The sequence below is a fragment of the Leptopilina heterotoma genome, unplaced genomic scaffold (genome assembly GCF_015476425.1).
Source record: "Leptopilina heterotoma isolate Lh14 unplaced genomic scaffold, ASM1547642v1 Lhet_396, whole genome shotgun sequence".
NCBI lineage: Eukaryota > Metazoa > Arthropoda > Insecta > Hymenoptera > Figitidae > Leptopilina > Leptopilina heterotoma.
In genome coordinates, this window is record NW_025111061.1 from 85,685 (window position 1) to 227,293 (window position 141,609).

The following is a 141,609-nucleotide window of genomic DNA, read 5'->3' on the forward strand; positions in this document are numbered from 1 at the left end:
GCTTTCAAACTGTAGATCGTCTTTTGTTTAATATTATCGTTGTTAATTCTGCTGTTCTGTGTTTTTGATATTCAATCTGGAATTTATGCTTTCAAGACAGTAGATCGTCTTTTGTTTAATACTATCGTTGCTAATTCTGCTGTTCTGTGTGTGAAATTCAATTTGGCACTTATGCTTTCAATCCATTAGATCGTCTTTTGTTTTGTACTTTTGTTTAATAGTATCATTGCTGATTCGACTGATCTGTTTGACGTTCTTGTACTGCCTTATTGTCATTCTTGTACATTTTTTTCCTATATATGTTTTTTTTTCTTCTTAGTGTGCGAATAAAAAGTACTGACGCAATTTGTTTTCATTACAATTTTTTTTTATTTTAAATGTGTTGAAATTAGTTTTTTATATAGATATAGTAAGTATAATTGTTAATCATGGAGAATCTTAAAATCACGAATAGAGAGTTGTGTAGAATTATATTACTATCGCATTTGAAAACCACAGATGTACTATTAACTTATTTAGAGGAGAAGTACAGTCCTTCCAAAGAATTAAAAAAAGCGATTGATGCTAAACTTACTAGGTAATTTATGCCTTATTTTAACAGAAAATGGAAACAAGTATTGCCTGTGAAGGAAAACCGCGAAGAAAAGTTTTTGGAACAAAATAAAGAATGGTTAGATACTGAGTTTTCTGTATGATTGGATAGTTCCTCCTCCATTATTCGGAAAACAAAGTCTTTTGAAGATTGCTCTGCTAAAACTAAGAAGAGAAGAGTCGATGCTTTTAAGGAGTCTATATTAATGGATGATGTAGAATTACTTGATTCGTTGCAAATTTTAGATGAAAAGACTGCTAAAAATATTGTAAAACAAGCGCTGGAATCGGATAATTCTGCACAGCAGTTAAATTCAACACAAACTGACAATACCGCTATTTCATTTACTAATAATGAAGCTTTGGCAATGTTTGTGGACCTTAATTTAACAAAAAGAAAGTACGAACTTCTAAGAAAACTCCTGAAAGAAAAAAAATGCAAATATACTACCACCTTATAAAGATATTACGAAAGCAAAAACTGAATGCTATCCACCAGCTTCTGAAATAAAAATTGATGAAATTGAAGCATTAATCAATTTGCAGGGTTTGCTTAATCATACAGTTCATAGGTTATTAATGGTAGAAAACGTTAATATACCTGTGAGTGTAAAAAAGTAAAAATGACCTCAAAATATGGTGGTGATGGCACTTCGGGATTCAATCCTTACAAGCAAAAATTCGAAAATTCAGAAAATTCTGACGCAAATCTCTTCCTAATGTCATTGGTTCCTTTACGGTTAGAATGTTCAAGTGGTTCTAATCAAATTATTTGGGAAAACAAACGACCTTGCTCGTCAAAAAACTGTTTGCCAATAATGTTTCAATTTGCGAAAGAAACGAAGTCAAAGATTTTAAATGAATTCGGCAATATTGAACAACAAATTAAGAAACTTAAACCTACTAAAATTGAAATAAATGGAATCATTTATTACGTTGAGCATGAACTATTAGGAACAATGATAGACGGTAAAGTTTGTCAGCATTTAAATGAAACACTTTCTGCAGCAAATTGTACTATTTGCGAAGCGAAACCGACTCAGATGAATAAACTGACAGAAATATTAGAACGAACGGAAGACCAGAGAATGTACAAATTTGGTGTACAAGTACTCCATTCTTGGATCCGAATTATGGAGAACGTGCTCAATGTAAGCTATCGGTTAACACTTAAGATTTAGGCATGTAGAAAGGAAGAGGAAAAATTAATTTCTGCTGAAAGAAAAGCATTTATTAAAAAAGAAATTCGCGAAAAGCTCGGTTTAACAGTAGATACCCCTAAACAAGGATCTGGTACTACAAATGATGGCAATACAGCCAGAAAATTTTTTGAAAATTACGAAATGATCTTAAATATTACAGGTTTTGACAAAGAGTTATTAAAAAATTTATACGTAGTTTTGCAAGTTTTAGCATCTGGTCAAGCTGTTTGTAGCAAGAAATTTCAAGAGTATACCTTGAGAACAGCAGAGTTATATGTTGATAAATATCCTTGGTATTATATGCCTGCATCGATGCACAAATTGCTTATACATGGTGCTAAAATTATGGATTCATTTGTGATTCCTATTGGACAATTATCAGAAGAATCACAGGAAGCTAAAAATAAAGATTTTAAAAATTGCAGAGAAAATAACACACGAAAAACAAGTCGAATCGACACTAACACAGACTTACTACACTACTTATTATTTTCAGCTGATTTATTTATATCCAGTTTAAGAACTGAATATACCAAACCCCAAAAGGAATTGCTTCCAGAAGCAAAAAAACTGCTTCTTGAATTTTGCGGATGTGATGTACATTTGCGAATTTAGAAAAGTAAAAAAAGCTGAAAAGTTAAAACTGCTCCAATTACGAACACTTTGCTTCTTCATAAAAATTTAAATTTTATGAATTATATAAATTGCATGTATTATTGCAATTCAATATACAAAAAGTCGCTTCTTCAAAATTAACAAAATTTTAAAATAATAATAAAAATGCTTTTCGTAAAACATGGAATGAATCCACCTTATTGGACACTATTTTTTTATAATAGTTTTATGAACGAAATATAACTTCTAGAAAAGCATGAGGAACAACAAATCGCCTATTTTTTCTTTTAGAATCGATTAATAGTGTCAGTTTTTAAAAATATTAATATAGTTATTTAATCCAATAGTTATTTTTTCAGATGTATGGTTGGTCACTGATTAGGTCCCAAACTATGTTTCAAAAGAGTTTCCTCCTTGATATTTTTTAACAATTGTTAATAACAATTCCAATTATTAACAAATGTGAAATTTGACAACAAGTTAAGAAATTACTTTATATAAAAGGAAATATACAAAAAAATGAGGCTTCAACAACTAAAAATAAAGAAACTGCAATTGTTAATTAAGCTTTGTTTAAACAATGTTAAATTAATAAATGAGAGTAAAAAATACTTACTGTTAATCGTAACTAGTACTAATAATTGTTGATAAAATATAATTAATTTTGTGTTAAAAAAATAAAAATTGATAATAAATAAATTGTTTATAACAAAAAAAGTAATTGTTTATAACAATAAATTTCACTGATATTTACTTGCATATCATAAGTATAGTAAATTATGCAAAATTTAGTCGCTAAATTTACATAATATTAAAAAAATGCTATTGTTAATTTATTTGTTTATAACAAAGGCAAAATGTTTAAACAAAGTAGTTAATGCCTTAAAACAATTTTAGAACATAACTATAATGTTTTTGGTAATTATTAATAATATAATAGGCTTTCGTAAGCAACAATATTGGTTTAAAGTAAAAAAATTTTTCATTTTTTTTATTTAACATTTAATAAACAATGAACGGAAATTTTCTTTTAAAAATAAAAAACGTACGTTTTGTGCAAAATTTTATTAGCTTTAATTTAAAAAAAAAATTTTGTCAATCGGTTAAAAATTGTGGTCTAAAAATCAATTTGTCCAAAGGCGTGTTTTTTGCCCCACTGTGCGTTGGTCAGCGTGACTTGTGTCATCGCTGCACGAAAATTGTTTTGGGCTTGATGGTACGGACTGTAGGTCTGCATCTTGCCAGCTTCTGGTGAGCATTTGGTTGTAACAGGACTTCAGCATGGCTGAAGCTAGGCAACTTGCTCAAGACGAGTTAGCTAGGTACTCATGGGAGCCGAGGTCTGCTAGGCAGATATGCTTAGTGGGGTAAAGCCCTATGCTATCTCGGGTAGGTCTGCGCAGGTTCCCTTGATGAGTGACGCTCGAAAGAGGTGCTCAAAAGGAATAAAGTCCTGACAGATCCAGATAGGACTGACTAGGCATCTGTAGGAGTGATCTTGTAGGGATGCTCTACAGAGTAAAGCCCTAGGAAGTTCTATGGTCGAATTTTTCACTTTCGGAATTCTGAGTGCAAGTTCAATGGTTTCTCAATACAATAAGGCGCTGTCAGTGAGTGGCCACTCTGTTCAGTGGGCCAAAATTGGAATGAAAATTCTATTGGTACCGTTTATCTCTGTAAAAGATTAATTCGCATGAATTATTTGTTTCAGAAATTGTAGGTTCCAACTTAAAAGGGAATAAAGTTGAGGACATCTTTATGTGGTCAGGAAAGGCCGTGTCGGAGTGGAAATTTTTGTGAAATATCTTAAACTCGCTTGACAACAACTTTGGGTCTTACTTCACGGAAACAATGAGAGACTCAGAGATTTAGGCGGTTCGACGACCATATGATAACCATATGGTCTATGCTAGACAAGGACAGCGAGGGAGAGGAATTTGGCGACTCCCAAGGAAAGCGCTGTTTTCCAAGGGATGACTTGGGCAGTTGCCGTTTTGGGTCCAAAGTGTAAAGATGCACTTTATCTGTTTGAGAATTCGGCATCTCAAAATATAATTGAATTATTGGCGATTCGTGTATCCTGAGACCAGCTTCGAGAAATAAATTAATTGTTTGTTTAAAAGCTGTGTTTGATTTATTTATATTAAATCGGTGTTATTATTATTATTTATTTATTGTGGTAAAAACATGTTACCACATATACCACATGGTGAAATTTTTCACGACTTCTGAGATATGCTATTTCACTGAAAACTGATACTTACATAACATTCTGTTTTGTGAGAAACACAAAATAAAAAATATTTTTTTGAAAGTCAATTCTTGAAGACAAATATATATTAACACTATTTGTTTTTCATAAAATAATAGTATATTCACATCTGAAATTAACACAAATGGAAACAGACGATCAGCTGGCATTTACCTTGGGTAGAAACGCGCAACGCACACTGCGCATGCTCTACAGAATTTTCAAGCGCAGTCAACTAATCTTTCACGTACTTTATAAAACTGAACAAATGACTTTTCGTTAAAATTTAAAAAACACTGTTGCCCATACTAGTACTAGAATAACTCTAGGACTTTTCTATATTTTCTAATAAAAAGTATATGATACAGCCTTGTATTTTGTGTCCTATCCAAAAGTCAAGCACTTTCAAGGAAGGATTCACGTACTTTTTTTCCCGTGTGTATAGAATTCACAGTGTCGTGCCTTAAAAGTGTTAGTGTCTCGATGTTGAATACATATCCAACAAAATGACGCGAAAGATACAGAGGTAAACACTGTTAAAACGGAAGCAGACGCATGCGCATTATGGAAATTGGCAAAATTACTAAATATCCTATAGTCAATTTGACTAGGATTTGCAGGGTTGTTTTTGCCAGGCTTGGATTTGTTAAACCAACCTAGCGAAATAATCCTTATAAAAGTAATAATCCTTATTACTTTTACTAGGTTAAGATTAACTATAGGGTCATAGTTAATAATACCATCGAGATTTTTTTCGGTGTGATAATTTAAAATTTTAAACGTTTTATAGTTTGTTGATAATTATTAAGGGTACAAATCAGTTTAATTATAATATAAAATATAAATCATAAATATAAAGCAGTGGTTATATGGTGCTGGAAAAGCAAAAAAAAGTGGAAAAACTATGTTAAGTCACTATTTTAAATATATGTCACGTAGTAAATGCGCCCTGAAATTTAAAATGCGATTTTCTTAAAACTGCATTTTTCAAAACTGCGTACAATGTAACTCGCTCAATTTTTGTAGGATTCATTTGGAATTTTAACTGTAACTTCTCAGATAAATTATCTAGGGAAGTACACACGCTTTTTAAGATTCATATAATTATAATTAAGATTGTTATAAACAATTTAAAGTCGATTTTTAGTTAAAAAATCTGTCCGCGCAAGCGCGGACACATTCTCATCCGCGCTTCGCGCGGGGGCTCGCTTCGCTCGCAAGTTTCAGCGCGCCTCGGGGCGCGCGAATATTGATCGTCGCGCTTCGCGCTCCGAAGACTATTTCGTACGTCGCGCTTCGCGCTCCGTGTGTTGTTGCGCGCTTCGCGCGCAAATGGCTCGCTTCGTTCGCGGTGGTCTGCAATTATTGTGCATTATTTGTGTTCTTGTTTCCTATTATATGTTTCATAAAACATTTTTTTTTCTTAAAGTTACTACGACTTTAAGGATTACATTCTCATCACATGTTTTTGTTTGCTGATGATTGAGAGATTAAGTGGATTTAAATGTATATTTTTGGTTTTGATGATTAAAATTGTGAAGTAATTTTTAATTATACTAACTCTCTTAGCAGAAACATGATTTATTTATTTATTTATTTGGTAGATAAACGGGTGAAAAATACCCTTTACATAATATAATATACATATAAGTAAAATCTAGAAACTAAAAATTAAACATCGGCCATAACAGAAAATTGTAATTAAAAATTTTCATTTAAAACAATTGCTCGTAAAGCGGCGACAAATCTCTCCATTTTAATATCAAAAAAGTCAAGGCTACTAGGACAAAGATTCGCTTGCCTACAGAGTCTAGTAATAATAGAATTCTTCCCATAATTAGTTCTATGTTTTTTAATATAAAACAAATTATAGCCTCTTAAGACTCTAACCGGAGTATAAAAATTAACCTGAGAGAGAATTCTAGGACAGTACACGATACCGTTTATAATTTTAAACAAAAAAAGCAAGTCATTATATCGAAACCTTGTGTGTATCTTAGGAATTTTTAATTGCGAACGTAAAGCATCATAGTTATGGGAAAAAAAATCGTAACCAATACCAAGTTGCCTAGCAACAAAGCGCAAAAAACGATTTTGAACTCTTTCAAATCTAACAATGTGAATGAGGTAAAAAGGAGACCATATCACAGAAGCAAATTCAAGGATTGATAAAACAAAGGAATAATATAGAACTTTAAGGGAAACCAAACTTCTAAAATCCGATGCATTTCGTATAATGAAACCCAATAATAATAATGATATGCAGAAGCAGCTAAAATATTCTTAAAGTATTACTATCAAGTTTTTTGTGTAGTGTAGACCGGAGCGTAATGGCTAAATTTTCACTCTTTGTTGATTTACTCGGACATTTTTGTTTTAATTAAGTGTTTATCTCCTAAAAAAGTTACTGTGGTATCTCAGCTTTCTTTTAAAAAACGAACGTCCCTATATTACTTCCCAGTAAATAAAACTAATTCAAACGGATTGAAATAAATTAAGATTTTTGGGAGAAAGCGGGATTCATTCAAGCTCTTTGTATATTCGAATCAATTTGCCTGAATTTATGCAAACGAATTCGCATTCGAAAGAAATGACCAAGGTATGCATTGAATTCGTGCTGGCGAATTAAAAAAAATTAAAGGCCCCAAATTTTGTCCATTGAATTAGTAAGAATAGAAGATTTTGGATTTCAATACAGTTTGACGAATTTCAGGTTTCAATTTCTTTTTTAAAGTTATTTTAAAAAAATTAGAACGAAAAATAAAAATTTTGAAAAGTTACTTTTATATATGAAATACAGTTTTTCTACTATATTTTTTACAATAGTGCACGGAGAGAAATCTGCTGCTAATACACGGAAAAAAAGTACGTGAATCCTTCCTTGAAAGTGCTTGACTTTTGGATAGGACACAAAATACAAGGCTGTATCATATACTTTTTATTAGAAAATATAGAAAAGTCCTAGAGTTATTCTAGTACTAGTATGGGCAACAGTGTTTTTTAAATTTTAACGAAAAGTCATTTGTTCAGTTTTATAAAGTACGTGAAAGATTAGTTGACTGCGCTTGAAAATTCTGTAGAGCATGCGCAGTGTGCGTTGCGCGTTTCTACCCAAGGTAAATGCCAGCTGATCGTCTGTTTCCGTTTGTGTTAATTTCAGATGTGAATATACTATTATTTTATGAAAAACAAATAGTGTTAATATATATTTATCTTCAAGAATTGACTTTCAAAAATATATTTTTTGTTTTGTGTTTCTCACAAAACAGAATGTTATGTAAGTCTCAGTTTTCAGTGAAATAGCATGTCTCAGAAGTCGTGAAAAATTTCACCATGTGGTATATAAGAACAATTCGATACTTACTTTTAAGTGTTAAGTGTGTGTTTATATTTAAGTTATACGCGAATATATGTGTGTGTTATAGGTTAGTTCATAAGTGTTGACGAACGTCGAAAAGTGATACAATAATTGTTCTTTGTTTGTGTGATTAATTATCCAAATATGTGAATGAATGAGTGAATTTCAGAAAAACGGTGTGAACAAGTGTTAATTATTTTTTTTTATTTAACAGTTTTTTTGAAAGTCAATGAAATTCTCAAGCAAGGTACTAGAAATTTTCATTGACTGCTTTTGAAACTCTCATGCAAAAGTACTAGACTGTTTTTAGTATTTTGTGTCGTATCCAAAAGTCAAGTACCGAGTCAATGAAAAATTCACGTACTTTTTTTTCCGTGTATTACTCAAAAGAGCACATTACTTAAATTGCTTAACGTTTCTCTTATATTTTTAGCATGGATTCATATACTTATTGTAAAAATACTTTCAATGCAATAAGCATAAGAGACAGTAGCTAATTTTGCACGAAATCTTTATTATAAATACAAAGAGAACGTGCTATAAAAGTATTAGATTCTTCTTATAAGAATCGCTCGAACTCCGACTGATTTTCAGGCGGACTTTATACAACACAATCTTACCTGCGTATACGAACATATAACTCACACACATATATATTTCTCTGGACAGTTTTGTCGTCTGGTAAATTATTATAACCTCAAGCTAAAATTCTATTCAGCAGTGACTAATAAAATTTGTAAAGATTCTGCAAGCAATAATAGCAACAGATTTCTCTCCGTGTGCGATTGAATAATAAATAATCAAACTTTGTAGAAACTTGCAGTACATCAAGTTGTCTTTGGAGCGCAATCATTTCAATTTACAATTTTTAAATAAATTACAATTATTCATTACGCCCCTTAGCCATTATGTCCCATTCCTCCTATATACGTGATTTGTAAATGTAATATCAAATGTATAATTAAAAACATGTAAATCCGGATACAGTGGATGTGATAGTTTAATTTTTATAAGAAAAACTTTAAATTTACTGAAGATTTAAAAATGAACAATTAGATAAATTTCCTGCATGATTTTTTTAAAAGAACGTCCAAGTACCTAAACTTTCGGAAGGGCCTTCGGCAGGACGCGCCTCTGCACATTACGGCGTCTTGTCAGCAGTACGGAAACCGTGCTTCAGAAAGGACGAAATTTATTTTTGTAAAAAAATATTTAAATTTTATAGAATATTATAATATATTATTTTATACATAATTAATTAAATATATAAAAAATATTGTTAAATATTGTTATTATATGTTATTTTGAGCATAAACAAGAAATTCACTTAGAGATTTTGAAAAAATCGTTATTTTTCATGCTATACATATATTTGAATAACTTATAAAATAATAAACGTTTTCTAATGGTTCTCTTCTTATTCTAAAGGTCATTTTCAACAGTATGAAAATTACTTAAGGTATTCACGTGTATTCTTTGCTTAGAAATTGTAAGCAAAGCAAAGGTAGGATACCCAAATTAGAACAAAATAAAAAAAATTAGCAGAGCATTTCAAAAAAATTTTTGAACTAAGAAAACAAAAACAATCCTCCAAAATTTACCCGTCGTTTCAACAAGCAAAAATAAATCACCTCCAATGAAATGAGACAAAAAGTCAAAAATTTAAAAAACTTTAAAAAAAATTAAGTTTTTCAAAAATTATGGTCGGAATAAAGTTTTTGTCTAACGACAGACAGACAGACAGACGTAATCGCCGGACCAAGTTTTTTGGATTCAGGGCACCTCAAAACGAAAAGATTTCATAAAATTAGAAAAAGTCAATTTTCCACCAAATCTAATACCTTCTCATGTGATGAGAATGTAAAAAACCATTTCCAACAAAATAGGACCAAAAATTGAAATGTAAAAAGGGGTCACACCAGCCCAACTGTATTAAAAAAATTTCATTGACTTTCTAAAATGTTAAAACTTTTATGAATATATTTTAGTTATAACATTTTAGACACCAGTATTGTGCAGTGATGGGAAGTGACGCGTCACTTTAGATTTTCTACGTAAAATACCTCAAACGAGGTATTTTACGTAATAAACTGTAAAATACTGTAAATTACACGTTCAATATGGCGGACTTATTATTATTTTTAATTTGACCGTTTGACGTCCTATTTTTTTTATGTTTTTAATAAATAACACTGTAATTATTTAAGATTTAAAAACCTTTTATTACAAAAAAGTGTTTTATTACACATTGTCTAAGGCAAGAAAAAACGATATTTTTGAGAAAAACCGGCTTTCTTCAACTCCATTGAAATTACCTGGTTCAAATGAAATCGTTTATAACCTCACATTTTGTTGTCAACAATGTTGCAGAAACATAAAATTAAACAAAATCACGAATCACCTTACATTTAGGAAGAATCTGATGTACAAATTTAAGAAAAAAATTTTAAAAAAATATTTTTTTTAAAATTGTCAAAAATACAAAATTTTGAAAATTTCAAAATTTTGTATTTTTGTTATTTTTTGACCAAATGAGCTGTCCAACGAACTCAGGCTTCATTTTTATGGACTAAAAAAGTTCCCCAAATTGCAAATCGATTCATAAAAATTTATTCGAGTTATCGTGGAGACAAATTTTTCTACAGACAGACGACAGACAGACAGACAGACGGACAGACACTTTTCTAAAAACCATTTTTTTTGGAATCAGGGGGTCATGAAACGTAAAGATTTACCAAAATTAGACAATGCTCAAAATCGCACAAATCCAAGACTTTCTCATTTTTGATGAGAATGTAAAAAGCAAATTTTACGAAAAAATTTAAAAAAAGCAAAATGTTGGCATATTTTGAGTTCTTTTTCGTTCCTAATTTTGTATATTTACCTAAATTTGTCATCTAAAAAAAAATTAAAGTTTTGACATGTTTTTAATGTTTTTTTAATGTTTTGGCTAATGCTTCACTCACTATAAACCTCAATTTTTTGCACTTTTTTGGAAAAAAAATTCATAACTTTTTTGTTTTTTGTTGTACTGAAAAGTGTCTTAAAGAAAAGTTGTTTGTTTTTGTACCAAATTTAAGGAAAAAATTTTTAAAAAATATTTTTTTGAAAATTGTTAAAAATACAAAATTTTGAAAATTTCAAAATTTTGTATTTTTGTTATTTTTTGACGAAATAAGCTGTCCAACGAACTCAGGCTTCATTTTTATGGACTAAAAAAGTTCCCCAAATTGCAAATCGATTCATAAAAATTTATTCGAGTTATCGTGGAGACAAATTTTTCTACAGACAGACGACAGACAGACAGACAGACGGACAGACACTTTTCTAAAAACAATTTTTTTGGAATCAGGGGGTCATGAAACGTAAAGATTTACCAAAATTAGACAATGCTCAAAATCGCACAAATCCAAGACTTTCTCATTTTTGATGAGAATGTAAAAAGCAAATTTTACGAAAAAATCAAAAAAAAGCAAAATGTTGGCATATTTTGAGTTCTTTTTCGTTCCTAATTTTGTATATTTACCTAAATTTGTCATCTAAAAAAAAAATTAAAGTTTTGACATGTTTTTAATGTTTTTTTAATGTTTTGGCTAATGCTTCACTCACTATAAACCTCAATTTTTTGCACTTTTTTGGAAAAAAAATTTATAACTTTTTTGTTTTTTGTTGTACAAAAAGTAACTTAAGGAAAAGTTGCTTGATTTTGTTCAAAATTCAACGAAAAAAATAGAAAAATATATTTTTTTGAAAATTGTCAAGAATACAAAATTTTGAAAATTTTGAAAATATCAAAAAAATTCATAACTATTTTGTTTTTTGTTGTACTGAAAAGTGTCTAAAGGAAAAGTTGTTTGTTTTTGTACCAAATTTAAGGAAAAAATTTTTAAAAAATATTTTTTTGAAAATTGTTAAAAATACAAAATTTTGAAAATTTCAAAATTTTGTATTTTTGTTATTTTTTGACGAAATGAGCTGTCCAACAAACTCAGGCTTCATTTTTATAGACTAAAAAAGTTCCCCAAATTGCAAATCGATTCATAAAAATTTATTCGAGTTATCGTGGAGACAAATTTTTCTACAGACAGACGACAGACAGACAGACAGACGGACAGACACTTTTCTAAAAACCATTTTTTTGGAATCAGGGGGTCATGAAACGTAAAGATTTACCAAAATTAGACAATGCTCAAAATCGCACAAATCCAAGACTTTCTCATTTTTGATGAGAATGTAAAAAGCAAATTTTACGAAAAAATTAAAAAAAAGTAAAATGTTGGCATATTTTGAGTTCTTTTTCGTTCCTAATTTTGTATATTTACCTAAATTTGTCATTTAAAAAAAAATTAAAGTTTTGACATGATTTTAATGTTTTTTTTAATGTTTTGGCTAATGCTTCACTCACTATAAACCTCAATTTTTTGCACTTTTTTGGAAAAAAATTCATAACTTTTTTGTTTTTTGTTGTACAAAAAGTAACTTAAGGAAAAGTTGCTTGATTTTGTTCAAAATTTAACGAAAAAAATAGAAAAATATATTTTTTTGAAAATTGTCAAAAATACAAAATTTTGAAAATTTTGAAAATATCAAAAAAATTCATAACTATTTTGTTTTTTGTTGTACTGAAAAGTGTCTAAAGGAAAAGTTGTTTGTTTTTGTACCAAATTTAAGGAAAAAATTTTTAAAAAATATTTTTTTGAAAATTGTCAAAAATACAAAATTTTGAAAATTTCAAAATTTTGTATTTTTGTTATTTTTTGACGAAATAAGCTGTCCAACGAACTCAGGCTTCATTTTTATGGACTAAAAAAGTTCCCCAAATTGCAAATCGATTCATAAAAATTTATTCGAGTTATCGTGGAGACAAATTTTTCTACAGACATACGACAGACAGACGGACAGACACTTTTCTAAAAACCATTTTTTTGGAATCAGGGGGTCATGAAACGTAAAGATTTACCAAAATTAGACAATGCTCAAAATCGCACAAATCCAAGACTTCCTCATTTTTGATGAGAATGTAAAAAGCAAATTTTACGAAAAAATTAAAAAAAAGCAAAATGTTGGCATATTTTGAGTTCTTGTTCGTTCCTAATTTTGTATATTTACCTAAATTTGTCATCTAAAAAAAAATTTAAGTTTTGACATGTTTTTAATGTTTTGCTTCCTCGTGAGGAAGCTTTGTAGTCGTTTAATTTACAAAATTTTTAAAAATACTTTTAACAAATTTTCTTCTATATGGGACTATGTTATATACGACCCTGAACAATTGTCCGGATGTATGTATGTGTGTGTGTGTGTGTGGATCCCGATTTTTGTGAACACGATAACTCGAAGAGGTTTTAACGAATTTGGCTAAAATTTACCAGGTATATTTATCATAAAAATATCTCGAAATGGATTGATAGACTTTAAAAAATTCTCAAAAAAAAATTTTTTTTTGACTTTTTTCTAAAAAATTTTTTTTTTCAAAAAATTTTTTTTAAGTTGTTTATTGAAGTTAATAGGGTAAACGTACCAATTGTCGAGGATGGTTCCTGTTGTCGAGTAAACAAACTTTGAATTTTATTTATACAGTATAGCACATTGTAAATGAAAAAAAGTAATAAATATTAATTTTTTTATGCGTTACAAATGTGAAAAAAATATATTAATATTATATAAACAAACAAATGAGACATTTTAGACAATATTTTTTGGTTATTACCATGGTAACATCGACAAATGGAACACCCTCGGCAATTGGTACACTTACCCTATATAATAAAATCTTATTCATTGCATCAAGACGAATCGATTGGTATATAAAAAGTATAAATTGTATGAGAATTTACAGAGTTAATTACAATTAAAGCTGAAAAATTCGCGTTTTTATCAAAAAATGAGTTCTTTCCGCAAAATTATGTTGCTGTGTAAGAAAATCTTACTCATTTATTTCTAAAATCTTATTCATTACACCAAGACGGATCGATTGGTATATATAAAGTATATGTTTTACTTAAATTTATAGAATTAAAACCAATTATAGACAAAAAATTTGCACTTTTAATAAAAATTAATTTTTTCTTAAAAATCATGTTGCTGTACAATAGAATGTTATTATTTATTAAAAAATAAATCAAAAATCTTATTCTTTGCATCAAGACGAATCGATTGATGTATATATACATCAATCGATTCGTCTTAAATTTTCAATAGAATATATACTGTATATATACAGTATATATTCTATTGAAAATTATAGAATTAATTACAATTAAAGTTGAAAAATTCACTTTTTAACTAAAAATTTTTTTGTTTATTTAGATTCATATTACTGTATAAGAAAATTTTATTCTTTCTATTAAGACGAATGAACTTTATTTTATAAATGTTAAATTGTATTAAAAATGATTTAAAAATGAAATATATTTATCGTTAATGCTTCCTTCACGAGGAAGCAAATTTTTTTTGCTGATCGTAAAGAGGAAGCAAAATGTTCATGTAATGAACATCTGGATTTACAACTTGTTTTTAATGTTTTGGCTAATGCTTCACTCACTATAAACCTCAATTTTTTGCACTTTTTTAGAAAAAAAATTCATAACTTTTTTGTTTTTTGTTGTACAAAAAGTAACTTAAGGAAAAGTTGCTTGATTTTGTTCAAAATTCAACGAAAAAAATAGAAAAATATATTTTTTTGAAAATTGTCAAAAATACAAAATTTTGAAAATTTTGAAAATATCAAAAAAATTCATAACTATTTTGTTTTTTGTTGTACTGAAAAGTGTCTAAAGGAAAAGTTGTTTGTTTTTGTACCAAATTTAAGGAAAAAATTTTTAAAAAATATTTTTTTGAAAATTGTCAAAAATACAAAATTTTGTATTTTTGTTATTTTTTGACGAAATGAGCTGTCCAACGAACTCAGGCTTCATTTTTATGGACTAAAAAAGTTCCCCAAATTGCAAATCGATTCATAAAAATTTATTCGAGTTATCGTGGAGACAAATTTTTCTACAGACAGACGACAGACAGACAGACAGACAGACAGACAGACAGACGGACAGACACTTTTCTAAAAACCATTTTTTTGGAATCAGGGGGTCATGAAACGTAAAGATTTACCAAAATTAGACAATGCTCAAAATCGAACAAATCCAAGACTTTCTCATTTTTGATGAGAATGTAAAAAGCAAATTTTACGAAAAAATTAAAAAAAAGCAAAATGTTGGCATATTTTGAGTTCTTTTTCGTTCCTAATTTTGTATATTTACCTAAATTTGTCATCTAAAAAAAAATTAAAGTTTTGACATGTTTTTAATGTTTTTTTAATATTTTGGCTAATGCTTCACTCACTATAAACCTCAATTTTTTGCACTTTCTTGGAAAAAAAATTCATAACTTTTTTGTTTTTTGTTGTACAAAAAGTAACTTAAGGAAAAGTTGCTTGATTTTGTTCAAAATTTAACGAAAAAAATAGAAAAATATATTTTTTTGAAAATTGTCAAAAATACAAAATTTTGAAAATTTTGAAAATATCAAAAAAATTCATAACTAGGGTAAAAGTGGGTATTATCGCGGGTGTGGGTATTATCGCGGTATTTTATATTTTAATGAATATTTCAAATAATATAACAAATTTTTGACACTAAACAATCACTCCTTGAACCTGACAACTAAGACATTATAATATGCATCATATTTTTGATTATTTTTCTATTAATCAATTTATTAAAAATGTTTTAAAATTTGTTGTCTAAAAAAAGTTCAAAATGGCTCACCTTGGTTTGAGATTCAACTCTACAGTGGTGACAAAAATTATTGTTTTTATGTTCTATAAAACTCTAAGAGATGATTCTTTTTTTATATTTTGGTAAATTTATTGTTATTCTTCATAAAAAAAATTTGTTTAGTTAAAAAAAATTGATTTTTATCAAATATTTACAGTCACGATAATATAGACATCTTTTTAGGGTTCCGTACACCTACGGTGTAACGGCGGAACCCTATTGGTGAGACTCTGTTGTCCGTAGCCAAATCGTGTCCCCCCCCCTAGCGGCTAAACTATTTGACCTAAAGAGCTCAAATTTGGTCCAGATATGTATTTTCACTCGTAGATTACAGGAAAAATATAGCGAATGTGATTGGACGTGATGGTCATAGCGTTGTCAAGGAAATAACAAGATTTTTGGCCAAAAATGCATAAAAAGTGACCATTCCCCCCCCCTTAACTTCTAAACTATTCGACATGGAGAGCTGAAATTTTGCATGCTGGTGTATTTTTACTCGAATATTACAGGAAAAATATAGAGAACTTGATATGTAATGATGGCCATAGCGTTGTCAAGGAAAAACTAAAAAAATTTTAAAAAAATATTTTTTTTCTTTAACTTTTACATTATTTGACCTAATGAGCTGAAAATTGGTATCCTAGTGTATTATTACAGTCTGACGACAAAAAAATTATTTAAGAAACTTTTTGAAAAAAAAATCAAAAAAATTTTTTAAAATTTTTTTTTCAAAAAAAAAAAATTTTTTTTAATTTTTTTTAGTTTAAACACGTGGCATTAAATATTTTAAGGAAGAGAGTGAAATTTTAAGAGAATAAATGAGAGATTGTTTTCTGACTTTAATTTCTTAACTAAAAAAAAAAAAAATTGGACAAGTGCGAGTTGTACTCGCACTGCAGCGAGTTGTACTCGCACTGCAATGGCGGGTTCCGTACACAAATATTAAAACAATACTTGCAACATTTATCGGTAATTGATAGAATTAAAATAAACAATTAAAAAAATATATTAAAATCATTTGATAAAAAAAATAACTAAAAAAAATTAAAGTATTGTATATCTAATATTGTAAACAATAATAAGCAGAGGAACAAAATTTTCAAAATTATAGTTCCTCTGCTTATTATTGTTTACAATATTAGATAAATACAATACTTTAATTTTTTTTAGTTATTTCTTCTTATCAAATGATTTTAATATATTTTTCTAATTGTTTATTTTAATTCTACTAATTACCGATAAATGTTGCAAGTATTGTTTTAATATTTGTGTACGGAACCCGCCATTGCAGTGCGAGTACAACTCGCACTTGTCCAATTTTTTTTGAACATGTGGGTATTTTCGCGGCTCCTATCATAACCCTTGAAAGTAAGGTTAGCAGTGTGTCTCTATAAAGTTTAAAACGTTGAAATTATAGCCGATATTATTTTTGCTTGTTTTAATTTATATTTTAATAAAAGTACTTTGTATATAATATAAAAAACTTTAATTTTCAACTAAATAAATGTTGAATTAACATTGTTTTTCCACTTTGCACAGTAACTGTTAAACACATTTAGACACAATAAAAATTTCGTTTATTTGAACGTTCAGAATTTTAGTAAATCTTATAACAGTTACAAAATACAAGCAAGAAAATAAAGAGTAATGGAAAAGATAAAAAAATTAAAGTAAGTGAGATCTGTATATTTAAGGAAAAAATTTTTAATAGCTATAAAAAAGGAGCAAAAGTGTCAAATGAGAATTGACTATACGTTAGAAATATTTGATAATAATTGCTTTAGAATATTTTATCAGAGTATTATTTTATATTATGAGACTAATTAAATTATTATAATAAAACCAAGTATCTTTCTTCTTGTGATACTAGTTTACTATTGAATTCGTCCATTTATCATAATGCTTAACATTTTTTTTAATTCAAGTTCTTGCGATATTTATATTTTTAAAAACTATATTATTATTCCTTTTAATTTTTTACATTTACTACATTATAATTAAGTAACTATTACAAAAATCCAAAAAGCAATAAATAAATTATCCGCGATATTTACCAAGCGATAATACACTCATCCACGATATTTGACACGCGAAAATACCCTCAAGCCATTACAAGTCCCGCGAAATTACAAGCAAAGGAGTCTTCTATTTAATCATTTATTTAACGATTAAAACTATTTTCTATAACATTGGCTATTTTTTTTTAAAGAAAAGAAAGCTTAAATATTCATTTTAAAAAAAAAACAAAGTTACATATATTTAGGTTCGGTTTTGACCGTTCCCAAGTACAGTTCTCAAGCACTAATTTAAGTGAGGATTCACCTCACAATGTCTATAGTTCTCTAATTTTGACTTATTTGTAATTTTAAAGTGTCTAACTTCAAGTATTCGGAGGAAATGATTCTAAACAGACTTTTTTTTAACTTAAACTCATATTTGCAATAGTATAAACATTTAATTCACATTTTTACCTCCCAACACGTGTTCATCAACCGCCATAGATTTATATAGTTTACCGAATCGCGTTTGACGCCATTTTTTTTCACATTAACCAATTTCATGGAAACTTTTAATTCTTAACTCTTATTCTTCTAAGTGTTTGTTCTGACAGTTGGCAAAGCCTAAAGTCATTTAAGAAGAAGAAGAAGAAGAAGACATATATTTATTTATAATTTTTAAACCACTTGGATGTATGACGTATACAAAATTCCTCGATAATACCCACATTTACCCTATTTTGTTTTTTGTTGTACTGAAAAGTGTCTAAAAGAAAAGTTGTTTGTTTTTGTACCAAATTTAAGGAAAAAATTTTTAAAAAATATTTTTTTGAAAATTGTTAAAAATACAAAATTTTGAAAATTTCAAAATTTTGTATTTTTGTTATTTTTTGACGAAATGAGCTGTCCAACGAACTCAGGCTTCATTTTTATGGACTAAAAAAGTTCTCCAAATTGCAAATCGATTCATAAAAATTTATTCGAGTTATCGTGGAGACAAATTTTTCTACAGACAGACGACAGACAGACAGACACTTTTCTAAAAACCATTTTTTTGGAATCAGGGGGTCATGAAACGTAAAGATTTACCAAAATTAGACAATGCTCAAAATCGCACAAATCCAAGACTTTCTCATTTTTGATGAGAATGTAAAAATTAAAAAAAATGTTAAAACTGATGCCAATTTGTGAATTTTTCATAAAAATAAATAATCGTGGGTACTTCCCTAGCAATAGTAATGTAGATTAACGACAAATTTTGTTTTTTTCTCTTGCGGTGCTGTTCAGAGAATGTTATGTTGTACGCAGATTCGCTTCTCGAAAAAAAACTCATTTTCTGTTTATCATCAGTTAAAGCCCTATTTTGTATCAAAAGTTAATAAAAAAAAATTTCTGTACCTCAAAACTTGTATAATAAAGCCTCAAAATTTTATTTTGATCCATAGAATAGTTTCCAAGAAAAAAATTCCCAAGAAAACGTTCATTTCTTAGTGCGCCTGGGTAGTATAACCCCTTAACCCTTAACATTCGATTTTACGTTGACTTTCATTTTCACACTGTCTTTGATTTTGATTTTGAAAGACAAAGTGAAAATGGAATTCAAAGTCAGAGGGAAAATGAAAGTCATTGTCGGAGTGAAAATGGAAGTGAAAGTTAAACTCAAATTACAAAATCCCACCCCTGATTCTACAAAATCTATAAAGTTAAAAGAAAAATTAAAAATGTGTTGATTTAATTTAAAAATTTAAGTCCAATTTGTTTCAGTTTTGGGTGTCTTTAATTGTGTTTTATAATAATCAGTGGGAGTGAAAAATATTAGAAAGTTAAAATTGTAAGTTTATTTATCTGTTTTAGTTTGTATGTGTGACATGATTGTGATTTAGAGCAGCATTGCGAATAATGTGTGAATTAAATGAATCCCCCACTTGCTTTATAATTCTCTTTCTCTCTCTCTCTCTCTCTCTCTCTCTCTCTCTCTCTCTCTCTCTCTCTCTCTCTCTCTCTCTCTATCGTGACTCTTTGGTTTTTATCCGTTTAGTCGAACAGCTACTGCAATTACGTGCTCATCTCGTAGGTTTCTGGACCACTTGGGAAGTATGTACTTGTGATAGACGGATGCTGACTCCTGGATTTATTTGTCGTAAAATCCTATCTGAATCTCGTGTTTTCTTCCTTCTCATCTCTTGTATCGCTCTTCTTGTGTCACCCTTTTTTCTTCGACATAGCGAAAAACGTGTCACTTCAAAGCTTTATCGACTTATAGTTAAGAAAAAACCCCATAAATGATATTGAAATAATGCAATAGTGATTTGAAAATAATGTTTCCTTTTGTTTCGTAAATATTTCGAAATAAGTGAAGAAGAAGAAAAAAGGGGAAGAAAAGAAAAAAATTGTATTTCTTTTTATTTTTATAAAAAAAGTGGTGTAATTTATATGGTGACGGTGATGATAAATGTGTTTCGTTTGTTTTGTCCACTTCTTCCTTACAAGGTGATTTTCCGACTTAATTCTGACCTCGATTACAAGTCTGAGAGTTCTGTAATTGACGACGAGAGATGAACTTCGGAATGAGGAAGACAATCAGTAGAAAAATTGTCAAGTTCCTGCTGCTATTTCTTCTTTATTCGGCTGGTAAATTGTCTTGATATTATAATTATTCGAAAATTTAAATAAATTTCTAAATTTTAATTCTATTCTAAATTAAATATATACAGGTAATATTAAATATTTTAAAGGGAAGGGATTTTTGTCTTTAACGAAAGTTATTATCCCAAATTAAAAAATAAAAGATTTATTTTTAAAAATTATTCGCACTGATAGAAAACTTTAAAAACACTCGAACTATATTTTTTGAAATTATGGTATTTCTGATTATTTTAAAATGGATCAATAAAATTTAAAAACAAAATTTGTCAGCATTGGGACAAGGTCTTTTACTGGAGGAAGAAAAGGAGCCAACATATCTTACCGCAGGTGTCGGAGAATATGTCGTCTTTAACTGCGATCTCGACTTTCCACACGAGATACCGATTCCATATATTCTACACTGGAAACGAGATGTAAGTTTAAAAAAATTTTTTAATTAACTGAAAAAACAAAATTCTACAAGGAGAGAAAATATATTATATTGAATTTTGTAAAAGTATTTTATAATTTAAGGAAAACTTAGACAAAGCGAAATTTTATTGATATAAGAAATACTGAATAAAACTTATGTGTAATTTGTTGATTAATGTATTTTTCGAACACTTTCGAGCAAATAGAAAGAAAAATTAGTAACAAATCGCCCACGCGCATTTCGAGCCTGCGTGGGACATTTAACAATTGGCGTTCTATAAATCACACTAAATTAAAAGCGTTATAATAGTGATTGGGAATTAAAGTCAATCACTATTATAACGTATTTATTGATTAAATACCTCACTTGTTCCTTCAATCTGAATAATATCTTTTTTCTCAATTTATTAAAATTTACATTATACTAACTCCATTTCAATATTATTATTATTTATTCAAAAAAGGCAGAAAATTCCCTTCAATATATTATTATTTATATTCAAATGCGTAATATACAGAAAACGCTAGATGGATTACTTTACCCTATAGTGTTACATTTATAATAAAAAAATGAGAATGTAAAAATTTTCTTTTACATTATATGAGAAATAAATCAATAACTAATTTCAAGTTCCAGTTTCTCATATTTCTCATATTCTCCTTATGTGGTTTTCTAGATGTTGATACTCTTGATTAAAATGTAGGCAAAAGAAATTTTTTTTACTGCCTGTTTCAAATTACGTGAAATTAGTAAACAACCGTTTTCGAACGAGTTTTCCTCTGCATACAGGTACTTTTTACAAAATCTGACAACGTATAATCGACACAAATGTTTTTAATTGTCTGAATTCAAAAGATTTTGTTAATCTATGCAGAAACGCGGTTGCAGGATTGGAAATACAAAAGTAGTAGAGGGCAGAAGCATGCAGCGAGCGTAAAGGCTCAGCTGTCAAAATGATTCGCATTACATTGCTATGGTAATTCCAATTCTGCAAAAGTGTTTCGGTATGGATTAACAAAATCTTTGGAATTCAGGTAATTAAAAACATTTGTGACTATTGTACGTTGTCATATTTTGTAAATAGTGCCTGTGAACAGAGAAAAATTTATTAAAATATGAATTTTTACCAATTTCACGTCATTTAAACAGTCAGTGCCGTATTTGTTGGGTGATAACTGTAAAACGCACATTATCGAGTTTAAGAACCCCCACAGCACCGAAACTTTCCTAAAAATTTATTAAATATTTACTTGCAATATTCAGAATATTTAACTGAAAAGTTTAGTGAAAATTGTGTAAAGATTTTAAATGTCCCGATTAAATAAATGTTTAGCGCCAAGCTTTCTTTAACATTTCCTGAACATGAAATTAAGTCTTCGCATAATTATAATTATTATTATAATTATGCGAAGATAATTCGCATAATTATAATTATTATTATAATTATGCGAAGATTTTATTGAAATGTTCAGGAAAGCTTCGCGCTAAATATTTATTAAAATCTGGACATTTAAATCTTTACACAATTTCCACTAAACTTTTCAGTTAAATATGAAGAATATTGCAAGTAAATATTTAATAAATTTTTAGGAAAGTTTCGAGGCTGTGGAGAAACCATCGAACATCGTTAAACTTACAAATTATATTAGTAAAGTTATATGTAATATAACTAAGGTTACACTACTTGCGTTATTTGCGTTACATCCCGTGTAGAAATTTCGCTATGGCCCGGATCAGGGACTGATCGGGCCTTCCCTATTAGGGAATGAAACACACGGCCCGATATGGCCCTGATCAGGAAATCCATATTTGATCGTCGCCCCGATCTGGCCCAGGTCGGGCCGTGTGTTTCATTCCCTAATATGGCCATAGTAGGGATATTTCTACACGGGATGCAATATTAGTAAAGTTACACAAAATATTAGTGCAATTACATGTAATATTAGAAATCTCAAATAATATTAGTAATTTTACATGCAATATAAATAAATTTACAAGTAATATTAGTAAAGTATCATATATGAAATCTTGCAAAATTACCTCATATGACATCCTATCGGAAATCCAATTTCCTACGTGGGATCTTACGTGGTTTCTTATACAAATACCCATTATAAATCCCATAACCCACGTAAAAATCCACATGGGATCCTATGTGAAAGCACATATGAATTTAAGACACGATTTGAAGTGGGAATTCATGTAGGAATTTATTTTTGTGTATATATAGGCAGAAATTTACGTAAATTTATATGTAATGTAATCCCATGTAATTTCTTATATAGGAATCCGTATAAAATCTTACGTAACATCCCACTCTCTAAATTTGAATTAGTAGAATTCTACTAAGAAATAGTAAAATTTGACTAATTTTTAGTAGTTTTCATGGACGACTTTTCCCCTTTTCAATTAATAGAATATTACTAATTCTTAGTAAAATTTTACTAATGTTTTAGTAGAAATTCACTAATTAAAAGTCACTCATTTCACTAAATGAATTAGTAAAACTGTTTTATCGACTATTAATAAAACAGTTCTACTAATTGTTAGTAGTAATCTACTAATCAATTAGTAAAATTCACTATTTGTTAGTAATCTCCTATCTCCTATAATATTAACATATTCGTCGTCGTTTTGTCGTTCGTGTACTTCCGTATTTCATCGTTCGGTCGTTCGACTTTTATCATTTATTCATTATTCATAATATCGTATATACATATACTCATTGTACATACATAGACGCATGCGCTACTGCATGTTCTATGAATATCAGGCATGCGCAGCAGTGTTCTATCAGTATCAAGCATGCGCAGTAGTGTTCTATCACTATAACGCATGTGTAGTAGTGTTATATCAGTATCAAGCATGCGCAGTAGTGTTCTGTCAATGTCAGACATGCGCAGTAGTGTTCTGTCAATGTCAGACATGTGCAGTAGTGTTCTATCACTATAACGCATGTGTAGTAGTGTTATATCAGTATCAAGCATGCGCAGTAGTGTTCTGTCAATATCAGACATGCGCAGTAGTGTTCTGTCAATGTCAGACATGTGCAGTAGTGTTCTACCTATGTCAGGCATGCGCAGTAGTGTTCTATCACTATAACGCATGCGCAGTAGTGTTCTATCACTATAACGCATACGCAGTAGTGTTCTACTACTATAACGCATGCGCAGTAGTGTTCTATCACTATAAAGCATGCGATGTCAATGTTTTACAAAAATTTAAATAACTTCTAAAAACATGAATACTTTTAATGATCTTAAGTTTACTTTAAAGGTTATTTTCTACAGAATGGAAAGTACTTGTAGACATTACCGTGTAATTTTTTCTTAGAAATCGCAGGTCGGCAAAGTTATACACAAAAATTTCAATTTCAAATAATTTTTTTGTACAAAAAACTATCCTTCAAAAAATATGAAACATGATATGATGTAAATTTTTCAAGAAAATTTAGTAAAAAAATATGTTTGAATTTTAAAAATTATTTTTCTGTTAACCCGTTGCCTGTTAACGACCGTTGGGTAGTAAACTTCTTAGCGCAAAATAAATGAAATTTCTTATGTAAATTATAAAATAAATTGTTATATATCATTATTAACACACTATTGATTGCAATGATCCTAAATTAAGAGCGTTCGATGGTCTCTGAAATTTGTAGGTTATGTGCGACATACACTTTTCGCCCTACAAAAACGGTACTGCCTGGTTTAAATGACGTGAAATTGGAACCAATGACACAAATCTTCTTAATTACCTAAATCCAAAATATTTTCTTAATCCATGCAGAAACGCGGTTGCAAAATGGTAAATGCAAAAGCAACAAAAGTAATGTAATGACAGGCGGCAAGACGTTTGTTACAACCATTTGCCATTAGAGGGCAGAATCATGCAGGGAGCGTAAAGGCTCAGCTGTCAAAATGATTCGCATTACATTACTCCGGCCTTTCCCATTTTGTAATCGCGTTTCTTCAAGGATTAAAAAAATATCAAGGATTTAGGTAATTAAGAAGATTTGTGTCAATGGTTCGGATTCAGATTTTGCAAAAAGAGCTTGTGTGCAGAGAAAAACTCGTTCGAAAATGATTGTTTACCAATTTTACGTCATTTAAACCAAACAGTGCCGTATTTGTTAGGTGATAACTATTTGTCCAACATAATCTAGAAATTTCAGAGACCATCGAACACCCTTAAGTAATAAATAAATGATTATTTATTATTTTTAAATAATATAACAATTTAAAAACAAGTAAAATTCATGAAAATTTATTTTTAATTTAAGTCACATTTAGTGTATAAGGGTTTTTGGAGTCGGTGAATTTAATTAATTTTAAAAAATTCAAAATAGCGGACATCATTTTTAAAATTCATTTGGATTTTTATCAATTTTAGTATGACACCAGAATGTGCTGCGTGGAGGCTGCAAAGGTTTTACATTACACTTTCTGTTCTTTGTTTTTTTTGTTTATAATATCTGTTTAAAATTTAAAAATTTTGTCCGACATATTGGATCCACCATTTTGAATTTTTTTGACGTCATATTTATACTCAGCGACCCCAAAAACCCTTGTATACTAAGTTTCATAAAAATTCATCCACCAGATTTTGCTGAACATTTTGGGCCAATCATATGATTATTTTTCCAAACAGCGAAGGGGTTTATAAGATTGTTTCAAATTTTTTAAATTCTTTTGGTCTAAGTTTGCCAACCTGCATTTTCTAAGAAAAAAGTTTCGTATATTCGCATAATTCAAGTTATTTGAATCAAATAAATATATAGATAAAAAAATTATTTGAATGAGATAATTTTTTTAGTGTGCTAATACTTTTACGTATGCAAATGGAAGAACATTAATTTATTTATTATAAATTTGGTATAAGGACTACATAAATAATTATTTGACGCAATTAAAGAGATATTGGTCTAAATTAAAATAATTAATTACAAAAAATTATTGCATATTTGATATAAATAAGGGAAATTCCACGTCAACACGGACAGAGCTCTAAACAACACTTGCTTTGATAGATTTAAACGTTCTAGGGCTTAAAAGATTTCTACATTTGTGTACTTTAACATACCGATGGGCTTTTTTGCAAATTTTCATTTCCAATGCCAATAGAGCTGTCAAAAGTCAAAAGGTCCAAAAATCTCAACATACTTTTATGAATTAAAAGCAAAAAACGGGGTAAATTATTTTGTAACTCATTCTTTAACAGTTTTTAGGGTCCCCGAATATAAGTCTAAAGTTTTTTTTAAGATTCAAAATGGCGGATCCAATGTGGCGGACAAAATTCAAATTTAAACAGATTCGATTAAAACTTGTTACTCGGGGGTTTTTAGGGTCGCTGATTACGAATCTGAAGTCACTTTTTAAAAATTCAAAATTCAAAATGGCGGAAAAAATTTTCAAATTTGATCCGATTCCCTTAAAACGTGTTCCTCGGAAGCTTATGGGGCCACAGATTACAAATATGAAATCACTTTTTAGAAATAAAAATGGCGGATCCAATAAGTTGGAAAAATTTTTTAATTTGATCAAATATAATTAAAACGTGTTACTCGGGGGTTTTTTAAGGTATCTGATTACGAATCTGACATCACAATTTAAAAATTAAAAATAGTGGATCCCATATGACTGAAAAAAATGTCCAATTTTGATACATTTCGCTTAAAGTTTGTAATAATAACAAATTGTTTACATTATAGAACAGTATGAAGCTAGAATTTCTTAAAAGTGACTTCAAATTCGTAATCAGATACGCTAAAAACCCCCGAGTAACACTTTTTAATTAAATATGATCAAATTTTAAAATTTGTCCACCATATTGGATTCATCATTTTTAATTTCTACAAAGTAACTTTATATTTATAATCTGCGACCCCAAAAGCCCCCGAGTAACACGTTTGAAGGGAATAGGATCAAATTTGAAAAAAATTTTCGCCATATTGGATCCGCCATTTTGAATTTTTAAAAAAAACTTTAGATTTATATTCGGGGACCTTAAAAAACTGTTAAAGAATGAGTTACAGAATAATTTACCTCGTTTTTTGCTTTTAATTCATAAAAGTATTTTGAAATTTTTGGACCATTTGACTTTTGACAGCTCTATTGGTATCGGAAATGAAAATTTGCAAAAAACGCCCATCGCCATCTTAATAAGTACATGAATGTAGAAATCTTTTAAGCCCTAGAACGTTTAAATCTATCAAAGCAATTTTTGTTTAGGGTCTGTCCGTGTTGACGTGCGGAATGTCCCGCATAAATATTTAGTTATTAAAAAAAAAATTATTTTATTGATGCAAATAAATATTTATTTGAATTAAAATCCATGCATTACTGAATCAAGTAATTTTCCTAATTGATTTAAAGCAATATTTATTAGATCCAATTATTCCATTCATTTGACTTAAATAATTCGAATTTGCTACAAATAACTATTTATTTGATACTAGGTACAAATTAAAATTTTTATATCAAGGGCAGTTCCATACGAAAAGTAAATGGTGGATCACCGATTTTTCTTAAAGTTTGTAATTTTGTAGTATTTGGGGTACTTAATAACTGTGCCAAACAGTTTTGCAAAAAAAAATTTTTTTGCAAGATATTTAGATTTGAAAAATCGAAAACTGAAAATAAATAAATAAATGTCAATTTTTTATAATATTAAAAAAAAGTTAAGAAAAATTAAATTTTCAATAATTTGTTTAAACAATAATTTTTTATTGTTAAAAAATATGCTAAGGACATCATGGAGTTTCCTAAAAAAATTATTTTTTCAAAATTTAAACCTTTCTTAATAAGGTTAAATTTTTAAAGAAGTGCTTTTTGAAGTTTTTGGGAAAAAAATTTTTGAAGTTTGCGCTACGAGTTTTTGTGCGTTGCGCTAACTAAGTAGCGCCTATATCAGTGTATTTTAAAAGATGATATGACCTTAACTGCTCGCCCCTAATACATTTATTAATTATATACGTATATATTATTATTATAAACAGTTTAACTATATATTTTTAACTTCTTTATAAAAATTATTTTCCTTTTTTATTGTAAAAAATCTTTTCCTTCACACTTTATCCAGGCTTATATTTCTAATTTTTTATTTTTATGGTCTTCAGTGGAACAAAAGTTAAACATTATTGTGTCAAATTTATTTTCTACTAACTGAAAAAATGGTTTAAGGAAAGGATTTTTTACATTAATCCATTGATGCCTATAGGCAAAGGAATGCAGATATCATAAAAGTAACTATTGGAATCCTGGCATGGGATCTAATGATAATTTTTGTCGTTGAATGTTAAAAAAATATTTTTTTAACAATTTTTTTTTATAAACAAATGAAGAAAAGTTGATTTTCATAAGAAACTTATAGCGCTATTTTATTCTACGCTAAAAACCACTACGAAAACATATATTACATAATTTTTTAAAAAAGACCTATTGGTGTAAAAATGTTATAAACAATTAGCCTGCATTTATACTGTATGAGGTATAAGGATCGTTTTTGAAGTTAAAGATTTTTTTAAACAAAATTAGCTTAATCAGGAGAGTTTTTGACGTTAAAAATTTTTTAAACAAAATTTTTACCTCAAACTATTTATGTAAGTGGAAATAAATAAGTCAAATGTCTTCCGAGCGAGCGTTAGCGAGCGAGGAATATGACGCTAGTATATTACTAAATCATTTGGTGGACGACTTTTCACCATTTCATTAGTAACTTTCTACTAATTTAGATTTAGAGAGCATATGTTTTCTTTCAAAATGAAATGCAATACCTTAGCTTATATACTATCACCGCCAGGTGGTGAAAGTGACTTTTCTCGCTGTTGATAAGATTTTTGAACTGTATATAAATAAGAGCTCACAGTCTGCACTTCCGAAGATGTGTTGAAAATTATTAAATTCCTTTTTATGATAAATTTCAATACTAATACAATTTATTATTTAATTTTTAATTAAATAATTTTTAATTAAATAATTTTTAATCATTTGAATATTCTTACATTGGAACTTTAATGTGAATTCCCATATCAAATCCTGTATTAGGTAAGTTATAGAGTCATAAAATCATATGTGAATTCTCATATAGAATCATATATAGAATCTCATATCGAATCTTCTGTGAAATCTTATATTGAATCATATATATGAAATCTCATATAAAATCTTATGTGAAATCCTATATGAATTCCTAAACGGTTTCCCACATAGAAATTTACATAAATTTCTGCCTATATATATATATACACAAAAATAAATTCCTACATGAATTCCCACTTCAAATCGTGTCTTAAATTCATATGTGCTTTTACATAGGATCCCATGTGGATTTTTAAGTGGGTTATGGGATTTTTAGTGGGTATTTCTATAAGAACCCACGTAAGATACCACGTAGAAATTTGGGTTTCAGACAGGATTTCATATGATGTAAGTTTTCAAGATTTCATATAAAAAAAATTTCATTATATATACATAGGATTTGATTTGGGTGAATTTGAATTTAGAATTTTGCAAGAGATTTTTTAGGAATTTATGTCAAAAATTATAAGAGTTTGAGATGGGAAATAACTTAGAAATTGGCACAGGCAATTAATAAAAATAAAATGCCAGAAAAATTGTAAGAGATGATATAGGAATCCACTATATGTTTTTATATAGGGGGCATTCCAGGCCAAATCGGAAATCATATGCTTTTTCATCTCAAATTTAAAAAAAAAATTTTTTTTTCTTTTAGTACTCTTTGAAATAAGCTATCTTGATTTTTTCAAATTTTTTCATAAAGCGGTTCAGGAGATACAGATTTTTGAAAAATGACGATTTTTACGTATATTTTTGTTTTAAATGCTTATAACTCGGTCAAAAATTGACCAAATTGGACGTTTTAATAATGAAAAGTTTTGCTTTCACGCTTAGTTTTTAATACAAATATTTCTAAAAAATTTAAAAATAATTTACGATAAGATTTAAAAATTTTTTAAATAAAATTTCATTTTTAACAATGTATGTATCGATGAATTTTTTTCCAAATTTTTCGTAAGAAACTAGCACTAAATTAACAATTTTTATGTTTTGTCCAATCGTGGGAAAACGATGGGATCTATTTATTTTGAAATTTTTAATTTTTATATACGCAGTGGTGTCTAAATGACTAACTTGTTATTTTACCAAATCACAATTTTACACAGAAATAAGGTTAAGTTTAGAGAAACTCAGTCTGAAAACACATTTGCTGTAAAAAAATTTGTTTGAATTTGTCAAATGGCAAGTTAGTCATTTGGCCACCACTACGTATATACAAATTAAAAATTTCAAAATAAATAGATCCCATCGTTTGCCCACGATCGGACATGGCTTAAAAATGGTTAATTTAGTGCTAGTTTCTTACAAAAAATTTTGAAAAAAGTTCATCAATACATACATTGTTAAAAATGAAATTTTATTTTAAATATTTTTAAATTTTTTTGTAAATTATTTTAAAATTTTTTAAAAATATTTTCATTAAAAACTACGCGTGAAAACAAAACATTTCATTATAAAACGTCCAATTTGATCAATTTTTGACCGAGTTATAAGCATTTAAAACAAAAATTTACGTAAAAATCGTCATTTTTCAAGAATCTGTATTTCCTGAACCGCTTTAAGAAAAAATTTGAAATAAATCAAGGTAGCTCATTTCAAAGAGTACTAAAAGAAAAAAAATGTTTAAAAAAAACTTGAGATACAAAAGCAAAATAATTTCCGATTTGGCCTGGAATGCCCCATAGATACAAAATTGTATATTCCCACGTGAAATCATATTTCAAATCGTGTCTTAAATTCACATGTGCTTTCACATGGGATCCCATGTGGATTCCCACGTGGAACGTAGGATTTCATATGGGTTTTCATTAAGGAACCTACGTAAGATCCCATGTGGGATCCTACGTGGGTTTTTTCAATAGAGAAAATTCTATTTAACCCTAAATTCTATAACTAAATAAAATTTGATAAGTGGCAGTCAAATTGAAATTATAAATTTTATTGTTAAGAATGTTACCGACAGATTAGCTCAGTCGGATAGATGCCTCGCTTGGCGGTCGTTTAAGGACCAAGGGTAAGTACCCTTGGTTCGCGCCCATTTGGATTGGTATTTTTCTGGCACGTGAGACAATCTGAGCGGGAGGTTTGACGTCGAGGTATAATGATGTGCACCGTCGATTATTGTCCGGTACACACCATTAGAACTCGACTGTCGATAAACCGGTTGTACTCAGGAGAGGTTTTCTACATTTCCCCTCTCCACTGGCGAGAAAACCCATTAGACGGGTGGTCCAGGCAAATGCGAGTACTCCTAATTTTCAAGTCGCTCTGATGTAGGCGCAAATCTTAGTATTAGGAAATGTATAATAAGAAATATTTGTAAAGAGAAATTGTAAGAGAAACACTTGTATAGCCAAGTACACGGAAAAAAAAAGTTCCCAGATATTTCAGGAATTATTTACTAACTCTTGGATACGTGGTAACAGCTCTGAACTAGCGTCGAACATTCAATGGTAATCAATGAATGTTTGAAAGAAATTCGGGAACTGTATTAGAAAACGCTGTAAATAGTCCAATAGTCTTTTTTTCATTTCTTTCTCATGTAAAGTCCATGGCACTGGCCGCAACTGTTTCTGAAATTTTCGGGAACTCGTCAAGGAATCTTGGTGCGCAGAAACTGTGCGCACCAGTCTCAACGTCAGTAAGACTTGCGTGCCTTATATATTTATTTTATGCTGAGGTATTTAACGCTCCTGTTTAGCTCACGTGGATAAGACGCCGGACTTCTATTCCTCGGGTACGCGAGTTCTGTTCCAGCCGCCGTCGATTTTTCTCTCATGTGGTTTTTTCTATTTCAGAAACTTAATAAAAAATAAAAATTGTTATGTGACCTTCAAGGATAAATGTGTGTGTGTGTGTGTGCGGACGTGTCAAGGAGGGGAAGTGGGAGGGGGGAAGCAGAATCCATTTTTTCTTGCATTCGCCTAACTTTTCGATTTTCTTGAACAGTTCCCGACTTTTTCAAGAACAGTTTGCCGAGAAGTGGTGAAATAGTTATAATTTGTAGAGAAATAGTAAATGACATATTTAAACGAGGCAACCTTTAGTTCTCTGTGAACTACCCGCCGTATCCAAGAGTTAAGAACGAAGTTCCCGAATAATCTTCGAACTTTTTTTTTCCGTGTATGTAAGGCTGAAGACAGGTGTATAAACCAATAAATTGTTAAGAATGTTTTAACATATAGTAGTACTAGCTGTCGTACCCGTCTTCGACAGGTTTTAGTTTCTAATAATGCATTTAACAGTGTATCCCGTGTGGAAATTGCCTTGTTTAGCCTTGTTGTAAACAAGGGATTAGAAAGGCCCTGGCCAGTTTTTCTCGATTGAACAAAATTTAAGAATATTTAACTTTTTATAAACTTTTATTTATGTAATAGTTATTACAAATATATTTATATTACAATAAAAGTATTATTTAAAAATTTTTTTACAAGGCATTTGCCAATAATACTGACGAAACCCTTATTTAGGGCAATTTAGAGCATAACTTGCAAACGCCTGTTTAAAATGTAAGGCTTTCCCCAGAATATCTAGTTTTAGCCCTAAATAAGGTTTTAACCAGCATTACTCGTGAATGCCTTACAGAAATTCTGTCCTTAGCCTTAAATAGGGCTTTTCCCAGAATCCCTCGTGTATGCCTTACAGAAATTCTGGCCTTAACCTTAAGTAAGGCTTTTTCAAGAATCCCTCGTGAATGCCATATAGAATTTCTGGCCTTAACCTTAAGTAAGGCTTTCGTCAGAATCACTCGTGAATGCCAAATAGAATTTCTGACAAAAGCCTTTAAAAGGGCTATCACCAGAATCACTTGTATATGCCATATAAAAATAATGGCGAAAGCCTTAAAGAAGGCTTTCACCAGAGTCACTCCTGAATGCCATTTAGAATTTTTGGCGAAAGCCTTAAAAAGGACTTTTGCTAATATAGAATTCCTGGAGAATGACTTAAAAAGGGTTTTCGACAGTATTACTCGTAAATTTCGTACAGAACTTTTTATCCAAGGCTTATTTAGAGCTTTGGACAATATTACTGGTGAATGACATTTAAATTTTCTCGTTATAGTCGCAGTTAAGGCACTCACGAGAAATTCTTTTAAACGCCTTGTACCCGTAGGTTAGGTTAGGTATGTGTCAGTGCAAATTTTTACACGGTTCTTTTCTGTTCATTTATCCCTGTATTTGTTGTAAGTTTTATAATTATTACTGTGTACAAATAATTATGCTTTCAAAATAAATGGATAAAAGTGAAAACATCCTGTAAAAACAACTTATGGGAATTCCCCAAACATATAATGAGCGAGTAAAAGCAAACCTGAACAGCAGGGGTTCTAGGTATCTTTCGATTTTTTCTAACGTACCTATTTCGATTGCAATAAGTGAGAGAGATAGAGAGTATTTCCTCTGCTTTTGGAATGTAATATTTCTCTAAAGTCCAACGCACAATAGGTTCGTGAAAGTCGTTCGCGAAAGAGACGCATGAGATAGACAAGGGCACAAATATATCTCTGTCCTTTTCTAACTCATGCTTTGCGTTTACGAATGACTTTCGCGAACCTATTGTGCTTAGGCCTTAAGCGATGACTCTCCGACCTCCGAAATGGTCGAGCGGTTTAAAGCGTTTCCCTTGCGTCCCCTACGTCATCAAAACCAGCGTTTGCGATATATAGTTAAGGTACCGTCCCATGATGGCGTGAAAGCGTCGGCGTAAAGCGTAAACTATGTGAGAGAGTGAGAACGTGATATCTGTTCATCTCTTTCTATCGCACGATTTCTGCTTTACGCTGACGCTTTTACGCCGTCATGGGACGGTACCTTTAGGTGTTCGAATCCTTGCGTTAGAAACTTTCTCGATATAGGCATAGATTTAAGAAAGTTAGGTTACGATTTAAATAAAAAATAAAATGTAATACTGTGTGTGAGTGTGTAGTTCTTCCAGCTTCAAAACAATAAATTAAAAAAATAAATAATTCCAATGATCTAGATTTAATTTAAATTTTTTTTGTAATTTATTTATTACATTCTTATTTATATTGAAATAATTTTGTTTGCATAAAAAATTTTAGTCTTATTAATTGCAAAAAATAAATAGGGTATTAATAGTCCATTTTAATTGAATCTTTTAAACTGAAATAATTTTTTTAATATAAAGGCATTCACGATAAACAATAAAGGCAATTACAAGAAAAAAGGTATTGGACAGAAAAATACAAGGTACTAGCTAGGAAAAGACGAGGTATTGGCCAGAAAAATACAAGGCACTGGGCAGTTGACCCTATTAAAGGCAATCTCCAGAAACAGCATTACAGCCTTGCTAGATACTCGCCAGTATACGGTCTCCTAACTCGCCAGTGCCTTTTGATTCTTAAGGGAGATTGGCTAGGGCCTCCCCAATGCCTCGTCGTATTTTCCACACGGGATCTACCAACCTAGAAAACCGAAAAATAGCCGGGAATTTGATTTGACAGGGAAAAAATAATAATTAGTTACCATTGACTATTTCATTAGGAAAATAATACTATTTGAAACAGTGACCGACTTTTTATTATCTAATTAGTTATTTTTAACTAATTCAAATGCAGAAAACAATATTTCTCAATTTGTAGTACTTTAATTAATATAATGTATTAAAATCAATCCAAATTTTTTTTGAAAAATTATGCTAAAATGTGACTAAATAACATGTAATATTCAATTATATAAAGTTTAAAAGTTATCCATTAAAAAATGTGAAATTTAGAAATTTTCGATTTTTTGAAAATATTTTTATATTTCCATCTTAGTTATACAGTAGTATTTTTTGCAAAATTATGCTAAAATGTTAATAAATAACATGTAATACTCAACTATAGAAAGTTTAGAAGCAATCCATAAAAAAATGTAAAATTTAGAAATTTTCAATTTTTTTAATTTTTCGAAAAAATGAATATCTCCCGTTCTAATTAATTTTTTTTTTACTCTCGAGTAACTGGACTAATTATAGTCAAATTTAAGAAAATAATTATTTAGCCTAAATACTTCTTAGGACTCATATGCTTGGAAATATTATTATTAAATTCTTACAATTAAATTAAGATTTGAAACCTACGGGGATCCAAACCCAGTCACACTTATCTACCCTAAGACCTATAACCGAAGACCCCTAACTCTGCCGTACTAACGAAATAGGAAAAACAAATTACATCATCAACGAAACTGACTTATTTTATCTAAATGTTTTTTTTTATTTGTTTTTATTAACTACTTTATTTGCTTTAAATAAATTATTATACTTGAAGCCATAAAATGAATTGTGTCAAATAATTTTTATTCATACCAAATATTCAATTATTTGGTTGAAATAAATAAATTCCTCTTTTTAAATAAGTTATTTATTTAAAATAATTTTTATTTAAGTCAAATATCTAATTAACTGAGTAAAAACAATAATTTGTTTTAAAATAACTCATTATTTGTGTTAAATATAAATTCATTTATTAGAGTCAAGTAATTATTTAATTAATCCAATTAAGATTTATTTGATTCAACTAAATAAAATTATTTAAAGGAAATAATTTCTTATTAGATCGAAATAAATACTTTTTAAATAAGATATTATTTTTCAAATAATTATAATTACTTGAATCATATATCACTTTTTTTCAGTGTAGCTATAGTAAAGTAAAAGTTATTAATGTGAACGAACATTATGCTATATATTTTCAAAATTCAAAATTAATGTTTTGAAATGTTTTCATTTTTTGATCATTAATTAATATAATATAATAGCAATTTTGAATTCAGTGCAATATACTGACAAAAGTCTCATTAATTATATGGATATTGTTAATATTCTGACCTAATAGAATTTTTTTAAGAAAGTAAACTTATGATTTTAACAACAAATTTTTATTGTTGACCTAAGAAATACAACCGTATAAAAATTAATTACAAAAAAATTTCAATTTTTAAACTTTTAATTTTTTAATTTTTCAATATTTAAATCCAACATTTTTTATTTGTTATTTAAAATTTTATTATTCTGTCTATTAAATCTTAATAAGAAACACTAAAATTAACCCTGTACCAAGTTTAAGTACAATTCACTAAAGTATATTAAAAAACTAAAAATTTCGAATTTTCGAGTTTTTGAAAAAATGGTATAACTTTCGTCCAATGTATAGACAAAAGTCTGATTTTATTAATAAGGATATATTAAAAATTTGATTGAGTATTTATTGGCAAAATCACTTATTCATAAGTTATAAATTTTTATTGTTAATATATTCAGATATATTAATGTTGTAAAATTCTAAATTTATAACATCATTTTTTAAAAATATTTATTGTTAAAGTTCATTTTATAGTTCATTATGATTTTTCCTATTCGTCAAATGTCTTTAATTTCTTTTACTTCAGTTGTTGAAATAATTTTTTTTAAGTAATACAAAAACTAATTTTTTTCCTAAAAGTGTATATATATATATTGATCTTTTAAAACACAAAAGATTTTTTAAATTAGTCAAATTTTTAGAAAGTAGAACTTCTTAATGAAACATTGTAGCATTAACAGTAATTTTACAATAAAATTATATTTTATTATAATTCATTATATTCTCAATTTTATTCATTATACTGTAATACTGCCTATAATAATATTACCTTAAGGCTGACAGTTTAAAATGACTAATATTGCTGAAATATTACATTGTAATACAAGCAATATTAATGAAAAATTACTTTATAATAGTAATATTATTTATAACAATTTTGTACTAACAGTTACAGAAAAGTAACTTTTCTAGTTATAAAACACTTCAATTGATGTTTTGTAACAAAAAGATGAAAAAGTCTTTATAACAATTTTGTAACAACATTTAAAGAACAAATTTATTTTTCTGTTTGACCAAAAACTTTGTTATATAACCAATTGCAACTAATAATATGACTAATTTTAACTTTGTTATATAATTTTTACATTGATGAAACGTAATAGTCGCAGGTATAAAGAAGAATCATCACAAACTTATTTCAATTACTTTTTTTTAAATTAGAAAATCTGATGACCTAGATATTTAAAAATGAAATCAGCATCTATGACAGTTCATAAAACGAACTAGTCAATCTGGATTGGTTTCCTGGTATATATAATGAAAAATGGGTTTACTCGTAATTGGAGTACTGGACGCAAGGCTGCATTATATTTAGTCGGCGTGGCGACTCGAGGGGTCCAACCAGTAGGTCACTGTTAACTCTTTGTCTGACCAATAAAGCTCGTTTCTCCAGTCCACAATACCACTAAATGTCAAAAATTTGTCAAATTTTTCTAAAAAAACAATTTTCAAAGAATATTAAATAATAGTTCTCCCTCTTTTAAAACAAGTTATTTTGTTTTCTGTTTATTTATTATTATTTCTTATCAAATGAAATCATAAAATTATTACGAAGCATATTTAAAAGTAATATTTTTAATGAAAAAAGAATACTTCTTGATTAATACAGCTTCATTAATGCGAACAAAATTTTCTAAGTTACAGGTATTTTTAAAATATAATTTAAAAAATCACTTGTTCTCGTTTAAGTATATGGGTATATCCTTTTTTTCCCTCGCCTTCAAATTAGATTCAATCGAGTCCAAACAAATTTATTCGGATAAATTTCCTTTTTACGCTCGACAATTTTGATTGGAGGAGCACAACATGTCAAGAGAACAATCAACATCTGAATAAATAACCAACCTCTTTAATGGTCCAGAATTAATGGAAGGAAATCCTCTCTCATACATAAAGACGTCGTACTTGCATGTATTTATCTTGTAAGAGTTTCACTTTATGAAACTTAAGAAAAGAAATATTTATTTTCAAAAAAGATAGAAATAAGTTTAGTTATTAAAAAAATTTAGGTTTTTTGGTATAAATATAGAGGTTATATGGTTTGGCATTTAAAAAATTCCCCACAGCATCGAAAATTTCCTGAAAATGCATTAAATATTTATTTGCAATGTTTTGAATATATTTAAATGCAAAGTTTAGTCAAAATTCTGTAAGGACTTAAATGTCCTGATTGAATAAATTCGTTACTGAGTTTCAAAAGATTCTATTAATAAATGAAGAGCAACAAAAATTACACCAGAAAAATGATAACACTCAAAAATCTTCATTTTCACACCATATTTCATGTCATTTCAACGCTTTTGAAGGAGTAACCTTACTTCAGACAATAAATTAAAAAAACTGTATACTATCCCGTGCAGAAATCGCCACTTTTGTTCCCGATTACCGCCCTGGCCCCGGTCGGGATTTCATGATCTGGCCCCGACTTCGTGGCCCCGACCAGGACCAGACCGGGTTTGCCCAAGGATCTACAAACAGCGCACAATGGGATTTTTTTTACAATTTACTGTTCAAAACTGTCTACAGCCTACAATTCTTAACCGGTTTCAGTATTCTTTATTTTAAATTAAAGGCGAATAAATTCTTAAGACATCCCTTAAGGTCAATTTTTTAGTTCTTAATTGTTTATAATTTTTATTTTCAATCAAAGTTAACAAATTAATACAATTTTTCAAAAAAGGAGGCTTATTTTCTTATTCCGTTGCTGCATATGATCTGAATCAGTTCAAATTAATACAATATGACCACCATATAATTAATAAAACAGAAAGTAATTTATATCAATTGTTATAAACAATATTAATTAACAAATAGTTAACTTTGATTTCTTTCCACTAAAAAATGTTTTTTTTACCTTTTCTTTTTAATTTAAGTTCATTTAAAGAATATTTGCCCTTTTTGATTATAAAATAACTTATTTAAATTGTTATAAACAATATTAATTAACAAATAGTTAACATTGATTCCTATTCCACTAAAAATTTTTTTTTCACATTTTCTTTTTAATTTAAGTCTATTTAAAGAATATTTGTCCTTTTTGATTAAAAAATAACTTATTTAAATTGTTATAAACAATATATTAAATAACAAATAGTTATGTAACTTATGCTCCTGTCCACCAAAAAAATTTTTTTTCACGTCTACTTTTTAATTTAAGTTCATTTTAAAAATATGTGTCCTTTTTGTTTAAAAAATAACTTATTTAAATGGTTACAAATAATATTAATTAACAAATAGTTAATTTTTGTTCCTTTCCACCAAAAATTTTTTTTTCACGTTTACTTTTTTATTTAGATAATGTTAAAAGACCACGGATATATAATATTAAATATTTAAATAAGTTATATTATAAGCAAAAAAGACATATATTCTTTAAAAGAACCTAAGTAAAAAAGAAAATTTGCAACAAAAATTTTCTGTTGGACAGGATCATAAGTTAACTATTTGTTAATTAATGTTGTTTATGACAATTGAAATATATTACTTTATGGGTTTTTAATTGTCTGCTGGTAATATTGGATTAATTTGAACTGATTTAGAGCATGTGCAGTAACGGAATAAGAAAATAAACGTCCGTTTTTAAAAAATTGTGTTAATTTGTTAACTTTGATTGAAATTTGAAAATAAAAATTATAAACAATTAAAAACTCAAAAATTGTCCTCGAGGGATGTCTTAAGAATTTATTCTCCTTTAATTTAAAACAATAGGACAAACGCACCAATTGTCGAAGGTGAACCATTTGTCGATGTTATCATGGTGATAACCAAAAATATTGCCTAAAATGTTAAATTTTTTTGTGGTTATAATATTAACATATTATTTTTGACATTTATAACTCTTAAAAACTCTTAATTGTTTTTCACACTTAAATTGAAATTCCATGTTTAAGGCAAAAAAATAAATTATTATTAATTAATAATTTTTAGTATTATTGTGAATTATTAATAATGAAAAAATTTTTATTATTTTAAAAAATAGTTAAATTATAAATAATATAGAATAAATAATTAAATTAACAATTTTTACCATATTATTATGATAAACATATTAATTTATATATATATATATATATATATATATATATATATATAACATACATTTTTAATAATTTTTCTATAAATAAATATGATACAGTCAATTTATTATGATAACACTGTATATAACGGTCCCATGATTCAAAAGGAAGTTTAAGCGAGGTCGCTTCCAAGCTTGCGTGGCTATGCGGTATGTGTATTCGACTTGCGTCCTCGAGGTCTAGGGTTCGGTCCCCCGTGCGTGCGATATTTTTCCGTCTTAGTTTTAAGTGTTTTGTGTATAATTCTTAATAATGTTACATAAAGTATAGGTTTAAATAATTATTAACAATAATAATAATTATAAATAATTATTAATTTAAATAAGATAGTCTGTCTAAATTAATGAAAGAAAATAAGAAAAATATTTTTTTTAAAAACTTAGTCCAATAAAAGCAATTCTAATAACTATTTACATTTTTAATGACACTCATAAAAGTTTATTTACTACAAAAATATTAATAATAATCATTAATATTGAAGTAAATACTCCCCATTCTTTAATAATCAAATAACAAGCTTTAATATAATAAAATGCAGTCAGTATTGGAATTCTACCTGGGTAGCGAAAAGATCGGGGGAAATCCCATGGCCCCGACCGGGTCCCGACAGGGCGGCCAGATCGGGCAAAGTGCCATGGCCCCGGTCGGTTTTAGTGTTTCAACCAGGCCGGGGCCAGGTCGGGTTGCCAGATCGGGGCCCGGTTTGTCCCGATCTGGCCCCGACCTGGCCCCGGTCAAAATTTCTGCACGGGATTATTTCTACCCAGTAAAAAAAGAAGTATTGAGTGGAGCGTTTAGGAATTGAGTGAAGCTCTGAGCCAATACGGATTCGAGTAAAAACCGTATTGGGACGTTTGACTCAATCTTTTTTTCATCCGCCGAATACTGTCTTATTTTAGCATTAAAATTAAAATCACATGACCAGAGTACACATTATAAATTGAAAGCACAATTGTCCTGGAATGTAAAAATGCCGATTTCGATAAGAAACAGTGAATATTTGTTAAAAATTGGTAAAAGCAAAGTTTGACAAGCGCGACTGAATTTACCATGTGAATAAATGAATTGGTAAGTTTAAATGGACGAAAAGAAATCTACTGTTACCGACAGAAAGTTCCTAGAGAATTGTTAAACAATGAAATTTCATTGTTTTGTTGAATTTACCACAATTCTCTAGGAACTTTCTGTCGGTAACAGTAGATTTCTTTCAGTCCATTTAAACTTACCAATTCATTTATTCACATGGTAAATTCAGTCGCGCTTATCAAACTTTGCTTTTACCAATTTTTAACAAATATTCACTGCTTCTTATCGAAATCGGCATTTTTACATTCCAGGACAATTGTGCTTTCAATTTATAATGTGTACTCTGATCTTGTGATTTTAATTTTAATGCTAAAATAAGACCGTATTCGGCGGATGAAAAAAAGATTGAGTCAGACGTCCCAATACGGTTTTTACTCGAATCCGTATTGGCTCAGAGCTTCACTCAATTCCTAAACGCTCCACTCAATACTTCTTTTTTTACTGGGTAATACAAAAAATATTGACAACCATTAAAAACAAAACTGTCAATTTAAATATCTGCTCTCTAAATCTGAATTAGTAAAATTCTACTAATTCTTAGTAGAATATTACTAATTGAAATGGGGAAAAGTCGTCTACCTAGAATTAGTAGAAAACTACTAATTTAAATAGTCATTACGTCATTACTAATTGAATTAGTAAAAGGATAAAAAGGTGCAGGTTTGCGCATGCGCATATTTAGACGCCATTAGTTCTTTCTAAATGAATTAGTAAAATGTTTATTCTTAGAAATTTTAAACAATATTTAGAATTAAGTATTTTTTAAAGACACATTATTAATTTACACAAAGAAAATAAAGAATAAATTGATAAAATTAAATATTAAACGAAAATTTAGTTTATTTTAAAATAGATTAAAAAATTATCACAATTACACACAAACAACACTATCAAAATTGTATTATTAATTGAAATAAAAATTTCTCTAAATATCACCAAAATCTAAACGATCTTAGCAGATTAAGCACAAGAATTCTTTTCTAGCACTTAACACTTACAAAAAGTATTCAAAATTATACGAGTCACTTGATATGCTGTGTACACCACGTTCATTATTTACCCAAAGTGAACACGAGGAGCGCTATCTTCTGCGTCACATAGACTCGTGCATGTATTCGCTTATGGCGGCGCAAGTTTCGTTCCAAATCACTCTACAAGTCACAATTTTTTGCCAAAACGATTTTTCTTTTTTTCTAAATCTTCGTAATTAAGTTTTTTATCGGTCTCTCGAGCCCGGTTTTAAAATTTTGTTTTTTAACATTTTTTTAATAACAATAAATTTTTAAAAAAACATAAAATCGTAAAATATATTTTTTTCAGCTTCAATCATTCAGAAAATTAATCAAAAAACCTATTAAAAGAATGTTTGAATGTTTCTGATGTATAACAAAAGTATACCAATTTATTAAATTGTTTAAACAATTAATTGTTATTTCTTTCCTAAACTGTACTTAAGGTTAGAAATTTCTAGTTTTTCTCAATTGTTCAATTTTTCAGGAGTAAAACATCTACATTTGAAAAAAACCAAATTATTTATTACATTGTTTGAACAATTAATTGTTGTTACTTTTTCATAAAATATACTTAGGGTTTGAAAATTCTAGTTTTTTCTCAATTGTTACAATTTTTCATGAGTAAAACATCTACTGATGATAAAAAAAAAATTATTGTTACTTATTGTTATTAAAAAATGTTTAAAAACAAAATTTTAAAACCGGGCTCAAGAGATCGATAAAAAACTTAATTACGAAGATTTAGAAAAAAAGAAAAATAGTTTTGGCAAAAAATTGTGACTTGTAGAGTGATTTGGAACGAAACTTGCGCCGCCATAAGCGAATACGTGCACGAGTCCCGGCATGCCGCGCTGGACATTTTATTTTTTTTCGCGTAAAGTTATTGTTGTCCCATAATTAAATTTATAGGAAGTATTCTTGACTTTATAGACAATAACTAAAAAAAAATTTTTTCAAATCGAAGAGGTATTTTTTTCAAAATTTTGATTCAAAAAATTTTTTTAAAATTTTTTCGGGCAAAAAAAAAATTTTTTTCCTTTTAATTTTTTTCTTTAAAGTGCTTCTTATTATGAGTATTTTCCAAAAAAAATTATATTAATCGGTTAACAAAGAAAAAAGTTATGTGCCTTTTTTGAAAAACCGACCAAAATTTTGAGTAAGCGGTAACTCAAAAAATTTTGAAAAAACTTTTATACATTTTTATTCCATGTATATGAGAGAACAAATTCGGTAAGTATTATTAATATTGCTAAAATCTTCGAAAATTCTTCAGATCACTTCCCGTGGAATTGCTCTAATTGAAAAGGTAAAATTTCTACTAATACAGATTTAGAGAGTGGTATACCTAGTATGGGCGACGGTTTGAATTCATTTTTATACAATTTTTTTTATTTTACGAAGCAAAAGAAGAGTTTGGTAAAAGTATGGGCAACGGCTAGGATCAATTTTTCCAAGATTTTTTACTTTTCTGTTAAATTTTATACATTTTCCTGACTATGGAAAGAGGCTAGGAAAGTATTTTTATTTTTTATTTTATTTGTTTATACACCCGTCTTAAGCCTACACTCTTGGCTATAAAAGTGTTTCTCTTACAAATTTTCTTATACTATAGAACCTTATACTAAATTTTGCGTCTACAGAACGACTTGAAATTAGGAGTACTCGCATTTGCCTGGACCACCCGTCTTATGGGTTTTCTCGCCAGTGGAGAGGGGAACTGTAGAAAACCTCTCCTGAGTACAACCGGTTTATCGACAGTCGAGTTCTAATGGTGTGTACCGGACAATAATCGACGGTGCACATCATTATACCTCGACGTCAAACCTCCCGCTCAGATTGTCTCACGTGCCAGAAAAATACCAATCCAAATGGGCGCGAACCAAGGGTACTTACCCTTGGTCCTTAAATGACCGCCAAGCGAGGCATCTATCCGACCGAGCTAATCTGTCGGTAGTCTGGGAAAATTAAAGTTTAATTTAAAGGATCTTTAAATTAAAGAAATTTCTTTGAAACAAAAAAATCTTATCCTGCGGATGTGATAATTTTTCTTTATATATAAAGAAAGAGGGAAGTACGTACTTCCCTTTTCGATTTCGCAGCAGAAAGTCGAAATTTCAATTATTAGAAATATGTTTAATTGTATATTTCAAAAATTTAATTAGAAAAATGATTGAAAAATTTGTCTATAGTTGTTTTTCACACAATTTGTGAAAATAAGTCAAAAAAGATCGAAGAAGTTATAATATCCGAAATCTGGAGTGCGTTCACGTAATTTTCACTAAAAGTCAAAAAATTCTCATAAGAGTTTCACTTTTAATTATACGTACGAAATTTTCACTTTCGCCCAAAAAATTCTTTAGCTGAAATTAAAAGTGAAAATTCTTTGAATGAAAGTGAAAATGAGAATTTTATGATTGTAACTAAAAAATTTTTTAGTGAAATTAAAAGTGGGAATTGTTTGTGTGAAATTTAATATTTTTTAATTTAATTTGTTAGTGAAAGTGAGATTATTTTTAGTGAAAGTCAACTTTTTTTTGTGAAATTAAATATTTTTTAAGTGTTAGTGACAGTGAGAATTTTTTGAGTGAAAGTGAAAATTTTTTGGGCGAAATTGAGAGTGGAAGAGAATTTTTTGGTGAAATTGAAAGTGTGAATTTTTTGTATGAAATTGAAAATTTTTCAAGTGTTAGTGAAAGTGAGAATTTTTTGAGTAAAAGTCAACATTTTTTGTGTGAAATTTAGAGTGAAAGTGAATTTTTTGGTGAAATTAAAAGTGGAAATTTTTTGTGTGAAGTGAAAAATTTTTCAAGTGTTACCGAAAGTGAACTTTTTTGTGTGAAATTGAATTTTTTGATGAAATTGAAAGTGAAAATTTTTGGTATGAAATTAAAAATTTTTCAAGTGTTAGTGAAAGTGAGAATTTTTTGAGTGAATATGATCATTTTTTAAGTAAAAGTAAAAACTGCATTTGTGAAATTGAATGTGAAAGTTGCGTAAATGCACCCTTATATAAAATGCTGCGTTTATATTTCTGTTAAATAATGTCCTACAGAAACCCATATCGGTAATTTCAATAGAATTATCAGGTTTTTTTGGTTCACATAAGTAAATGAATTTTAGTTATTATTCCTACAAGATATATGACAATTCTCCTAGATATGACAGCAATTATTTAATTTATCAAAAAAATTTCATTCCTAAACTGTGTCATTTAAATTTTGTCAGAAGATTGAGAAACTTAAGATGGATTTTGTTACTTTTCTAGATGAGTGTTTATTTAACTATCGAGTAATTATTCATTGTCTGCATTTGTCGATTTTCGTATATATCTAATTTACAGAGACGTTCTCTTAGAATAAAATAGCGGATGCATGGATCTCAGTGAATGAACAAAGATGTTGGAGGACCATAACTCGTGATAATTGACCACCGTCTAATGTTTCAGGGCCGAACAATATTCTCTTGGTACGCTAACGCGACTTCCGCAGCTCGAGATTACTCCGGTCGTATACACAGGTTGGACGATGTCTCCAGCTACGGTCAAGGCAGCATTAATTTGACAAATATTAGAAACAGTGATCAAGGATGGTACGAGTGTAAAGTCATTTTTCCCAACAGAACACCGAGTTCCAGAAATAATGGCACTTGGTCACATCTCTCCATTGATGGTATGGAATTAAAAAAAAATTTAATGACATTTTTTTCTTTCCTCGTGAGAATGTGCATAGTAATTGCGTAGGAGAATCAATTTCATTGGTTTCGGAATAAGGAAATCGGAATGTTAATAATGGAAAATAAAAATAAAAGTTTCAATGGCAGTACTCTGGCAGATTTAAAAGCTGATAGAGAAAATTTAAAACGGCGGACGAAAAAATGAAAGATTAATTTGATTAGCTTGTAAGTTGTTACTACGGGATTTTTAGGGTCGCTGATAACGAATATGAAGAAGATGGCGCTCAATTTCGCCAATTTTACTGAAAATACGTTTCTTAGACTATTAAACTATGATGATTGCAAATCAACAGTTAACAAAGCACGAGTTAAATAAATTTTATATTGACTAAAATGTTTTACAGTTTTTTAAAATGATATATTTGCTCTAGATCATATATTTTCTAAAGATAATTACTACATGTAGAAGGAGTTTACACCGTAAGCCTTAAATATAAGCCTCCGCGAGCATAAACGGATATGCCTCCATGAGGATATACTTGCGTCTGCGCAAAGTGTTTGCCTGCAGCTGTGTTGTGAAAGAGTTTGCCTTGACCACGTGTTCGCGCAGGCGCAAATATATGCTCCGGGAGGTATATCCGTTTATGCGCGCGGAGGCTTATATTTAAGGCTTACGGTGTAAACTCCTTCGTAATCTTTTATTTAAATCTAACTTCATATGCGTAATCAGCAACATCAAATATTATTTTGTTTTTCGTCCGCCATGTTGGATCCAGCATTTAAAATTTTTTAAATGTAACTGCAGATTTATAATTAAAAAGCCAAAAAACACTCAAGTAACAAATTTGAAGAACACCGAAAAAAAATTCTTGTTTTGAGAGGAAAATTCTTCTTCTAAAATCCTCTTACATTTTATTTTTGAATTAAGAATATTACTCTTCAAAGAAGACTATTTTCTCTACTTTTAAGAGGAATTACTCTCAAGTGGAAAAAAATCCCTTTAAAAATAAGTTAATAGAAGAGGAAAATATGCGTTGAAATAAGAGGAATCCTCTTCAAACATGAATATTCTTTTTTTCAGTGAAAATCCGTTTGATTTTATTGGATCCGCCATTTTTAATTTAAGAAATCTGACTTCAAATTCGTAATCACTAATCAACGACCCCAAAAACATTTAAGTTAGTAACGACTGTTTTTTTCTAAGTCATATATTTCGATTTTCAGTAACAAGTAACAATTGTTTAAAGTAGCAAAAAATTAAAATTGCAAATTTTCTTAAGGGGTTACACCACCCTGAACGCCTGAAAATTGGAAGGTATTTCAAAAATAAATTTTGACAAAACTATTAAAAATGCAATTTTTTACTAATTATAGTATAAAAATACATATATTTAACTGTAAAAAAAAATTTTGAAAAATGAAAAAATATTCAAAAATGGCGAAGATGTGGCGTTTTTTCGAAACTACATTTTTCGGAACGATGTACATGATTTCTCAAAAACTACTCAACCGATTCTCTTTAAATTTTGTACACAACTGCTCAATAACATTCTCTATCACATGACGTAGGATTTTTTTGATATGATTTTTTTAAAAAAAGTTATACATTTTTAAAGAAAATTTTTTGTACCAAAAATTTTAGACTTTTTTTTAAGTGCTCCCATTTGCTCAAAAAATTTTTTCTTTAAAAACGGCTACGTCATGTCATAGAGAATGTTATTGAGCAGTTGTGTACAAAATTTAAAGAGAATCGGTTGAGTAGTTTTTGAGAAATCATGTACACCGTTCCGAAAAATGTAGTTTCGAAAAAACGCCATATCTTCGCCATTTTTTAATATTTTTTCATTTTTCAAAATTTTTTTACAGTTAAATATATGTATTTTTATACTACAATTAGTAAAAAATTGTATTTTTAATAGTTTTGTCAAAATTTATTTTTGAAATACCTTCCAATTTTCAGGCGTTCAGGGTGGTGTAACCCCTTAAAAACCTGGCGTGTAATGAAAAAGCGGACTGTTAATTCGAGTTCAGCGTTAAAATTTACCTTATTAGAAACAGGTTTTGTTGCTCGGGTCCAAAGCCTTGTAAACCTGTACTACTTGGGTTAATTTTTTCATAGCAATGCAGATAAATATTAAGAACAAAAGAAGAATTCGAACATTCAAGAAAAAGGCTTCGGAGATGAAAAATAAACTTTTTTGAACATTTACTTCACTTGTCATATTATACAGGCGAATCTCCTATCGCAAGTGCTTTGAATTTTCTCAAAAATTTCTTTCTTTCTCTCTGGTGAAAATTTTCAAATTGTACAAAAATAAGAATTTTTCTTTATTCTCGAAGGTTTTACGCATTATAAAAATTTAAATTTGATGAATGACGGAAAAGTGAAAATGAATTTTTAAATTTTCACCTCAATTTAAGTTTCGTCGAGCACATACTTCTTTACAATTTGTAATGTATCTTCAGTCAACTAAATTTATATGAATATTATGAGTAATAATGACTAACGGATTGATCCCATGTTTTGGAATAACCCAGTGAGAAATTTCTTACCGGTCCAAAATCGGTCCAATATTGGGAGCCAAGAGACCAATCATCGGTCCAATAAAGGCTCCCAATATTGGACCAATATGGGCTGATGCTTGGGATGTAACGGGTTCGCCAAGCATCGGTTGTTAATATTGGTCCAATATTGGCCGAATATTGGCAAACAAGAGAAAAAAATTTTTTTAATTAAATAATAATAATAAAAAATTAATGTTTATAATTTTTGTTTAATATATTTATTTGTTTAATTATTTATTTTTAATAATTCATGTAAATAATAAATAATTTATTATTTATAAATTATAATTATTTAAAAATGCAGCAACTATTAGGAAATAGCATTCTGCAAAAAAATTCTTTCATTGAAAAATCAATGATAGGCGAGAGATATCTGCGTCATTAAATAGATTCGCAGATACCTATACTCTGGTCTTGCGACGAATCTCTCGATACTTATATACACTGGAGTCGCCGTGTCAGTTGCGAGAACGGTTACAGCGTCCCTCTTGCGGCAGAGATAAGAATTTTCACGTAAACTGCGGGTATAATAAGGCCGTCGGTAAAGCGATTTAGCAGTTTACGTGACAATTCTTATCTCTGCCGCAAGAGGGACGCTGTAACCGTTCTCGCAACTGACACGGCGACTCCAGCCCAGTAAAAAAAATTCGATACACGGACCGCGGTGTTCGTATACGAGCTCGGTAGCTCGTATGAGAAATATGAGAAATCTCTCATACGAGCCTTTTCCGTAATGAGAAGTGTATAGATGCTTATATACGAGGTGACTTTTAAAGCATTTTTCTTAATATAACACTATTTTAAAGTAAATGTAGATAATAGAAATGAATTTTCAAAGTAAAACAAAGCTAAATTTATAAGGGAAATGAAGTTTTAAGAAAAAAAGGATAATTTTAATCAAAAAATTTATTCACACTGAAAAAAAGTTAGAATTTGATAATTCCTTGTTACTCTAACTAACGGACATTAGATATTTCTCGTATACGGTAAGCAGATTTTGTATTAAATTTAATTATTTCACATAAGAACATTTATATAATAAATAAATAATAATATGTTATTAATTAGTAATGAAAAAAACTTATTTATTCTACCGCCAATACAAAATCGTGCTTACAGTGGTGCCAGACGGCGGACGCAAACGGCCCCCACTCTCGCGGCAAACTTACTCCTTCCATATGTTCCATATGACCACACACACTATCATACGCCTGGCTTTTGCTATCGTCGGTGAGCCTCTTTTTCGTTTTTCTCTGATTTCGCTGATTTCTACAGAAATCCGGCGCGAAATTTGAAAATCATGCTTCTCTCAGAAGTATTGTTTCTAAGTTTATTATTAAAAACTCAATATTTACCATGCAATAAATTCATAATTTATTATTAATTACATAATTGAGTATTAAATTGTTCACATATTACTGAATATTTTTTTAGTAATTATAATGTTTTTCATTCTTAACTAATCTTTGTTGATTATTTTTAAAATTTATAATTAATTAAAACAATAAAAATATAATCTATCTAAATTTGAATAAGTTAAAAATATCTATTTTGATAGTAAAAATTCAGTCATTGCTTCAAATAGTAATATTTTACTAATGAAATAGTTAATGGTATATAATTAATTATTAGTTAAATTCACTTTTCAGGTTATGTAAAAATAACTGCTATTCTTGGTAACAAATTCAATTAATGAAACTTGCCTACACTGTAAAAAATCCTTATTGAAATTTCAATCGTACACCGATTGACATAAAATTACAACGGACCCTCGGATGAATTTTACATTTTTGATTATAAAATTCCCATTTGACATGGAAATTCAACAGAAAACTATGTGCTCAACATAACCTTAAAATTTATTTTATTCATTTTTTTTCTTGCACATTTATAATATATCTATTGATTTTTTTACATAATTGTTGGAAAGTGTTTAAGTTATAAAAATGAATACTTTTTTATAATAAAGTTAATAATATCTATGTTTAAAATAGAATAATATCTTTTTTCGAAATAAAATTTTTAAGTGAAATAAAATTAAACAAATATGTTGAACTTTCAACACTCCCGGTAAATTTCCACAGACTACCGAGTGAAATTTCATTTATGGTTGTCCATTGAAAATTCCAAGAAGAATATGAAAATTCATACGTGGTTCCGTTGTAATTTTATGTCAATCGACACTCGTATGAAAATTCAATAAATGCTTGAAAGTTACATGGACTGACCATTTAAATTTCATTAATTCTGTTATTTTCATACGTCGTTCCTATTAAAGTTTTACACATATTACATGGAATATTCAATATGGATTTCTTACAGTGTATTTTTTTGTAGTTATTTATTCACTAATAATTAGTTATTTTTGCTAATTTCTGAACCAAAAAGTCATAGCTACGATTTTACTAATAATACAGGTTATATAATTTGAAATAATAATATATTTTACAACTTAAACCAACATTTAACGAAATTAATTTGTATGTTTAGTTAATAGTTAGTAATATATATAATTGTTTATTGTATTGAAAATACATTTGAACTAATATTAAAAAAAATTATTAAAAACAAAATATTATATATTATTTTTGTTTATCAAATATAAACTGAAAATTTAGAAGTTCCTTTTTATAACTGTCTTTTAGCTTTTATTGCATTAATTTAAATTAATTAAAAAGAAAAATTAAATTTTTCCTCAATTGCTGTGTAGAAAGAATTTAAAAACGTATAGCGAAATAAAATTACGTTAATTTAAAGAACAACAAGGCACACTATTAAAAAAATTTACGTATTTTTTTATTTACATAAACTAAAAAATTACTTTTACATTAAGCATTTTATAATGTTTTTTTGTACATTTATTAAATGTTTTATTAAATTGCAATGAATAAAATATTAATTTATATTACAAAATAATATTTCAGAATTTGTTTTTTTTATACATGGAAAAAGTGTATAAAAGTTTTTTCAACATTTTTTGAGTTACCTCTTACTCAAAATTTTGGTCGGTTTTTAAGAAAGGCACATAACTTTTTTTCTTGTTAACCGATTAAGATAATTTTATTCGGAAAATACTCATAATAAAAAGTACTTTAAAAAAATTAAAATAAAAAAAAGCATTTTTTTTTTCAATTCAAATTTTGAAAAAAATATAAATTCGATTTTTTAATAAGTTTGATTTGGGTTAGAAATTTCTAGAAATTAGAAATTTAAATTTAAATTTAAATTAGAAATTTCTAATTTTTTCTATATACATTCAATTGAAAATTAAAAAAAAATGTTTAAACAATGGTGTAAAGTATAGAAAGTATTCTTTACTTTATTGACAATATTAACAAAAAAAAATTTCAAATCGAAGATATATATTTTTCAAAACTTGAATTCAAAAATTTTTTTTCGGGCATCCGGGAAAAATCGCCCCTTAACTCACTCCTAAATAATTAGAGATATTTAGTTCAGATTTATCATGAAAGTTAGGGGAATTCATGATGATAAAGAATATTCTCGAAAATTGCAAGTAATTTTTTAAATAAATATTGAAAAACGAAATTACAAAAGTTGGATTTTTGGCGAAAGTTTCGGCAAAATTATTGCAAAAACGGAGAGAGCCGCGCCTCGGGTGTATTTTCAATACAATAAACAATTATATATGTTACTAACTATTAACTAAACATACAAATTTATTTCGTTAAATGTTGGTTTAAATTGTAAAATATATTATTATCTCAAATTATATAACCTGTATTATTAGTAAAATCGTAACTATGACTTTTTGGTTCAGAAATTAGCAAAAATAACTAATTATTAGTAAATAAATTAATGAAAATTCAAAATTCAATTAAATTAATTAATTAATTAAATTGAATTTGTTACCAAGAATAGCAGTTATTTTTACATAACCTGAAAAGTGAATTTAACTAATAATTAATTATATACCATTAACTATTTCATTAGTAAAATATTACTATTTGAAGCAATGACTGAATTTTTACTATCAAAATAGATATTTTTAACTTATTCAAATTTAGATAGATTATATTTTTATTGTTTTAATTAATTATAAATTTTAAAAATAATCAACAAAGATTAGTTAAGAATGAAAAACATTATAATTACTAAAAAAATATTCAGTAATATGTGAACAATTTAATACTCAATTATGTAATTAATAATAAATTATGAATTTATTGCATGGTAAATATTGAGTTTTTAATAATAAACTTAGAAACAATACTTCTGAGAGAAGCATTATTTTCAAATTTCGCGCCGGATTTCTGTAGAAATCAGCGAAATCAGAGAAAAACGAAAAAGAGGCTCACCGACGATAGCAAAAGCCAGGCGTATGATAGTGTGTGTGGTCATATGGAACATATGGAAGGAGTAAGTTTGCCGCGAGAGTGGGGGCCGTTTGCGTCCGCCGTCTGGCACCACTGACCGTGCTTACCGCATCCGAGAAATATCTAATGTCGGTAAGTTAGAGTAACAAGGAATTATCAAATTCTAACCTTTTTTCAGTGTGAATAAATTCTTTGAACAAAATTACCCTTTTTTTCTTAAAACTTCATTTCCCTTATGAATTTAGCTTTGTTTTACTTTGAAAATTCATTTCTATTATCTACATTTGCTTTAAAATAGTGTTATATTAAGAAAAATGCTTTAAAAGTCACCTCGTATACAAGCATCTATACCACGAAGTAGTATAAGGAGACTTCACGGCCGTGTATAACTGAGAAAAACATGGCCCCACAATAGGGCGAACGATATACCGAGTTTTCCGGTAACCCGCTGATGAGCGCGCCCTCACCGTCAAAAAATATAATTAAAAAGTGCTTGTTTTGTATCGTCTGCTTTTGTTTTGACATTTTGAGCATTTTCACAAAATTTGCGGAATAAGAAATGAAAGAATATTATTTTCAAATAAGTGTTGTGTTTAATTTGTTCAGTAGAAATCGATTTATTTTTTACAATTGATTGTGTAAGTAAAATACATTTTCATTCATGTTTTGTTATGTATGTATAAGTGCTCTGAAGGCAATTGTGATCTTTGAAATTGTTTTTTACAAATTTTAAATGTGAGTTTCTGTGTAGAATAATCCATATTTTTGCCTTTCCTTCTCACTGCTAAATAAAATACTTTACACTGCTGGTAAAGTTTATTGTTTTTATTTTCTTACAGAAACATAACCTAAAACAAATATAATTTCGTTTAAAACACGTCATTCAATAAAAAAAATTATACTACACATTATTATGAAAAAAATAATTTTTTATACATACTGTCTGTTTAATTTATTTTCCATAATCTATTTCCAGTATTAATTAATATTAATATATTTATCACTTGCACTTATAGATACACACATCTCACATGAAAACAATAAGCAGACGACGCAACGTAGTTATATATTTTCACGGCGAGGTCGCGCTCAACAGTGGGTTACCGAAAACTCTGTACACGGAGAGACCCACATTTGTAAAAATTACTAAAAATGGTTGCAATGACCGGAAATAAGGGGACTTTTAGCATAATGTGCTACAGAATTAGATAAATTTACAAAAGAAATAGATAAATTTGCTACATTGAAATAGCAAGTTTTAATATTTTGTGTAAGAGTTGTAAATGTAGCGAAAATTGATTATAGTTTTCTCTAATTTCATTAGACAAAATCTGACAAATGAAAACATTTTCCACTAAAACCTACGATCCACTGTAGTAATTTTTGGTGAGCAAGTGTGGCTAGCGAGTGCAGTCATATGGCGCCTGCATTTCTATTGGTTGCTAACTTCGTCAATCTCCGTAAATGAGCCGATGCCATCCGATCATTGACAGTGACTATGTTTCGCGTATGTAAAATAAATTTGGATATTATCTACAATAATTAAATATAAAGTGCAACGTGTAGGTCGTTCGTTATCTCAGAAATTGACCATTATAAATTAATAAACTTTGCATTTATTCCTGTCCCAAGAACTATGTCTTATAATAAGTTGTTAAAAGTAAACTGCTTTCTCGTAAGTGCTGTTAATTTTCATCATTCAATATATAAGGAAACAAAGATGTATACTTTCAGTGAAATTCGTTGTCGTGCGTGCAGTTGTGTATTAGTGTATTAATTAACCGCGTCTATATATATAAGTGAAATAAACATGTGTGTGTCTTCAAATATATAAGTGTGTGTGTGTCTGTGTATGTAAAAATCCTTCCAGTTTATCCTCCATTAGTCAAGAATTGACGGGAAACCGGCGATAAAAATCCGTATTTTTTCTTTCACTCTTTCTTTCTGCATTTACAAACGACTATAGTAATTTTACGTACACAATACTTCTGAGTTTACTACAGTTGTTTGGAACTATTGGACGAAACAGTAAGAAACTTTGCTAATTTGGTGAACATTTGTCGGATTAGTGACTTAGTGTAGAAAATAGTAAAAAATACAAAAAGGCATCTTATTTCCGGTGGTTGCAATGTGAAAATAGTAAATTCTAGTGTGATTTTATACAAAAATTAGTAATCTCGGTCTTTCCGTGTATATCATTCGCCCTATTGTGGGGCCATGTTTTTCCGGCCGTGAAGTCTCCTTATACTACTTCGTTATCTATACACTTCTCATTACGGAAAAGGCTCGTATGAGAGTTTTCTCATATTTCTCATACGAGCTACCGAGCTCGTATACGAACTCCGCGGTCCGTGTATCAAATTTTTTTTACTGGGAGTGTACACGGAGAGAAATCTGCTGCTAATATTACTCGAAAGAGCACATTACTTAAATTGCTTAACGTTTCTCTTATATTTTTAGCATCGATTCATATACTTATTGTAAAAATACTTTCAATGCAATAAGCATAAGAGACAGTAGCTAATTTTGCACGAAATCTGTATTATAAATACAAAGAGAACGTGCTATAAAAGTATTAGATTCTTCTTATAAGAATCGCTCGAACTCCGACTGATTTTCAGGCGGACTTTATACAACACAATCTTACCTGCGTATACGCACATATAACTCACACACACATATTTCTCTCTCTCTCTCTCTCTCTCTCTCTCTCTCTCTCTCTCTCTCTCTCTCTCTCTCTCTCTCTCTCTCTCTCTCTCTCTCTCTCTCTCTCTCTCTCTCTCTCTCTCTCTCTCTCTCTCTCTCTCTCTCTCTCTCTCTCTCTCTCTCTCTCTCTCTCTCTCTCTCTCTCTCTCTCTCTCTCTCTCTATTTGATATTTCTTTGTCCTGTAAAACATTATTATATATTATATGTAGTATTTAATACTTGTTGCTGTTATAAAAAGATAATATTTATTTAATAGTAAGTATATTAGTTAAAAATTATTGCATTTTTATTCGTGTTTGAATATATAAGCAACATGTGAAAATTGTTAGGTTATGTTATTGCAAACGTCACCGCTTTGTACGCGTTCCGTTCCTCGAAACCATCCAGAGAAATATATGTGTGTGTGAGTTATGTGCGTATACGCAGGTAAGATTGTGTTGTATAAAGTCCGCCTGAAAATCAGTCGGAGTTCGAGCGATTCTTATAAGAAGAATCTAATACTTTTATAGCACGTTCTCTTTATATTTATAATAAAGATTTCGTGCAAAATTAGCAGCTGCTTTTTGTTTTTATTGCATCGAACTCTCCATTACATTAAATAGATGATTTCGTAAATAAATTATTATAACCTCAAGCTAAAATTCTATTCAGCAGTGACTAATAAAATTTGTAAAGATTATGCAAGCAATAATAGCAACAGATTTCTCTCCGTGTATATAAGTATCGAGAGATTCGTTGCGAGACCAGAGTATATCTGCGAATCTGTTTAATGACGCGGATATCTTTTGCCTATCATCTGCGAATCTATTTAATGACGCAGATATCTCTCGCCTATCATTGATTTTTCAATGATAGAATTTTTTTGCAGAATGCTATTTCCTAATAGCTGCTGCATTGTTAAATAATTATAATTTATAAATAATAAATTATTTATTATTTACATGAATTATTAAAAATAAATAATTAAACAAATAAATATATTAAACAAAAATTATGAACATTAAATTTTTATTATTATTATTTAATTAAAAAAATTTATTTAAAAAAATTTTTTTCTCTTGTTTGCCAATATTCGGCCAATATTGGACCAATATTAACAACCGATGCTTGGCGAACCCGTTACATCCCAAGCATCAGCCCATATTGGTACAATATTGGGAGTCAATCGGCGCCCAGCACGGCAACCAATATTGGACCGATATTGGACCGATTAAAGTCTATTGGCAATTTCTCACTGGGAATAATTACTCTCAGAAACTAACATCATACAAATTAACATGTGCATTAACATAAAAACAGAATTAAAGAATATTCTAGAATTACAGAGTTACAGAATTATCTGATGAAGCAGGATTAAACAGTCTGGCTTATAGAAGGAGAGAATATATCACAACAGAGAATGAGAGTATCAATAATGGATTAACTGCACCTTTTCCTGGTTACATTCCAGCAAGCCTAAAACATACACAAAAGCTTCGTTTTTTCACTGATTTTAAATAATGATTGCTATCGATAAGCTTTTTTCTTTTCAATTAGCGACCTCTATTACATCCGCTTTTCTTTCATTTTTTATTTTAAAAATATTTTATTAACTCCTGTACTCATTTACCTCTGAAAATGTTATCAGCATACTATTGAATATTTCTATTTTTTCTTACTCAAAACAAATCGATTTTTTGGCCTAACCTAATATAGTTGCCCCTATTAAGAAAAGGAAATAGAAAAGTTTCCACCCACATAGCACAATATCTTGCTGTAAGTTTGTTGTGTGGATTAAACGTATAGTTTGTAAGGTTACGCTGTATACTTGTGGTAAACTTAAAATAAACTTTAAATTTCCGCCATCACGGTAAGCTTACAAGTAAAGGTTATTGTAAGGTTCCAATTAAAGTCTACCGTAAGGTTACAAGTAAGAGTTACAGTAATCTTACAAGTAAAGGTGACAGTAAAATTACAAGTAATGTCATAGCAAGCTTAAATGGTAAGGTCGTGGTAAGGTTACTATTAAGTTGTAAGGTTGAGGTAAGGTTGTAGTAAGTTTATTAGATAAGGTCAATATTTACAAAATAATTTACAATATAATTAAAAAGTAAATAATAACTGACAAAGAGAAAATAAATTTTGCTATTAAAGAGTTAGTAATCTTCTTGGTTCACCTTAAAAGCAAAATTAATTTTCTTTTTGTCAGTTCTCCACTTACTTCAGTTAGTTAGGATGTTAGGCTTATGCGCATTGATCCCAGGATCGAATCCCAGTCCTCCTAAATTTGTTTTCAAGATTTTCTGCGGCACGTTAGATTTTCAAAATGGAGCACCATAACCTTTACTTTTAAGCTTAGGGCAGTTCCATACGAAAAGCAAATGGTGGATCACCGATTTTTCTTAAAGTTTGTAATTTTTTAGTACTTGGGGTACTAAATAACTGTGCTAAACAGTTTTGCAAAAAAAAATTTTTTTGCAAGATATTTAGATTTGAAAAATTGGAAACTGAAAAAATGACTTTTTTTGAGAATTTTTATTACGAAAACTATTGATTCTACAAGAAAAAGTCGTTTATTCAAAATTATAGAGAAAATGTCAATTTTTTATAATATTAAAAAAAAGTTAAGAAAAATTAATTTTTCAATAATTTGTTTAAACAATAATTTTTTATTGTTAAAAAAAGAACAAAGGACATCATGGAATTTTCTAGAAAAATTATTTTCTTAAAATTTGAACCTTCCTTAATAAGTGGTTAAATTTTTAAAAAAGTGATTTTTGATGTTTTTGAGAAAAAAATTTTTGAAGTTTGCGCTAAGAATTATTGTGCGTTGCGCTAACTAAGCAGCGCCTATATCAGTGTATTTTAAAAGATGATATGACCTTTACTGCTCGCCCCTAATACATTTATTAATTATTATACGTAGGGGAACATAGTCTAGGTCGGCCACTTTTTTGACTTTTGTTTATAACTTTTTTTTAAAAATGAATTTGGACAATTAAAGTATATGGTTGGAAAGTCCTGTTTAATAGGAACATCTTTTCTGTACAAAGTAAATTGATTGGTTTAAAAATGAAAAAGTTATAAAGATTTAAAAAAAAAAAAATTTGTAGTCCAGGTTGGCCATTACAGTCAAGGTCGGCCATGTTTAAAATTCAAAGGGCATTAATCGTTAAAAAATAAAATAACATGTTTGGAGTTACGGAAAATTGATTCTTTATTGTTTACAGCTTGTAACTTAATGAAATAACAAAATAATAACAATAAACAATATAAAAAAATAAATATAAATAAAAAAAAATTTTGCACTAAAATATTAATAAAATTAAATAAAAATATTAATAAGATGATCAATTATATTATGAGTTATACAGAATTGCAGTTTTTACAAATGAAGTAGCTCGTCCTCATCTTTGCGCATTTTAAACACATAGTGGCCGACCTTGACAGTAAGTAACATTACCGAATTGTTGTAACCATAAAGAAATACGTTTCGGGATTCGATTTTTTACTTTGTTTTTCTTTCAACCATGAGTCCCACAAATTTTCTGCATACTTGCCTTGACGATTCAATTTGTTTTTTATCTTTTATTAATGGTTTTTCACATTATGCACAAAACTTTTTTTGAGCTTTTTTTGTACCGACGTCACAGAAAACACAATTTTCGATTTTCCGAAAATGTAATTGAACAAAAAGTTAGGTTACACTAAGACAAGCTTCGACAAGCATGCGCGTAGGTGGCGCTAGTGAACTTGTCCAAAAAATCGCGATGGCCTACCTAGACAGTAGACCAACCTTGACTACATTCCCCTATGTATTATTATTATAAACAGTTTACTCATATATTTTTAACTTTTTTATAAACATTATTTTCCTTTTTTAACCCATTCATTTAATTTAATTTAACCCGTTAATACATAATTTTTTAAAAAAAGACATATTGTTGTAAAAATGTTATAAACAATTAGCCTGTATTTATACTGTATAAGGTAGAAGGATCGTTTTTCAGATAAAAATTTTGTTTAAAAAATTTTTGACGTCAAAAACTCTCCTGATTAAACTAATTTTGTTTAAAAAAATGTTTAACTTCAAAAACGATCCTTCTACCTCATACAGTATAAATGCAGGCTAATTGTTTATAACATTTTTACAACAATATGTCTTTTTTTAAAAATTATGTAATATACGTTCTCGTAGTAGTTTTTTGCGTCGAATCGAATGGCGCTATAATTTTTTTATGATAATCGATTTTTCTTTATTTGTTTATAACAAATTGTTAAAAAAAAATTTTTTTTAATTTTTAATGTCAAAAATTATTATTATGATCCTATGTCAGGATCGCAATAGTTACTTTTTATATACGCGTTCCTGTGCCTATGGGCATTAATGGGTTAAAAAAGGAAAATAACGTTTATAAAAAAGTTAAAAATATATGGGTAAACTGTTTATAATAATAATATATACGTATATAATTAAAAAATGTATTAGGGGCGAGCAGTAAAGGTCACATCTTTTAAAATACACTGATATAGGCGCTGCTTAGTTAGCGCAACGCACAAAAATTCGTAACGCAAACTTCAAAAATTTTTTTCTCAAAAACATCAAAAATCACTTTTTTCAAAATTTACCCACTTATTGAGGAAGGTTAAAATTTTGAGAAAATAATTTTTCTAGAAAATTCCATGATGTCCTTTTTTCTTTTTTTTAACAATAAAAAATTATTGTTTAAACAAACTATTAAAAAATTAATTTTTATTAACTTTTTTTTAATATTATAAAAAATTGACATTTTCTCTATAATTTTGAATAAATGACTTTTTCTTGTAGAATCAATAGTTTTCGTAATAAAAATTCTCAAAAAAAGTCATTTTTCCAGTTTCCGATTTTTCAAATCTAAATATGTTGCAAAAAAATTTTTTTTTTGCAAAACTGTTTGGCACAGTTATTCAGTACCCCAAGTACTACAAAATTACAAACTTTAAGAAAAATCGGTGATCCACCATTTGCTTTTCGTATGGAACTGCCCCTTACCGTGATGGCGGAAATTTAAAGTTTATCTTAAGGTACCCAGTGAGAAATTTCTTACCGGTCCAATATCGGTCCAATATTGGGAGCCAAGAGACCAATCATCGGTCCAATAAAGGCTCCCAATATTGGACCAATATGGGCTGATGCTTGGGATGTAACGGGTTCGCCAAGCATCGGTTGTTAATATTGGTCCAATATTGGCCGAATATTGGCAACCAAGAGAAAAAAAATTTTTTAAATAAATTTTTTTAATTAAATAATAATAATAAAAAATTAATGTTTATAATTTTTGTTTAATATATTTATTTGTTTAATTATTTATTTTTAATAATTCATGTAAATAATAAATAATTTATTATTTATAAATTATAATTATTTAAAAATGCAGCAAACTATTAGGAAATAATCGAAATAGCATTCTGCAAAAAAATTCTATCATTGAAAAATCAATGATAGGCGAGAGATATCCGCATCATTAAATAGATTCGCAGATATACTCTGGTCTCGCGACGAATCTCTCGATACTTATATACACTGGAGTCGCCGTGTCAGTTGCGAGAACGGTTACAGCGTCCCTCTTTCGGCAGAGATAAGAATTGTCACGTAAACTGCGGGTATAATAAGGCCGTCGGTAAAGCGATTTAGCAGTTTACGTGACAATTCTTATCTCTGCCGCAAGAGGGACGCTGTAACCGTTCTCGCAACTGACACGGCGACTCCAGTGTATATAAGTATCGACAGATTCGTCGCGAGACCAGAGTATATCTGCGAATCTGTTTAATGACGCGGATATCTCTTGCCTATCATCTGCGAATCTATTTAATGACGCAGATATCTCTCGCCTATCATTGATTTTTCAATGATAGAATTTTTTTGCAGAATGCTATTTCCTAATAGCTGCTGCATTTTTAAATAATTATAATTTATAAATAATGAATTATTTATTATTTACATGAATTATTAAAAATAAATAATTAAACAAATGAATATATTAAACAAAAATTATAAACATTAATTTTTTATTATTATTATTTAATTAAAAAAATTTATTTAAAAAAATTTTTTCTTTTGGTTGCCAATATTCGGCCAATATTGGACCAATATTAACAACCGATGCTTGGCGAACCCGTTACATCCCAAGCATCAGCCCATATTGGTCCAATATTGGGAGTCAATCGGCGCCCAGCACGGCAACCAATATTGGACCGATTAAAGTCTATTGGCAATTTCTCACTGGGTATTTCTCCGGCTCCAGTGGAGCTCAATTACGACCAATGTTCTGTATATAATAGAATTACCTCTCCCTCAAAAGGAAAGGTTGAGAACACTTTTCTCTTTCCTTTCCCCTCGGTCGAGCGCAGAAGTGCAAATTTCGTAATTGTGCGCAAGTTTTCATGATACGGCAACAGTGTGGCACAGCTGTCACGAGGCCTGTTCTTCTCACGGAGAACATAACCTTCATTTTTACTTGTTTAATTTCATGAATTTTATTAAAATTAAAATGTAAATAAAAACCCAAAAAAATAATAGATTTGTTTCAGTGAAAGTAGCAGGAAAAAATGAAAAATTCACCTCGACTGTAGAAAATGGCTAGACGTATCTTGATCGACATCTCATTTAAAAAGAAAAAAATATTTTCAGTCGGGATTTTTTGGAAAATATAGAAAAATATTATTGACCCGCGCTGCTCTTGGAAACTTTGCGAAATTTTTATAAATAATTATTGGAAAAAATGTTTAAACATTAAAAAAGGGGTTAAGAACGGTTTGGTATTGACTTCTCATTTTGAGAGAATCAAATATTTCGGGTTCATATTTGGAGGAATGATAGAGGAATTTCACTCACTGAGACGCGTCTCTCTCCGTTTTTGCAATAATTTTGCGAGGAAATTATGTCAGTGGAGTAATTTGAGATTGAGACATTTCGTTAGTTCAAGTCGCGACCACTTCCGAGAATTGGAGCCACCTCCTTGACCACTGACACATAGATCTACTTGTCTGTGTGCTCACCGTCATATAGTCCCACTTTCGCCAAAATTAAAACTTTTTAACTTCCTTTTCAAAATATTTTTCAAAAATTACCTGCAAATTTCGAGAATATTCTTTATCAGAACGCTTCCCCCTAATTATCCTGATAAATCCTATAACGAGATATCAGAAAATAACGCGTTTAAAGATTTGATAATAAAATATTATTTTCCATATTATTATTATTATTAATAATTATAATATAAATTATTTCAATTTGTAGTAATAATTTATAATTATTATCAAATTATCGTAATTAATAGGGGAGGATGGGGCAAGGATAGTTAGGTAAGACCTTTTCGGATCTAGCGGCCAAACTTGATTATGTATCTGCAAATGAAAAGTATTTTTGGAAAGCCTGGTTATTTGGCTATAATTTTGCTGTACATTATTTTACTGTAGACTCAAATCCCTACGAGATATGAATGAAAAAGTAAACAAAAATTTTTAACTATCCTTGCCCCAGTACCGGGGCATAGTTAAAAAAATTAAAATAGTTAAAAGAATAATATAATAAAAATAGATAGTTAAAAGATAGTTAAAAGAATTCGAATGCCAAAAATGTTATAGAAAATCAGTAAATTTTTGTTTTTTTTTATTTTACTGGTTTTAGACTATTCAATATTGATATCCCAAGTATTAAAAATATGTATGGAACATTTTCTGAATTGCAATTATTAATATTAAAATTCATCTGAACTAGAATCAGAAGTTTAAACAATTTTTTTCAGACGACCACCAATTTCTTGGTCATAAGCTTCGTTTTCCGTATATAATTATACGCACCATTATGTATATCAATCTAAAAAGAACAATTAAACACTTTTTTAAAATTTTCAATGGTATTAACACGCTTTTACCGTGCCGTATTATCTCTAACTATCCTCGCCCCATGAGTCCATATTTCAGTTTTTTCTAAATTTTAAGGAACGACGTGAATTAATTTGAAAATAAATACGATATTCGTGTTCAGCAGGAAATTCCACTCCGGAAAACATTTTACGTAAAAAACATTCTGAAATTCTAATGTAGAAAACAATATGATAAACATTACGTTGACATTTTAGCAAAACAGACTTTTTTCAAAAATAATCTCCCAACTTCGCAAATGGCGACAGATTGACTTGCAATTTTTACAATCATCTTTTGGTGTTAAAACGCGAATATACTATGAATTACGCGATTTTTGAGCAAGCCGTCTAAGCATAACAGCAACTAACTATCCTTGCCCCTTAACTATCCTTGCCCCATCCTCCCCTATTATTATTATCACTTATTAATTTTGTTATTACAACAAGAAATTCAAAAGAGCAATAATAAAAACAGTAACAAAATTTTATAACTAAAAAAGTTTCAATAAAATAAATAAATATATAAATATGTTTGAAAAAAGAAAACTTTTTTAAAATTGAATCTGAAAAAGTAATTGAAACGAATGTTAGTTTCGCGCCTTTTTGCAAGTGCTTTAAACGCAACAGTGTTGCCAAGTCGCGACCGCATGCTTTCCTTGCACCAGTAAATTCAATGGAAAATCAATTGAGTTTCGACTTTCAAAATATAATAATTAAAAAATGAGCATCGATACCTACACTGAAATTTGTTTAATATTATTTCTTTTATTTATGCCTACAACATACTAGTTTTTGAGAATTATTTATCGAGTAGTTTTCTAGATATTAATAAAAATGTGTCACTTTTCTACGTTCAGCATATGATTCCTATGTTAAATGTTGCAACTTTGAAGCAAAATATCTCAATTTTTAGCATCGCAAGGAGTATTGAGTTTTTTATCACACATAAAGCATATAAAAAGGAGCATTTTCCCAGAATTTCAAAAAATTCTATCGAAAATCGATTTGCCGGAGAAATACCTTAAGTCTGCCACAAGTATACAGTGTAACCTTACAAAAGCTGTACGTTTAATCCATACTACAAACTTACAGCAAGATATTGTGCTATGTGGGCATAAGTAACAAGGATTCAAAATAAAGAATTTTGCTTTCAATATCTTTAAATGAATAATATATTTGTTATCAGTAAAATACGTTTTTATTTACAAGGATAAAATTTACAGCAATTGGACATTTCACATTCAGAGTCCATACTATCGCGCTGTGCAAAAATAATACAAATACTAATACATAATAAGAATAATATACACTGTAAAAAATTTAGGGAGTTGACGGTCACTATGGAGTTTGGAGTGAAATTTTTCGAGTTAATTATTAAATTAACTCCCTTTTGGAGTTGATTATTATTTTTACTGTGTAAATTTTAACTCCCTTCATCCAACTCTCATCGCTTTATCTCCCAAATGGGTGAGACTTTAATAGAATCCCCTGGGGAGTTAAAATTTAACTCCCTTTTTTACAGTGTAAGGTAAGAATCATTGAATGTAAAAAATAGATGATAAAAAGATATAGAAACTAAAGTTTCTTTCCGGGATTTAAATATATACAGAAAGATATGTTCTTGGTTGATAGAATTTTATAAAAAATAACATTGATAAAAACAAAATAATATAAAAAATGAACTTTATTACATTTGTGATCGATTCAAATATGAAAAGTCTATTTTACAAAAACTTGTATTTTAAAATCGTATAACATGTTCAAAACTTTGAAGTTTGTAAATATACATTAAAATTAACTTATTGATTTCAAAATTTCTATGCAAACAGAAGTATTATTGTACATTTTTAAAATATAAATATGAAAACAGCCTTGAACTTTTAAATCACACAAAGTAAAGAACATTGATTTTGCTATTACTATGGAAACAAAAATTGTCAACACTGACTGAAAAAAATAACTTTAAACATTTTTGGCAAAAATTTACAAAATTGACTTCCTTTGATCTAAAATTTAAAACTATTTAAATATAAACATTATATATGTAGAAAACCATGTATAATACGTCATGTATTATACTCACCCATCACTGGGCACGACACAAAGTTCGATTGGTAATTCGTGTTGTGTCAAGGCACGACACAAATGAAATTTGTAATTCGTGTCATATTAAAAAACGTTTTAAGGACACGCATGAAACACTGTGTAGAAACTTGCAAACGTTATTTGTGTCGATTTAGGCACGACACGAATTACCATATAAACTTTGTGTCATGTCAATAGGCACGACACGAATTACTAAGCGTTCTTTGTGTCGTGTCAAGGCACGACACGGACACGAATGTTTCGTGAAAGTTCCTGATATATATCACCAGTATGTTATGTCTCATACTTTATTCCTGACTTCAAACAAAAACTAAAAAATAGCTTCTTAAATGCCCACTGACTTGATGCATCTCTAATTTGAAAAGGTAATTTATTCCAGTCCTACTGCACTTACAATAAATGATCTTTGCATTTTGCAACTTTTATGAGCAGGTATTTTTAATATATCGTTTCTCTAAGTCTATTATAAATGATTCTTCCAAGACAAATTTCTATCTATAATTAACCCAAGATCCTTTGCCTTTTCTGTAAACGTGATGTGAATTCCCTGAACCAAAATGTCAGGAAAAGAACTCAAAAACTCTATAGATGGATTTTTGGAAGCTGATATTACCATGGCCTGAATCTTATTAGGATTGAGTTTAAGTCCATTGTTTTTTGCCCAATTAACAACAATAATTTATATCCGTTTGAATATTCAGAATAAGTTCAAGTAATAATGCTAATGGACCCGAAATGTACAATTTGAAATCATCTGCATATTTATGATATTTACAAAATTTTAATTCACTGCCGAGATCCGAATTAAATTAGCGACGATGAATCCAATTCTTCAAGTGTTGTTATTTCTGTTCCCGATAGTAGAGAAGGATCCAAAATAACAGAAAAAATGTATCCAGTGTAAACCATGCAATCAATAATAACAGTCCCAAAGATTACACAGCCACACAAAAAAAATAAAGTGTCTTGATCTGGTGTCGAGACATATGTATTCCGATGTATTTCGATGCGCTGAATCCGAATCCGCCGTCAGAATTTGGCCAATGGGTCCTGGTTTCGCCCTAACCTCAAAAAATACCCTAAACTCGTTAAAATGGTCACTTTTGATTTATCAAAATTGAATCAAATTGAATCTAACCCCATATTGATAATTTTCTCAGATTCCTTAAGGGTTCATACCACTTTACACGCTCGAAAATGAAGCTATTTTCTAGAATTTTTTTACGATTCCTATGGATTATATTAATCTGCATTTTTTTAGTTCAATAAATACACTCTTTAACTTAATAAAAAACCTTATTTTATTTAAAAATTATTATGTGTTTATTTAAAATTAAACAATAATTTTAGACCTGCTAAAAATACCAATGCCAGCTGCGGGATTGATTTCTCAGGTTAGAAAAATCTAAAACACAAAATTCAAATTGATTCATCTTCAGTAGGACTGTGCCTATCGCCCGAACTAGAATTTTTAATTTTTATGCAAACATAACAAAATGGCGGCAATTTTAAATTTTTTTTTCGAAAATTAAAGTTTTTTTTGGCAGTTTCTCGGTTTAAAAAAATAGTAAAAATTAATATTTTTAAATAATTCTAGTTCCGGCGATACCCACCCATGTGACGAAGATTTTCGTAAAAAAAATTTGAGAATCGGTCTAGTAGTTTCCGAGAAAAACATCCCGCAGCATGAAAAAATGTGGTTTTGAGAAAAACGCGTTTAAAGTTTGTGTTTTATACTTACATAGCCGTGTACGCGCTCAAATAATATTGAAAAAATATATTTTGAGTGCTGGGATCTTTCTAAAAAATTTTCACCACTATTGAAGCAGGATAACCGCAAGGATTAGAGAAAGTCGTATTTACGACAGAGATGAAGCGCGGCCCTTAAAGGCAAAAGTCTTACAACAGTTCCGAGGGAGGGTAAAAGGCTCCAAAAGAAGGGTTACGGGTTTTAGTGGGTCGGGCTGGCAGTAGGTCGCCAGTTTATTAAATTTACTATTTTATATATTTATTTTTCTTATTTTTATATTTCCTTTTGTTTTATCATACCAACCCCACATCTAAGATTCCAAACAAACAAATTATACCATACACAGCGCAATAAAAATTATGTAAGCTCATGAAAGTTACAACTTAGGTGTTTTTATGATTGCTGATTACGAATCCGGTGTTTAGAAAAAATTGTTACAAAACAATTCGTAAGACTTTAAGATTATAAAAATTGATATAGGAATCGTTATCAAAGGTCCCGAAAAACCGCGAGTAATAAATTTTAAAAAATCGTTAAAATAATAAAGACCGCCATATTGGATCCGCCATTTTGAATTTTTAGAAACCGACATGGGATTCGTCATCAGCGACCCCAAAAACCCCCGAGTAACGATTTTCAAGCCAGTCCAAACAAATTTTAATTATATTGTTCGCCATATTGGATCCAACATTTTGAATTTTGATAAACTAACACCGGATTCGTAATCAGCAATCATAAAAACACCTAAGTTGTAACTTTCATGAGCTTACATAATTTTTATTGCGCTGTGTATGGTATAATTTGTTTGTTTGGAATCTTAGATGTGTTTTTAAGGTTAGGTTCGATGGGAGGTGCGAGCGGTGAGGAACATGATAGTCACCGCATGCAATGCGTCAATGCCACGCAAAGGCGCCACTCCCGTAAGAAAATCCTTGCACTGGTTGTCAGAGGAGCTAGCCTCCTTGAGAAAGGAATGCCTCAAAGCAAGAAGGACATATGTATACCCGATCTAAGGGAGATCCCTTGCTGAAAGAGGCTTTCAAGGAGGCGAAAAAGGACCTCAAGAAAGAGATCCGCAAGTCGCGACGCTGTAGCTGGAAGGACCTAATCGAGGAAGTCGATAAGGACCCATGGGGTCTGGCTTTTAAAATCGTGACTAAGAAAATAGTGACGAGAATGCAAAGCCACTTGACCGGAGAGAATAGTCTATCGGATCACCAATTTGGTTTCCGTAAAGGCAAGTCCACAGTTGATGCCATCCAGGCAGTTGTGGACATAGCCAAAGCAGGAAAAAACAAGTTGGGACCCGGAAAAAAGAAGAGCTTCTGCGCGCTGGTAGCAATTGACATACGCAACGCGTTTAATTCCGCAAGATGGAAAGATCTCATCGAGTCGATGGAAAAGAAAAACATGCCGCCCTACTTGTTGCGGATAATGGATAATTATCTTAGCGACAGGTGGGTTATATGTGAGGGAGACACCTGCACTCTCAAGGAAGAGATGCAGCGTGGGGCTCCTCAAGGCTCGAGGGTGGGTCCATTTGTATGGAATGTATCTTACGATGATTTTCTGCGAATGGATCTACCCGAAGGTGCGGTGATCATCGGCTTTGCGGACAACGCGTTGTTCGTGTGCACTGCCGAAAGTGAGGAGGCAGGACATTGGTGAACGAATGTCTGCGACTAGCAAAAAGCTGGCTGGATACCAGAGGTCTTGAAATGGCCCTGGAAAAGACCGAGGCACTGCTGGTCACAGACAGACGTGGTTATGAGCTCCCACGAATCGTGATAGACGGATTCGAGGTCAAGTGGAGTAAGCAAATTAAATATTTTGGTGTGGACTTGGATGGAAGGCTAAACTTCCACCACCACATGGCTACGGCGTCAAATAAGGCGATCGAGTGTGCGGCTAATCTTTCACGTTTAATGCCAAATGTAGGCGGACCCCGTGAACACAAACGGAGACTGGTGGCAAGTGTCGCCCACGCTAAAATGCTCTATGCAGCACCAGCGTGGGCCCCATCCCTGAGAAGTAAAAGATGCGTGACCATCTGTGAAAAGATACTGTCGGCGCCGAGATCGATAACAACGCGTATCATCTCTGCATATAAGACAGTATCTACGAGTGCTGTGCAGGTCCTTGCAAGTGTCCCGCCAGCAGATCTTTTGGCGAGGGAAAGGGAAGAAATGTTTCTCTTTTCTAAAGAAAGAAGTTCCTTAGATGAGGAAATAAGACCAAGCAAGGGCCTGATCCGCAAAGAAGCGAGGCACAGGCTCATAGAAAGATGGCAAGAAAGATGGGATGGTGAGGAAAAAGGTCGATGGACTTATCGCAATATCCCGGCACTCGCCACCTGGATAAATAGGAAACACGGTCAGGTTTCCTATTATTTGACTCAGGCGCTCACAGGTCACGGGTGTTTTAACTCGTACCTGTTTCGCTTTAAATTACGCGAGGACGAGGTGTGTGCATATTGCCAGTTCCCTGAGGACAACGCGGAGCACACCCTCTTCTCATGCAGAAAATGGGACTTGGAGAGGCGGGCCATGTTCGAAAGTGTAAATAGTCAAGTTACTCCGGAGAACATGGTATCGCTGATGACCCAGTCGGAAGAGAATTGGCGGCAAGTCGAGAACTTCATAATCTCGGTTATGTCGAGGAAGGATCTCGACGGCCGCCAAAAAGCGTAATTTAAACAGCTATTAATTTGTTTTGTTTATTTTTTATTAATTTATTATGTGATTTATTTGTCCTTATACATTTTTTAATTTGTTTTATGTTTTCAATATTATATACGCGTTTATTTTTTTTCTTTTTTTTATATATCCGTTTGCAATTTTATCTTTTGACTGTTTACACTTAATTAAACATTTTTTTTTCTGTGCTGTTAATTCCGCTTTTATATTGAAATAGTTTTCAATTTAACTAGTAACGCAGGATAACCGCAGAGAAAAGTAGAAAGTCGCATTAGCGACAGAGTTGGAGCGCCACCCTCGAAGGCTAAAGTCTTACGACAGTTCCGAGGGAGGGTAAAGGGCTCCAGAAGAAGGGTTACGGGTTTTAGTGGGTCGGGCTGGCAGTAGGTCGCCAGTTTATTAAATTTACTATTTTATATATTTATTTTTCTTTTTTTTTATATATTTTCTCTTGTTTTTATCATACCAACCCCACATAACCTTGGAGTGCGGAATCCAAGGTATCTGTAGGCAGATTTCCCAAAAGTCCCTAAGCAAAAAAAAAAAAAAAAAAAAAGGTTAGGTTCGATGTATTTAATGTTTTACATGAATTTACAATTGAGAAGCTTATAGAATAGTTTATTTAAATTAAGGTATCTGAGAAAATTATCAATATGCGGTTAGATTCAATTTGATTCAATTTTGATAGATAAATTAAAAGTGACCATTTTAACGATTTTAGGGTATTTTGAGGTTAGGGCGAAACCAGGACCCATTGGCCAAATTCTGATGGCAGATTCGGATTCAGCGAATCGAAATACATCGGAATACATATGTCTCGACCCCAGATCAAGACACTTTATTTTTTTGTGTGGCTGTGTTATTCTTTCAGACAACTTTTCTGGCTCCTGTACTACAGACATTTCCATTATTATTCGACTGATGTTAAAGGTTTCCTACTTACTTTTAATAAATCTCAAAATGCAGGCTGTAGTTTTAACTAAACAAATTAAAACGGTTGTTCTAAGAAGCATGTACAAAAAGTCCTGTAAAATAACAAGAACCTTAGAAACCTTTGTAATTTTTGGAATTATAGCTTTAACATTGTGATGTGCAAATATGCGTATATTTATAATATCTTCTTTCTTCAACTGAAACACCGTGGTGAGATATGTCTGCATCCAAAATTCAGCCCCACTTTTTTGTAACTGCAATCTGCGATTTCTTTCCTTTACACCTCTTATAATAACAATTTGTGGTAAGAAATTCATTACTTGAGACAAAATTTTAACAATTTTTGCCATGGAAGACCTTCTGATGTTTAAAGCCATAAGTGAAAAAATTTAAATCTTTATAGGATATTCATGCAAATTTTTTAATTTATTCGGAAACCAGCGACTTCTTGATGAGACTGAACAAGAAAAATACTTCCTTGTGAACGGATTTAGACGTATTAAGACTGGTAATTTGTTGTTTTTTCAGCAAGCAACACATACTCTCTTTGATCATAAGGCAAAATAGTTACATCTAAAAAATCATGTTTTCACAGAGATTGCAAATATTTATGTTCTTGCACTGAACTCAAGTTGCTAAAATGTACTAGTAAACATCTTAGTAGTGATGATCTCTGTGATACCACTCTAATGTTTTTCATTGCCATATATAACTTGTCTGTCGATTTTTTACTATCCGTATCTTTTTGTAATACAAACAATGTTGTTCTTCTTGATCATGCAAGAAATTGCAAATATTTCTTTGATTGTGAGCCGTACCTTTTATTAATGCTGATACTTAAAGAAGGTAAGCGTTTAGTAATTGATTTTACAAGAGAATTAATTTCTGGTTCTGTGTTACCTACTTTATCTTTAAGGATGAACACTACCTGATGCAGCTTCGACTCTTTCTCTGGATACCTTATTAAACCGTTATAGTAATTTTTGGGTTCGTATCCCACCATGCCCCCGATTTTTTCCTAATTCTTTGATATTTTAAAATTTATTAATTAATTTTGAAAAATTATTTTTCAAGAAGGCAGGTTTCTGTATTTTAGACAGCAATGTTTCCTGAATAAATTTTTTCCGTGTGGTATAGTGGTTAGTGTATTCGATTTCAGTGCGTCATAATGTTAGGTATAGGTGTAGGTTCAAATCCCCAAGCGTTAGAAATTTTAAGTTAATGTAAATAAAATTGCGATAGGTAAATCGAAAAATAGGTTGAATGTACCATAAAATAATAATAATTAATATGTGTAACTTGTATAATTATTTTTTAATAATAATATTCACTAAATTGTCCAGACTAATTTTTGACTGTTTCGGACTAATTCCGGATTCACTAGTTGTATACAAACCTTATTGATTTTAGATTTATCCGGACTAATTCCGGATGACAAAAACCTGACAATAAACTACACTGTTTCGGATAAATTCCGGATTCACTAGTTAAAGTTAACTGACTAATTTCGGACTTCATCGGACCAACTCCGGATTCACTAGTTGTTCACAAACCGTATAGAGTTCGGATTTATCCGGATTAATTTCGGGTGACAAAAACCTGACCATAAACCGCACTGTTTCGGACAAATTTCGGATTAGTCCGAAATCTATCTGGTTTTTTAACCAGGGAACTGTTAGTAGCATATTATCCAGAAATTTAAGAGATCATCGAACACCGTTAACCACCAAAGAATAACATTTTTCTACATTCAAGCGGAATACTTTTGTTTTGAGAGGAAAAATTGTGAGGATAGGGTAACGGGTACAGTCACGGACACCCAGCCATTGAACGACACCCCCAATTAATAAATCACAATAAATATATAACAAAACATTATTAATGTATATTTTAAAAATGTTAATATTATAAAATGCAATTTTTGGAAGCTATTAAAATAGTAGCAATATTAATTTCGTTTATATTTCGGATAAAATTTTAATTTCTGTGACGATAACCTTAAAATCCACTTTTTGAGGTTATCTTCACACAAAGTAAAATGTTGTAAAAAATAAATTAAATAATGCTACTACACGGAGAAAATTTCTTTCGTAATGATTACAATAGTCTATATTACAGCTCGGATATGTGACCACTTTTTGTAATGATTATGAAAACTATGTAATTTATTAAGAATTTAGTAGGAGCGATTACTATAGTTATTTTAATGAATCTAAACACTGTATTAATCGTGTTGAAATTTATTTTTTGGAATCATTAATAGTTTAGATGTACAGGTTCAGAAAGGGTACTGTAGGCATTCACGCAGAGACTTGTTATAATTACAATAGTCTACGTTAAAAGCAAATCTTGGATTCTGTTCACATTTGCAGCGGTCTAAGGGAATCAGTGATACAGACTGTAGTAGCCTTTACAACAGGACTATTGTAAAATAAGGTGACCGCGGCTGCCTTGCCTTCTTATTTTACTATAGTTCTTCGTAAAGACTACTATTGCTATATTTCTGATTACAAATGACTGTTGTAAAGTAAAAAAGAGAATTTTCAACTAAAATAATTTTTTTTGTGATTTATGACTTGCGTAAAGTACGTAAGTTACCTAATTAGTGCAATTTACAATAATTCGTCCATTACGTAACTTAAGTTATTTACGTAAGTGCAACTTACGTTATTTACGTAACTTATATTTTTACGTAGCATACATTATTTACGCAACTTATATTTTACGTAACTTACGTAAGCTAACTTATTTATTTATATAACTTACTTTTGTTATTTACGTAACTTGCGTAAGATATGTAACTTACGTAAGTTGTGTAAATTATATAACAATTTATACAGGCAAGAAATCTTTTACCTCCGGTGCGTGTGTTAGAAAAAAAAATTTTCACTATGGAAATGTAATAAAAAATAGACCTTACAATATTAAAGACTAACAATGAACAATAATTGTATTAATTATTGAGAACGAAGTGATTTTTTTACGTTTAAAGGGTATAAGTCTTTCTCGCAAGCGGTGAACTTTCATAGCAGTTAGTATATAAGGAAGTTTAAGTCATGTATAAATATGTGTAAATAGCGATCATTATTATGTTATGCGTTTAGTTTTTAAGTTAGATTTATATACTTAGGGTTTAGTGAAATTGTCTAGTTTAATAATATAATTAATCTTGAAGTGGGTAGTCTTGGAAGAGTGAAATTAATGTGCAGTACATGATTAGAAGTCATGAATTACAAAAAATTTTTATTTTAGTTGAAAATTTTCTTTTTTAACTTTACAACAGTCATTTGTAATCAGAAATATAGCAATAGTAGTCTTTACGAAGAACTATAGTAAAATAAGAAGGCAAGGCAACCGCGGTCACCTTATTTTACAATAGTTCTGTTGTAAAGACTACTACAGACTGTATCACTGATTCCCTTAGATTGCTGCAAATGTGGATAGAATCCAAGATTTCCTTTTAACGTAGCCTATTGTAATGAGTCACATAGACTTTGTGCTAACTCATATTTAGTTCGTATTTATTTTAAATAAATTTTTAATGAGTACGTTCGACTTACAGAATTGTTACAACGAAGCTACTTTAGGCATTACGAAAAGTGGTCACATATCCGAGCAGTGCTGTTCGACTATTGTAATCATTAACAGAAAATTTTTCTCCGTGTACTTTAATAGCTTCCTAATATTGTATTTTATAATGTTAATATTTTTAAAATGTGCATTAATAATGTTTTCATCACACATGCACAAAAATGGCGCTTTTAGATATCTGACGACAGGACGGAAAGTCATTTATTTGTTCGACCGTATAAAAATGGCGTTCAATTTTTTCCTAGGACAAAAAAACAGCTGTTCCCATGTGTTATTTTTGTCCTTGGAAAAAAATGAACGCCATTTACATGCAAGTCGAACAATTGAATGATTTTTACTGCCTGTCGCCTGCTGTCTGAAATCGTCACTTTCATGCATTTGGAATAAAAAGTATCGTAAGTAACACCCCTCGACCTCCACTCGTGTCACAAAAATCACCGTAAAAAATGGCTGCCTTTGTCTCCTTGTTTCTTAATATACTATTTGTTTTATATTTATTTTGATTTTTAATTGTGGGTGTCGTTCACTGTCAGGGTGTTGGTCACTGTACTCGTTACCCTATTAGAAGAGGATTTTTTCAGTAATTATGATATTAATTTTTTAGGGTGTAGTATAAATGCGAATAAAATTAAAAAAATTTTATTCTAATTTAAATCTCCCTTTTTGAAAATACCACTATCTTCAATATACACAAAAAAATAAATTTTTCAGGGGTTTCGACCTTTTTTTCGCAAATAAAATTTAATTTATCGCTGCTTGCTAACTATTTACTGTCACTACTGCTACATGCTTATTTCTGTAAAGATAGAATTTCCAAAAACTTCATGTCAAGAGTACCACCTAATTTGTTGTATCGAAGCAAAATTAAAAATTTCACTAAAACTTCGTTTCTTTAAAAACAATATAATATTTCTCTTAATTGCTTTACTAACCTAAATCCAGACAGACTCATTAAATTGTTCAATCTAGGTGTGTTGCCGCCGGGCGAAAATGTTCCAGGTGAGACACTTTTGGTTGTACCTCCAATCAATGGAACTGTTATGGAAGGTGAGCCTGTATCATTTGAATGCATTGCGAAAGATTCCTCGTCAATTGTCGCTTGGTTTCACGAAGGTGTTGAGATTTCGGAAATAAAGGTAAAGCATATGAAAGAAAAAATAATTCCACTAAATGAAACATTTCTATATTCAATCTTTTAATAAATTCAGGCTCTCAAACTCCGCGCGTCAGTTGATAATAATGGAACATTGACAATGAAACCAACGGACATGGGTGATTTAGGGGAATACACTTGTGTTGTTAGTAATGATCAAGGAGAACAGCAAAGTGCATCTGCTTATCTTAATGTACAATGTAAATTGTCTAATTTCTTAATATAAAAAACAATATGTTTAATAATTTTGATTTTGATAATTTCACTGGTTTCCAGATAAAGCAAAAGTAATATATGCTCCCCGAGAAGTATTTTTGCCATACGGGAAACATGCAATTTTAGATTGTCATTTTAGAGCGAATCCACCGCTAACGAATCTACGTTGGGAGAAAGATGGATTTCTTTTTGATCCATACAATGTACAAGGCGTATTTTATAGAAGAAATGGCTCCTTGTACTTTAGCAAAGTTGATGAAAGTCATGCTGGAAGTTATAGCTGCACACCCTACAATGATCTTGGAACAGAAGGTTCCAGTTCTCCTATCAATGTGGTAAGTACCTATATTTAGATTTAAGTAGACATTTAATTATAATTGAAATCATTTTCAAGGAGGTATGATTGATTCACAAAATAATGTGTCATTAACATACATAACATCTATTCACATAACAATAAGTATCAAGTCGTTTTCTACATCAACCTTCAAGCTGTTGTCTATTCGAAGGGGGGAGATTTATCTGACTGTTATGAAGAGCTTTAGGGATGGATTTTTTTTAAATTGTAGGTCTCACGTGCGGACATAATATGTATGAGAAAGCACTGTTCTAAGTTTTACCAGAAGATAGGACTGTATCACACTATAAGGTATCGTTTTGAGCCCCTATTGAACATTTCTTGTCCATATTAACCGGAGATATTAAACTTTTAAAAATCTAAAATTTTTGAAAATAAGACTTTTTTGAAAATTTTGTTGAAAAGTATAGAAGCAGCTTTAAAAGTATCGTTACCTGCTTATAGAGCATTAAGAAACGCTTTAATCGACCTATTTTTGAACCTGATTTGATCATAAATTTCGAAATTATTGACATTTTAAAAACCAAAAATTGTGCAAAATGACATTTTCTCAACTTTTTTATTTGGAAACTTTTCTTTAACTATTAAACTATTATAACTATCTTGTAGGGTATTTAAAAATACATTAATTGACTCAAGATTCAATCACTTTTACCATATTTATAAAAAGTTATTCATATATTTAATTTATTATTATCCCTATGAAGAAGCAAAGTGTTCATGAAATGAGCACTAAAAATATAACAAAAATATTCAACTTGGCAACGGTTTTTACTTAATATGATCTATATTTTCTAAATTATTGTATTTTTAATGTTTGTCCTCGTGGTTTTATCTAGGACATAGTAAATAAATTCTAATTACATATCGATGGCTCCTAAATGAAAACACATTATTCGCGAGAGAAATTATAAAACACGTAACTCACGAAAAAAAATAGAAAAAGCGTTATTGATCTGAAATATTTTTTTGGATAATTTTTAAAAATTTTATCATTTATTTTAAGACAATATAAAATGCCAAATAAAGAATTTTTATTATTTAAAGTTAATTTAGCTTTAATAAAACAATTTTATAAACTTATATTTTTGCAATTTGTTTACACTTTAAAAATAATAAATATTAAAAATTGTAACATAGCCTTCAAAAAACTGTCATTTTAAATAAGCATGTTTTATATTTGTTTTCGTGAGTTATCTATTTTATAAACGCTTTCGCGAATAATATGTTTTCATTTAGGAGCCATCGATATAATAAATACATAATGAGACATCCGTTTAAGGGGGAGTGACACCTTTAACCCGAAAAAATTAGTATATTACGATACTATGCCAGAAAGTTGGATTTCCTGGCCGGCTTTATATACCACGCTCGGCTGGGCATCCAAATTTCTGTCCGTGTGTCGTATTGGGAATTGACATAGAGGCGTGGCTTATTCAATATGGCGGCTTATATATTCAAAAATAGTGCAAAATACACGTGTAATATCAAATTTTTTCCAAAATGCTAATTAAAATAGAAAATATTTTTGCTCTGTGTTTGTAAACGTCTAATTTGAAAGAACTTCCACATGAAATTAATAATTATTATTCATGTTGTCTTTTTCTTCATTTATTACAATTTATTTATAAATTTCATTTCGAGAAAAAACATGATTAAAATTTTGTTTACTGTAAGTTATGTAAAGCTAGTAATTCGTTCTAAAACTTCTTATCGGGATAATTGTTCAGTTCCTGGATGTAAAAGTAATGCAAAAAAATACTTATTAGTACCTCTACATAGATTTCCAAAACCAAATTATTGCATAATAGAAGTTGAATATTTTTTTGAAAAAATGGATAAATTAAAGGCTTGAAAAATCTCTGTAAAATTAAATTAAACACTTTTTTCTTGATTATAAAATCAAGAAAAAAGTGTGCTTTTTTGTTTTTTAATTATTTACATTTATTTACAGCTGAAAATTATTTTAGAGTAACCTATACTATATATACTACGCTCGCATGGGAGTTCAAATTCATAATAGAATTTATTAAGTGCCACGAAAAGAAATGACAAGAAACTAACACATCAGTGTAAACTATAATTTTAAAAAAGATAACTAATAATAGTAGTATAAAATCAAATTGACTGCAAAAGTAAATATTTTATTTACCATAAGTATTTACTTATGCACGGAGAGAGATTTTGTATTAATATTTGTTAAAATTGGCAATAGAATTTAATATATTCTTTTTCAATTTAGGGAAATCGTGTTTTATATTAAAAATTAATATTGTGCATATTAGTAGGCAGCCCTTAATATATTTTACAAAAATTAATAAAATTGTAATACAATTTAATAAAAGAATTATAATTTTTAAAAATGACTATATTAAAATCGCAGTCCGTGAAAGTATCGAAAGAATAAGAAAAATTGAAATAATTCTTTTAAATTTTAGAATAAAATACATATTTCCATCTTTAATATAGTCAATACTAAAAATTATGAGTGAGTCGAAAAGGACAGAAAATAAAAAGACGTAAGAAGGAGGAGGATAGAATTATCGTTTCGAAAGTATTTCGCACACACACAAATGAGCTAACGCAAGCATCATACTATACAACCCTACTAAAAATAAAATCAGGAATCGTCATGAATGTTCAGAATTTCTGAACATTCCTGAACAGTCTCACCACTTCTGACATTTTCTAACGTTTCTCACCATTCCTAACCAAATACTTTCCAAGCTCCTCCCACTTTACTCCCACCATTTTCGAAGCTGTGACCATTTCTGAAATTCCTGACCATTTCTGAAATTCTTGACTATTTCTGAAATGTGTGAACACATAACCTATAAAAACTTTGGTACATCTTTCTAATTTTGGTAAAGTCTCATGAAAATTTATATATACAAATCTTTCAAATTTATTTTTTACATTTCAGAATACATTATTCTATTATAAAAATTGTTCTTTTAACTTAACAAAAGTTCTCATTTTTCAAATTGGTATAATTATTGAATTAATTATACAGCAAAAGTAGGTAAATAAATCAAAACATTCGGACCATTCTTTTAAAATTATTTAATATATTTATGTAATGTATATTTATAATATATTAATTTAATATATGTATATTTATTTGTAATTATTTAATATAGTTAATTAATAATAAATTTTGTTTCATAATATTAGTAATTTACTATACCAGTCAGTACTTGTTATGAGAAGTATTTGGATTATAATTGAAATACAGTTATATTTAAATTATTATTAATCATTAATAGAATAATTTCTTACTATAATGATTATTAATAATTTAAATTTTAAATTTATAAAAATTTCAATATTGCATTAATAATTCATTATTATTATAAATTATAATGTTAAATTAAATTAATATTAAATACTAAATTCATTTTAAATGCAGATATAATAATAATTACACAGTGCAACATTTTTGAGGTCATCGAATGTGCACTAAGTTTTGACTTCAGTTTCTGAAAGTACTTATCGAAACTAGCAAAAAACTATTTCAGTTTTGCTAGATTAGCTCGGATTTGAATTTTATCGACATTTGAATTTTTTTTTGAATTTTCACATTTTTCAGTTTTTTGATACGGGCGGATGGGAACACTGGCTATTAAAAGTTTGTTAAAAAAATTCGCAATGGTCACAATTTAAAAAGCAATAATTTCTCTTTAATTACAGAGAAAGAAAAAAAATTTGGTCGAAAATTGTTCCAGTTACGAATTTTCTTTTGGCTTTTTTACATTTTTTGGTTTTAAGAAAAGGGCGGGTGAGAAAGCTGGCTATTAAACGATTATTAAAAAAAATTTCGCAGTGGTCACCATTTGAAGAGCAATAATTCCTCTTTAATTTCTGACATTGAAAAAAAAATTTGGTCGAAAATTATTTGAGTTATGAATTTTCTTTTGTAATTTTTCAAATTTTTCGGTTTTTCTAATACGAGAGGGTGGGAACGCTATCTATTAAAAGTTTATTACACAAAATTCCCAATTGTCATAATTTGAAATGCAATAATCGCTCTTTAAATTCTGATAAAGAAAAAAAAATTTGGTCAAAAATTGTTCGAGTTATTAATTTTCTTTTGACTTTTTCACATTTTTCGGTTTTTTGATAAAGCGGGTGGAAACGCTGGCTATTAGAAGTTTATAAAAAAAATTCGCAATGGTCACCATTTGAAGAGCAGTAATTCCAACCTAATTTCTGACATTGAAAAAAAAATTTGGTCGAAAATTGTTCAAGTTATGAATATTTTTCGTACTTTTTCAAATTTTTTTGTTTTTGATCCGGGCGGGTGAGAACGCTGGTTATTAAATTTTTCTTTTTTAAAAACGCAATGGTCACATTTTGGAGAGCAATACTTCCTCTTTAATTTCTGCCCAAGAAAAAAAATTTGGTCAAAAATTGTTCAAGTTATGAATTTTTTTTTACTTTTTTTTAATTTTCGGTTTTCTGATAACGGAAGTGGGAATACTGAATATTAAAAATTTATAAAAAGAATTCGTAATGGACACAATTTAAAGAGCAATAATCCCTATTTAATTTCTGCCCAAGATAAAATATTTGATTCGAAATATTTGGTTTCGAAAAAAGTAAAAAAAAATCAAAACCCTCGGTTGCACAGGACCGCGGGTATACAAATGTACAGAAATAAATAAATAACACGAATAATTTTCTACCAATTTTTTTTCTTTTATCAGAAATTAAAGAAGGATTATTGCATTTTAAAATTTGACCGTTGTGAATTTTTTTAATTCATTTCTAATAGCCAGCGTTCCCACCCGCCCGTATCAAAAAACTGAAAAATGTGAAAAAGTAAAAAAAAACCATAATTAGAACAATTTTTGACCAAATTTTCTTTCTTTGACAGAATTTGAAGAGGAATTATTGCTCTGCAAAATGTGACCATTGCGTTTTTAAAAAAGAAAAATTTAATAACCAGCGTTCTCACCCGCCCAGATCAAAAACAAAAAAAAATTGAAAAAGTACGAACAAAATTCATAACTCGAACAATTTTTGACCAAATTTTTTTTTCAATGGCAGAAACTAGGGAGGAATTACTGCTCTTCAAATGGTGACCATTGTAAATTTTTTTTATAAACTTTTAATAGCCAGCGTTTCCACCCGCTTTATCAAAAAACCGAAAAATGTGAAAAAGTCAAAAAAAATTCATAACTCGAACAATTTTTGACCAAATTTTTTTTTCAAAGTCAGAAATTAAAAAGGAATTATTGCTCTTCAAATGATTACCATTGCGAATTTTTTTTTATAATCTTTTAATAGCCAGTTTTCTCACCCGCCCGTTTCATAAAACCAAAAAATGTAAAAAAGCCAAAAAAAATTTGTAACTGGAACAATTTTCGACCAAATTTTTTTTTCTTTCTCTCTAATTAAAGAGGGATTATTGCTTTTCAAATTTTGACCATTGCGAATTTTTTTAATAAACTTTTTATAGCCAGTGTTCCCATCAGCCCGTATCAGAAAACTGAAAAATGTGAAAATTAAAAAAAAAATTCAAATGTCGATAAAATTTAAATCCGAGCTAATCTAGCAAAACTGAAATAGGTTTTTGCTAGTTTCGATAAGTACTTTCAGAAACTGAAGTCAAAACTTAGTGCACATTTTATGTGTTGCACTGTGTTATTATTAATCTGTATTCGTATTATAGTTTATGAAACATTCCAAATTGTAAAGTTAAGACTTAATTTATTATTGATTCAATTAATAATGTTAATTTTTATTAATTCACATAACCTATTATGACTAAATTGAAATATAATTAATTAATAAAAATTATTTAACAGTTTATTCTGATTTATTGATAATATTGGTAATTGAATTTTACTATTTTACAGTTGCTCTTTATATAGACAGTTGAATCCAGAAATATGTAAGTCGGTTCGGTAGTCGCAGTCGTTAGGGCAGTTAGTTTAGGCACTAGGTTAGGTCATGCGTCGGGGTTCGATCCCCGTAGGGTCCAAATTTTAATTTAATTCCGGGAATTAGTTTCCAGTTGTTCCGTATGTAAACAAACTGATATTAATTAATAAAATATATTTTTTAAAATTAATTTGTTGCAACTTTTTGCATATTGTTTAAATAAATAAAACAGAAGTGGCTTAAAAATATGGTCAAAAATGAGATACAAATGGTCTCAAATAGTCACCAATTATGGGCGGGGTCAACAAAGAGGAGGGGATAGTAGCAAACTTGTGACCACTTTAAACTTCCTCCTGATCAGTTGTGATAGATTTCTGACGAGATCCATCCAGAATCGTAAGAAAACTGGATTAAAGTGGTCAGGCGGCCTGACCATTTGTCTGACCATTCCTGATTTTATTTTTAGTAGGGAAACACAAACTATATGGGTCAAAATAAGTGAAACCGGCCACTTGAAAAATTTTTGTCCCCGAATTTAAAGTTATCTATGGTTTTTGATAGATATATGAGTAAACTTTTACCCGCTAAAATATTTTTCAAAAATTTTATTTATTTTGAAAGTTATCAGGTGTTAAACTTTTAGGTTAGTTTTTATTCTTTTCATTATTACTCCGAAACGAATGAAGATAATTTCAATTTTTTTTTTGGAAATTAAAGCTAAAAGTCTGTAGTTTAAAGTGCAACTGAAAAAATTGCTGTATAATAAAAATTTCTAATTGTTATTAACAATTATTTTAAACAATTGCGATTTAAAGTATGTTCTCAATGTCGGAAAAAAATCAAACTATACTCATGTGATGCGCAAAACTCTAACGAGTAAATTAAAAAAAAAAAGTGAGTAACCTCTAAAATTACAGAAGTTATGCATATTTTTCTGACGACGCGCGGGAATTAACTGATTCGCAAACTCTCGAGCGCGCGGGAATACGCCCGTGCCCGCTCCCGCCGCACTCCTCACACTTGTGTTTTCAAACAATTTATGTTTACAGAGAAGGAAAATTAATTAAAATATTATTTTCTTACTGAATAATTTATTAATATTTTTACTTTTGGAGTAATTATATACATAAAAACCATTTTGTATGTACTCATAAACTGCTTTGCAGTTTTTATGCTTTGATAAAAAACTTTTTTCGTGGGTCTGATATTCTTGAATCGTACAAAAATCGAAATTGATATTGTTTGTGTAGAATTTCATCAAAAAATTTTTTAAATAATTGGATTTCTAAATAAAATAATTGAATCATTTGTCACTTCTACAAAATTCAATTTTTATTAGTATTTTAACTAAAATTTCTTCTATAAATCCGCTATTTTTAATAATTTATTATTTCTTAAAATTGTATTCCCATAAAGAATTTTATTAACAAATTTTTAAATAATTGAATTCTTTGAACGAGTTTTAATAAAATGTTTAAGAATAATTACATTTTTCGAGGAATTCGATTATAATTGTACACGAAGAAAAATATAAAGTAACTTTTACTACTTTTATAGTAAAACATTTCTGATAACTTCTACTACTTTCGGAATAAATTTACTCCGAAAGTAGTAAAAATTATCAGAAATATTTTACTATAAAAGTAGTAAAAGTTAGTTTAAAAATATTTCAAAATTATTTGAATTTTGAAAAGAGTTGCTCTCTAAATCTGAATTAGTAGAATTCTACTAAGGAATAGTAAAATTTGACTAATTTTTAGTAGTTTTCATGGACGACTTTTCCCCTTTTCAATTAGTAGAATATTACTTATTCTTAGTAAAATTTTACTAATGTTTTAGTAGAAATTCACTAATTAAAAGTCACTCATTTCACTAAATGAATTAGTAAAACTGTTTTATCGACTATTAATAAAACAGTTCTACTAATTGTTAGTAGAAATCTACTAATCAATTAGTAAAATTCACTATTTGTTAGTAATATATTACTAAATCATTTGGTGGACGACTTTTCGCCATTTCATTAGTAACTTTCTACTAATTCAGATTTAGAGAGTGCGTTTGCAATTTTCATAAATAGATGAACTTACAAATGATTGCAAAAATTCAATTATGATAAAACTTTTTTTTAAATTATCGTCAACATTTCAATAAACTTTATAAATAATAAAATTCTTCTCCGAATATAAGTTATTTTCAGAAGTTTCCCTCAATTCAATGATTTTCAAAATCTACTATTTTAATAAAATTTTCTAAGAGAATTCAATTATATTAAAAAATAATTTTAATACCTACAATTCCAGGCAAAAATTTAATTATTATTTATTATTAAGAAATAATAAATTATTAAAAATAGCGGATTTATAGAAGAAATTTTAGTTAAAATACTAATAAAAATTGAATTTTGTAGAAGTGACAAATGATTCAATTATTTTATTTAGAAATCCAATTATTTAAAAAATTTTTTGATGAAATTCTACACAAACAATATCAATTTCGATTTTTGTACGATTCAAGAATATCAGACCCACGAAAAAAGTTTTCTATCAAAGCATAAAAACTGCAAAGCAGTTTATGAGTACATACAAAATGGTTTTTATGTATATAATTACTCCAAAAGTAAAAATATTAATAAATTATTCAGTTAGAAAATAATATTTTAATTAATTTTCCTTCTCTGTAAACATAAATTGTTTGAAAACACAAGTGTGAGGAGTGCGGCGGGAGCGGGCGCGGGCGTATTCCCGCGCGCTCGAGAGTTTGCGAATCAGTTAATTCCCGCGCGTCGTCAGAAAAATATGCATAACTTCTGTAATTTTAGAGGTTACTCACTTTTTTTTTTTTAATTTACTCGTTAGAGTTTTGCGCATCACATGAGTATAGTTTGATTTTTTTCCGACATTGAGAACATACTTTAAATCGCAATTGTTTAAAATAATTGTTAATAACAATTAGAAATTTTTATTATACAGCAATTTTTTCAGTTGCACTTTAAACTACAGACTTTTAGCTTTAATTTCCAAAAAAAAAATTGAAATTATCTTCATTCGTTTCGGAGTAATAATGAAAAGAATAAAAACTAACCTAAAAGTTTAACACCTGATAACTTTCAAAATAAATAAAATTTTTGAAAAATATTTTAGCGGGTAAAAGTTTACTCATATATCTATCAAAAACCATAGATAACTTTAAATTCGGGGACAAAAATTTTTCAAGTGGCCGGTTTCACTTATTTTGACCCATATACAATTTCGGAGATCTATGTTAAAACCTATAAACGCATACATATAAACTTAACTTAAATACAAATAAACGCAATAACGCACGCACGCTGTACATTGGGAGATACAGTTCTCAACTTCTTTATATACTAAACTCGAGAAATTTTCTGAACTTGTGAGAAAGTGATATTTTCTCAATATTTTGTTTAAAAAAGTTCTTAATTTATTTTACATTATAAATACATACTTTTGTATGCTGGGTCAAAATTTTATTCATAAATGTTTATCATAATACTGTTTTTAAAATTGTTTGTTTCTGGAAAATGATTTCTATTGAAATTATATCCAATTTTTCGTTATATGTATAAAGAAACCTATCATTTAATTTATTGGCATAAGAGAATGCATCATTTCCTAAATCAGTTTTTTAAATACCTTCCAATGTCGTAATTCATCTTCGTACACAGAAAGAAATTAATATCTAAACTTGAAACATTATTAATCTGAAATCCAATGAAGTGTAAGTATGTCTAAAATAGACATTATAGTCACCATTACTGTGATAAGTTATGTGTTTAATTCTGTCAAACTTTATACCAGAAAACGCCATAAATTCACATCTCTGATTTAGAGATTTGTTAATTTCACAACTTTTCTGATGTGAATTATATTGCGTTTTAAGTTCATCAGTGTCAAAGAATATTTAAACCATTTTAATTAATTAGGTATTAATTTTATATTTTAAATGCAGTTTCATTCAAAGTTTCCACTTTCCATATTTTACGAATGTTTTTCGCGTTATCACGTAGGACATATTTATATTTATTAGTATTTTCAGGTTAAACTTTCTTTTTACACTTGAAAACCTAACCTATATTGAAAGCTGTACTAAAACATGTTTTTTTTATTAAGAAATAGAAAAAGAATGTTTATATTGTGTGATGTTGAGATAATTTGATTCAAATAAAGAAATTAAATAATAAAAAATTCATATTATGTTCAAAAAATGTCCAATTTTTTATGATTGTCAATGGATTTGTTTATTAGTTCATACTAAAAGAAAAATATACATTCTTTGAATAATTCTCAGTCTAGTTTGTGATAAATTAATTTTGTATTACATCGAGTTATTACAAAAAAAAGGCGCATGAAAACTCTCCAATTTTTATTTTCCGAATCTTTATTTTATCGAAATTCTTTTTATCTAATAAGAATTAATTTTGATTTTCAAAATTTTTACATCCGTATTCTTAATATATTGATTAAGTATATTTTACAAGGCTTTCATACGGTATTATGTTGTTTATTTAAATGATTTAAAAATCATATATATATATATATATATATATATATATATATCATATATATATCATATTTAAATTTTTGTTTTTCCATATATACAAGATTTTGAATCTATTTTATATAATATATTTAAAAGCACAAATTCTTTTTTAGTTTTTTCTATAGATAAAACATTGCAGAAAACCGTTTTTCCTCATAATTTTAAAGATAACATACCTTTATTGAAAAGAACTCATTGTGTTTATGAAATCCCATGTAAAAATTGTGGAAAAGTATATGTAGGTCAAACGATGCGACATTTGTGTGATAGGGTTCACGAACATGAGAAGTCTGTTAAAGATAAAAGTATTAGTACGGGTCTCTGTTCACATGCTACAAAACATAAACATAATTTCAATTTCTCTAAAGTTTCTATTTTGGAAACAGAGACAATTGATTTTAAAAGAAAATATTTGGAAATGATTCATATACAAAAAAATATAAATTCTTCAGTTAATTTTAATACTGACACTGCAAATTTAAGTCAATTATATTCATTTTTAATTTCAAAAATTTAAATATTCCAAAAATTTAAATATTCCAAATATTTATAATCAATTTTTTATAATGATCAATTTTTTATAATTATTATTATTTTAAATTGTTATTATTTTAAATTTTTTCTTTCGATTCTTTCGTTTTCGATTCTTTCGATTTCGATTTTTCTTTCGATTTTTCTTTCATATATACATAACCTCACTATTTTGTGACATGTGCACATTACCTTTTTTTTTTTTTTTTTTTTTTTTTTTTTTTTTTTTTTTTTTTTTTTTTTTTTTTTTTTTTTTTTAAATGTAACTTTTAAATTAATAATATAAACCCTCTTTAAGAGGTAAGTTTTCTTTTCTTTTGTTTTTTTGTTTTTTTATTTTGGTGATTTCTGGTTTTCGTGAATTCTAATTTTTGTAATTAACCTTTACAGGTGTTTATATTGTGAAATGAGTTCTTTATCTTTCTTTCTATCTTTGTTTATGTAAAAGACCTGATGAGGATGCTAAAAGCATTGAAACGTTGTCATTTAAATAAACAACATAATACCGTATGAAAGCCTTGTAAAATATACTTAATCAAGAATTAATTTTTTTTTTTTTTTTTTTTTTTGCTTAGGGAATTTTGGGAAATCTGCCTACAGATACCTTGGATTCCGCGCTCCAAGGTTATGTGGGGTTGGTATGATAAAACAAAAGGAAATAAAAAAAAAAGAAAAATAAATCTATAAAAAATTAAATTTAATACACTGGCGAAAGAAAGAAAATTTTTTATAATATTCAAATAACTGAATTATCATTTCTAAAAATTATTAGTTTTTATATTTCCTATTTACACTAATATTTTTATTTTCGAAATGTCAATTTTGATAAATATTATTTTATAGATTTGTTAATAATTATAATAATTATGTTCTCAAATTATTATTCAATATAATTTTAATATTACCGAATTACTAATTCTTAAACAATTTATTGTTCCTAATAATATTTTTTTATAATGTGTAAATGTTCTAAATTCTAAAGTCTATAAATTTTATTTTATCGAAATATCATTTGTTATAAAACTTTTTTCTTATAAATGTTTTTCAAAATAATTTTAACTTTTTCGAATTAACATTACTCATAATTTTCTTTACTCCTAATCATTCTTCTTTATAATTACCACCCCAGTCCGACTCCTATGTATTTTGAAGGAAAAATATGTCAGCTTAGTGGTTTGCGTTTTCATGTGCCAAAAAATAACACGTGATGGCGCTGTTCTCAACACTCGCTCAAAATTCACTTCAGCAATAGAAAAATATAGAAACGAATAAATTATTTGTTTTTATAATGAAATCTTGTTGTTAGTGATGTTAAAAATACACGATAAGAAATAATATTGTATTTTTAACTCATAAAAGATGATAGAACAATTGAATAATTAGTATGAAAGTACATAAATGTGTTGTACAATAAACTGATGACTTTCGTTTAAATCGTTTAAATTATCAGATAAACTGATTTATAATAAAAGTTAAAGGAAAGTCATAGATAAATAGTATATTTAAAATAAAGAAAACAAATTTAGATAATATAAATAGCATTAACCCTCCGTCACACACATGAGAAAATATTCCGACCTTACACACGTTCAGAGGGAATTGCTCACCACATTGTAAAATAAGCAACATTACAACATAAACAAAGGAATCAACAAAAATTTAGTTTTAACACAAACTTACAAATATGTAGTAAATTATTCTCAATTATAAAATTAATCAAATTAATTTTCGGTCTCATAAATAAAAATTAATTACACGAATGCACATCTTCAAAGAAATTCCACTCGACATGTAAAAATAATGTAACATTAACAAATAAGCAAAAAATCATTAAACAATTAATTTTAATTATATTTATAATATAATTTTGTCATCAACCAACAGTGGAACAAAAAATGTTTTTAAAACTTGATTTTTTTATTTAACATAACCTCACTTTTTCGAGTTTCTTCTGGCTTTGAAGCTTCATAATTAAATATTAATTATGTTTAAACTAAATGTTTTTTTAGAAATGTGTTGAGGAGTAAATTGTCGAAAGGTATAGAAACTGATTTTATTTTGCAATGAGGAAAACAAAAGTTATTAAAAAAATACTGAAACCGTAGAGGGAATCCCTCCCTAGGTGTGTGACGGAGGGTTAACTTTAATCCATTTTTTTTATTTATTATTTGAGATGAAATTTTACTCAAGACAAAAACAAACATGAACGTATACAATGAATAAAAAATATAATATTAAATAAAAATTTAAAAGTTTTAAACTTTTTTTAAAATTTTTAAACTAAGGCAAGCTTTGCCGGCTACTTATTAAAAACATTTTCACTTTTTAAACAATATGCTCTTTTTACAACATTAAAATAGTTTTTAATGTTAATACTTTTTTTACTTTCACATTTTTTTATAAAATTTAGTTGAGATTTCTAACCGATTTCAACACAACAAATACAATAATGAATGAGGTAACGAATATTGCTGACGAGTAGTGAGTACTGCGCCATCTCGAGGAACTTTTTTGCACATTAAAGTGCAAACCACTAAGCTGACTAATTTCTGGGAAAGACGGACAGGGGTGACTATTCGGTGCAATTCTTATTATGACATTTATAGGTTAGGAAAATAATAAATTAGAGAATTTAAATCTTAGAAAAAATGTATGTTATGTAAAATACGAATTAAAAAAAATTATTAATTATTAATTATAAAAATTATGAAAAAGAATTATTTGGAAAAATGAATATTAGGAAAAATAAAAAATCGATTAATAAAAAATTATTTAGAATATATTTTCGGTAAGAAAAAAATTATACGAAATAATTATTCGAATAAAATAAAATTATAAAAATTGGTTATTATATAATAAAGAAAATCATATAAAAAATTATTAGATATTACAAAAATTTTGAAAAATACTATTTCGATATAATAATAATTATGAGAAGTGACAATTCGATAAAGTTATAGTTAAAAGAAAAACATGTTAGAAAATATAGTAATTATAAAGAAGGATGATTAGAAGTAAAGAAAATTATGAGTAATGTTAATTCGAAAAAGTTAAAATTATTTTGAAAAACATTTATAAGAAAAAAGCTTTATAACAAATGATATTGCAAAAAAATAAAATTTAGAAACTTTAAAATATAGAACATTTACACATTATAAAAAAAAATATTATTAGGAACAATAAATTTTTTAAGAATTGGTAATTCAGTAATATTTGAATTATATTGAATAATAATTCGGGAATATAATTATTATAATTATTAACAAATCTATAAAAAAATATTTATCAAAATTGACATTTCGAAAATAAAAATATTAGTGTAAATAGGAAATATAAAAACTAATAATTTTTAGAAATGATAATTCAGTTATTTGAAGATTATAAAAAATTTTCTTTCGCAGTATTAAACATTCTGTTGATTAGTCATTCAAAAAAATAATGTTTTTGACAATTATTCTTTTGATTACAAGAAATTATAATTAATTCTTATTAGATAAAAAGAATTTCGATAAAATAAAGATTCGGAAAATAAAAATTGGAGACTTTCCATGCGCCTCACAAAAAATACGAATTATGTAAATATGCAACTAAAATCTTTAATAGTTTATTCTAATAATATATTAGATTTCAATTTATTGAAATAAGTTGATATTTTAGAACTATATGTTCTATGTCATAAAATTTGAGATTTATAATATCATTTTAAGGCATAAAAATACGAATTCTTCACACTGCTAATATGCAGATTAGATATAACTCTAAATTTCAGTTTTACAGATCTGTTCAAATCACACATCCGATTCCAGTGATAGTTTATGCCTAAATCTCATATATTAAATCTCTACTTTAGAGATTAATTTTTTTCCGTGTAAATTTTGAAAGCTCTCAAATGCTCATTTAAAAGACAATGGACTATGCCTTTTACTACAATTAGGAAATCTTCATTGTCGATTAAAATTATTGAATGAACAAAATAAAATTGTTCACCCAATTCCGACACATTTTGACACATCAAATTAAAATGTTTTGGGGTAAACACAACGTGCACATGTTGCCACGAGATGTTTGACTCGGATAATTTCGGTACTGCTCGACTGAAATATTCGGCTAATCTCGGACAGCTTCGTAACCGCTCTACGTCAGCCTGACGTCAGCCCATAGCCTGCTATGACCTGCTACTAAGTAGGCTGGTCATAATTTTTATTATAGTCCATAATACTATTCATTACTAAATTAACAATTTATGTAATTCTTCGATAGTATTTAGTATAATCATCTGGTAATACTTTTTACTATTGCATACTTTCTTACTTATAATATTAAAATTTCTTATTGACTATTTCAATTTCTATTACTTCAGAATAATACAAAGTAATAATTTGATTATAAACTTTCTTAAAAATGGTAATATTAATTCATAAATGTAAATGATTTCCCCAAATTGCAATCGGTTTTACTAAATACTAATATAATAATACGAAATATTAAAACAGAATCTCTCTCCGTGTGTATTTACTTATCCCTGAATAAAAATTCTGACCGATTTTGGACTAATCCGAAATTTGTCCGCAACAGTACGGTTTATTGTGGAGTTTTTCACCCTGAATTAAGTTTAAAATCAATACCGTTTTTTATAACTATTGAATTTGTAATTAGTCCGGTTTAGTCCGAAGTTAGTCAGATCATATGCAACTAGTAAATGCAGAAGTAATCCGGTTGATTTAACCAGTGAATCCGCAGCTAATCCGAAACAGTCTGCTTATGCACGGAGAGAAAAATCAAGCGTTTGTAGTATGGAGACTTCCTATGCTAATTTTGTATGAACGTCCTGCTAAAGAGGCATGTTTTTATACCTCAGTTGCATGAAACATATACTAAAAAAGCATGGATCTCTTGCAATCGTAGTATACTGACGTCCCATGCGTTACAGGTAGAACTTTTATGCTGATAACGTAGAAATTTATACAAATACAGCAGAAGTTTTACGCATATTGCGCATGTGCATTCTTTTACGAAATAAGCTTAACTGTCCATACTACAAACGCTTGATTTTTCTCTCCGTGTGGTCAGGTTTTTGTCGCTCGGAATTAGTCCGGATAAATCAACACTCAATGCGGTTTGTGTAAAACTAGTGAATCTGGAATTAGTCCGATCTATTCCGAAGTTAGTCTGATAATACGCAACTTGCAAATGTGAAATTATTACGATTAAATCCGGAATTAATCTGGTTTTGGTCAGGTTTTTGTAATACGAAATTATAATTATATAGTTTGAATTTATCTGCATTTAATACAAATTGTTTTTTAATATACAAATTCAATATTATACCAAAATTATTCGGAATTAAGTCTTTGAATTGGATTGAATATGGATTGTTTCGGACCGTCTGTAGATTGTATATATTTGACGGGTTCCACGTCAAGTGACCCAGGTCCAAATTTTAAATGTTTGGGATCGGGTTAAAAGTTTGCACAAACAGTAGTCCTATTAGATATAATTAAAAATACCAAATATTATTGATTTATTTAAACAAATATAAAAACTGGAGGGGGTCAAAGTTTAAATTTTTGGTCTAACATGGAATATTTGAAAAATTTGTAGTTTCTTTAAAACAAAACGAAAATACATTTTCTATTTTGGGTTTTTCTGCTGTTTTTCAACACTTTCTAATGGTGTAAACAAATTTATTTATTTATTTATTTATTTATTTATTATCTTACACGGGAATTTCCCTTTCGTACAAAAGTACTTATAATAATAATGTTCTATAGTTCATACAAGATTGAAAATTCTATTTCTTAATTGATTAATGAAAGTAGTTAAAAGTACACCGTAGAAGTCAATAGTATTATGAAAGTCATTAGCCTCTCTGGACAATCTAGGAACCACCGAATTTAACATAAAATTAGTTCTGTGTATTGACTGCTTGAGTAGAGTCGGATTTCTGGGAGATTTAAAAGGAACAGTGAAATTTAATAATGATAATAAAGGTGGGCAGTTTATAATACCATTAATTATTTTGAACAAAAAAAGTAAGTCAGAAAATAGAAATCTATTACTTAAGAGTGGGATACCCAAAATCCGTCTCAACTCAGAATAGTCATGACTATATTTGTCAAACGATATTCCCGCTCGCCACGCAACAAAACGCATGAATTTATTTTGAATTCTCTCCAGTTCAATTAGTAGATAGTCTTGATAAGGTGACCAAATAAGTGAGGCGAACTCAATAATTGGTCTAACTAACGAAAAATACAAAACCTTCATTGCCAATACATTCCTGAAATGAGTCATGCTCCTGGTGACAAAGCCCAAAGTTCTGGTTGCTTTATTAATTGTTAATAAAATATGAGATTTAAACTCCAGAGATGCGTCAAATAAAACTCCCAGGTCCCGAATCGTGGAAACTTTAGTAATAATTTGGTTACCAATAGTGTAGTCATAGTTAAGTGTGCTAGAACTTCTTTTAAATGAAATAATAAAACATTTTTTGTTGTTAAAGAAAAGCTTATTTTTAAAAGACCATTCAACAAGACGATTAAGATCAGATTGTAGATTATAAAGGTCCTGAACGCATGATATTCTTTTAAAAATTTTAAGGTCATCAGCAAATAAAAGAAATGAACTGTGCTTTATTACTGTAGTTATGTCATTTATGAATAGTAAAAAAAAGAGAGGTCCAAGATTCGAACCCTGGGGCACACCAGAGGTTATCAAAAAAGGATCAGAAAAGTCTTGTTGTACGCGAACAGATGAATATCGATTATTAAGATAACTTTTTATCCATAAAATTAATTCACTAGAAAAACCCAAGGCTTCCAACTTTGCCACCAGAATGACATGATCAACTTTGTCGAAGGCTTTAGCAAAATCAGTATAGATTGTATCAACTTGAAAGCCCTTTTCAAGATTAGATGACACAAAATCAGTAAACAAAACTAAATTGGTCAACACCGACCTGCGTCTCATAAAGCCATGCTGCTCATTGATAATAAAATGTTCTACTTGATTATAAATTATGTCAAATACTAGACTCTCAAAAATTTTTGCTAAAAAACAAATGTAGAGAAAAAAAAATTTTTGACCTTGAAAAATTAAATTAAAAAATAAAATTTCATTTTTTCATCAAATGGACAGTTTTTATTTTTTTAAAAAAAATTTTATCATAAAGGTGAGGTTTTTTCCTAAAAAAATGTATAGGTCAAAACGTGGGACAAGAACTTTTAACTGGTTAAAATAAACATTTACTTCTGCAATCCACCGCCCCTGCGCGTTGTTGGGCTGTATATTGTTTATAACAATTGAAATAAATTATTTTATGCTTTATTAATTATCTGGTGGTCATATTGGATAAATTTAAATTGATTTAGATCATGTGCATCAACGGAATAAGAAAATAAACGTCCTTTTTTAAAAAAGTGTACTAATTTGTTAACTTTGATTTAAAAAAAATTATAAATAATTAAAATCCCCAAAATCGGCCTCGAAGGATGTCTTAAGAATTTATTCCCCTTTAATTTAAGACAAAGAACACTCAAATCGGTTAAAAATTGTAAGCTATAGACATTTTTTAATAGTAAATTGTAAAAAAAATTCCACTGTGGGCCGGTGCAGTGCAGATGTAAATGCTTAATTTGACCAGTTAAAAGGTCTTGTCAAACGTTTTGACCTATACATTTTTTTAGGAAAAAACCTCACCTTTATGATAAAATTTTAAAAAAATAAAATAAAAACTGCCCATTTGATAAAAAAATGAAATTTTATTTTTTAATTTAATTTTTCAAGGTCAAACAATTTTTTTTTCTCTACATTTGTTCACACTATTAGAAAATGTTGAAAAACAGCAGCAAAACCCAAAATAGAAAACGTATTTTCGTTTTGTTTTAAAGAAACTACAAATTTTTCAAACATTCCATGTAAATTTTTGACCTGGGTCACTTGACGTGGAACCCGTCATTTACAAATTTCATATTATTAAAAGACTTATTTTCGAACTGGGGTGTTTTGATCGGATATTATTCGGATTGCCGCTGACTATTACCGGATTCTTTGCATACAGATTTTGGATTGTTCCATACTTGTTTTGTATTAAAGTCGCTTATATGGTGCTGGCATCGTAGATTAATAGTGGATTTTTCATGTTTTTACATTACAAAAGTTTATATGTGTTTTTATCGAAATGACGATTTCAAATCGGTGGACAGTCTGGCTCGAACAGTTTTGATCGGATTGACTTCGGCCAAAGTGTTTCTAGTTCGTCATTTACTAAAGCTTTAGAGTACGTAGCGGATTTTTTTTGGTTTGCTTATTTATTTTTGGCAATACATTATTTGAAAAATTTTTGCCCTAAAAATCGACTTTTTTCTTCAAACAGCTGCCAAATACACAAAAATTAATATTTTAAAAATATCGACAACAAATTGAAACTTTTTAAAAGTATAAATATATTTTCTTAAAGTTAAAAAGTTAACAAATAAAGCCCTCGAAACCAAATTTTGTTTACTTTATTCCTGTGTTTAAAAAAAATTCATGAAAAACAGGTTTAAAAGACACGTCAAAGGTGTGTACCACACTAGACGGTGTTGAAGATGATATTTGACATTATTCGAGTAGGTTTTAATGCATCATGTCTAATAATGACACTAGTGGATCCTTTAATTACACTTTCATGACGGAACCAATCATCTAAGAAAATATAACATTGCTGATGCTATTTGGACAACATACCATTGTCTTGAGTGGGAAAGTAAGAAAATGTATTGCTACTTTTGTATACATCATCGAGATTGGAATTTCCAACAGATCTTGTGGCGATTTAATGAATATCAACTGAACAAGACTTACCAACCAAACACTGCAACATATGAAAATTCTGCAACATTTTAGGCTATCCGTTTTTTAAAAGTATTATTGAACGATGTAGGACGTCTATTTTTTTAGGGGGGATTTTTCCCGGATGCCCTTAAGGTTAAGATAGATTGCACCAGTTTTTATAATCAAATGAATTTGTCTGTTGGCTAGAAAAAGACAAATGTCAAACGCATTCTTTTACTGTTTTTTGAATTAGCATCTTTTTCACTGCTCAACTGTAGTGGCATGTTATTGCCCCAAAACGAAGATTTACTCAATAATGGGACACTCCGTATCATGCTCATTTTACATTAAACTATAGCTTTTTACTATCATCTAGTTAGCCATTATTTTACTACAAATTAAATTACATTTATTATGTTTAATTTATAAATTATGACTATAGTCATATTGATAGGAAAAGGTATCTTTAAATTATTAGTAAGCCCGTTTAAACATATGAATAAAAAATAATTGAATATCTGATTGCAGATTGTTCAGAGACCACCAACATTTACTGTGACACCACAACAACTCTACATGAGAAAACTCGGAGAAAATCTGGAAATTCCTTGTGATGCTAGGGATGGAGACCACAATCATCGACCTAACATCGTTTGGTTTAAAGTAAAATTCCACTAAATGATTAAAATTATCGTCTGTTTCCTTTATACCTTAGTTTCTTAGTGCAAACAATTTACATAGAAGTGGGTAATGTGATTACGTTTTGTGAAAAGTATAAATATGTAGATAGCTTATTAGATAAACTATTGCTTCATTGGCATGAAAAAATTTGTGTTTGATTGACCTAAACTGTTTGCTTAGATGAAATAAGGAATTCATTTAATTTGGTTGTGGTGATTTTCATATTTTAATATTATTCTCATTACTACATTCAATAATGGAATTAGTGCATCAATGAAAATTATTAAATTACCTTTTCTGTTTACGCTTTATTGTATACTTCTAATAAAACAGCTTTTTTGTACTACACCATTCCTTCCAAAGAACCCTATTTAAAAATTCCCTTAGAAAGATATTAGGTATCGACAATACGTGTTTTTTAAAGGATGGTTCACCTCTTTCTCCGGAAAGAGCAATAATCACTGGAGGAAATCTGACCATTGAAAAAATTCAAGAACAAGATCGTGGACTTTATCAATGTGCTGCAACTAATGAAGCTGCGACAGTTGTTGCTGATGCTGAGTTAATGGTCATAAATGTACCACCTAGAGCACCATATAATCTCAGTGCGAATACTAGTAAAAATTCAGTAACTCTTACCTGGATTCCTGGCTATATTCGTCCAAAAATGGAATATTCTATATGGTATTGAAAACAAATTAAATATTTATTTTAATGATTTATTCAAAATTACATTTATCCGTTTTTACAAGGTATCGACCAACGGATACTTCCGAATGGAGAACAATGAAAATTGTGTCCAAAAAAATAACAGAAGCTACTGTGAATAATTTGACACCTGGTCGTGAATATGAGTTTATGGTTCTTAGTCAAGACAAGCATGGTGATGGGATGTTTAGTAAAACAGTACGTGTGCTTACAGATCCAGGTACAATTGTCACTGTCATGTAATTACACAGGCTAAATGTTAATTATAGATGAATTTTTCAAAAATATTAACTATTAAAGTTTTCTAGATGCGATAAATCATAATGGAGCTTCTGAATTTCGAAGTCCTGGTAAGTTACAAATATACAATTTTCATGCAAACTTATACACTGCAAAAAGAGGTGTCTTATTTTGCAATGTACTACTGGTGAAAGTTATGCGATCCTGCACCTTCATTTTAAAGATGAGAAACATACATTCTAGAATAAGGGATGAAAATAAGTGTCGTTCTATATAATCATTTCTTGAAATCCTATCAGTCCATTGAGCATTGATATCAGTCCAAGAATATAAACAAATATTACCTAGATTCCGTAATTTTAAATAAAGAGTGCTAGTGTGCACAGAGAAAAAATATACCGTCAATCCATCGAATTAAACAAAAGGAATTTCTGCCAGTAGTGTACATATTATTGAATTGATCATTATTTTTAAATGCAATTTTCTTACTTTCTTTGGAAATAAACAAATGTCGATTTAATTGAATATGCAATTTCAGAATCAGATTTTATGGGAGCACCTCGTAATATCAGAGTACAAGCTACAGTAGAAGGTTATTTAGTTACTTGGGAGCCTCCTGTTGTTGGTCCAGAACTCGTTAGACTATATATTGTAAACTGGTTTAGAGGAACATCAGATCATCTTTATGGCAAAGCGGAAACAACGGACACGTATTACCTTGGTATAAAGATTCAAAACTTATATACAGAATTTTTTTCTCGTAATGAAAATATTTAAAATTCAAAGGACAAATCGATCAACTATAAAAAATTTAAAGTGAAGACAATATTTTAGGTTTGGATTTTGTGAAAAAATTGAGGAATGTACACTAAAAAAATCCGTAATGAAAAGAATAACTTTTATAATCAACAGATAAATGATATAAATACCAATATTGAATTTTTTTTTATTATTTTGTACACAAAATTTTTTCTTTATTTTACAGTGAAGAATTTAGAAGAGGATAGTTATTATTCGTTCGAGGTGTCTGCAATGTCATTAACAGATGACATCTTGACCAGTGAACGTTTCACAATGGAAATTCCTGGATATCAAAAAAGTTCTCGTAATAGAGCAATTTCAATGGGAATTGTAGCAAGTCTTGGTTTTTTAGCTGCAGCCCTCGCAGCCGTTTGGTGGGCAAAAAGAAGATTTTGCCATTCACAAACTAATGAAAAGTAAACAGTTTTAAAAATCAACTATTGATAATAATTAATGTACATCTTTTTAGAAAAAAGACTTGGAAATTGTAATAATCTGTTTATTTTATTAATATTACATTCAAAAACATAAGAAATTTTTATTTGTCTTTTAAAACATCATACCGTTTTATCATTATTTTTAACAAAGGAATAAGAATGCCAGGAAGTATTTTTATTTATTCAAAATACAACTATACTACTTTTTGGAATAACCTTTTAGTAAGGGAGAGTGGGGCAAACCGGCCATACTAACGGTTTTTTTTACTCTTGTGACTATATCAACCAACCGATTTAATTTTTCATTCGCTTGTTTGAAAGATCATTTAATTGTCCAACTTTTTCCCAGAGACACCTATACTTTATGTTTTATTGTTTAGTTGATGTGATAACTTTAAAAAATTTTGCAAACTGGCCGGTTCGCCCCATCCCCTGCACGGAGAAAATTTATTCCTGAAATTTTACTGAATTTAGTTCGGTAAAACTGGGATGAAGTGTCAAAACAGTAATTTTTCAAGAACTAGCCTGTAAAAGAAATTGCATTGAAAAATAATGTAAAAATCATAAAGCTCACGATATATGTATTAGCGCTTCACTTACAGTTCGGTAAAACGTAAGCCAAGTGCTCGCTACATTCATATTTATTGAATAGTTCGGTAAAACGTAAGATAAAGTCTTCGGTAAAACTGACGAGTTGCAATTTATTGAATAGTTCGGTAAAACGTAAGTTAAAGTCTTCGGTAAAACTGACGAGTTGCAATTTACTGAAAGTTCGGTAAAACTTGAAGAACAAAAATAAAAAAAAATGTTACTTCAGTAGATCTATATTAATACTGCCGTAACTCTCAATTTACCTACTTTAATCACTACCTAAACCCCCTACAATTGTTTACGAACAAATACTAATTGATACACCTGCCTACAGTACATTCTAAACGCATACACTAATACACACATCGCACGCTTTACATTAATGCTTCAGGAAGTTTCAACTGTCCTTATATATTAATCTCAATTTTATTTCACCGCTTGTGAGAAAGATTCAAATTAATAAACTATCGTTGTACAAAATTAAAAATTATTTATATTAATGAATCATTTCTAACTATATTCAAGGTCAATTTATGAAATATTTTTTAATTACGTTTTTATTAATATAAAGAAAAATGTTTAAATTTGTATTTAATGGAATAAAACAATAATATATAAAAATCCTTATTATTCTTAAATTTTTGTGTTTAAAATTAAAAATATACATATTAAAAGTGCAAGTTGGAAATTATTAAATTAATTAATAGAAAATTAATCTTTCTGAAATATTAAATAATAATTGTGAGGTATTAAAAAGCGAAAAGGAAATAAGCAAGTAAGCAAATAAAGAATAAAGTAAGCAAGAAGGAAATAAGCAAGTAAGAAAGTAAGCAAAAAAGAAAGTAAGTAATCAAGAAGGAAAAAAAAGTAAGCAAGTAAGCAAAGTAAGCAAGAAGGAAATAATAAAGTAAGCAAGTAAGCCTATAAGGAAGTAAGTAAGCAGAAAGGAAACAAGCAAGTAAGCAAGAAGGAAATTAGAAAGTAATCAAATAAGTAGGTAAGCAAGTAAGCAAAGTAAGCAAGAAAGAAATAAGAAAGTAAGCAAGTAAGCATATAAGGAAGTAAGTAAGCAGAAAGGAAACAAGCAAGTAAGCAAGAAGGAAATTAGGAAGTAAGCAAATAAGTAAGTAAGCAAGTAAGCAAAAAAGAAATAAGCAAGTAAGTATGCAAATAAGAAAGTAAGCTAGTAAGCAAGCAAGTTATTTCCTTTTTGCTTACTTGCTTACCTACTTATTTACTTACTTACATACTTACTTATATGTTTAATTGCTTACTTATTTATTTCCTTTTTGCTTACTTACTTATGTTTATTTGCTTACTTACTTACTATTATTCATATTTAATTAAAATGAATAAATTATATGTTAAAAAAATAAGTATGTTATTGTTATTTTATATTTTCTTTTTACTTGATTTAAAAGCATTTATTACATATTTGGCAATTAATAAGTGTTTAAAATAATTAATTGAATTTTAATTTAAATAATAATAAAATGATTATTAATTAAGTCTAAATAAGTTGGAAAAATCAACTATTAGTGTGAAAGTCTTTCATTCGACTGCGGGACACTTGAAATAAAGTATTTCAATCCAGAAAACTAAAACTTTAGGCAAGTCAAGGAAGTTTTACCGAACTATTCCTGAAAACGAACACTTTAGGCAAGTCAAGAAAGTTTTACCGAACTATTCCTGAAACGTTAGTGCCCATCAAGGAGGTATTTATTTAATTTACATTAAACGTTCAGGTTCAATTTTTTTTCAACTTTTACAGTACTAGTTCTTAAGGAATAAAGATATCACATTAGATTTTAAATATTGTTACCGAAAAAATAATATAAAAATTATTAAAAATTACGATTATGCTACTATATCCCAAGTTTATTGAAAAATTCGGTAAAATGTAAGGAACAAATTTTCTCCGTGTGGAGTAAACTGGCCATTTAGGTTTTTTATCTATAAAATTGCATTTGTATAATCTACAATAACAACAAACATAAATAATTATGTGAACAATGGTTGTAGTAATGTAAATAATAATAATACAGGATTGAATTTTAATGAAATAAATATTTTTTTAAATAACAAATCAAAAATGTTTTATATTATCACGGAAACAATATTAAAGGGTCTAATTATCATTGTAAGATAATTATTTTTCATTGAAAATAAAAATTTTAAGGGGAGTTTCCCATTGCGGAAGGCAAAAAAATTGATTTCTTTCTCTTGTATTTTTTGAAATGGGAGAGATGGCCAGTTCAAATATTTGACAGAATTTGTAAATAAATATCACTTATTATGGGTTATTTTTTAAGCTTTTGTGACTACTAATAAATGTAAACAACAAATTGTTGAAAAATAATGAAAATGTAAGCGTAATCCTTCTATATTTTTTTGGCATGGGTCCAAAATAATTTGAGAATTTCAGATTTCTTACTGCTACATTATTATAACCCACGCTTTGATATAAACAAAAAAGGAATGGAAAAATTATTTTATTTATTTAATACAACATCAAAATGTTTACTTTTGTCATGTATTTTTGGGTGAGATGGCCATTAATGACTTCTATGTAAAATTTTTTATGTTAATGTTTGATACTTAAGGAATGTTGAAGAAAAAAAATTAAAAATGTCTGAGAACAAAATAATTCATCTAATTGACACTAGAGATAAAGATATATTTGTAGGTTGAGTCGAAAGTTACAATCAAACGACATTGATTGAAGATTGGATTCAATGCAGTATTTAAAATTTTTGGCTACATAAAAACTGCACTGAATCCCATAATAAATGTTCAGAATGTGACCAGAATAAGAGAAAAGTAATTTGAACGATTAAAAATTAAGTTTAAACTAAAAGTATAACTGTATAAAATTATAAGTATTGGCCATCTCTCCCGCATTCATGTGGTAATCTCTCTCGGATATTCCAGGAGAGATGGCTAAATGCACTTTTTACAATATGTAAATGTTGAAATTGTTCTTATGAAAATATTTTATTTTTCGTTACTTTAAAGTTAAGGTAATTAGCGGACTAATTTCGGATTATTTCGTATTTGTTTCGGATTATGCCTTTTAATTGGATTAAATCCGAATTGTTGCAGACAATTTTCGGATTCTTAGCATACAGATTTCGGATGCTTTCGGATTATGTCTTTCAAATGGATTAAATCCCAATTGTTGCAGACAATTTTCGGATTCGTTGCATACAGCTTTCAGATTGTTTCGTACTTGTTTCGGAATAGGATTTTGCCACACTTAATTTCAAATAGTTGCGGTCTAATATCCGATTTCTTGCTTACAACAGTCAAAGTTTGTGTTGATTTTGGTCTCCGCAATGAGAACCTCCCCTTAATGAAAGAAACATTCCAATTAATAATAATTTTCGTAAAACTCTGATAGGGTAGTGGCACCAGTGAAAGAACATTTAAGGAAATGTCTAATGTATACTTTCGATATTTTTTACTTTTAATTGACATTCTTGAATTTCGTTTAAAACATATGCAATGAATAGCAAAATTTCTAAAGAATTTGAAGTCTATGATACAAATTTTATAAATATAACATAATATATCAAATTTTAATGAAATATTTATTTTAATTGCACCTGAAACTTGTAACCTTTTTTCTGTTTATGCTTCGTTCATTTGTCATATGCATAACTCACCAAAAAATTAAAAATTATTTTCAGAAATAACTTGCATATTGAATCTAATTTTTATCATAAACTATATTTTGAAGAAATAAGGAACTAAAAAATATTTTTTTTATAGTGCTAAATATTCTAATTTGTGAAATATCGTAATAAATAATCAATTAGTTCTTTTACTGGTGTAAATTCTTGCACTTGTGCAACTAACCTACAATGAAAATATCCTATGGCCGGTTTGCCCCACAGGCCCATTTTGACAGAATATTTGGAAATATTACGCGATTTCCTCAGAATTTCCTTAAGAATAAGTTCGTAAAAGTGTATAACGGAACTATGAAAAAAAACTTTTACTCCCAGCGCTGCACAATTAAAAGTTTGCCCCACTCTCCCCTATATTTTACAACATTAATATTTTTTTACAATATTAAATAAAGAGCTAAATGAAATAAGGATCTAAGAAATTACTGCTTTTTCTATTCATATTTATTACTATTATCGCTGCAATATATAAATTCAGAATTTTTCAATCCACATTTCAAGATGGTTCAAGAAAACTTTGTCAAGAAAACATATTTTACAAAATTTTTAAAAAACATGTATCACTTTTACCTGAACCTATATCCTTAATATGAAACGAGTCCTTAATATGAAACGAGTAGATATGCAAATTAGGTAAAGAGAGACATTCTTATTTATATTGCCTTTAGAGAAAGAGAGAAACCAGAGCCGGCGTTACTGGCGCCGTTACTCAGACGTTACCTTTTGTGTTTCAATTATAAAAGTATATATATATATATATATATATTGACTTTTATCTATAGTTTTCCTTGCGATGAAGGAAGAAAGAAAATATCATTACCTGGGTCCCTCATTTACAAAGGCTATTGTTCAAGGGTTCGTATTGCTTGTGGTAATCCTTCGTAGGGTCTAATACAGATATATATATATATATATATATATTGGCCTCAGAATCAAACTACGAGTGCGAAAAGGACACTCATGCTTAGGGCCGCTAGCACCTAAATATAAGAACGAATATTTTTTTTTTAATTTAAAAATCATATCGTAGATTATTTTCCTTGGGACACGTTCTACGTGTCTTCAACAAAAATTAAATTAAAAAATCTTTATTATTCACTGGTGAATTCACTCACTATATATGTGAGTGAATATAAAGTTAAATAAGTCAATTATTAGTGAATACTTCGTGAATTAGTAAATAGAACGTATTAGTGAATATAATTAGTAATAATAAGTGAATAGTAAATAATAATAAAATTACATTAAGATACTGTTTTCTAATTTTTTTAATCATTAAATAATTAATTGAGTTGTGTTTTGTTGTTCATGTTAATTATTAATAAAGTTAAAAAATTTGTTATCATTTTTTTGATGTTTATTAAGGGAGTATTCTGGTCTATAGGCCTCAATTTCAGGCGTTTTTCCGAGTAGAATAAAAAAGAAAGTTTAACATTCTTAGTATTTACTTTTCTTACAAGTTGTTTATTAATGTTTAAAGAGTACAGAAAAAAATTAGGAAACAAAATAATTAAAAAATTTAAAAGTTATAAACTGATGAAGTGGGGACTGAAAAAAAGAAAGTGCGTACTGGTTGACAGTGTGGAGACTTTTGTAATGTTCTAAAACAAAAAACTCAAAGAAATTCTTGATTATTAAAGGCTTCGCTATGGTCGGTACCTTGGAAAAGAAAAAATAAAATTTTTTAGCAAAATGGCGATGATTTAAAAAAAATGGTCCCAGGCGCGAAAGACCAATGCTGACGATGGATTGAAGATTTATTGAGCCTTGAACGCCCAGCCTGGGTAACCCAGTGTTGAAGCAGTCTTTATACCACTGTCACTCAATGTTGATTCAGCATTGGACACCACTGTTCGTTCCATGCTCGATTCAAGACTCGGTCAATCTTCGTGAGTGAAGCTCGAACATCTGATCTTAATTCAAGCCTGAATCAATCTTGACAGTTTATTTATTGACGTGTGCACTTAAAAATATTAAATATAAATATTTATAAATTAATTAATATTAAAATATTTTTTATGATAATTTTGTATACTATTTAAAAATTATTATTAATTATTATTATTAAGATATCAATTGGTAAATAAATATTAATATTTATCTAGTGTATAATATTTATATTAATTATTAATTTATTAATAATAATAATAATAATAATAATAATAATAATAATAATAATAATAATAATAATAATTATTATTATTATTATTATTATTATTATTATTATTATTATTATTATTATTATTATAAAAAATATTAAATTAAAAATAAATATTAAATATTATTTTTTTTTATAATAATAATAATAATAATAATAATTATTATTATTATTATTAATTATATAAAATTTATATAAATAAAGTTAAATTATACATTATTATTTTTTTCTTGCAGTGTGAAATAATTGTTTTCAAAGTTCAAGAGTTTCGTTTGTCTGAAAAATTTTTAGTGAAAAAATGTTCATTAGGGTGTAATAAATATTTATGCCTAGTAGTTTTACACTAGGATTAACTGTTTAGTAAATATGTATTATCAAAAAACTATTTTTTGTCAAACGCGTGCGATTAAACACAAATAACCTTGAGACTTTAGCATTGCCAACTCAAGAGTTTAACGTATGTGTTGAGTTGGTAATGCTGGAGTTTCAAGGTTATTTGTGTTTAGTCGCGCGCGTTTGACAAAAAATAGTTTTTTGATAATATTTACTAAACAGTTAATTCTAGTGTAAAACTACTAAGCATAAATATTTATTACTACCTAATGAACATTTTTTTCACTAATAATTTTTCAGATAAACGAAACTCTTAAACTTTGAAAATAATAATTTGACACTGTACAAGAAAAAAAATAATATATATAATTTAACTTATAAAATTATCATAAAAAATATTTTAATAATAAATAATTTATAAATATTGATATTTAATATTGTTCAGTGCACACGGTAATAAAGAAAGTGAATATTGTATCAAGATTGACCGAGTCTTGAATCGAGCATGGGACGAACATTGGTGTCCCATGCTGAACAAATATTGAGTGACGCGCCGTATATACAGAATATACGGCGCTGGCATTGAAATAGTAGATTAGGCGAGGTGCCTTCCAGCCTTCTGTGGCCGAGCGGTTTAAATGCGTGCGTTTAGGACTTCCGGTTATGCGTTAGGGGCGGGGTGCGTGAGTTCGATCCCACATGCGAGCGAATATTTTTCATTCTTTGTTTTAAGCGTTATATATAATAATAAAATTGTGTGTTGTGTTGTGAATAAAAAAATGTGAATATGTTTGTAAATAATATTAAAAAGTCTGCTGAAAAATCGAGAAAAAAATGTACCGATTAACAGAAAAATTGGTTTCTTTTACTAAAATTATTTTTTTAATATTACTATTTCAAATGACATTTATTGTTAGTAATATATTATTTATATGAAAATGATATAATTATTATAATAGTAACTTATTTCCAAACAAACGCATATAACATGAATAAAAATAATATCAATAATATTCATTACTATTATAATTATAATTATTACTATTATTATTATTATTATTATTATTATTATTATTATTATTTACAATTTATATATCCATATTATATTGAATGAGCGCGAGAGACGCGTAAATTTGGGAACAGTGGAAGCAGCCTTATTTCAGTCCTGCATTATAGGGTTCCGCAGCATTGATTGAACATTAAACGCCAATCTACAACAAAGACTGGAGCGTCAGTCTTAAATAAGTGTTACATTATAGCTAGAAGCAACCTTCGTTCCGCCGTCCCACCAAGGCTTGATCAATGTTGACCAAGCCTCAACGAAGGTTCCGTAAAGCCTGAATCCAGCGTCAGTTCTCGCCTGGGGTGTTTTTTGATTCTGTTTTTTAACTTTTTTGAATTTTTTAAAAACAGTAAAAAAAAATATTTTTCAAAATCCAAGGTTCCGACCATAAAGAGATATACAAAGAACATTTCTGCAAAATTTGAAGTCAATCGGTTGAGTAGATTTTGAGTTATCGTGTCAACAAGAATTTTTTTCAATTCCCACTTCACCAGTTCATAACTTTTAAAATTTTTGATTATTTTTTTTCCTAATTTTTTTCTGTATTCTTTGAACATAAATAAACAACTTGCAAAAAAAGTAAATATTAAAATTGTTAAACTTTCTTTTTTATCCTACTCGGAAAAACGCCTTAAAATTAAGGCCTTTAGACCAGAATACCCCCTTAATAAATTCAAAATTTTGTTATAATTTGGAAATCGTCTGTAATTGGATAAAAGGCAAAATTGGAAATTGGTTCTATTGGATAAAAACAAAGCTGGAAATTGTTTAAATTGGATGAAAGGAAAAGTTGGAAATTGGTTATATTGGATAAAAACAAAGATGGAAATTGGTTAAATTGGATAAAAGGCAAAATTGAAAATTGGTTATATTGGATAAAAAAGCTGGAAATTGGTTAAATTGCATAAAAGGCAAAATTGGAAATTGGTTAACTTGGTTCTATTTGATAAAAACAAATCGGAAAAATTATTGGAAAAATTGGAAGTTGGTTATATTGGATAAAAACAAAGCTGGAAATTGGTTAAATTGGATAAAAGGCAAAATTAGAAATTGGTTAAATTGGATAAAAACAAAGCTGGAAATTGGTTAAATTGGATAAAATCACGAAGTAGTATAAGGAGACCTCACGCGGGTTTAAAATCAGCCTGCATTTGGGGGATCAGAGTTATGAGTGTTCTCACAACGTTCAGAGGTTGCGCCTCTGTGGTGGAAATTTGGTATTAAAATATCGTCTGCTTAAAACTTATTCTGTACTTTACATTTTCTCCGCATGAGCGCGCTGCCTCTGAACGTTTGTGGGGTTCGTAGCAAGCATTACCGACGTTGCGTTCTAACGACAGAGAAATCTTTTCTCTTGCGTATAAGGCATGAACGTGTATGTGTGAGTGTCGCGTATGTGTGTTTCGCGCCTTTTGTACAGTTGCGTCTGGGACCTTGCTTGAGTAGCACGCTTTATACACGGCTACAATTAATAGTCATTTTTAAAGAGAATATCATTCATTAATTTATTTAAAACCCTTCATCGTGAATGTGCAATATGTTGGGAAGCCTTCGGATTTATGACACTTATTAATTTCGTTTAAATAATTATCAAATTCCCACATTGGTGACCCCGACGTGATTTCAAAGCACAAGGGGTAATCGTAAAAAATCGCGTCAATCGTGAACAATAAAGTGAAGGTGCAGTGACATTAATTTTATAAAAAATTCTCGGGACAAAGTGGTGTAAAAAGTTTACAAAAATCTGCGAATTTCGAGGAGTTACTGCAGAATCTTTTCGGAGCACATGTTCGCACGTGTAGACGCCACGCCATTGCCCGCCAGGAAAACTGCATCATTCATTGCTCACCATCTACTACAAAAAAAAAATAATTATACATTGATATTTTCTCTTTTTTTTAAGAAAAATTAAGAATTTTTTATTATATTTTTTTTCCATTTTTTTAAAAATTTTTTTATGACTCACAAAAGTACGAGCTCATAATTATTTATTTGACAGCTGGTCCCAGCCAACACGGACGCTTCACGGGAAGCCAAATACTCTCCAGAAATCCGCCAAGGGTTTAAAATTTATTTTTAAATATTTTTTTTCCGTCATTGGACCTCATTGAAGCCATTTTGGAGCATTTTTCCATGACGACGGAGTACCTGCTGGCAGCCATTTTGCAAAGGATTTCCTGAGTGCAGTAAATTTTTTAAACAACGCTTTGGAAAACGGCGCATGGGCAAAAATATTCCTGCCCATGCAACAGGTGTGTATGGTTTACATATTTTCACCCTGTGGCAGTAACAGTTTTCCTCCCCATTGATTTTTAAAATTTTTTTGCACGCCTCCTGACTCACCACGACAACGTCCAAGGAGGGCATTTTCCATTTTCCTTGGGTAGAATTCCAGCGTGGTCACATAAAGGTCCAGGAAGCCAAACAACCAGGAAGCCAAATTATCCAGATAGCCAAATTTTTAGTAATTGAGGGAAGCAGCAAATAATCTACAACAGAAATAGCAGAGGGTCATCTTCAAGGACATCATTCGTTTTGTTGTCGGGTTATTATTATTTTGTGAGTATTATGAACAGCGGTCCCAACCTTCTTCGGTTTGACTGTGTGAAGAATAGGTTGAACGAACGAAATAATATTTCAATTTTCATATTTTATTTTTAAAATTCATTGAGATCTCAGCACTTTTAAAATTCATTCTTATTGATCGATGTAAATTTTCTTGTACCCTCTCCAATTTTTTTTTTATTTTATTTTTTACCTTTTTATTTTATTTTTTTTTATTCTTCAAAAAAAAAAAAAAAAGGAAAGAGAAATAAAAGGAAAATTTTTTTTTTGCTTTTGTTGTGCTCCCTCGTGTCATTTCTTCTGTCAGGTACTTTTTATTTTATTTTTTTTATCATAGCGTCCATATGTGTTATATTTTATCTAAATTTTGACACTTTTGTAATTTTATATTGTAAACTATTGTTTAATTAGCAGTGCATTGCTCTTTAGCGTTAAATAATTTTTACACAAGCAATAATCAGGAGTTTAAATAATTTTAATTAAAAAGATTAAATTAAAATTCAATTTTTACAATTGGTATACTCTCAGAAAAATTTACTCTGATAATATTTTTAAATTCCTTAAATTTCAAAAAAATATTTTTGTTTTCCGGTAATTTATTGTTTTTTTTTAATAGACTCGATACTGAGTCATAACAGGTTTCTTATATTTTTTTTTTTGAAAATCAATTTGTTTGCTGTTCGTTTTTTTTCGCAATATGACAAGTCCAACGAGCGACGAGTTTGTTACTGAGGATGAGTCCGATCAAAGGGGGGGGGGCCGGCGACGCCGCCGGCGCTAGAAGAAGAAATCGATTCAGACCATTGTTAAAATTACCCAGTTTTTACCACAAAGAACCGGCCTTGTGGTTCGCCGAAATCGAACTCCTTTTTGATTACTCGCGAGTTACCAGGGAAAAAGCCAAGGCTGGCGCAGTGCTGGGAGCACTGGATTTTAAAACGGTTACAACAGTAAGCGATATTATTTGTCAAGAAACCCCTCCGGCGGATATTTACAGTCAAATTAAAAACCGATTAATCGCAACTTTCGCGGTATCTTCGGAAGCGCGTTTAAGACAACTTTTAAAGGGGGAATTATCGGGAGAAGGGAGGCCTTCGCTAATCCTAAATCGGATTAAGACCTTAAGTCAAGGAAAATGCGGAGATGAAATTTTAAAAACCGTATTTCTCGATCAATTACCCGCAAATTGTCGCGCGGCTCTAGCACTAAGTGAGGTTACCGATATAGCAGGTCTCCGCCGTTGCATCGGAAGATTCTCAGGACAAGTTGTTGAAATTAATCGCAGAATTGTCCGCTAAAGTCGACGCGATTTCCGCGCAGAGTAGATTCCGTCCAACGCAGCAATCCAGCACCTATGACAAAAGAAACCGAAGTAAATCATCCAACAATAAAAAATATAACAATAACAACAGTAACAAAAACGCGAATTATAAAAAACAATATAATCAAAATAATACTCGCAGTAGCACCGGAAACAATAACCAATTATGTTTTTATCACGCGAAATTTGGAGATAAAGCACTCAAGTGTGTAGCTCCATGTCTCATGCAAGCCGGTACCTCATCGGAAAACTAATTACGCCGCGTCAAATTAATTGCTTAAATAGTCATTCACTTTCTAAACGTTTACATATTAAAGACCGTAAATCAGGGTTATCTTTTCTAATCGACACCGGTTCGGATGTGTCAATAATTCCGGCAAATTCCCGTCAAGAATCTAAAGCTCCACATTATGTTATTTATGCTGCGAATAATTCGCAGATAAATACATATGGTGGTAGCAAATTAAATCTTGATCTTGGGTTTAGTCGAAATTTGTCGTGGAATTTTTGTATTGCATCGGTTCCATACCCTATTATCGGCGCCGATTTCCTTTCATATTTCGGATTATCGGTTGATTTACAAAATCGTAAATTGTTAGATTTAAATTCAGGTGATAATGCCATTTGTTTTTTTAAAAAAGCTAATGTCACAGACATTAGCTCGATTGATAAGTCGTCACCGTTGTATAATATTATAAATAAATATCCGGATATTATTAACATATCAAAAAACGAGATAAAAGTCAAACACGGTGTTTTTCATCACATTGTAACGAAAGGTCCACCGGTTTCGCAACGACCGCGTCGTCTTCCGCCGGACAAGTTAGCAGTGGCAAAAGCTCATTTTAAAGCTCTAACCGAGGCAAAAAAATGTCGACCTTCGTGTGCAGCTTACGCTTCGCCCATCCACATGGTCCTGAAGAGCGATGGCCAGTGGAGAGTTTGCGGCGATTACAGACTTTTAAACACAATAACGGTTCCGGATAAATTTCCCATACCTTTTCTACACGACTTTGCAATTAATTTAAATGGTAAAAAAATTTTTTCTAAATTAGATTTGCACGCGGCTTACCACCAAATACCAATTTTCCCAGAGGACGTACCAAAAACAGCCGTGACTACTCCGTTCGGATTGTTCGAGTTCCTATTTATGCCATTCGGGCTTAGAAACGCGGGACAAACATTCCAGAGATATATGTTTCAGGCCCTCGGCGATTTAGATTTTATTTTTGTGTATTTGGATGATATCCTCATAGCTTCCAAAAATGTGAAGGAACATGAAGAACATCTTGATATCGTATGCAATCGATTAAATGAATACGGGTTAAAATTAAATCTTAAAAAATGTATTGTTTATCAAAATCAAATCGAGTTTTTGGGACATTTATTGGATGAAAACGGTTTCCGGCCCACGGAGGAGAAAACGCGCGCAATTACGGAATTCGGAAAGCCTCGCACGATCCATGATCTTCGTCGTTTCTTAGGGCTCGTGAATTTCTATCGCCGTAATGTTCCTCATGCCGCTCAATTACAGCAGCCGTTAAATAAATATTTGCATGATACGCGTAAAAACGACAAACGAGAAATTATTTGGACCGAGGAAGCTGAGCAAGCTTTTACCGCGGTAAAAGAGGCATTGGCGAGGGCTACCCTCCTCGCTTTTCCATCCCCTAGCGCACCAACACGTCTCGTAACGGACGCTTCGGATCTAGGGATGGGCGCGACCTTGGAACAGTATTTAAATAATTCTTGGCAACCACTAGCCTTTTATTCAAAAAAATTTAATTCGGCACAATCAAAATACAGCGCGTATGACCGCGAATTAACGGTAATTTATGAGTCAGTCAAATATTTTCGGTATTTTTTGGAAGGACACGAATTTAAAATCGTTACGGATCACAAACCGTTAATTTATGCCTTTCAAAAAAATAGCGAAAAAGCCTCTCCAAGACAACAGAGACAACTTTCGTTCTTATCTCAATTTACTTCGCAAATCGAATATCTTCCCGGGATCGATAACGTTGTTGCCGATGCATTATCGCGAGCCGATGCAATCACCTTTTCTCCTGAAATTGAACTGGCAGAGCTCTCAAAAGCTCAAATTGAAGATGAGGAATTAAAGTTGATTACTAATGATTCGAATTCGTCATTGAAATTGAAAAGATTCGATTGGAATAACGTAGCTATTATTTGCGACATGTCTGGAGATAATCTCCGTCCTTACATACCGCGTTCTCTCCGTAAACAAATTTTTAATTCAATGCATAATTCTGCACATCCGGGAGGTAAAATTACTGATCGTTTAATTCGCAAAAGATACGTGTGGCCGAACATGAATAAAGACATAAAAAATTGGTGCAGGTCTTGTCTACAATGCCAGCGCGCGAAAGTTACAAGACACACCATAGCATTACCTTCTCACTTTGTCGCACCTGATAGTCGGTTCCAACATGTCCACATGGACATAATCGGTCCCCTGCCAGTCTGCGACGGATATAAATATTGCCTAACATTAATCGACAGATTCTCTCGTTGGCCCGAGGCAATTCCCTTGAAAGATATTGAAGCCTCAACCGTGTGTCGCGCGTTTTTTGATAATTGGGTTGCCCGTTTCGGTTCACCTGTAACGCTTTCGACAGACCAAGGTAATCAATTCGAATCGCGACTTTTTAAAGCACTTTTAAATTTAACGGGGTGTAATAGAATAAGAACCACCCCTTATCACCCAGCAGCTAACGGGATGATCGAACGTTGGCACCGCACGTTTAAAGCGGCAATAATGTGCCACAGTAATAATAAATGGATTTATTCCTTGTCGACCGTGATGTTGGGATTGCGTAATAATATTCTGGATTCGGGGGCGTCGCCGGCCGAATACTTGTTCGGAACCACCCTCAGGATACCGGGCGAATTCGTGTTGCCGGAAGATTTTTCGGCCGATCGTCAAATTTTTATCGAGGAATTTAGGGAACATATGAGGATGGTAAAACCAGTGCCAGTCGAGCACAAACACAAAAGGAAAATATTTTTCTATAAAGATTTGTACAATTGCTCTCATGTCTTTGTCAAAATCGGGACAATAAAAAAGTCACTCGAATGTCCTTATTCGGGTCCTCATAAAATCATTAAACGAACATCTGATAGAGTTTTTGAAGTTGAGATAAACGGTAACAGCAAGCAAATCTCGATCGAAAACTTAAAACCAGCATTTTTCGCATTTACTGATAATTTAAATATAAATGAAAATTCGAGCAATGTACAGCCTAATATTACGCAAACAAACAATTCACAAACAAATAATGAACAAATAAATAAAACAATATCAAATGAAAAACAATCACAAATTGTATTTAACAAAACTACGACGATGCAGAATATTGCTGCACCATCGACTTCGCATAGTGATACTAATGTTAATTTGAGACCCGTTCTACGAACGTATGTAAATAAAAAGAAGGTCTCTTTTAAAAAATAATGTGATAAGGAAACAACAAGACTGATATGACTGCGATAATTTTTTTAGCGATATCTCTTTGTAACAAATATTAAATAATATCACTTGCGAATTATTTTTAATTTTTAAATTTTTTATGCATGTATTAATTTATATCTATTTACTTACTTGAACAAACAGTCGATCGACGATGATTTTTATTCCTTTTTAAATCTTCTACACTAGTGCACTAGAGATTTATTTTCTATTTTTATATCAAACTTTTTTTTCAAACAATTTATTAATATTTCATTTGATGAATATTTATCTACGACCGCACTATTCAAACTAACCGCACTGAGTGTACATTTGCAAAATTTTTGTTATCGTTAGCACTTAGGGGGGAGTACTGTGGGGTTCGTAGCAAGCATTACCGACGTTGCGTTCTAACGACAGAGAAATCTTTTCTCTTGCGTATAAGGCATGAACGTGTATGTGTGAGTGTCGCGTATGTGTGTTTCGCGCCTTTTGTACAGTTGCGTCTGGGACCTTGCTTGAGTAGCACGCTTTATACACGGCTACAATTAATAGTCATTTTTAAAGAGAATATCATTCATTAATTTATTTAAAACCCTTCATCGTGAATGTGCAATATGTTGGGAAGCCTTCGGATTTATGACACTTATTAATTTCGTTTAAATAATTATCAAATTCCCACACGTTGTGCAGATTATATTTTCTCATAGTAACTCTGATCCCCCAAAATGATGCTGATTTTTGCCACTATAACTATTGGCGTTGGGTCTCCTTATACTACTTCATGGATAAAATGCAAAATTGGAAATTGTTTAAAGGGGCCATTCAAGTATTACGTAAGCATATTTTTCAGGTTTTTAGACCCCCTCTCCCCCAAGTAAGATTTTTTATATGCATTAGCACCATTTTTTCTAATGAAAATAAGCAATAGCTAGACCCCCTCCTAGTGTTGCATTCGATCGAGAAATCGCTCAAAAAAAACGAGAAATCTCGTGAAGAAGGCAATGAAAAAAATTGAATGATAAATCAGATTCAATTGTTTTTCATTGTCTTCTTCACGAGATGTCTCGTTTTTTTCGAGCGATTTCTCGATCGAATGCAACACTACCCCTCCCCCTTAAATGCTTACGTAATACTTGAATGGTCCCAAATTGGATAAAAATAAAGCTGGAAATTGGTTAAATTGGTTAAATTGGATAAAAGGAAAAATTGGAAATTATTTATATTGGATAAAAACAAAGCTGGAAATTGGTTAAATTGGATGAAAAGAAAAATTGGAAATTGATTAGATTAATTGGTTAGAAGGGAGACGGGCACTCTTCGGCTGGCCTACGGAGTGCTTTCTTTAACACTAAACTGGGTCCAAAAAATTTCAAAAATGCATTCTTTCAGATATCCCAGGCAGTGTTTTGAAAGACTCAGAGAATTGTCGTTGAGTAGCCCTTCTTATAGTTTTAAGTATCTCTGTACTCAAATACTCAACCATATTTAAAAAATAGAACTTCATTAGTTTTCAAAAGAACCATGGCTCAAATCAGGTTAATTAATAAATATTTATATAGAATAACAACCAGAAATTACGTGTATCGCTTTAAAAAGGATAGCTATTGTCTGTACTGTAAACGCGAGCTCGATTCTTTGTACCATATACTCACAAGTTGTCCAGCTTGCGCTCACTTATGTGAATATTATTTTCCGGGCATAGGAAAAGAAATAGATACCATTGATGCCTGGCTGAAAATAATTTCGACCGACGATATAGGAGTAGCAAAAAATTTTGTTAAATTGATTGAGAAAATTTTGGATGAGCGCATAAAAGTAGAATTGTAAAATTAATAAAATTAAAAGTTTGTATGGTATGTAGTTTTAGTTTTACTCAATGTAATTTAGTTTGCTATCGTCAATGAGACTCCTCTTGTATAAACCTAAGGGTTTAAAACGAGTTAATAATATAATAATAATTCTTTCTTTTATCATTCTTTATCCAACAAAAAAATAGAGCAAAATCAGTGAAGATTTACTCGAGTTATTCGATTTTATCGATAAACAGTTGATATTTGGGTGATTCTACAAACGAAGGACGAAAATCAAGAAAATTTGGACACAACATTTTTTTATCATTTAAGTTCTGAAAAGTATTTTAACTTCAAGTTAATGGTACTAATAAAGACATCCATAAGTGGCCAGACAAAATATTAAAAATTACAAAAGTTATGGTTATTTATAAACAATTTATCCAGAGAATTAAAATCGTGTCAAGAAAATTCACATTAACATAAAAATTAATGAATGGATTTTTATAAAATTGGTTACTCGGGGGTTTACGGGGTTGCTGATTAAGAATCCAATGTCAGTTTTTTAAAATTTAAAATGGCGGATACAATATGGCGCACGACTTTTGAAAAAACTTATCGTATTCGTCTAAAAATCGTTACCCGGGGGCTTTTGAGGTCGCTGATTAAGAATCTAATTAAATGAATTTTAAAAAAATTGTTCGATTTTTATTAAATTTGATTTTGTGAAATATATTTAAACGTTAAATAAGTTATTAACCTAGAAGAAAAGTTAGAACTAACAATTTACAATTTATTACCATTTTCGCAACTTTTGAATCAGATAGTTCAAGATTATTTAAAATACGGAATACTTGATGCATACGGAAATTTCCGAGGACTGAAAAGAAATCGAGTACCCGAAAAAATCGAATACTAAATACTTTGAATACACCTCTAGTTTTTAACGTTGAGTTTAATTTTGAATTTACTTTTTAATAATTTATTAATTTATTTTTATTTAATTTATTTAACTAATTAATAATTAATAATAATAATAATAAATTGTAATTAATTAATTAATTATAATTATTAAAAACTATTTAAAATTTATTTATTAATTTTTATACATCTATGAACTATAAATATAGTAGTAGAACTAAAAAACATAATTAAATTGTTTAAACAAATTGTAAAAGCAATGGTTAATTTGAAAAAAGTTGACCTCGGATTGGTAATAAGCGAAACAGAAAATCACCGAGTAACGATTTTCAGACGAATATGTTAAGTTTCTCCAAAATCGTCGGCCATATTGGATCCGCCATTTTGAATTTGAAAAATTTTAAAAACTGACATTAGGTTCTTAATCAGCAACCCCGAAAACCCCCAAGTAACGATTTTTACGAGGATCAATAAAAGTCATCGGTTTAATTAATTTTTGTTGTAATTTAATTAATAATTGTTTTTAACAAATTACGGATGGTGTATTTGTTTCTATAAGCACAATTTCACAAATCATAGAATTGTAAAAGTAAGTTCAAGTGTCTAATAATAAAGAACTACTTTGATTTTTGTGGGCTAAACTTTATTCATATAAAAAAATACTTATTCCATTTGTTTGTTTATGTCAATATAATTATAGAGAATAATAATCTACAAAACATAAGTCTATAGAATAACCAAAAAATAAAATATTTTTTTTAAAAATGTATGCCAGACGAATGAGAATTTGTCTGGTCACAACACAATCTCCGTTACAAATTGAGAAATCTTGGTTAATAAATTAGAAGATTCAATAAAACCCGATTGGTATCACATTTAGTTTAGTTTAATTAACAACTACAACGAACAGTCACTTCATCAGAATGTTGATTTTTAATAATTTTTACATTTTTTGCACTGCCAGACGAATGATAACAAATTCAGGGGACAAACTTCGCGAAGATATTTTATAAATAAGATATAGAGAAACATCATAATTATTTCCATATTAGTAATCTACAACTATTCAAAATTACTAATTCAGTATGAATTTTCCGCAAAACATTTAGAAAGTGATATTTATTCTCAATATGAACTGTCATTCTCCCAAAGGGACATGCCAGACGAATGAGAATTTAGCACTATAATGTGTATTTTTTGCAAAAACATATTTTTTTATCGGTTTTTTTTCTGTGCCATAATAGAAACCATTAAGATTTACAATTTCCATTAAAAGTAAAATTATTCTTTCCAAAATTAATATACAAAACATGCTTCAGACATAAAAATTCCCTCTTTTGTAGAATCACCCATTTACAAAATAAATAAATGTCTAATTCGTTAAAAAAATTTACAAAAAAAAGTAAGAATCCGACAGTAGTCGGCCACTTAAGGCAATCTTTTTAATTAACAATGTTTTAAAAGTGCCTTTTCATATTTTTTTCGAATTCTTTTATGTAATGTTGTTCCTTACGATCACACAAAACTATTAAAACAATCATGTTTATAAAAAATAAATTTTTATTCGTTAACAAAATTAGTAAATAAACAAGTAAGAATCTGACAGTGATCGGCCACTTAAAAAAGCTTTCAAAAACCGTACAAAATTTTTTTTTCAATTACAAAAGCTTAGATTTGTTTATAATCACCTTAGAAATGATTATCAACAAACAAAATATTTTTATCTCATACGGTTTTATACACTGAGAAAACTGGAGTATTGGACTTAACATCTGGAAGGACAAATCGTTGATATTTGAGAGTTAGCTATTGGATAACAATCTAAATGTTCAAATACACCATTGACAGATATTCGTGCCATTTCTCTAACAGAGGGACAAATTAACCATCTTGAGAAATTCCTTCCTTATCCGGCGCGAAATGAATAAATATGGCAACCTAACCCCTAAATTAAATACATAAAATGTCAGAAAAATAATTTCGCGCGCATCAGATCGTACACATTTTCTGCGCAACTTTTAACCCTCAGATATAATGGGAGAGAATATACAAGTAGATTTCCATTATCAATTCAAAATTTATTTTAGAAGGACTATTTAACTCTCTTCATAAGCAAAGGAAACATACACTTTTTGAACCTCTGAATTTGACTCTCCAGTTTTCTCAGTGTAGCTATTCAAAATTGAAAAGTGTCCGACTACTGTCTGGTTTACCCTATACACGGTTTTTAATTTTTACTTAGCGGCAATTCTCTACCACGAATCTTGATATAATTTTCTAAATAGTTTTTTATTAGGGGAGAGTCTCCAGTTGTGAGACAGTCAATTTTTTTAACATGCAATATTAAAAAGCCGATTGGTTTATATAAAAACATTTCTTTTTATATGAGCCAACTTTTTCGTGTACGCCGAAGCGGATATATAAACTGTTTTTGTTAAATACCAACACTGTGTGTGATAATCGACTAAAAAGCGTTTTTTCAATAAATACAAAGTACTTTTTTTCCAAGTTAATTAATTAGAAAAGGTAAATGTAATGCATTTTCTTTTAGTGTTTTTCTTATATTTTGTGATGCAATATTGCATTGTTCCAATCTACGGTTGAAAATAATTTAATTTTCCTTTTTCAAAATAGCGCCAATTTCTGGGTGTGAGACACAGCATATCACCAGTTGTGAGACGGTGTCAACACCCATCTGGGCAGCATAAAAAATACGACTTTGCAAGCATGTCAAGTGGAAGAAAGTCAATTGATTCAGAAGAAATCAATTTTAATGCTCTTGTTGAAGCTATTAAATTGTGTTTATTTGATAGTCATATTTTGGCGAATAAATATTATTATTTAGTATATAATAATATATATTATTAATATATTTAATTATTTCCACTAAACATAACGTTTTATGTCAAACTTATTTAATTTTTAGCAATTTTTAATGAGTGTCTCACAACTGGAGACATTTTTTTTTTTTTTTGACAAAAGCGATGTGCTCGGAAAATGTATCGTAACATTTTTTGAGTTCATCGAAACACTACACTTTCTTTTGTATGGAAATGGAAAAAAATTCATTTCTTTAACTCTTTAACGCCCAAATGTGCTGATTTTTAACTTCGGTTTCAAGCTTATAATATTAAAAGAAAAAAATTATTAAAAATTCTACAAGGACATGTCCATATGTTTTTGGGGTCGCTCTTTCGAATGGCATGGTCAAAATTTCCAAAAAGTGACGTTTAACCCTTATTATTTTTAAAAATACTCAAAAAATATAAAATTTTGGGAAGTATTTTTTTTTAATCCAATTTTAGTTGTGATACGGATACAATTTTCCAAAGTTCTTGAAATCGCTTGAAATCTGTTACTTGAGGATTTTCGAGGTCGCTGATTACGAATCTGAAGTCAGATTTTAAAAATTCAAAATGGCGAATCCAATATGGCGGACAATAAAATTAAAAATGCATAGTATTCGCTTGAAATTTTTTTACTCGGGTGTTTTCGGGGTCGCTGATTACGAACCTGAAATTAGATTTAAAAAATTTAAAATGGCGGATCCAATATGGCAGACTAAAAAATTAAAAATGCATCGCCTTCGTTTAAAATTTGTAACTTGGGGGTTTTCGGGGTCGCTGATTACGAATCTGAAGTCAGATTTAAAAAATTCAAAATGTCGGATCCAATATGGCGGACGACAATATTAAAACTTCATGTATTGGCTTCAAATTTGTTACTCGGAGGTAAAATATGTAAATAGCCAATAGGATAAAGTTTTAATTTTATCATCCAGCTATATTGAATCCGTCATTTTGAATGTTTAAAATCTGATTTCAGATTCGTAATCAGCGACCCTGAAAACCCCCAAGTAACAAATTTGAAGCGAATACTATGCATTTTTAATTTTATTGTCCGCCATATTGTATCCACCATTTTGAATTTTTTAAATCTGACTTCAGATTCGTAATCAGTCACTTTTTTTGACCATGCCATTCGAAAAAGCGACCCTAAAAACGTAGGGATATGTCCTTGTAGAATTTTAAATAATTTTGTTCTTTCAATATTATGAGCTTGAAACTGAAGTTAAAAATCAGCACATTTGGGCGTTAAAGGGTTAATACAAATTGAGATTTATTTGAATCTAACACTGGTTTGTTTTGATGCAAATAAATTGAGTATTTGGACTATATTTAAAGCAATTAAAAGTATATTAGTCTGAATTAACATAATAAATTATGAAGAATAATTGCATATTTGATACAAATAAGTATTTACTTATTTTAAAAACAATATTTTATTGATGCAAATAAATATTTATTTGAATTAAAAACCATGCATTATTGAATCAAGTAATTTTCCTATAACTGATTTAAAGTAATATTTATTAGATCCAATTATTTGACTCAAATAATTCGAATTTGCTACAAATACCTATATATTTGATACTATAATTAAAATATTTATATCCAGTAAATATTTACTTAGCACAAATAAATAAAAACAAAGAAATAAGTAATAACAAATAAGTTTAATTACAACCGAACGAGCGTTAGCGAGTGAGGTATATGTAGCTAGTAATAATAAAAATATAACAAGTTTCTTTTTTAACGAAATATTGAAATAGTCCTAAATATACATTCAATAAAGTATTGAAAATATAGCGGTATCATTGACGCGTAGTAATTCTGCAAGTTTTATTTGAGCAAGTGACACTTGAGAGTATTTAAGATTTAAGAGTCCCATGCGAGCGTAGCATAGTGGTTAGCGTGCGAGATTTCGGTGCGTAAATATTCGGTTAGGCGTAGGTTCGTACCCCCAAGCGTTAGGATTTTTGAAATGTCTATGTAATAAAAAATTGCGTTCAAGTGTTATAACGGGTGTCTTACTATTGTTGTTAATATTTGAGAAATTATTATTAATTTTATTACTCTAAATGAGGTTATTTTATTTTATTAATTTATTTTTATTTACTTCCGAATCAACAAACTAAATAGAAACACACGTTACTTTGTTGTTTGAATTTATGCCCGAACGCCAGAGATATTTTATGGAAAAATATTTAAACCTAATATTTAAATTAATGTTATGCTACCTCAATCTTTTTAAGGAGAGCGCGGGGTAAGAGAAATCACCAGTTAATGTTTAAATTTTGATTTAATAATAAATTACAGGTCCAGGCGGGACCTGTTCAAAAGTTACACAAATGATATGTCGTGAAACAAAGAAAATTGACTAATGTTAAATTTTTAATCGATTGTTCATCAGGAGACAACACTTTTAATTATTCGGAGGCTCACCGGAGATACGCCGACGTCCCCTCATGGTCCCACGGCTCATCTCGACCAGGAAAAAGGCACAATTAACGTTATTTTTATTAATTTTTATGAGAAAACGGTCTACAGCGACCTGTCAATATACGACGCCAAAATGAGAATGAATTAAATGGCCGACGGGGACGCCGAAGTCACCGGTATTTATTTCTAGTAATAAATACAAGTAAACAAATTACTTGTCGGACTAATACGAAGTAATCTCTCATCGGCAGTAATCCCGATGTTTGGTAATTCCGAAACTCGCAATGACATGAAATTTTAAATCGAGTATCAACTTCTATTGTTTAATTATAATTGTGTTGACCAGCGATCTGACTGTTCGCTATTTTACAGGTTTGATACAATACATTTAACAAAAGTGGATTAATAAGAGAATATTTCTCGGAAGGAGAAAATAATGGTCGATTCTCAATTTGACGTGAATAAGAAAAAGGTTAAAAGTCAATTAATGACAAGAATTATTAATTTGTACGCGGCAAATAAAATGCTGCGTTACAGTGTATAAAAAATGTGTAAAGTGAACTGTCAATGAATTGTCATTAGTATTTATCTTTTGCAATTAATTATTATTTTTTGTATTGATATTTGTTGAAATTATCATTTGGATCCGACCCGGTTGTCAGTCGGTAGAATGCTAGCCCTCAGCTGGCTATTAAATGAAAAATCCGCGGTCGGTAGAGTGCCAGATCCCAGCCGGTTGAATTATACACGGAACGGCTTCTCCCGGTCGGTCAGCGGGCGGTAGAATGCCAGTTCCGAGCCGGTTGCCAGCGCACTCCTGGCCTAGTCACTATTCGGTAGAATGCCCGTTCACATTCGGTTGGCAGGCGGTTCCGAGCTAGTACAGTTACACCGGCGTCAGTACGAGCTAGGATCCGCGCCGGTTGGAAATTTCCGCCTGGGATCAAACGATTTGACAAAAAAATTTTTTTGTTATTATGTATTATAAACAATTAAAGTTTTTATACACTTTTTTAAAATAAATTAAAAAGAAATTTGTTAACCGATTTTAATGATCCAAGAGTCATTCTTTTTTATTTAAGTCAAAGTTTTGAATAAAATTTTTTTCGTAAAAAAATATTGAAATTTAATAAATAAACAAATTATTTATTTATAACAAATTAGCAAAAAACCATGTTTGCAATCGAATTTTAAAATGAAAAAATAGTATTTATTCTTTGATTACCACTGAGTAATATTCCGTTGAGAAAAAATGGCACGGCTTAGACAACTTACTGACTTATTTAAACATTGTTTATCCCAAGCAGGACGGGATATGCATGAGACGTCACGCGCAGCGGTCCTTTGACGCGGGAATATGAAAGAATATAAGAGGAATATCAAAAAACCTACTAAAATAATGTTTAAGTGTTTCTTATGGACAAATAAAACTATAACAGTTTATTTAATTGTTTAAACAATTAATTGTTGTTATTTTTTCATAAACAGTAGTTAGGGCTAGAAATTTCTAGTCTTCTCTCAATTGCTCAATTTTTCAATGAGTAAAATATCTACTAATGATAAAAAATTAATTAATTAAACATTGTTTAAACAATTAATTGTTGTTATTTTTTCATAAACTTTACTTAGGGCTAGAAATTTCTAGTTTTTTCTCAATTATGCAATTTTTCAGGAGTAAACATATATTAATGATTAAAACTAAAAATTACTTATTTATTAAATTGTTAAAACAATTAATTGTTATTTTTTTCATAAACTGTACTTAGGGCTAGAAGTTTCTAGTTTTTTTCAATCGTGCAATTTTTTATAAAAAAAAATCTACTGATGATAAAAATAAAATTTTTTTTAGGTATTTAAAAATAAATATAAATTAAATACAGGAATTTCTAGCCCTAAATTTATAATCAATTGAAATATTATTAATTCTTTAAACAATGCACAGTGGGCCAGGATGTTTTTGATTGAAATACTTAATATATTTAGAAATAAATTAATTATTTTTGTATAAGTGCTTTTTTCTTCTCATTAACAGATATATTGAAGTAAAAAACCAATAGTTACTTTAAAAAAATAAAATTTATAAAAATGTAGCTCCATTGAAGTTAACAAATAGTGGATTTTTCAATAGAGTGCCGACTTTCAGTTAGTCGAGCTCCTCCGAGCCGCATAATATTTGGAAAAACAAGTTATAGAACGATTATTTAGCATGTCTACTTTGACGCCAATATGTGCCATTTTGCGCCTTTTAATATTTTTTTAATATGACAAGAATATTGCAATAAACATATAAATATATGCAATAAATATATAAAGACAATTTTTAAAATTAATCAATTATGATGAGCAGTGGTATGTAACGGTTTTTTGTGTCGCTGATTACGAATCTGATGTCCGATTTCAAAAATTCAAAATGGAGGATCTAATATGGCGGACATAAAAATTTTAAAACCAATAAATTTGAATTAAACATAGGTATCTATGTGTTTTTTCCATAGAGTTATTAGAATAAAGTGCGCGAGTTTTACCTTTTACCGTGAAAGGCATTCTTAGGCGTATAGAAAGAGACAAAAGCATGAAAGTAGACCCCTTATCTTACCTTGTTTAATGGCGCATGTGCAAGAATAAAAGTTTTTGGTTAGGTTTTTGTCTAAAAAGATCGCATGAAAAATCGTTTTAAATATAATAAAATTAAATGTAAAATAAATATTTTACAATAAATAGGGTAGTGTGGGTTTAAAAAGTCATGTTGAAAAAAGCTATTAGGCTTATAATAACTCCATGGTTTTTTGGGTCGCTGATTACGAATCTGATATCAGATTTCAAAAAATCAAAATGGCGATCATAAAAAATTTTAAATTAATCAATTTCAATTAAACATAGGTATGTAGAGGTTTCTCGGGTTGCTGATTACGAATCTGTTGTCAGATTTTAAAAATTTAAAATTGAGCACTGTGTTTCTGAAATCAGATTCAGATATAAAAGGGAGTGTTCACATGATCCATGGAAATAAAATCAGATTCTCCAATAGAACTACATGCGCACCTCATATAACCGCACGATAAACTATATACCTATAAGTAAACATCAGATGTAAAAAAAAAACCAAAAAAACTTTAAAAAATTTTAAAATCTAAAAAAATACAAAACGGGATCTTTATTTATAACCTCCTCGTGGTAGATCCTGGAAACTACAGTACGTTTAATTTTTGTAGGCTAATAACAGGAATTTTTTTTTTATTTTCTGAATTGTATAGACACTAGTTTTGTAATCACCAAACTTAAAAACTCCCAAGCAAGAAATTGTAGGCGAATCTCACCCAATCTAAAATCCACTTAAATTCTTACACCAGATTCGTAATCAGCGACCTAAAAAACCTCTAGATACAAAGTTTCATAAAAATCGATTAATTTTAAAAATTAAATGTCCGCCATTTTGGATCCGCCATTTTGAATTTTTAAAATGTGACATCAGACTCGTAATCAGCGACCCAAAAAACCCATTGATACCTATGTTTAATTCAAATTTATTGATTTTAAAATTTTATGTACGCCATATTGGATCCGCCATTTTGAATGTTTGAAATCTAACTTCAGATTCGTAATCAGCGACCCAAAAAACCTTTAGATACTTATGCTTCATTAAAATTGATTCATATAACAAATTTAAGTCCGCCATATTGGATCCGCCATTTTGAATTTTTGAAATCTGACTTCAGATTCGTACTCAGCGACCCTAAAAACTGTAGGTAGCATACTTGTTATACGTAAATATCTTGATTTTTTTAAATAATGATTTTTGGCCAAAAATCAACAATCCTGGCCCAATGTGCAATGCAATGGTTAAATAATATTTTTTTAGTTTTACTATTATACTTAAGTGTGATATTGAATTTTAAATTAATGCGCGAATGATAAAGGAAAATTAAGCGGAAGTAAACTAGCGACAATGTTTAGTGTGAATGACGTCAGAGTGAAGGAGAAGAGAGTTGGCGATCGAGAGTGTGCGGAGAGCGTCGTGCGAATTGTTCGGAAAATCGAGCGTAAACCTCTTTGAGTTCGTCTAAATTGTCTAAAAGTTTGTCTAAATCCGACTTATTGTGCGTGAACATTTTCTTGTCCGTTTAATACTCATTTTATATATTTTTATCCTAATTAAACATTTATATTCTTTTAAAACGAGACTTTAATTCATTCGATTCTAAAGTTCCTGACATCGTCCACGTTTTTAATCAATAATTTGAAATTCATTATTAAGTATTCAAAACTATTTAAACAAATCCTTTATCAATTCAGAAGTGGGATGAGTGCCTTAACTTTCTGATTACGTCGAGTTCGGTAGTGAAAATAGTTAATTGGGTGTGAAAATTGTGTGATATTAAAATTTTCGTCGAGTCAAAAATTTTATTCGAGCGTCATGTCATATATCGAGTGAACCTAAGGAACGTGAGATTTGAACCATTAAACGAGTGGAAACCGGAACGTGAATCAAGTACAAAAACAAACATGTCCGACGACAAAAATTTCGAGAATCTAGGCAATCTAGGTGAGGACGATAACAACGAAAAGATCGACGATAAACAATCATCACATCACGATACAGACTCTGATTCTGAGAGTCTTTCGAATGCCGGCGACGCCATTAAGAAAGTTGTTGAAGCAGACATTCATGAGACACCGAAATTGAACAATAGTAAAAATCCAGGATCGGCGAATAGAAATTTATATGATACGAGAGGCAGATAATTCATGAACCACGATTCCGGTGAAATCATGAATTCTACAGAAGTGATAAACCTTTTAATGCGAGAAAATCGAGAAAGAGATATGATGTTTAATAGACTTATGCAAACGTTTGCCAACATCAACATCACTCAACAGCAAAATCAGGCAGCTGCACCTCCACCATCTTACCACATTATGCCAGATCTAAGTCGAAACATAATTGACTTTGACGGAGAATCTGGAAGCATCACAGCGAGCGAATGGCTTCATAACTTGAGGAGTATGAAGCTATTACACAATTGGCCTGATAGTTTCACTTTAGAAACAGCAAGGTCACATTTAAAAGGCGGAGCTTATTTTTAATATAAAACCCGTGCCAATGAAGTGAATTCTTGGGAAAATTTTCTTACGATTTTTAAGAAAACTTTCATAAAAACCGAAAGTATATACACGCTGGAAGAAAATGTCTGAAAGATCACAGAGAAAAGACGAATCATCAACCGCTTATTTCCACGAAAAAGTTAAATTGTGCCATGACGTCGATTTGGATTTTAGGAAACGAAAGAGCAAGTTCTAATTGGACTTTGGTCTCGGGACTTATGCACATCGTTAGTGTCTAAGGAACATACCGACATCGATGATCTACTTCATGACATAATTAACCTGGAACGCATCTCAAACCAACGGACAGACAGAATTCGAAGTCTCAAGGATAACACCGTCACTAAGAAACCAGCGAACACCTTAACACCTGCAAACTCAACAACACCCGCGAGCACCACATCAGCTAAAGTTGAAGTGAAACGACAAGTTACAAATGGTCGAAACCCAGATCGCCGCCCCCCAGTGAAAAGTGATTTTGGTGAATTAAAGTGTTATAATTGCGGGAAATTTGGACATATTTCAAGAGACTGCCCAGATCCGCCTAAAGAGTTACTTTGCGTCAAGTGTCATGCCAAGGGGCACACCCAAAGACATTGTACCGCCACCTCACCGTATGGAAAGCCGGAAATAAATTTTATTTCTGCCCCGAAAGATACCTCAATCGCAAAATACATAAAGAAAGTGTTTGTGAATCAATTCGAGCTCGATGCATTTATTAATACCGGTGCATCTGATTGTACAATAAAAGCCTCTGTGGTTCTATCGAAAGGTTTAAATATGGTGCGTGACAAGATTGTTTTTCAAAGTTTCGGTTCGCGTAACTTTAAAACAAATTCACCCGGAATTGTTTACGCTGACATTTGTGTTGATAATGTGTTGATTGAAAACGTCGGGTTACGTGTTGTGCCAGACGATGCACAAGCCCTTGATATTCTTATCGGTCGTACCTACACAGAGAATCCCCGAGTGATATACAAGAAAGAAAATAATCAATTAATATTTTCTGAGAACACTTTAAATAACATTCAAGAAGACACTTTCATTTCCGGTAGAGTTAGTAATTGTGAAAAAATTTCTCTCCCCCCACACTTGATAAATTTTGTTAATGTAGTTAGCACCGGAGTGAATCACACAATCCCTATTTTAAATTTAAATCGTTGTACGAAAAACCTTGAACAAGGTGATATGATCATTAAAGGTGAATTATCCGAAGTTATCCCCGAAATTACAGTGCCAGTTCGCGAACCAGTGACCATCGATGATATTAACGTTACTGATTGTGAAAACGAAAACGAAATTGTCGACTTATTAAAAATATTAAACGATTTTCGAGCAGCGATTTCCAAAAATTTATTCGAACTTAATTGAAATGCGTATTATCGAGAAAACAAATAGTCAACCCATGTGTTCAAAACCTCATCGAGCCAGTGATGAAGAACGAAAAACTCTAAAATCGATGTTTAGTGAATTTCGAAAAGCGAATATTGTAACTGACACCGACTCACGTTACGCTAACAAAGTTTTACTTATTAAGAGAGCAAATGGTTTACCGCGTGTAGTTCTTGATACCCGAAAGTTGAATAGTCAAACAGAACGAATTCATTTTCCTCTACCTAACCTCGATGACCATCTATCCTTGTTATGTAAAGCGGAACTTTTTATCACTATTGACTTGGCGAACGGTTATTTACAGGTTCCGATAGCTAAAGAAGACCGGCATAAAACGGCGTTTATAACCCCAGATGAAACCGGAGAGTTTACACGTATGATTTTTGGACTAATGAATGCCCCCTTTTATTTTTCAAAATTAATGAAAAAAGTATTAGAGCCACTACGAGACCACTGTATTATTTTCTATTTAGACGATATCTTGATTGCAGGTACAAATTGGTCAGATCTTCGAGAAAAATTAATTTTGGTTTTAAAAGCATTGTTAGACGCTAAATGAACAATCAATCTTGCAAAATGCGCGTTCCTTAAACGTGAAGTAAAATATTTAGGATTTTTAATTTCAAAAGGTAAAATTGAGCCAACTAATTCTATGATTGCGGGAATTGTCGACTATCCAACTCCAACAGACTGTCATAGCCTCCGGAGATTCTTAGGTTTAGCAGGATTCCTACGACGATTTGTATATAAGTTTGCCGAGATCGCTGACCCATTATACGCACTAGATAGATAGATAGATAGATATAATTTATTTGTTTTAGTACAATTACTGTTACAAAGGTTCGAGTCTTCTCTTGGTTTACATTATATTATTCATTTATAATAAATGACCTAATTTTCAACGCATTCCCAACAAAGTTATACAAATCATTTACATGTTCAGAACTATTTACGCATAAAATATTCTGTAACACCTGGATCTCATCAAGCTCAAGGTCGCTTTGAATGTATTTTTGTAAAAATTTAAATCTACTAGCTGCATATATAGGGCAGTCCATTAAAAAATGAGAAAGGGTTTCCATCATATTAAGATTACATAAAGTACATAACTGTGTAGTATCAATAATATAAGTATTATTTTGGAAAAATATTTTTATTCTATTATCACATGCCACTCTCAACTGGCTAACAATTCGAGTCTTATGTATGGAAATTCTAAAATTTAAATACTCCTCTGTAAAATTTAATTGGCTTATGTGCCTATATATATTACTATAGCTTGTATTTATACTTTTCTCTATAAGCATACTTTTAAGATTGTTTTGCCAGGTGAGAATGAGTTTGTTACATTCTATTCGTAATTCTATGGTACTAAGTGAGTTCTGTTTGTTCCAAGTTTCAAGAAAACCTGCTTGTTCAAAGAGAGCTTTTACTTGTGAGACCCAGTTATAGTCGTAACCCAATTTATTCGCTTTGTCCAAATTGAACAGCTTTTTATAACAGCGTTTCGGAAGTCGGTCATTTGACATTTCCATTATTCGAAGCCACCATTGCACTGCACGCTTTACAATATAATATTTTAAAGGGAGCGAACCAGTTTCCAACCAAACAATATAATTGGGTGTATTTTTGGGCCAGCGGTACAATAATTTTAAAAATTTAGTTTGCACAGTTTCAATTTCACCGGTATAGCGTAGGGCCCAAATTTCTGAGTTATATAGAGCTACGGTCTTGACGGTTGTACCAAACAATTTTTTAGCGGATTCTATAGATTCATTTTTTGCTTTGTATAGTATTTTACGTAAGTTTGATGCTGCCACATTGCCGCATTTCCCAAAATGTTCCGCAGCTACAACAAATTTTCCTGAGGTGGAAAACGGAGTGCCAAGGTATATAAATGAATTTACATAATCGAGAGGTTCTTTACCGTAAAAAAGTGGTTTGAGATTTCGGCATCCTCCAGTTTTTCTAAAAGGAACTACTTTAGTTTTTTTGACATTTAATTTTAAGTAATTGGTTTCACAATATTTTTTTAATATATTTAACTTATTTTGTGCATCATGCCATGAATATGCCAATATAGCAATATCATCGGCAAATAAGAGCATACTTAATTCATCAGATGACGTTATAGGCAATCCCTGCACTCCGCTTTCCCCAAAGAAATCGACAATATCGCTCAGCATTAAAATAAAAAGAAGTGGACTTAAACTGTCTCCCTGCAGTACACCCTCCGTTATGTCAAACATACGTGAGTATTGACCGCCACATCTTATTGTAAGTCTAGCATCATTATAAAAGGCACTCAAAATTCTAATCATCTTTCCACTGACACCCAACGTAAACAATTTTTCCCACAATAATTTGTGGTTTACTGAGTCAAATGCTCTCTTAAAATCGACGAAAATAACATAAGCACAATTTCTCTTTGAACCCACACACATACTAATCATCGCAGTAAGAGCAAACAAATGGTCTTGACAACCACGCTTGCATCTAAAACCTGCCTGCTCTTCCGGGATCAGCGAGTTTGCTTCCGCCCATTTAGATAGCCTCCCCGACAAAATAGTTGTAAAAATTTTTGTGACAGTATTAATCAGAGCTATACCTCTATAATTTAAAGGATCCATTTTGTCACCCTTTTTGTACAACATGCACATCTCTGCGACAGACCAGCCTTCCGGAATTTTTTCTGATTTTAGAATAGAATTAAATAAATTTAATAAATAATGCTCCCAATTAGGGGGTAGATTTTTTAAGATATTATTAGTTATTTTATCCAATCCTGGTGCTTTACCACGTTTACATTTTTTAATAGCATTCTGTAATTCGTCAATTGAAAAGTCAGCGTCTAGATACGGGTGTGTCACAGAGAAAAAATTGTTAGTCATTCTACGCCTCAATGGGTAGACACTTAAATAAAAAACTGACCACGCTTCGAGATTAATTTCGTTAGTAAAATCTTTATTATTATTAAATAATTTAACAGTTTTCCAAAAGTCTACACTTTTCTTGGTATTAGCCAATCTATTTAATATGTCTGTGAAGTAAGACTTTTTAGCCTGCTGTAATATAATATTATAATTTTTACGTAACTGCAAATAATTGCGAAGGGCTGTTGGGTCATTATTACTTTTTTTATATATCCTGCAAGCAAGTCGTGCATCTTTACGATGTCTCCCGCATGCAGAATTAAACCAAGGGTTATTCGGTACATTAAACTGTTTACAATCAATACCAACATGTCTCACACACATATACTCAGTTTGTTTAGCAGCATACAAAATTGATTCCACAAAATTAACATATAAGTCATTACTATTTTGACTATTAAAATAAAGAGATGGTAAGGTTGCGAGATAACAATAAAATTCTCCTTGTTTATTTTCATCCCAACTTGTAACCTCTCTTCTCGAATTTACATTGATACTTTTGTCCTTTTCTAAATAGTCTACTGAAATCATGAGAGAAACCAAAAGATGGGACCCCTCTATGAAAACTCTAGTTTTAAGATCAGTAACCAAATGTGTCATATTCTCACTGATCCAGAAAAGGTCAATCGTACTACATCCCTGTTCTGCGATAAATGTATAACTTGCAGGCGTATCCGAAAGAGTACGGCCATTACATACAAAGAAACTATTAGTTTCCATCAATTCTGTCAACACTTTGCCTCGTTTATTAATAGTTTGGTCATATGAACTTCTTACATTTTTTAGATTTCTATCATTAAGAATATTCAGACTATCACAATTCAAATTCCCTATCCTAGCGTTAAAATCACCAACTAAAATATATTTAGTATCTACAGGATTAGTTTCAGAAAAATCTGCTAAAATTTGTTCTAAAGATTCTATATAAAAATCTATTTCATTATTTGGAGGCCAATATATATTGCCGACAATAAAAATTTCGTTATTAAATAAAATTTTAATAAATAACCATATATTTGACTTATCTAAAACAGTTGTTTGGTACTCCCTCCGCTTCCTCACTAAGGTGATGAGCCCTCCACTAGCTCTTCCTCTACTCTTTTCTTTTACCGCGCAACTTGAAAATACATCGAAGTCACTTAAGAAGTTTGGAAGATGGATGTCCGACGATGTCAGCCATGTTTCTGCTAAACAAATGATCTCACTATTAGTAAAGTAGCTTAACTGCATTTTATTCAAGAGAAAAATGCTCTTCCAACCACTCATATTCCAAAAACAGATGTTGGTAACTCCGGATTGATGATGGGGGAATTATTCGCAGGGAGTCAGACAGCCTCTTCATGGTCACTTATATTATTTAAATGATGGTCCACGTCCTTATCCTTGTTTCTCTTCAGAAAATCTTCCATATAAGTACTTTCAGATGTTTTATTTTTTAACTTCTTCTTAAATGATGCCGAGCCAGGCAAAGGTCCTACACTTCTTTTCCGTTTACTTGAAGTAGGCGTGTCCGAAGTTGGATTATTTGATGCTGGCTTCCTTGAATCATTAGATTCCTTATGTTGTGATAAAAATTCTTCTAGATTCATTTTTAAAAAATCATCGAGTTTATAATATCTGTTGTTGACTTTTATACCATCATATGTTGCTCTAGTTATAATGCCATTTTCCTTTAGTCTTTTTATTAAAGGTCTACACTGGTGAAAAGTGTTTTGAGTCTCCTTGTCTCTGTCTATGTTTATATATATGCTTGTGCCTCTCAATTTACTTCTCTTCTCCAAAATATTATTTCTTAATAAACCAGAGTTTAATCCAAGTAATATTGGTCTGCAGTTATCATTCGACTTCAATTTTCCCAATCTCTGTATTTTATTTACCGAACTTTTGTCCACAATAATATTTAGATTCTCCTTGAAAACTTGTATAACTTTATCCAGTGTATGTGTGTACAGTTCCGTTAAATCTTCTTCAATGCCATAGATAATTAAATTGTTTTCTCTAGTCAATTTTTCAATTAATTCCTTTTGTATTATGCATTGTGACTTTAGATTTTGGTTTTCCAGTTGAATCGTCCGTATAGCCTCTTCATTGTGTTTAACAATAGACCACATCTCACTGAGTTCTTTTTTAATGGTGGATTCCATATCTTTCCGAATGTTCACTTGAAATTCGGACAGACATTTTTTAAGGGTATCCTCATCCATTGTAAAAACTTAACTCCTAGATTTCACAAAAACCATACGAAAAAATCACTTCACTCAGTTAAATTGAAAAAACGTCAAACCACAATGCAATACACTAAATAACGAATATCAATTTTAAAGCAATTCGCAACTCGAAAATTTTCCAATTATGACACAGCAAAACGATACACACAAAACAGAGAGCTCCTGTAAACACGTCCGATCACAACAAGAGACAGAACTCCCATTATACGCACTACTAAAAGGTAAAGAATTATTTATTTGGTCCGAAAATTGTCAAAAAGCATTTATTGAACTCAAACAAAAATTGTCGAGCAAACCTGTTCTACAAATCTTCGATCCGAATGCATCAACGGAGTTACACACTGATGCAAGCTCAAAAGGTCTTGCGGCGATCTTATTTCAAAAATGTGCCGATGGAAAATTCCATCCCGTCTATGCGATTAGCAGGCGCACCAACGAAGCCGAAAGGAATTATCATTCTAGTAAATTAGAATTGCTTGCGATAATTTGGTCTGTTTCACGATTGCGTTCAATGTTAATAAATATAAAATTTAAAATTGTAACAGATTGTCAAGCTTTAATGTATTTGAGTACACAAAAGACGAAAAACCTTCAAATTATCCGTTGGGCAAATTTGCTAAGCGAATTCGATTTCGATATTGTACACCGATCTAGCGACAAATTAACTCATGTTGACGCACTTAGTCGAGCTCCGACTGAATGTGCAGAATGTGAAACAGAAAGTGAGGATCGTTTGCGTGGTGTGTTTTCGATTGGAAATATTGACGACGAAATTTTATTGTATCAATATGTCGATCCAGTTCTAAAACGAAAGCGTGAGATTCTAAAGAAAACAATTAACGAGCGAACTAATTTGGAAAAGAACGATGTGAAAGACTTTGTGTGTGAAAATGAAATTTTGTATAAACGAGACGGTAAGAAACTCTTGTATGTAATTCCTGATAAAATGCGAAAAAGTTTTGCTGTGCAGTTTCATAATTTGCAGAGTCACACCGGCCTAGAACGTACTTTGGCAAAAATTCGAGAATATTACTATTTCCCGTACATGAGACGTTATCTAAAAATGCACATTCGTAGTTGTTTACATTGTTTAATGATTAAGGCGAAAACAGGAAGACAAGCCGGATCCTTACACCCAATCCCTCCAGCGAAGCGTCCGTTTGCTTTGGTTCATTTAGACCACGAAGGTCCATTTGTAACAACTCCTCGCGATAATAAGTATGTATTCGTAGCGACTGATAATTTAACACGTTACACGATTTTAAGTGCAGTTAAAAATACAAAAGCGAATAATGTAGTTCGAGTTCTTGAAACTTTTGTTTTAGATTTTGGAGCACCCATAAGGTTCGTCACAGATCGAGGAACGTGCTTCACCTCGGATTTGTTCAGAGATTTTTGCTCTAAACACGGCATACAGCACACATTGAATTCACCACGTCACCCTCAAGCTAATGGAATGGTCGAGAGGACTAATGCGACACTTATTCCGGCAATGCAGTCCAATATCCACCAACCAGATGGCAAAGATTGGGATTTACGTATTAAAAAGGTACAACGCGATCTGAACGAATCACCAAATCAAACAACCGGATTAAGCCCATTTGAAATGTTATACGGCTATACTAATCGTCACGATGAAGGCGAAGTACGACAATTGACCGTGGAAGACGATGTAAGATACACAAAACCAGAGTTACTCCAAGAAGAAGCATGTAAACGAATTCTAGAAGAACAAGATCGATATAAAAACCGTTTTGACAAGAACCGTGCGAAAAATGTTACATTCAGCGTTGGAAATCTCGTTGTGATGAAGGATGCAATCATTTCAACTGGAGAATCGACAAAATTCCAGAAACGATACCGTGGACCATTAGTGATTACCAGAGTTTACCCGAGCGACACTTACGGAGTGGCCGCAATAAAATTCGACAACAAAGGACGTCGATACGCTGCAACTGCTCACGTTAGCCAACTTAAATTATGGTTACCAGCAGAGGATGAGAATGACGATGTGGAGAATGATGTTAGTTCAGCCAGCGAAGAGGAAGACTTCGAAGTTAAAAGTCAGCTAATCGAAGAAGACCCACCGTTGATTGAAAAACCCATCATTGATCATCAACAGCGTAGAAGTACAAGAGTTCGTCAACCGATCGACAGATTTCAAGCGTAAATTAATAAACAATTAAAATTGTATTCCCGGATGTCCGAATGATATTGAATTTTAAATTAATGCGCGAATGATAAAGGAAAATTAAGCGGAAGTAAACTAGCGACAATGTTTAGTGTGAATGACGTCAGAGTGAAGGAGAAGAGAGTTGGCGATCGAGAGTGTGCGGAGAGCGTCGTGCGAATTGTTCGGAAAATCGAGCGTAAACCTCTTTGAGTTCGTCTAAATTGTCTAAAAGTTTGTCTAAATCCGACTTATTGTGCGTGAACATTTTCTTGTCCGTTTAATACTCATTTTATATATTTTTATCCTAATTAAACATTTATATTCTTTTAAAACGAGACTTTAATTCATTCGATTCTAAAGTTCCTGACATCGTCCACGTTTTTAATCAATAATTTGAAATTCATTATTAAGTATTCAAAACTATTTAAACAAATCCTTTATCAAGTGTTTAAATTATAAAAAATTTCACAATTGAGAAAAACTAAGGAATTTCTAGTTAAGTACAGTAAATTGAAAAATTAACAAAATAAATTGTTTAAATAATGTTTAAATAATTACTTTTTAGTTTTCTTATACTTGAGTGCTTTAGTTACAAAAAATGCGAAATATAGAAAAAAACTAGTAATTTCTAACCCTAATTGCAGTTTATGAAGAAAACAACAACAATTAATTGTTTAAACAATTTAATAAATAAGTAATTTTTAGTTTTAATCATTAATATTATGTTTACTCCTGAAAAATTGCATAATTGAGAAAAAACTAGAAATTTCTAGCCCTAAGTAAAGTTTATGAAAAAATAACAACAATTAATTGTTTAAACAATGTTTAATTAATTAATTTTTTATCATTACTCATTGAAAAATTGAGCAATTGAGAGAAGACAAGAAATTTTTAGCCCTAACTACTGTTTATGAAAAAATAACAACAATTAATTGTTTAAACAATTAAATAAATTGTTATAGTTTTTTTTGTCCATAAGAAACACTTAAACATTATTTTAGTAGGTTTTTTGATATTGCTCTGATTAACAATGCTCGGGATTAACAATGTTTAAATAAGTCAGTTGTCTAAGCCGTGCCATTTTTTTCTCAACGGAATATTACTCAGTGGTAATTAAAGAATAAATACTATTTTTTCATTTTAAAATTCGATTTCGAACATGGTTTTTTGCTAATTTGTTATAAATAAATAATTTGTTTATTTATTAAATTTCAATATTTTCTTACGAAAAAAATTTTATTCAAAACTTTGACTTAAATAAAAAAGAATGACTCTTGGATCATTAAAATCGGTTAACAAGTTTCTTTTTAATTAATTTTAAAAAAAGTGTATAAAAACTTTATTTGTTTATAAAAATCCTTTGATATAGTGTTTTTTTATGAAACACTATAGAAAATACAACATTTTAGCGAAAAATAAATTTTTTGAATTTAAGGTGGCACGTTTCAAAAATTCTTACTCATTTACTATATGACATATTTAAAATAGTGACTTAACAATTTTTTCACTTTTTCTTTGCTTTCCCAGCACCATATAACCACTGCTTTATATTTATGATTTATATTTTATATTGTAATTGAACTGATTTGTACCCATAAAAATTATAAACAAACTAATTATAGTTTGTTTATAATTTAAACGTTTAAAATTTTAAATTATCATGTTAAAAGTAGTTTATTGGATTTTTCCCGGCAAAATAGTATTTACATATCATTCTTGGATAGTTTTTTCATCACTTAATCGAATAAAAAAATTGAAAAAAATTTTTTTTTGCTGAGTAGTATAACCCCTTAAACTAGTTAAGCAGAATATTCGAGATAAGTTACTCACTCAGCGAAAACTTAAGCACGACTTTACCGCCGTCAACCTTGAATGGCTGCCAAAGAAAAATTCCCAATCTTTGTTCGAGAGCAACTAATCCCGCACTTAATCGGAGGATTTATGCTGCTGCTCGTACACTGAGGCAGAACGTGAAGATAAAATATCTCTGGATATCAGGATGAAGGATTTTTGTCTTAGATTGGAACTTATATGTATGGAAGATGTTAATCGACTCCCATAGCAGCTGTTTAACAATTTACCCGTCGGACATAGCGTCGACTATCCTTTTTTCACATTCTCATCACATGAGAAGGTATTAGTTTTGGTCGAAAATTGACTTTTGCTAATTTTATGAAATCTTTACGTTTTGGGGTCCCCTGAACCCGAAAAACATGGTCCGGCGATGGTGTCTGTCTGTCCGTCTGTCAGTAGACACAAAATGTTGTTCCCATGATAACTTTTGAAAAACTTATCGGATTGTTTTTAAATTTAACACACTTAAAGTTGTTGTAAAAATGAAGGCTAAGTTCGTTAACCAGCCATTTTCGTTGAAAAATACAAAAACTACAGTACTTTCAAAATTTTGAAAATTCAATTTTTTCAAATTTTCATTTGCATATTACAATAGCTTAGGAAAATATAAACAACTTTTCTCTACAACATTTTTTGATAAAAACTCAAATTTTTTTAAAAAAGTTTTTGGGTCAGACCACCTTAACTGTGTTAAAAATTTTTTATTGATTTTCTAAAATGTTAAAACTTTTATAAGAATTTGTAGTTTACAACCAATTAAAGAAAACACTTTTAGCTGATTTTTAAAATTAAATTTTTTTTTAGCATTAACAAATTATCACATGTTCTGTCAATAACACACGCACACAAAAAAATAAAAAAGTTAAAACTTAGAGGTTACACCCCCCTATCCCCATGTTTTTGGGGTCGCTAAAACCGAATATGACCATGAAAATTTTTTTTCATCGGCCATTTTCCCGCTACCACCCCCTTACACCTGCTCCCGGGGGTTGGAATTTCAGTTTAAAAAAAAGTGGAGTAGGGTGTCTATTCCTATCTTTTTTGGGTCGCTAAAACCAAAAAAGACTACCAAAAACAAATTCTTTTCTCCCTTAACCCCCAACAACCCTCTTAATACACGCAGGGTGAGAGCTCGAAATTCGAATTTTCACGAAAAGTCGATTACGGTGTCTAAACCTACGTTTTTTGGGTCGCTGAAACCAAAAAAGACTGCAAAAATCAAATCCTTTCCACCCCCGACCCCCTACAACCCCCTGTAATAATTTTTTTCAAATAAAACGAACTGATTTTTGGGAAATTGAAAATTAAATATTAATGGTCAAAAATTATTGCAGGGGGTTGTAGAGGGTCGAGGGTGGAAAGGATTTGATAGTCTTTTTTGGTTTCAGCGACCCAAAAAACGTAGGTTTAGACACCGTAATCGACTTTTCGTGAAAATTCGAATTTCGACCTTCCACCTTTCGGGTGTTAAGGGGGTTGTAGGGGGTTAAGGGAGGGAAGAATTTGTTTTTGGTAGTCTTTTTTGGTTTTAGCGACCCAAAAAACATAGAAATAGACACCCTACTCCACTTTTTTTAAAACTGAAATTCCAACCCCCGGAAGCAGGTGTAAGGGGGTGGTAGCAGGAAAATAGCCGATGAAAAAATTTTTTCATGGTCATATTCGGTTTCAGCGACCCCAAAAACATGGGGATAGGGGGGTGTGACCTCTGGGTTTTGACTTTTTTATTTTTTTGTGTGCCTGTGTAATCAGACATTATTGGTTTCCTTTCGCTTTCCCTTCGCTGTTAGGAAAAATAATCATATGATTGGCCTAAAATGTCCAGCAAAATCTGGTCGATGAATTTTTATGAATGTTAGTATACAAGGGTTTTTGGGGTCGCTGAATTCAAATATGACGTCAAAAAAAATTGAAAATGGCGGATCCAATATGTCGTAAAAAATTTTTAATTTGTAACATATATCTATAAATATTAGTATACAAGGGTTTTTTGGGTCGCTGAATTCAAACATGACGTCAAAAAAAAATTATAAATGGCGGATCCAATATGGCGGACAAAATTTTATAATTTTTAACCGATATTTATAAAAATTTATATACACTGAAAAAAAAGTTCTGGTTGGAAATACCAGAAAACCTGTTTTTAACTAGAATTTCGTGTTAAATATGCCCTAAATAGATTTTTTCTGGTTAGGTTAAACAGAATTCTAGTTAATTTAACCAGAATTCTAGTTGTTTTAACTAGAATATCGTGTTAAATATACCCTAACCAGAACTTTTTTTTCAGTGTACAAACTGTCTTTTCGGAAAATTGTATTCGGAGAAATGACCTGCAATCCAAGGATATACATGTATACAAGTTGGAGAAGCATTAGGCGACCGTTATTCCCACCAGTAATGCACAAGTTATTTTTGAAAATATCTTTTATCCACCATTGCAAACTACAATAAAAACTTGATGCTTTGTTTTTCTTTCCGTCTGATAATTCATTAGATTTTTCTGACGAAGAAATTACAAAATTAAATAAAAATCAGAATGAATTAAAAAAATTCCGTCCTCTATTTTAAATTCACTATTTTTTATTTTAACAGACAAATTTAAATTCAGCGACCCAAAATACCCCTAGATATAGAAATTGATAAAAATCCAAATGAATTTTAAAAATTATGTCCACCATTTTGGATCTGCCATTTTGAATTTTTAAAAATGAAGGTCAAATTCGAATTTAGCGACCCGAAAAACTCCTAGATACTGAAATTGATAAAAATCTTAATTATTTATTTTCAAATTTTAAAGAAAATTGTGTAAAGGTTTACTTGTCCCAGTTTAATTAATGTTTAGCGTGAAACTTTTTTAAAAATTGAAGTAACTTTTTCATGTAAATCTATTATAGATGAAAATTCAGCAAACCTCAAACAAATCTCGCAATCATCAGCAAACAAAAATATGTCATGAGAATGTTATCCTTAAAGTCGTAGTAACTTTAAGAAAAAAGTTTTATAAAACATAATAGGAAAAAGGAATTTGTAAAGTTTCTCCCTATTACATATCAATCTTAAATTTTATTTTTCTTTATTACATGCATTTATTTTTTATTATTATAAAATAGTTTCTCCCTATTACATATCAATCTTAAATTTTATTTTTCTTTATTACATGCATTTATTTTTTATTATTATTAATACGACTTACATTAACTTTTCTCTATCTAGGGTATTACTTTTTTTGACTATTCTCAATTGGGTTATAAAATTTAAACTGAAAAAGAAAAAAAACGTTAATTTCTTTCTTATTATCTTCACTTATACATGCTTTTCTTTTTGTAATCTCAAAACCCGTTTTTATGAGTGTTACGCCCATATTTAATTAAAAATATCGAAAATTATTTTATTTAAAAATTGGAACCTACACGAGAAATAAACCATATCGATAAATATTAATAAATAAAAGATTATTACTTTATAACTTTATAGAATTCGTAATTTTTTTACGAAACAACAACAATGACTATATGGTATGTATATGTGTGTGTATGTGTAAATGCATATATATATATATATATATATATATATATATATATATATATATATATATATATATATATATATTATACAGATTTTATTATAAGTAAAATTTTAAACTTATTAACTACCAGAATTAAAATAAATGAAATACATGTTATATGCATAAAAATATATATATATATATGTACATACAGTAGAACGTACGAATCAGTGGTGCCAGACGGCGGACGCAAACGGCCCCCACTCTCGCGGCAAACTTACTCCTTCCATATGTTCCATATGACCACACACACTATCATACGCCTGGCTTTTGCTATCGTCGGTGAGCCTCTTTTTCGTTTTTCTCTGATTTCGCTGATTTCTACAGAAATCCGGCGCGAAATTTGAAAATCATGCTTCTCTCAGAAGTATTGTTTCTAAGTTTATTATTAAAAACTCAATATTTACCATGCAATAAATTCATAATTTATTATTAATTACATAATTGAGTATTAAATTGTTCACATATTACTGAATATTTTTTTAGTAATTATAATGTTTTTCATTCTTAACTAATCTTTGTTGATTATTTTTAAAATTTATAATTAATTAAAACAATAAAAATATAATCTATCTAAATTTGAATAAGT

At 29.8% G+C, this 141,609-nt stretch overlaps 1 protein-coding gene across 2 annotated transcripts; it reads left to right on the plus strand.

Annotated features, from left to right (window-relative positions):
- Positions 1-19,812: 19,812 nt before the first annotated feature.
- Positions 19,813-99,149, plus strand: LOC122506088 (protein borderless). Of its 2 annotated transcripts, none has more exons than XM_043618082.1 (12): positions 19,813-20,414; positions 20,700-20,842; positions 45,405-45,627; positions 75,172-75,338; positions 75,411-75,555; positions 75,632-75,906; positions 96,249-96,383; positions 96,826-97,085; positions 97,154-97,329; positions 97,418-97,459; positions 97,888-98,070; positions 98,335-99,149. In XM_043618082.1, exons 1-12 carry the CDS (start codon positions 20,339-20,341, stop codon positions 98,568-98,570), a joined length of 2,061 nt encoding a protein of 686 aa, XP_043474017.1. In that variant the 5' UTR covers positions 19,813-20,338; the 3' UTR covers positions 98,571-99,149. The 2 variants fall into 2 exon arrangements, with proteins under 2 accessions (XP_043474017.1, XP_043474018.1); XM_043618083.1 differs by having other exon boundaries at positions 75,202-75,338.
- Positions 99,150-141,609: the final 42,460 nt, after the last annotated feature.

Excerpts from the sequence above, each read along its gene's own strand:
- LOC122506088 (XM_043618082.1), top strand. The coding sequence starts at position 20,339 with ATGAACTTCGGAATGAGGAAGACAATCAGTAGAAAAATTGTCAAGTTC. Across the intron at positions 75,556-75,631 it reads TGCTTATCTTAATGTACAAT|ATAAAGCAAAAGTAATATAT; the intron begins GTAAATTGTCTA and ends ACTGGTTTCCAG. Across the intron at positions 98,071-98,334 it reads AACGGACACGTATTACCTTG|TGAAGAATTTAGAAGAGGAT; the intron begins GTATAAAGATTC and ends TTTATTTTACAG.